General features: G+C 41.8%; 8 protein-coding genes and 1 pseudogene across 12 annotated transcripts in view; 3 read left to right on the forward strand and 6 right to left on the reverse strand.

The window, feature by feature from the left end:
- Window positions 1-2,887, reverse strand: part of LOC106589367 (uncharacterized) — a 3,650-nt gene extending 763 nt beyond the window's left edge. Inside the window, exons 1-5 of the mRNA XM_014179248.3 lie at window positions 2,523-2,887; window positions 2,104-2,281; window positions 1,941-1,996; window positions 1,666-1,768; window positions 1-1,581 (exon numbers count right to left, since the gene is read on the reverse strand). The exon at window positions 1-1,581 is cut by the window's left edge and continues 763 nt beyond it. Of these exons, the coding sequence (XP_014034723.3) occupies window positions 533-1,581; window positions 1,666-1,768; window positions 1,941-1,996; window positions 2,104-2,281; window positions 2,523-2,714 (1,578 nt within the window). The 5' untranslated portion in view covers window positions 2,715-2,887 and the 3' untranslated portion in view covers window positions 1-532. The remainder of the gene's footprint in view (window positions 1,582-1,665; window positions 1,769-1,940; window positions 1,997-2,103; window positions 2,282-2,522) is intronic.
- An 8,734-nt stretch (window positions 2,888-11,621) lies between these two features.
- LOC145865484 (uncharacterized) lies at window positions 11,622-14,377 on the reverse strand. The gene is made up of 4 exons (XM_082970390.1): window positions 13,501-14,377; window positions 13,237-13,413; window positions 13,085-13,146; window positions 11,622-13,002 (listed from the first exon to the last, which is right to left on the reverse strand). Exons 1-4 carry the CDS (start codon window positions 13,562-13,564, stop codon window positions 12,904-12,906), a joined length of 402 nt encoding a protein of 133 aa, XP_082826516.1. The 5' UTR covers window positions 13,565-14,377; the 3' UTR covers window positions 11,622-12,903.
- A 7,003-nt stretch (window positions 14,378-21,380) lies between these two features.
- LOC123731412 (NAD(P)H pyrophosphatase NUDT13, mitochondrial-like) lies at window positions 21,381-26,215 on the reverse strand (annotated as a pseudogene).
- Window positions 26,216-29,296: 3,081 nt separating this feature from the next.
- On the reverse strand, window positions 29,297-53,010 carry LOC106589368 (myoferlin). Its single transcript, XM_082970429.1, is given in 52 exon segments — window positions 29,297-29,709; window positions 29,842-29,989; window positions 30,111-30,220; window positions 30,378-30,571; window positions 30,698-30,797; window positions 30,894-31,035; window positions 33,039-33,134; window positions 33,214-33,302; window positions 33,390-33,529; window positions 33,619-33,767; window positions 33,973-34,143; window positions 34,243-34,334; window positions 36,132-36,287; window positions 36,479-36,607; window positions 36,717-36,815; window positions 37,390-37,398; window positions 37,690-37,763; window positions 37,883-38,045; window positions 38,191-38,352; window positions 38,462-38,563; window positions 38,660-38,818; window positions 38,928-39,109; window positions 39,225-39,302; window positions 39,390-39,483; window positions 39,618-39,788; window positions 39,864-40,000; window positions 40,134-40,236; window positions 40,316-40,430; window positions 40,789-40,952; window positions 41,048-41,335; window positions 41,896-42,088; window positions 42,240-42,349; window positions 42,534-42,658; window positions 42,754-42,931; window positions 43,129-43,242; window positions 43,362-43,486; window positions 44,517-44,599; window positions 45,170-45,213; window positions 45,296-45,364; window positions 45,459-45,562; window positions 45,816-45,942; window positions 46,195-46,310; window positions 46,681-46,711; window positions 46,851-46,901; window positions 47,008-47,070; window positions 47,184-47,312; window positions 47,416-47,582; window positions 47,923-48,016; window positions 48,727-48,835; window positions 51,891-51,982; window positions 52,215-52,270; window positions 52,671-53,010. Coding segments are annotated over 52 exon segments (6,126 nt in total). The 5' UTR covers window positions 52,762-53,010; the 3' UTR covers window positions 29,297-29,670.
- Window positions 53,011-53,963: 953 nt separating this feature from the next.
- On the forward strand, window positions 53,964-65,489 carry cep55l (centrosomal protein 55 like). 2 transcript variants are annotated; one of them, XM_014179253.3, is made up of 9 exons: window positions 53,964-54,088; window positions 54,650-54,849; window positions 55,218-55,490; window positions 58,962-59,015; window positions 59,135-59,285; window positions 59,989-60,311; window positions 64,607-64,678; window positions 64,809-64,940; window positions 65,078-65,489. In XM_014179253.3, the coding sequence occupies exons 2-9, from the start codon at window positions 54,664-54,666 to the stop codon at window positions 65,279-65,281; spliced, it is 1,395 nt and encodes a 464-aa protein (XP_014034728.2). In that variant the 5' UTR covers window positions 53,964-54,088; window positions 54,650-54,663; the 3' UTR covers window positions 65,282-65,489. The 2 variants fall into 2 exon arrangements, with proteins under 2 accessions (XP_014034728.2, XP_014034729.2); XM_014179254.3 differs by having other exon boundaries at window positions 59,995-60,311.
- A 9,089-nt stretch (window positions 65,490-74,578) lies between these two features.
- Window positions 74,579-76,435, reverse strand: rbp4 (retinol binding protein 4, plasma). 2 transcript variants are annotated; one of them, XM_014178886.3, is made up of 6 exons: window positions 76,326-76,346; window positions 76,001-76,120; window positions 75,701-75,837; window positions 75,488-75,594; window positions 75,069-75,281; window positions 74,579-74,872 (listed from the first exon to the last, which is right to left on the reverse strand). In XM_014178886.3, the coding sequence occupies exons 2-6, from the start codon at window positions 76,100-76,102 to the stop codon at window positions 74,853-74,855; spliced, it is 579 nt and encodes a 192-aa protein (XP_014034361.1). In that variant the 5' UTR covers window positions 76,103-76,120; window positions 76,326-76,346; the 3' UTR covers window positions 74,579-74,852.
- A 7,947-nt stretch (window positions 76,436-84,382) lies between these two features.
- Window positions 84,383-102,793, forward strand: LOC106589370 (cone cGMP-specific 3',5'-cyclic phosphodiesterase subunit alpha'). 2 transcript variants are annotated; one of them, XM_014179255.3, is made up of 22 exons: window positions 84,383-85,010; window positions 86,333-86,485; window positions 91,871-91,960; window positions 92,196-92,336; window positions 92,481-92,555; window positions 92,669-92,736; window positions 92,847-92,913; window positions 93,039-93,086; window positions 93,289-93,438; window positions 93,543-93,686; window positions 93,946-94,011; window positions 94,131-94,277; window positions 94,720-94,827; window positions 96,740-96,849; window positions 96,983-97,070; window positions 97,622-97,722; window positions 97,835-97,942; window positions 98,095-98,158; window positions 98,310-98,384; window positions 98,506-98,589; window positions 98,959-99,103; window positions 102,008-102,793. In XM_014179255.3, exons 1-22 carry the CDS (start codon window positions 84,543-84,545, stop codon window positions 102,055-102,057), a joined length of 2,550 nt encoding a protein of 849 aa, XP_014034730.1. In that variant the 5' UTR covers window positions 84,383-84,542; the 3' UTR covers window positions 102,058-102,793. The 2 variants fall into 2 exon arrangements, with proteins under 2 accessions (XP_014034730.1, XP_045566377.1); XM_045710421.2 differs by having other exon boundaries at window positions 102,011-102,793.
- Window positions 102,794-104,323: 1,530 nt separating this feature from the next.
- fra10ac1 (FRA10A associated CGG repeat 1) lies at window positions 104,324-119,363 on the reverse strand. Its single transcript, XM_014179256.3, has 14 exons — window positions 119,254-119,363; window positions 118,273-118,352; window positions 118,079-118,171; window positions 117,939-117,984; window positions 117,594-117,670; window positions 117,400-117,483; window positions 117,236-117,320; window positions 116,185-116,230; window positions 108,102-108,215; window positions 107,781-107,823; window positions 107,512-107,639; window positions 105,911-105,961; window positions 105,265-105,352; window positions 104,324-105,157 (listed from the first exon to the last, which is right to left on the reverse strand). The coding sequence occupies exons 1-14, from the start codon at window positions 119,281-119,283 to the stop codon at window positions 105,115-105,117; spliced, it is 1,008 nt and encodes a 335-aa protein (XP_014034731.2). The 5' UTR covers window positions 119,284-119,363; the 3' UTR covers window positions 104,324-105,114.
- A 14,460-nt stretch (window positions 119,364-133,823) lies between these two features.
- LOC106589372 (leucine-rich glioma-inactivated protein 1) overlaps window positions 133,824-143,425 on the forward strand; it is a 13,484-nt gene continuing 3,882 nt past the window's right edge. The window contains exons 1-6 of one of the 2 annotated variants that reach the window (XM_014179257.3): window positions 133,826-134,366; window positions 134,589-134,660; window positions 135,296-135,367; window positions 135,462-135,533; window positions 139,799-139,870; window positions 140,001-140,170. In XM_014179257.3, coding sequence (XP_014034732.3) covers window positions 134,176-134,366; window positions 134,589-134,660; window positions 135,296-135,367; window positions 135,462-135,533; window positions 139,799-139,870; window positions 140,001-140,170 — 649 coding nt within the window. In that variant the 5' untranslated portion in view covers window positions 133,826-134,175. Of the gene's footprint in view, window positions 134,367-134,588; window positions 134,661-135,295; window positions 135,368-135,461; window positions 135,534-139,798; window positions 139,871-140,000; window positions 140,171-143,425 lie in introns of both variants that reach the window. The other variant, XM_014179258.3, reaches the window with a different exon arrangement.

A 143,425-nucleotide genomic window follows, 5' to 3' on the forward strand; every position in this document is an offset into this window, starting at 1 on the left:
GCAATAAATACAAATGGACTGATGTTTTGGAAGTACAGACTAGCCAGCCAAGCAATTCTGTTAGAACAAGACAATCTACAGATTTTTTTGTATCCCAAACACCAGTTTCAGTTTTATTGGCTTTTTACAAATGATATCAATACATATCAGGCTGCAAAATGTTAGCTATACTTTAATTTCTGCTAAATAATATTTCTTACATATTTACAAAAGTGCTATTATTATATACACTAACATGAAAACATTATTTAAATTAAATATATTTTGTTTCTGCATTTTACTTTTCATAATTTGCCTAAATGGGAACAAAAACTAAAATACCTAGCCCCTGACAGCAAGTCCTATTCCATAATAAAAACGATACATTTTTGCCAAGGCTAAAATCAAGTTGAAAGGGGTTTCCCTAGATTCGCCTGCCAGGCTTCAAGGCTCTTTCATCAGAGACACATCTGGTGATTCAACCAACAGGCATAAAAACAGCAAAGCAAAGGACAACAAAAGCCTGTCAAAAAATGAAACCGTTTGCACAATGTTAGATTGAGGCATAAACACATTTGTGCATCTTAAGATTCCGTTTGTCTGAATACCTCTTCCCACATTTATCACAAATGTACTGTTTCCCTCCTGCGTGGACATGCTTCTTGTGAGTTCGGAGATGACTGCCCTGACTGAAGGTCTTCCCACAGATTTCACAGCTGTACGGCTTCTCTCCTGTATGGATTCTCTGGTGCAACTTCAGACTGTTAGTGTTGTTAAATCTTTTCTCACAGAAGCTACACTCAAAAGGCTTCTCGTTAGAGTGGGTGCGTCCGTGAGAGATAAGACTACTCTGCTGACTGAAGGTCTTGCCGCATTCTGTGCAGCCGAATGGCCTCTCTCCAGTGTGGATGCGCTTGTGTATTTTCAGATTCACTGATTGACGGAATGTCTTGCCACACAAGTCACAGCTAAATGGCCTGACGCCTGTATGAATCCGCTGGTGGTTCTTCAGATTGACAGAATGACGGAAACTCTTGTCACACTGATTACACTGGAAGGGCTTTTGTCCAGTGTGAATGAGTTGATGGGTCTTCAGTGTTACAGCTCGTGTGAAGCCTTTCCCACACAGCAAACAGGTGAAGATTTTCTCTCCTGTGTGAATTTGCTGGTGTCTAGACAGATTTTGAGCCAGGTTGAAGCTCTTGCCACACACCCTGCAGCTGTAAGGCTTTTCTCCAGTGTGTATTATCGAATGGGTCTTGAGGTGTGCCTGCTTGCCGAAACATTTCCCACAGACCCCACATATAAAAGGCTTCTCACCTGTGTGGGTGCGGATGTGGTCATTACAACTCTGTTTGTGGGCAAAGGCTTTGTTGCAGAACATGCACACAAACGGTTTCTCGCCTGTGTGAAGTCGCTGGTGGGATTTGAGGTTACTCTGCGTGGAGAAACTTTTCCCACACTCTGTGCAAATAAAGAGCTTATTTTGGGCAAACAAAGACTCCAATAGGATGTCTGTGGGGTTCACCGGTGGGTCATCGCTAATCATACAATATCGGTTCTCTGAGGAAGAGTTTGCTGCAAAAGCATCATCAGCAGCTCCTGTAAGACATGTATAAAACATCTAATTTTAGGTGGCAGGAGATAATTTGATATAGGCTGTCAAAATACTGGCTTTATACTTACTCTCTGCAATGGCCCCCAGGTGTATTTGTCCATACTCGTCTTTGACAGAGACAGCCAAGACGAGGGGAGATTCTGGTGTGTCCACTTCCTCCACATCTGCAGACTACCGGCACAAACAGCTTGATTAGGTGTGAACTTTAGGAACATAATTCGATCATGTTATAGAAATGGCACAGAATGGGCACAGACTACAAACATTTCACGTTTTGCCTATTGAAACCAGCAAAAGTGTTTGCAGAAACAATGGCACTTAAAGTAATCTGCAAAGTGCTTACCTGCATTGAAACAGTTTGCTCCACAGTTTTAGAAGTTCCACCATAAGAATGTTCCTCTGTTACACCAAAGAAAGAAGTGAGGCATTAGAAAGATAAATAGGTAATTATTCTTGTAGCTTGTAGTGCAACAGATAAAGCAATAACAAACATCTATGCTACTTACCCATTCCTCCAATTGACAGAATATTCAAGATGCTTGCTTGTGGTTGAGATTTTTTCCCTCCATGTCCTTTTAAGGTCTTGGATTCAAAGTCCATCAAAAACTTAGTATCATCCACAATTTTCATTATTTTACCCAATGCCTCACTGCCCAGTACCTCCATGAGTGTTGCGAAGTGTGACTGTAAATTTTAAAAAAAAAGAGATGAGCAATGCTTATTTAAAAAAAAGGAATATTGAGAGGGTGGCTTTTCTATTCTTGTATGGTATCCGTCACGTGTATCTGTTTATAAACATGGTAAGGTCAACAGGTCAGCTGATCTGTGAATGTGACATGGGCAAAACGCTAACAGCTACCTCAGTTCAGTATCCTAACCAGCTGCTAGGCAGGGCCTTTCCCCTCTCGCACTCATGGTGACTTACCATCTTATTCTGACTCTCAGTCTGTAGTGTCGCAGATAATTTGTCATCCTCGCAATGCCCCTGGGTCCGTTCCAGGCTGAACACGAAGACAGAGCTGTCTTCTATAAGTTTACCCAGTTCGGCCACCGCTGCGTGAACAAGGGTATCCATGACGGAGGCCAGCTGGGTCTGCAGCGCGATGAAATGTGACATTGTTTGTTGGTATTTATCACGACTTCAGCTCATTGACAACTCTTTCAAATTTGCATTGATGAAAGATTGAGCTAGTAGCTACATCAATACTTTTGATGAATTAGGACTACACAGACTTCTTCACACGATTGCAACGTAAATAGTGTCTGTACCCAGTCGGAAGTATTACGTGAAACTCCCAAATCGTAGTTCCGGTTTAGAAATGAAGTGGGTTTATTAAAGAGACAGCTACTATATCTTTATGGGAAACACTCTTCACGCCACTTCGATAACGAGGTGACTTTTCGTAGCAGGTTAGGTGAGCATTTTCGCTAACCCCAACCTCAGTCTTCTAACCTGCTACGTTAATTATCTTAACCTGCTGCGTAGGTTCGCCTAACCTGCTACGAAAAACACTCATATAAGTGGAGTGAAAATAATATTTATACCAACTGGTTCCCAACCCCAGGGGGTACTTGGCTTATCCACAGGGGGTACTTGAGAAGACTCATGCAACCATATGCCTACTGGTGAAATGCACATGAGTGGGTATTCAGAGGTACTCCCGGCAGAGCAAAAATCAAATTGTATTTGTCACATGCGTCGAATACAACAGTTGTAGACCTTACCGTAAAATGCTTACTTACAAGCCCTTAACCAACAATGCAGTTCAATAAATACACTTACGAAAATATTTACTAAACAAAAGTCAAAAATGTAATCAAAAGTAACACAATAAAATAACAATAACGAGGCTAAATACAGGGGTACCGTTACCGAGTCAATGTGCGGGGATAAAGGTTAGTCGAGGTAATGTGTACATGTAGGTAGGGGTAAAGTGACTATGCATAGGTAATAAATAGCGAGTGGCAGCAGTGTAAAAACAAAAAGGGGGGGGGTCAATGTAAATAGTCCGGGTGGACATATTATTAATTGTTCAGCAGACTTATGGCTTGGGGGGTAGAAGCTGTTAAGGAGCCTTTTTGACCTAGACTTGGGAGCATAGAGAACAGTCTATGATTTGTGTGACTGGAGTCTTTGACAATTTTTTGGGCCTTCCTCTGAATTGATACAAACCAATGACTGTAGATACAAACACACCGTAGCTAATGTGGTATTTTCAGAATACTTTACATTATAGCAAACCCCACACGTTTATTTACTTTGGCATTTAAAAATTGAACTTTTTTAATTACTCTGGTATTCATGATTGTCACAAGTTAAAACAGCATCAAAGTCATAACCCCACCTATTTTTAACTATGCAAGTCAGTTAAGAACAAATTCTTATTTACAATGACAGCCTTCCCCAGACAATGCTGGACCAATTGTGCACCACCCTATGGGACTCCCAATCACATCTGTTTGTGACACAGTCAGGAATTGAACCAGGATCTGTATTGATGCCATTAGCATTGAGATGCAGTGCCTTTGACCGCTGTGCCACTTGGGAGCCCTTCTACAATTCTGATTTTAAACCTAACCTTAAACATAACCTAACATAACCACACAGCTAACATTACTCCAAATCCTAACTTTAAATTAAGACCAAAAAGCAAATTTTGGTTATCATGAATTTTTTGGATTATAGCCAATTTTGACTTTGTGCTGTGAGAACTAGTGACAAATCAGGGGCATTGAGAATATTTGATGATAAGGCCACAGAGTTTCTAAACCCGGAGTTGCAACATCGCAAGACTTCCGGGAACGCTTGCAAAACAGACCGACAGACCAGGCCAGGGTTTGGGGTTTGAGAAGTCAATTAGAGAACTGAAAGATTCTTCATTAGATGTTGATTTCCTCAAAATCTAAATGTGCAACCTAGATTCAAGCCAATGTCTTAAGTAGCTGAATATGTTATTTTTATGGATTTTTTTATTTTTTATTTCACCTTTATTTAACCAGGTAGCCCAGGTGAGAACAAGTTCACATTTACATCTGCGACCTGGCCAAGATAAAGCAAAGCAGTGTGACAAAAACAAGAACACAGAGTTACACAAACAAACGTACAGTCAATAACACAATAGAAAAATCTATGTACAGTGTGTGCAGATGTAGTAAGGTTAGGGAGGTAAGGCAATAAAATAGGCCATAGTGGCAAAATAATTATAATTTAGCATTAACACTGGAGTGATAGATGTGCAGATGATGATGTGCAAGTAGAGATACTGGGGTGCAAAGGAGCAACAAAATAAATAACAGTATGGGGATGAGGTAGTTGGGTGTGCTATTTACAGAAGGGCTGTGAACAGGTACAGTGATCGGTAAGCTGTTCTGACAGCTGATGCTTAAAGTTAGTGAGGGAGATATGAGTCTCCAGCTTCAGTAATTTTTGCAATTCATTCCAGTCATTGGCAGCAGAGAACTGGAAGGAAAGGCGGCCAAAAGGAAGTGTTGGCTTTGGGGATGACCAGTGAGCTATACCTGCTGGTGCGCTTGCTACGGGTGGGTGTTGCTATGGTGACCAGCGAGCTGAGATAAGGCGGGGCGTTACCTAGCAGAGACTTGTAGATGACCTGGAGCCAATGGGTTTGGCGAAGAATATGTAGCGAGGGCCAGCCAATGAGGCCATTCAGGTCACAGTGGTGGGTAGTGTATGGGGCTTTGGTGACAAAACGGATGGCACTGTGATAGACTACATCCAATTTGCTGAGTAGAGTGTTGGAGACTATTTTGTAAATGACATCGCCGAAGTCAAGGATCGATAAAATAGTCCGTTTTACGAGGGTATGTTTGGCAGCATAAGTGAAGGAGGCTTTCTTGCGAAATTGGAAGCCGATTCTAGATTTAATTTTGGATTGGAGATGCTTAATGTGGGTCTGGAAGGAGAGTTTACAGTCTAACCAGACACCTAGATATTTGTAGTTGTCCACATATTCTAAGTCAGAACCGTCCAGAGTAGTGATGCTAGGCGGGCGGGCAGGTGCGGGCAGCAATCAGTTGAAGAGCATGCATTTAGTTTTACTAGCATTTAAGAGCAGTTGGAGGCCACGGAAGGAGTGGTGTATGGTATTGAAGCTTGTTTGGCGGTTTGTTAACACAGTGTCCAAGGAAGTGCCAGATGTATACAGAATATGTCGTCTGCGTGGAGGTGGATCAGAGAATCACCAGCAGCAAGAGCAACATCATTGATATATACAGAGAAAGGAGTCGGCCTGAGAATTGAACCCTGTGGCACCCCCATAGAGACTGCCAGAGGTCTGGACAACAGGCCCTCTGATTTTACACACTGAACTCTATCTGAGAAGTAGTTGTTTAACCAGGCGAGGCAGTCATTTGGGAAACCAAGGCTATTGAGTCTGCCGATAAGTATGTGGTGATTGACAGAGTCGAAAGCCTTGGCCAGGTCGATGAAGACGGCTGCACAGTACTGTATTTTATCTATGGCGGTTATGATATCGTTTAGGACCTTGAGCGTGGCTGAGGTGCACCCATGACCAGCTCGGAAACCAGATAGCATAGTGGAAAAGGTACGGTGGGATTCGAAATGGTCGATGATCTGTTTGTTAACTTGGCTTTCGAAGACTTTAGAAAGGCAGGGCAGGATGGATATAGGTCTGTAACAGTTTGGGTCTAGAGTGTCTCCCCCTTTGAAGAGGGGGATGACTGTGGCAGCTTTCCAATCTTTAGGGATCTCAGACGATACGAAAGAGAGGTTGAACAGGCTAGTAATAGGGGTTGCAACAATTTCGGCAGATAATTTTAGAAAGAGAGGGTCCAGATTGTCTAGCCCAGCTGATTTGTAGGTATCCAGATTTTGCCGCTCTTTCAGAACATCAGCTATCTGGATTTGGGTGAAGGAGAAGCTTGGGCAAGTTGCTGCGGGGGGTGCAGAGCTGTTGGCCGGGGTAGGGGAAGCCAGGCGAAAAGCATGGCCAGCCTTAGAAAAATGCTTATTGAAATTCTCGATTATCGTAGATTTATCGGTGGTGACAGTGTTTCCTAGCCTCAGTGCAGTGGGCAGCTGGGAGGAGGTGCTCTTATTCTCCATGGACTTTACGGTGTCCCAAAACTTTTTGGAGTTAGTGCTACCGGATGCAAATTTCTGTTTGAAAAAGCTAGCCTAGCTTTGCTGACTGACTGTGTAAAAGTTGCATATCGCGGGGGTTATTCGATACTAATGCAGTACGCCACAGGATGTTTTTGTGCTGGTCAAGGGCAGTCAAGTCTGGAGTGAACCAAGGGCTATATCTGTTCTTAGTTCTAAAAAATTTTGAATGGGGCATGCTTATTTAAGATGGTGAGGAAAGCACTTTTAAAGAATAACCAGGCATCCTCTACTGACGGGATGAGGTCAATATCCTTCCAGGATACCCGGGCCAGGTCGATTAGAAAGGCCTGCTCGCTGAAGTGTTTTAGGGAGCGTTTGACAGTGATGAGGGGTGGTCATTTGACCGCGGGCCCATTACGAACGCAGGCAAAGAGGCAGTGATCGCTGAGATCCTGGTTGAAGACAGCAGGGCTGTATTTAGAGGGCAAGTTGGTCAGGATGATATCTATGAGGGTGCCCGTGTTTACGGATTTAGGGTTGTACCTGGTAGGTTCCTTTGTAACTTGTGTGAGATTGAGGGCATCTAGCTTAGATTGTTATTACTCCAACCTCGTGAATCTGTCATGTTTTCATTTTCATCAAAAACAACTTTATATCAAGGAGTGCCTTTGACTTGATGGACTACACATGCGCATTTTGGTGTGAGACGCCCGTTAGACCCGATTACGTGTTTCTACACATGTCTTAGCTAACCAACATCGCCATGACATCGCCTACACACTGTACTGTTATACTGTACTATCTTACAGGCTCTATTTGGAAAATCTGTGGCGCGCTCATATGAATTTACATGGTGACGCAAAAAGCTACCAGGCCAAATTTTGGAGAAAGGTGCTTTTACTTGTCGACAACTAGGTGCTTGACAGCTACATATACACTTAATGTACAAAACATTAAAGACACCTGCTCTTTCCATGACATAGACTCACCAGGTTAATCCATGTGAAAGCTATGATCCCTTATTGATGTGACTTGTTATATCCACTTCAGTCAGTGTAGATGAAGGGGATGAGACAGGTTAAAGAAGGATTTCTAACCCTTGAGGCATGGCCTGTGTATGTGTGCCATTCAGAGGGTGAATGGCCAATACAAAATATTTAGTTTAAGTGCCTTTGAACGGGGTATGGTAGTAGGTGCCAGGCACAAGAACTGCAAAGCTGCTGGGGTTTTCACGCTCAACAGTTTCTTGTGCATATCAAGAATGGTGCAACATCCAAAGGACATCCAGCCAACGACAATCCAGACACTGTTTAATCCCAATGCTCTAAATGCAAATATGCCTTACCGTAATTTCCGGACTATAAGCCGCAACTTTTTTCCCACGCTTTGAACCTCGCGGCTTAAACAATGACGCGGCTAATATATGGATTTTTCCCGCTTTCAAATGTTTTTTTAAAAAAAACACACATTCTGTGACGTGCTCAGTTTTTTGGCGGCATGAAGCTTTCATTAGACCAATGAAATTGCCGAACGGGTTAAGGTCAAACAACTTTTTTGTTTGACCTTGGTGGTCCCGTGTGGCTCAGCTGGTAGAGCATGGTGTTTGCAATGCCAGGGTTGTGGGTTTGATTCCCACGGGGGCCCAGTACAGGAAAAAAAAATGTATGAAATGTATGCATTCACTACTGTAAGTCGCTCTGGATAAGAGCGTCTGCTAAATGACTAAAATGTAAATGTTTACTGTTTAGATTAAATCAAGCGCTCTCAAACTTCCCATCATTCTGATTACGGTAGTCATTTTGTCACCCTCATCATGGCAAAGACACGGAGAAATGCATATGATGCAGCTTTCAAGTTGAAGGCGATTGATCTGGCTGTTGGAAAAGGAAATAGAGCTGCTGCACAGGAGCTTGGTCTTAATGAGTCAATGATAAGACGTTGGAAACAGCAGCATGAGGAATTGACTCAGTGCAAAAAGACAACTAAAGCTTACTGCTAATTTATTATTTTTTGTTACAAGCCGTGTTTCGTTAAAGCCTATTTCTTTTTGTTACAAGCCGTGTTTCGTTAAAGCCTATTTCTTTTTGTTACAAGCCGTGTTTCGTTAAAGCCTATTTCTTTTTGTTACAAGCCGTGTTTCGTTAAAGCCCATTTCTTTTTGTTACAAGCCGTGTTTCGTTAAAGCCCATTTCTTTTTGTTACAAGCCGTGTTTCGTTAAAGCCCATTTCTTTTTGTTACAAGCCGTGTTTCGTTAAAGCCTATTTCTTTTTGTTACAAGCCGTGTTTCGTTAAAGCCTGTGTAAAGTTCATTTGTTTCAATGTACCGGTAGGCACCTGTGGCTTATAGACATGTGCGGCTTATTTATGTTCAAAATAATATTTATTTTTGAATTCAGTGGGTGTGGCTTATATTCAGGTGCGCTCAATAGTCCGGAAATTACGGTACTTGCAATACGGCTTTGTAACCCTTTCGAACGTAACTTTCCAGAAATACTCTTTTAAATACAAAATTGACTTAATGTATGCAGTTTAGAAAAGTTGCACCTGGCTGTATTAACGCACCGCCTAGGCTACAACACATCCTCTTACCTTACGCTCGCATTTCCATAAGACCATTCCATTCCACATTTCTGGTGTTTCTCAAAATATAGCCAGGTGTAACTTTCCTAAACTGCGTACAGTAAGTTTATTGGTTGTATTTGAAAATATATTTCTCACTTATATGAAAGTTAAGTTCCAAATGTTTCCAGAACTGTATCGCATGCTAGGCGTATTTGCATTTAGACAGAGCATTTGGGCAGTATATGAGCATCCCTCAGCTCAGGCGGCAGACAGCTTTCCCACACATTGTTGACATGCTATGGGAAGCAGATATGGGTTTAATGGATCAGGGTGAGGAGCTGTACAAGACGTCAAACCCTTATGATGTAATTGGTGTCATAAAGGATGCATCAGAAGCAGACGTTCGACAGGTTATTATAAAGTCTCACTAAAAGTCCACCCTGACATGAGCAAGCCACTGCCAAGTTCCAGTTTGGCAAGCCAACCTAAAAAATTGTGTCAATGTTTGTTTACCTTTCAAACCTTGTTTTGTATATCAGGAGGAGCAGGGGCCTGTTGCACAAAACTAGGATAAGGGATTAAGCCAGGATATCTTGGTGATCCTGGCTCAATTGATCCGTAATCCGGTTGCACTAAAGATGGATAGGGGGCAGGAGGATATGTTATGGTATAAATTACCATGGAGATTTATTCTGTGGAGCTAGCCTGCTCCAGACCAGGCTAAATTCCAGGATCTATTTAATCTCATCCCTAATGTCAGTCAGCAGTCACCACAAATGGAAACCAATAGTTATTTCACTGCTCACTATACATTGTTATCACATAACTAGACCCACTGTCATTATTTAAACGTTTGTGATCATTAATTTCAATGATTTTGGATAAAAAATAATTTTTAGATTATGTTGCTATCATTAGATAATTTACAGTTTCCCATAGACTATAAGGCTATATATAAAATGATAGAATATTAGGGCCACAGAGGGGGAAAAAACACAAGTAATAATATTGTAACCGGTTGTTTTAAAGGAGGACAGTTGTTAAAATGACAGATGTGGGGCATTTCGTGAAATTGTACTTCAGTATGGTTTCATAAACAAAGACATGCTGATGTGCCAGAATATTAAGTATCACATTGTCATAAGTATCAAAACTGTAAAAACAATATGTAGCTTTTCTGCAGAAAGAACCAGCCTCATAAATTTATGACTTTATCCTTTTTCTTCAGTGTGGCCCTAGTACTCTGTCATATAAACAAATACACATTCCATATGAATATAAAAACACAATGTGTAACATTATGTTCCTTTATTGAATAAGGACAAAACAAAGCAGGTAAACCATCAGCTCCTTTCGAAACTGAAGTCACAGTGACTACAAGATGGAAAGCACAGAATCCAAGCATATTATACAAAATGATACATACACATTCAAAGGTCTGTATATAACACACCCTGCATGTCTGCACACTAAAATAAATGCAGGACAAATCCATACACATCAACTGAACAGACAAATGAATGGATGCAGTAGCCTCCCTGCAGCCTTGTATTACACACAGTATACCGCACAAACATCATAAGAGGCCAAATTCGTAAAAAAACGAACCCAAAAAAAACCCAATTCCTCTGCCACCGCAGGACATATTTAACCAAAATTGAAAGCACACATACTAACTAAAATAATTCAACACATATTGGTCCCTCAGCAGCCGACCACTGTCGTCATCAGGGAAGATTGCCGGATTGTCCCAGTCCATGGCTGGTGGCACTCTGGGGGCCCTCTCCTTCCTCAGGCAGGCCACATTGTGGAGGACAGCACAAGCCACAGTAATATCACATGCCCTAACAGGGCTGACCCTTAATTTGTGAAGGCAGTGAAAGCGTGCCTTCAGGAGGCCAAAGGTCATTTCAACTCTGGCCCTGGTCCTGGCATGGGCATGGTTGTAGGCCTGCTGTGCTTCCTGGGGGTCTGTGAAAGGTGTCAGGAGAAAAGGCTGGCAGCCATACCCCCTGTCTCCCAGCAGCACACCAGAGAATTCACCTGTCAACACAAAATCTCATCATTACTACCTCATAAACACAGTGATATTCTTGACACAGCCATGATGGTTATAAATAGGGGTTGTGTGGCTTACCTTGTGATAGGCACTGATAGATTTCAGAGGCCCGAAAGATTCTGGAGTCATGGACTGAGCCAGGCCATTTTGCCACAACATTGCTGATCACACAGTCAGCATTGCAGACCATCTGAAATCATAAGATGAGGAATATTACACCAATCAATGCACATCACTGGCAATGCAGAGTGTTCGTCAATGGACAATATCAAAAAGTTATGTTCACCTGAACATTAATGCTGTGAAAGGATTTCCTATTCACAAAATCGGCCTCATGGGCACCTGAGGGGGCTTTTATCCTTATGTGTGTGCAGTCCACTGCACCAATGACATTGGGGAAACCTGTCACACAAAGTAATGAGTATCCTACTATGTGTTAACAGTTGTCCTGTAATTTGTAGATCCTCTTACCTGCAATCCTATAGAACTCCTCTTTGATGTCACAGAGTCTTCTGTGGCCAGGGAAGGAGATGAAGACATCTGCTAATGCTTTGATAGCCAGACACACACTCCTTATTGTGCGGCAAATTGTGGCCTTGTTCAGCTGTTCTGCATCCCCCACTGAGTACAGGAAGGCTCCACTAGAAAAAAAGCGCAAGGCCACACAAACCATTTGCTCCACACTCAGTGCATGGCTCCGTGCAGTGCGGTGCTTAATCCTGGGACCCAGTAGTCTGCATAGATACCTGATGCCATCTGCAGAAAACCTGTATCTTTCATATAGATGGTCATCAGGGAAGGCCAGTGGGTCCAACCGGTCCCTGAAGACCCTTTCTCGCCTGAAGGCTCTCCTCAGCACAAGTGCTTCTTCATCCACCACATCTCGCACGAATGGGCATGCCATTGTCAGAGCAGAAAGGAACACACAATTTTGGGCCTTCATATAGGCTAGTGGCCACACCTGGTGCTGGGGGGGTGGGCAAAAGAGGGCGATGCCTTATAACGATGACTTGGTTGTACTGATTGCTGGGAAAATAAAAAAAACCTTAGAAAGATGCCACCGTCCTGTGTGCTCACAATAAGAGCTCATATGTCATGGCTCACTTGACTTTACGAGAATATACCTAATTTTTATTTTGAGCTGTGTCATCTTCTTGGAGCTGGGGGAGGAAAGAAAAATAATGATTAATACATTTGTGTTACAGTTAGCATACAGTGTACATTGAAGGCATATCTCACCTCCCTCTCAAGTTTTTTTATTTCAAGGTCCAGTTTCCTAATTGTCCTCTTTTTTATTTCGGACTCCAGTGCAAGATTTTCCATCTTTTTCTTCTTGTACTGAATGTCTATGTCTGCCAGTTCTATTTGGCGCCGGAGGTGGTTGCCATACAACTTTCTGATAGCTTGTGAGCTCTGTGAACACAATACAATTAGCGCAGCTGGAATTTGGCAGGATGTGGTGTCCTTTTATTAATACGCACTATGTTGCCAGGCTGGTTTTCCCACTGTATAGCATCTGGGTCCTGTAAAATAAATTAGATTTTTTGATTTTGATGAGGACTCCTCACCATTGTAGAGTAAATAGTACTTTCACAGTCTTAACATGATACCTCATGCCTTCTGGAATCCAGAGAGATGGTCTCCTCCTCATCATCGTCTCCATCATGTGCTGTTGCTGCTGCACTGGGGCCTTCACCCTATCACATTTAATCGGATTCATATTGAAGCTAGTAGACAAGACATGCCAGGCCTACAGTATGCCTTTGATGGAGTACTCACTGGATCAGCATCGTCTGGTGCTTGTGCTGGTGGCTCTAACAGGAACACAGTGCTGCCAGACACTGCAAGGCAATAGGTAAACCAAAGTCAGACAGTCCAAATTGATTCAATATGAATGTGGTTGTATCCCATGTAGAGATGGAAGGACATACCTTGAATGAAGCGGGTGGCATCTTGGGAGGAACCTATGCTCGTCTCTTTCCCCCCAGGGATCCCCTCTAAGACGGGCCTGCCTTTATTTAGCTCCAAGGCCATGTCCTCTGCTGGGGTAAGGTCAGCCTTTGGTGACCCACCACCCGTGCCTTGTCTGTGGGTATTCTTTTTCACTGCTAAAACAGTACAGACAATGTGTGAGCAGGCACCTTCTGGGTACAATATATGCTTGTGCTTTGTTAAATATTAGTCAGGGACCATACCATTCTGCAGAATGTTCTTGTATTTGATTTTGACCTGCTGCCATGTCCGTTTTGGCCCGTTCATGTTTAATCTACACACACACACACACACACACACACACACACATTTAATGGAGTCACACTGCAAAAAATTACTTGGTATTTTTGTCTTGTTTTCAGTAAAAATATCAAAAAATCTATCATAGCTTTATACAGTGTGATGGAGTTACTTTACACAATTTCACTCATATCTGCAGTGCATTTCAATTAAAAATTTAACCGTTTCATAATTACAGTACAACTGCATTTTTGGAGATGTGAATTAAATATTTGAATTGTAATTGTGATGTTTCAGCGGAGCGGTGACTGTGTAATTGTGCACTACTTACGCATTCTGGCGGTCTGCAATACTTTGCCACGCTTTTTCTCTTTGCTTTATCACTGTGGCGGTGTTGCCTTTCTTCTTAATTATATATTTTACCTCCTCGTATGCCTTCATGAGGATTTGTGCTTCCGACGGGGAAAAGTACGCGGCTCTAGTTGCCATGGTAAATCAGTTAATCTGTGATCTGTGGCGGGGTCTATTTGAGTGAGCCGTGAGCGCGCACCTATCCAGGATTGGTTTCACCTGGCTTAATGAATCCGTGTCTGCTCATCCTGGCTTGGTCTTTGTGCAACCAATTAAGCCTGGACGCACATGTTTTGGCTTCATTGAGCTCAGCTGAGTCATTTATCCCGGATGTCTTAATTCTACTTTTGTGCAACAGGCCCCAGGTCTCTGATTATGATCAGTTTATGTCCTGTTTGATGTCTTGCTATGTTAGGATCTAGGGAAGGAGTACGTAGTGTTAAGTGACAAAGACAAAAGCTGACCAAGATCGTAATAGGGAAGATTATTGGAGAACAATGTTTTCTAATGTAGGACTTCAAGTCAAGATATCTTAACCAGCTTTTTTCCAGTGCCTGGTAAGTCTTTACACCCGCCTTGCAGAGTTTTCACATTCTGCAGCCTTAAATTAAAATTAATATGAATTAACACTGTCCTCAAGGCTCCATTTTAGGATCAAGGGAGACACTAAAATGTTTTAGTACTATATCTCTTGACACAATGATGAAAATAATCATGGCCTCTAAACCTTCAAGCTGCATACTGGAACCTATTCCAACTAAACTACTGAAAGAGCTGCTTCCTGTGCTTGGCCCTCCTATGTTGAACATAATAAACGGTTCTCTATCCACCGGATGTGTACCAAACTCACTAAAAGTGGCAGTAATAAAGCCTCTCTTGAAAAATCCAAACCTTGACCCAGAAAATATAAAAAACTATCGGCCTATATCGAATCTCCCATTCCTCTCAAACATTTTAGAAAAAGCTGTTGCGCAGCAACTGACTGCCTTCCTGAAGACAAACAATGTATACGAAACGCTTCAGTCTGGTTTTAGACCCCATCATAGCACTGAGAATGCACTTGTGAAGGTGGTAAATTACCTTTTAATGATGTCAGACCGAGGCTCTGCATCTGTCCTCGTGCTCCTAGATCTTAGTGCTGCTTTTGATACCATCGATCACCACATTCTTTTGGAGAGATTGGAAACCCAAATTGGTCTACACGGACAAGTTCTGGCCTGGTTTAGATCTTATCTGTCGGAAAGATATCAGTTTGTCTCTGTGAATGGTTTGTCCTCTGACAAATCAACTGTACATTTCGGTGTTCCTCAAGGTTCCGTTTTAGGTTCCGTTAAACTTGGACAAAACAGAGATGCTAGTTCTAGGTCCCAAGATACAAAGAAATATTCTGTTGAAACTGAAAATTACTCTTGGTGGTTGTACAGTCGTCTCAAATAAAACTGTGAAGGACCTCGGCGTTACTCTGGACCCTGATCTTTCTTTTGACGAACATATCAAGACTGTTTCAAGGACAGCTTTTTTCCATCTACGTCCATTGCAAAAATCAGAAACTTTCTGTCCAAAAATGATGCAGAAAAGTTTAGCCATGCTTTTGTCACTTCTAGGTTAGACTACTGCAATGCTCTACTTTTCGGCTACCCGGATAAAGCACTAAATATACTTCAGTTAGTGCTAAACACGGCTGCAAGAATCTTGACTAGAACTAAAAAAGTGTGATCATATTACTCCAGTGCTAGCCTCTCTACACTGGCTTCTGTTAAGGCTAGGGCTGATTTCAAGGTTTTACTGCTAACCTACAAAGCATTACATGGGCTTACTCCTACCTATCTTTCCAATTTAGTCCTGCCTTACATACCTACACGTACGTTACAGTCACAAGACGCAGGCCTCCTTACTGTCCTTAGAATTTCTAAGCAAACAGCTGCAGGCAGGGCTTTCTCCTATAGAGCTCCATTTTTATGGAATGGTCTGCCTATCCATGTGAGATGCAGACTCGGTCTTGACCTTTAAGTCTTTATTGAAGACTTATCTCTTCAGTAGGTCCTATGATTGAGTGTAGTCTGGCCCAGGAGTGTGAAGGTGAACGGAAAGGCACTGGAGCAACGAACCGCCCTTACTGTCTCTGCCTGGCCGGTTCCCCTCTCTTCACTGGGATTCTCTGCCTCAAACCCTATTACAGGGGCTGAGTCACTGGCTTACTGGTGCTCTTCCATGCCGTCCCTAGGAGGGGTGCGTCACCTGAGTGGGTTGAGTCACTGACGTGATCATCCTGTCCGGGTTGGCGCCCCCCCTTGGGTTCGTGCCTTGGGGGAGATCTTCGTGGGCTATACTCGGCCTTGTCTCAGGATAGTAAGTTGGTGGTTGAAGATATCCCTCTGGTGGTGTGGGAGCTGTGCTTTGGCAAAGTGGGTGGGTGGGGTTATATCCTGCCTGTTTGGCCCTGTCCGTATCATCGGACGGGGCCACAGTGTCTCCCGACCCCTCCTGTCTTATCCGGTGTTCTGTGTGAATTTAATCTCTCTCTCTCTCTCTCTCTCTCTCTCTCTCTCTCTCTCTCTCTCTCTCTGTCTCTCTGTCTCTCCTCTCTGTCTCTCCTCTCTGTTCCCAGTCCACCGGAACCCTGACCTGTTCACCGGACGTGCTACCTGTCCCAGACCCGCTGTTTTCAACTCTCTAGAGACAGCAGGAGCGGTAGAGATACTCTGAATGATCGCTATGAAAAGCCAACTGACATTTACTCCTGAGTTGCTGACCTGTTGCACCCTCTACAACCACTGTGATTATTATTATTTGACCCTGCTGGTCATCTATGAACATTTGAACATCTTGGCCATGTTCTGTTATAATCTCCACCCGGCACAGCCAGAAGAGGGCTGGCCACCCATCATAGCCTGGTTCCTCTCTAGGTTTCTTCCTAGGTTCTGGCCTTTCTAGGGAGTTTTTCCTAGTCACCGTGCTTCTACACCTGCATTGCCTGCTGTTTAGGGTTTTAAGCTGGGTTTCTGTAAAGCACTTTGTGACATCAGCTGTTGTAAGAAGGGCTTTAAAAATACATTTGATTGATGGACATGATTACAGTTATGTCATAGGAGACTGCTTTCTCTTTGCAAATCACACTGCAACTCTAAATGTATTTTTAGTTAGTTTTATCTCATGCTCTTATCACAGACATACAGTAGCTAGCTGATACATGTGAACATCTTTATGTTCACCAAATGCATATATCACCATTTAAGCTGGTAATGTTTTGGTGTCATGTGTTTCCAGGTCGATAAAGAGCATAAAAAGGCAGATTTACAAACGCTCAACACGCGTTGTATATGGCCGGTGTCAGTAAACGTTGGCAAAAAAACGTAATTCAATTGTTGCCAGCAGCACAGTTACAGTCACCAACGCTCTAGATTAAATGAAAATAGCCTAACCAGCTCTGCTAGGGCAAGTAAAATGGTCAGAGTGAGGTGTTCTCTCGTTTTTGTCTGGAAGTAGATAAAAAGCTAGCTAACTTTAGCCAGTTAGCTTGTGTGCTTGACTGCCATTGTGAGGTCAGAACGCTCGGATCAACCCTACTCGTTGGACAGAGCGTCCAGTGTGCGCTCTGAACTCTCCGAGAGCGAAACGCTCTGAATTTACAAATGGACAATCTGACAACGCTCTGAATTTATGAACGCCCAGAGCACCCTCTGAGCACACTCTGGCACTCCAGATTGAATTTACGAACACACCCTTAATAAAGGCACTTTTAGAACAATTACAAGTGATGAAACAATTAAAACATGCTCCGGAACTTTCACGAATAGTAAGTATTTTTTAAACCTCCCGCTTTGGGCTGGATATGTCAATGTGTAGATCATACATACATAATCTATGAGCAGAATTACTGTTTACCTCAATTTGCCACAAGCTGTGTGGCAACATTTTCCGCCACGTGGGCCAGCTATTAGCAACTTGAGTTTCAACCAATGAGCTTCAGCCCCTCGCCATTTTAGTGACAGCTAGTAAGATGCACACACAGCAGAGCGAGAGAGAAAGAAAGAGCAATGCAATTGACGTGGTGCACATACAGTGGGAATAAAAAGTATGTGAACCCTTTAGAATAACCTGGATTTCTGCATAAATTGGTCATAACATTTAGCCGAACACAGTCTGCTTAAACTAATAACACACAATTATAATTGTTCATGTCTTGTTCATGTCTTGAACACACTGTGTAAACAGTCAAAGTGCAGGTTGGGAAAAGTATGTTAACCCTTGGATTTAACAACAGGTTGACCCTCCTTTGGCAGCAATAACCTCAACCAAACGTTTTCTGTAGTGGCGGATCAGTCCTGCACAATGGTCAGGAGGAATTTTTGACCATTCCTCTTTACAAAACTGTTTCATTTCTACAATATTCTTGGGATGTCTGATGTGAACCGCTCTCTTGAGGTCATGCCACAGCATCTTAATCGGGTTGAGGTCAGGACTCTGACTGGGCCACTCCAGAAGGCATATTTTCTTCTGTTCAAGCCATTCTGTTTTTGATTTACTTCTGTCTTTTGGGTTGTTGTCCTGTTGCATCACCTAACTTCTGTTGAGCTTCAATTGGCGTACAGATAGCCTTACATTCTCCTGCAAAATGTCTAGATAAACTTGGGAATTCATTTTTCCATCGATGATAGCAAGCTGTCCAGGCCTTGAGAGGCAGCAAAGCAGCCCCAAACCATGATGCTCCCTCCACCATAGTGTACAGTTGGGATGAGGTTTTGATGTTGGTGTGCTGTGTCTTTTTTTCTCCACACATAGTGTTGTGTGTTCCTTCCAAACAACACAACTTTAGTTTCATCTGTCCACAGAATATTTTGCCAGTAGCGCTAAAAAATATTAAAACTGCATGCATGATCAGAAGGATAGCTAAATATTTACCAGGAAAGATTCTTTAGCAAATAACACAAGTAGTAATTGAGAGTCAGGTGAACTACTGTTCTGTGGTCTGGGGAAATGCATCAGCAAGTGAAATTAGGAGGTTGCAGATTGAACAGAACAAAGCAGCAAGGATTGTTTTAAGGTGGAGATATGGTTCTTCTGTTGTAGTCATGCGCAATGCTCTTGGTTGGTCATCAATCAACAAGATAATTGAAAGAAAACGTGCTTCTTTTATTTCATAATATACACCATTTAAAACGGCCGAACTCTATTCACAACAGTATTCAGTTGGTAAGAGACAGACATTTAGTAAATACTAGGAATAGATTGTCCTCCATCTATTTGTTATCCAGACAGAAAAGAGAAATAGGCAAAATATCATTTTGATTTAGAGCAATACAGAAATTGAATAATTTAACTGAGCAAACTAGAAACCTTTCAATATATAAATTTAAACAATACTTTAAACCCATTTAAATATAATGCATAGGAAAGTTGTGCTGCACTATGGTAGATGAAGAATCAATCTATCTGTATAGACTGTTAGAGTATTTATCTGGTCAATATGTCAGTGTATTATGTCTGTTTGTAACAGTGTGTTATATGTGAAAATGTGATCGTATTATAAGTTGTATTGTGGCTCAGTTGGTAGAGAATGGTGTTTGCAACACCAGGGTTGTGGGTTAGATTCCCACCGGGGACCAGTACGGCAAATTTGTTTTTAATGAAATGTATGCATTCACTACTGTAAATTGCTCTGGATAAAATTGTCTGCTAAATAACTGTAATGTAAATGTATTTTAATGTTTAAGGACTACTGGAAGATTAGTCCAAATGAGAACTTAGAGATCCTAATAAAATAAAATCCAGAGATTTCTGTAAGTCTTTGGCTGACGCTCTAGGATTCTTCTTAACCTCGTTGTGCATTCTGCGCTGTGCTCTTGCAGTCATCTTTGCAGGACGGCCACTCCTAGGGAGAGTAGCAACAGTGCAGAAATTTCTCCATTTATAGACAATTTGTCTTACCGTCGACTGACTTTTAGAGATACTTTTGAAACCCTTTCCAGCTTTATGCAAGGCAACAATTCTTAATCTTAGGTCTTCTGAGATCTCTTTTGTTCAAGGCCTGGTTCACATCAGGCAATGCTTGTTGTGAATAGCAAACTCATATTTTGTGAGTGTTTTTAATGGGCAGGGCAGCTCTAACCAACATCTCCAATCTCGTCTCATTGATTTGACTCCAGGTTAGTTGACTCCTGACTCCAATTTGCTTTTAGAGAATTCATTAGCCTAGGGGTTGACATACTTTTTCCAACCTACAGTACACTGTGAATATTTAAATTATGTATTCAATATAGACAATAAAAATAAAATTTGAGTGCTATTAGTTTAAGCACATTTTGTTTGTCTATTCTTGTGACTGAGATGAAGATCAGATCAAAGTTTATGTCAAATTTATGCAGAAATCCAGGTTATTCCAAAGGGTTCACATACTTTTTCTTGCCACTGTATGTGACGTAGTATGACATTTTTGGGACAACTTTTGGCTCATGAGTGCTACATTCAGGACTACTGGTTAAAAAGTATACAAAAGTACTGCAGAATCTCTTGAAATGTATGCAAAAATGTGTTTTACATATGGCAATCTCGAATACGAAAGAAAAATGTTGCATTTTATCCTAGCCCTTTAAAGGCGTTCAATGAATTACTGAAATACTGGTCAAAAATTAAAGCAAGTCCCTATCGCACATACATTTTTACACAAGTGAGATGTATTTCTTGTTCACTGGTCCCCGCAGTGTCTGTTATGGACCCCGGAATGTTCATTGATTTTATCAAAATCTAACTTCCCGTCTGTGTATGTCACCAAGCACTTAACACAGTACAGTATTGCTGCCTGATCTTTTAAAATCATCTGTATGTTACATTTGCAGATTTGATGCTGTCCGCCGTCCACCCATCTTGCTCTGATTTTGAGTGGTTGTTGATTGGCCCATTCCTGGATCAGCCTGTTAGCTATGGCGTAGCTTGATGGAACCCAGAACACAGTGGGCTCTCTTTTGTTGTTCCAAGGTGGTGCCTTGATCTTCAGAGCCTCTTGGACTTCATGAAGGCTGAATCACCGTGTGTCCACCGTACAGTTAGTTCCATTTTCAACATATAATATCCTGTTTCAATATACACTGTGTATTGGCATAGGAACATTTGAATAATAATAAATAATAATATATTTATTTTCTATAGCGCATTTCATTACAAGTAAAATCTCAAATTCGATTTAAAACAAAAAACGATTTAAAACAAATAGGGATCTAGCAGTTCTTGGACACAAAATCTACAACCATTGATAAGCAGAGCCGGATTACTAACCTGATTTTGTTATGTTTGTGTCACCCAGATACTGTAGCAGATACCTGCATTAACCATGTCGAAATGTGTAGAATTGCAGGAAATTATCTTTAGAACTCTAAAATGCTATCTCCACCGGCCCAGAAACAGGCCTAAAAAATATTCTTGCCCAGAACCCCAGATTTAAATTAGTCCGGCCCTGTGGATAAGGCTTCGTCTAGATGTCTTGCACACACTCAAGCGACATGAATGTATTAAACACAGAGAGGGTTAGCATAGAGAGGCAGCCACTGACTTACCAGTGACTTTTCTCTGGGTTGACGGTGGCGTGACAGGCCATCATGAAGGAGCTCTGTGTGAAGGGCCAGTGCTGAGAGCCTGAGTACCGGATAGACTCCAACCCCACATCCTTAGCTATCTCCTTGCGGAGTGTCTCCTCCATGGTCTCACATGTTGCGGGAAACACATTCAGGAACCTATACCAGTGCTTACGCTAACAGTAATATAATAGTCTTAATCAGTACAGTTATGGATAAGTAAGTTTACATCTCTCATGCTGTTTACAGCTGGGACGCATATTTGTAATAACTGGATTATAGCCTATGTAATAGACATGTTATAAATTGTCAATACACATGCTTCATTAGTTTAATATGTGTGACATGTGAAACTCACCCTTGTCACAGAAGACTGGCAGTGCAGTGTACATCCCCAGTGGGAAGAAGGACTGCCTCCCCAGGAAACACCTTTTCCCATCAGACACTAGTCTGCCAAGGCAGCAGCTACTCTTCCAAGGGTCCAGCAAAATTAAGACAGTTATACATTTTTTTAAACATTACAATACATTCACAACGGATTCTGGACTTGGGGGACTGTGAAGAGACCTCTGGTGGCATTTATTGTGGGGTATGCATGGGTGTCCGAGCTGTGTGCCAGTAGTTCAAACAGACAGCTTGTGCATTCAACATGTCAATACCTCTCACAAAAACAATGCAGAGCAGCGCTTTATTATGGACAGACTTCTCCCCATCCTAGCTACTGTTATATCAATATGTATTGACCATGACAGTTTATAATCCAGAGTTATTACAAGCAGTTTAGTCTCCTCAACTTGCTCAATTACCACAGTATTCAGTCTGATTGGTTGGCTATTTGAGCCATTAAAGGGGGCTTTACTATCCTGAGGTAGGGGAATAACTTTTGCTTCCCTCCAGGCCTGGGGTGCACACTTTCTAGTAGGCTTAAATTGATGATATGACAAATAGGAGGGACAATATCGTCCGCTATTATCCTCAGTAATTTTCCATCCAAGTTGTCAGACTCCGTTGGCTTGTCATTATTGATAGACAACAATCTTTTTTTTTTTTTACCTCTTCCACACTTACTTTACAGGATTCAAAATTACAATGTTTGTCTTTCATAATTTGGTCAGATATACTTGGATGTGTAGTGTCAGCGTTTGTTGCTGACATGTTATGCCTAAGTTTGCTAATCTTGCCAATGAAAAAAATCATTAAAGTAGTTCCAATATCAGTGAGTTTTGTGATGAATGAGCCATCTGATTCAATGAATGATGGAGCTGAGTTTGCCTTTTTGCCCAAAATGTAATTTAAGGTGCTCCAAAGCTTTTTACTATCATTCTTTATGCCATTTATCTTTGTTTCACAGTGTAGTTTCTTCTTCTTTTTATTCAGTTTAGTCACATGATTTCTCAATTTGCAGTACGTTGGACAACCAGACCTATTTGCCATTTCTTATGCCTCATCCCTCTCAACCATACAGTTTTTCAATTCCTCATCAATCCACGGGGATTTCACCATTTTTACAGTCATTTTCTTAATGGGTGCGTGCTTATTAATAACTGGGATAAGCAATTTCATTAATGTGTCAAGTGCAGCATCTGGTTGCTCCTCATTACACACCACAGACCAACAGATACTCTTTACATCAATAACATAGGAATCACTACAAAACTTATTGTATGACCTCTTATACACTATATTAGGCCTAGCCTTTGGAACTTTGGTTTTCCTAGATATGGCTACTATATTGTGATCACTACATCCGATGGATTTGGATACTGCTTTCAAACAAATTTCTGCAGCATTAGTAAAAATGTGATCGATAAATGTTGATGATTTCGTTCCTGTGCTGTTTGTAAACACCCTGGTAGGTTGATTGATAACCTGAACCAGGTTGCAGGCACTGGTTACAGTTTGAATCTTTCTGTTGAGTGGGCAGCCTAATGAAAGCCAGTCAATATTTAAACCACCCAGAAAATATACATCTCTATTAATATCACATAAATTACCAAACACTTGGTGTGCTATAGCAGCTTCCCACCAGAATGGGCTTTAGGTGAGTCAGATGAACCTGTAGCCATGTTACTTCAACAGTACTTAACATGAGATCCTCTCTAAGCTTAACAGGAATGTGGTTCTAAATATAAACAGCCACACCTCCAACTTTGGCATTTCTGTCGTTTCTGTAGATCTTATAACCATGTATTGCTACCACTGTATCATCAAAGGTATTATCTAAATGAGTTTCAGAGATTGTCAGAAAATGAATGTCATCTGTTACTAGCAAATTGTTGACTTCATGAACCTTGTTTCTTAAGCTACATATGTTAACGTGGGCTATTTTTAACACTTCTCTGGGATGCTTGATTGTTTTTCTTGCTTTACTGGGAAGCTTAGCAGAGGTACATATGGTCGGTGTTAGTTATGTTAGTGCAGAGTGAGCTGCACACAGTGGACTTCCTGCTAGGGCACACCACCTTAGTGCTAACAATATAACTCTGGTTCATAGGCACATGATTACTGCATACAATATCTGTAAGATCAGCAGAGACATTCAGGGCAGTAAGGACATAAATTAGATTACTTACATTGTGTCTTCCAGCGCCCCTGGGATAATGTACATTTGCTGAAGCATTATGACAACTCAGCGACACAATGGTAGGGATTAAATGAGCTTGACAAGTCATTGTCTCAATGCAGCCTAATGCTGTGAAAGTATCCAGGAACCCAAATGATTTGGGTGGATCTCATCCTCCTTATAATACGAGCTTTGTTTCCAGAAGGTATCAACATTGGCAATAAATGTTACACCCACAGAGCTGCAGTAGTCTCGTAGCCAGTTATGGAGGGCTAAAAGTCTGCTGAACCATTCAATGCCACGATTTAGGGAGGGCAGAGGGCCAGATATTATGAGGCGTTTGTTGGTGTCAAGTAGTTACCCAATCAAATCCATCTTCAGCTGTTCTGAGCTGCCCTTCATAATGTCATTCGACCCCACATGAACCATGACAGTATCAGCCCCCGGTGACTGACGCACAGCCTCGGGAAGAAACCTGGTGATATCCTGAACTTTTGCCCGAGGAAAACACAGCCTTTGCCCCAGGTACAGATATATGCCTCACCATTGAACTCCCTATCACAATAGCCGGAATTATCCATCCTCTGCCGTGTCTCGAAGCTGATTGCGAGGCCAGAGCCACAGAACTCACCTGAGAAGAGGGCTGCTGAGACCCCGGCTGCGTGCAGGCCACGTCAGCCAAAGGGACAGAGCTCTGATCCAGAGAGCACAGCCCAGCGGAGGGGTGCCGCGGTGGTCCAGGCTGGGAGATCCACAGCCATGGAGGGAACACCCAAGTCACCGTCAGAAGACAGCTAGTACAGGGGCTCAAAGCAATTTGAAAGTCTTAAGTCTGGAAGCGGGGGAAGAAGGCAGGCGCGCCGAGAACGATTCTTCTCCTTCTTTCTGGTTCCGACACGGATCCATTTACGCTCACCTGGAGTCGAACAATGAGCAGCCATTTTCTGGTTCGAGCTAGTAGAGGGGTGCAGTGGCTGAAATTGATCATAGCATGTGTTAAATGCAGAGTTTTGATTAAACGGTGATGAAAAAGTTGCAACAAACAGCACAGTAGCACAACAACGCAGAAGTGTGACGTTTTCCCATCGTGTTATGCGATCTGCTGAATAGCTAATTGAACATGGAGTAATAAGTGATCCCACTGCTGTGACACACACTGACTGCCAGACTGGTTACTATGGGCGGGCAGCCAAGTGGAGCTGCAGAAACCCCTGACGATCAAAACACACACCCAGGTATAAGAGCAAACACACAGAGAGACACACACGGTACAGTATAATACTAGAAATACAGTAAAACACTAGATTGGAGAGACTTGTCTCAAATATCCACTCTGGCTACAAGCGGTGCCTCAGGCCCTCTCAGTAGGAAGAAGGCTTTCCTCAGGTCTATGAAGGTACCCCCACACAGCCTCACCACATCAACCTGCTCTATAGACCCTACAACAACACAGAGAGACAGTCAGTCAACCTGAACTCTGACCCATGAGACACAGAGGACAATTTAATTGGAGAATGAGATGGATTATTATTCCAAACGGGAATTTACTGTTCGAACAGTGATGCCATGAAGTAATTTGTTATATGTATTGATGTTCTCTTACCAACATCAATCAAATTTAATCAAATGTATTTAAAAAGCCCTTCTTTCATCAGCTGTCACAAAGCGCTGTACAGAAACCCAGCCTATAACCCCAAACAGCAAGCAATGCAGGTATAGAAGCACGGTGGCTAGGAAAAACTCCCTAGAAAGGCCAAAACCTAGGAAGAAACCTAGAGAGGAACCAGGCTATGAGGGGTGGCCAGTCCTTTTCTGGCTGTGCCGGGTGGAGATTGTAACAGAACATGGCCAAGATGTTCAAATGTTCATAGATGACCAGCAGGGTCAAATAATAATAATCAAAGGAGAAATGTGCTCCGTTCTGTTCAGTGCAGTTGAGCAGAATGGATTCATTCACAATCTCCTTGTCCTCTCCAAGCTTTTCCAGGATTTCCTTCTATGTCTGAGAGGAACAAACATATTCCCATGACGTGCAACCTACAAGTTCGTGTTGCTATATAAATCTCCGTTGTTCATGTCAAGAAATGCCCGTTTCTTTTATATCATTACAATAAGGTCACTCTCAAATGAGAAATTCTGAAGTGGGAGGGGGCTGTCCTTGTTGTATAATGTCTTAGTCTCAATTCTAACCTCCATGCCACAGGGAAAATGTTTCCAGACTGCAACGCTGCTCGACATGCGTCATCATCCTCTATCTTATTCAGGAGCCTAAATCAGACATGCCATAACTTTAGCATAAATGTAATTCAAAAACTCCCATTCAACTGTTATTTAACTTGCGGTATGCTTATTAAATGGATGTGGTATATCTGCGAGTGAACTGAACTGACCTCATCCTATGTTGACAAATTATTCTACATTATACAATCTCATTTTAAAAAAGGATCAAAGTGAAAGACAAAGTTGATGATTGTGGAAACTGTCTTTGTAGCACTGTCCTGGCTTGACCAGATAGGACTGGTTCCAATCAGAGTATGTGAGCGGAGCTGGAGCAGAGCCTGACCAATTTGACAGGTGGGTGGAGCGAGATTCCCAAAGGCTGGAGCATTGGCTTTCTCACTGGCTCCAATTTCGCTCCAGTAGCACTCCAGTAGCACTCACTTCACGAGCTCAGGGCATGCCTGCCCCAGCATGCATTTGTAGTCTACTTGTGTGCTGCTATAGCCCCTTGTTTTAGCTACTGTCATGGAGTTAGCTTTATATTTTCATTAAGTAACTGATAAAACACACAGGTGCTTAATCAAGGTGACTTTAAAAGATGAGGACCAATATCAAGAGAGGGAGCGCGGTGATGTAGAGTTCACACCTAAAGAATCATTGTGGAATCCGAAAAGACGAGTATCCCAAAAGCATGATTGTGTACTTAACTACGTGCACATGCTAAAAGAAAGGAATGAGGTGGGTAGATAACTAAGTGGGTCATTGTAGCAAAGTATTTATAAACAAAAAATCTGATCCCTTAAACGTTCCTTAATGTTCGTTCTATTATCTATACAACAGGCCATGATTGATTTTGGCCCAATAGGCCTGGCATATTCCCATGTTCAAGGAGCTTTCTGTTTTGATTGGGTTATTTTGCCATAAACCCTTAGGCCTACCTATAGAAAAATACAAATACAACTCTGCCCAGCCTGGCAAGAGTGGCCAAAAGGGTGTTTAGCATCCCCAGTTGCTCTTCAAGTGAGGAGAGGATATTCTCTGCTGCTGGCAGGTGTTGTGCCGAAAATCTCCCCCCTGCCAGAATTCTCCCCCCATTCCCGTTTAGCCAACATTTCACTGATCTTAGTAGCAGAAAGCATTTTTGTCTGCAGTTTCCGGTTTGGCTATTTGTTTCAAGTGTGTGTGGTGGTTCTAGATTGTATGGCGCCCTGAGCGAACCCCCCCCCTTCATCTCCCGCGGCAAGATGCCGCCCTGGGCGGCTGCCCATGTAGCTCGTACCTAAATCCACTACTGATTTGTATTAATCTATAAATAAATCTCTTTGCCAAAATTCATCATCTCTCCCATGTCTTATTCGACTAGTATTTTTGAAAGTGTAAGGATAATAATTCAACCATAGTTGTTCTGACATGTTAATTGCTTGCCAACTATGTTTAATAAACACACATAAATTAATTATTAATTTTGGTTGCCTATCCTGACGTGAAGTTTGTTCTATAGAAAGTATTTGACTCTAGCCACAAAATTAAGGAAATTAGAAGTGGGGGAATTCTGGCAGGGGGGAGATTTTCCGCACAACAGCTGTTCTCCAGGCACAATCGCGTGACCCTGAAGCCACAGACAGGCCGAAATTAATTCTAAAAATGAATTCAAAGGCACTAATAGGTCATTTTTCTCTAATTTATATTTAATTCTAAGTAAGTCACAGCCTATAGGCGCAATTTATATACTAAAATGATTTAATACAACAAAATGTTTAAATGCTGAGCGCTTTATGCCCCTACCAGCCTATTGTGTCGCAATTGCAAATGCTTCACAATGTATTTCTTTGTAGGCTATAGCCTTGAAATAATATAGCCTAAATCATTTTCATTTTTCTTAGACTCCCTGTCTGGCTCCTGCCCTATTTAGATGGTTTATATGCTGTTTAATATGACATTTAGCCTATTTGAAATGATGTTCACCACTTACATTCACCTTTTCATATTTATTCAAATACTTTTCATTCAAATCCATATGGATTGGTTTCAATACTTAAAAACCAATTGGTAGGTCAAGGTAGTCACAAAAATAGATGGGTGTTTGTTAAACTTTAATGAATGGAGCGAATTTGGAGTAGCAGTTTTTTTTTCTTCATGTGAGCCTGAAAACAGGAGAGGTAGGAAAGGGTATAGAGCGCCAGACCAGTGCTTGTCCATCCATGATCGAGATTTCCAACCGCTCAACTCTGCTCACATGCCATGGTTCCAATGGAGCAGAGCCTGCAAAGCCGTTCATAGCGTCTCGAGTTCCGCTATGAAACATTTAGTTTGGAACATAATTAAATCAATGCAGTAACACCACATCACAATCAATTTACCTAAAAGTATGTTATTGCAGTGATATTCTATGCTTTTGACCTTCACGTCTATGTTCATGAATAATCGCATGTAGGTATATCAGTGTGCTCTCACAGTACACTTTGTACTGCCTCGTTGACTTTAAAAATTGAGGTTGTTTCGTAATTTCTATTATGCGTCTCCACAAGTTCTTGTCAAATCATTACTAGCCTAAACTAAAACTGCAAGGTGATACGTGCTAAGACCGACTTGCTTGCAGTTCTAATTCATCGAAAATAAGGGAACAAATTGCGTCAAGGCACACCAGTCATGTTTGAGACAGATGCTGTAGATCAAGAGAGCACAGCGACCTCTGCGACTGACAGAAGGTATGGCCAAAGACAGTACTTCTGTTTTATGGTTTTGGTGTAGTAGTGGAGTCGAAGATTATTTTGCCCTATTCAACTGTAGTTTCGTTTATTGGAAATAACTAACCTTTGGATTACATTTTACTGATGGAAAGCCAAGATCAAATTATTAAAAACTTTACAAAACATGCATTTCCTTTTAATTGACATTGGTCTTTCTATCCCCATTTTAGCAGTTGTATTTTATTCTTGGCTGGAGTTAGGGTTACACTTAACCTGCTGCATCCCAACCTGTAGGCCTGTCCTTACCCTTGACATGGGTTGTGACCTGAACGAAGAATATTAAAATAAAGACACCAAAGACCAACAATTCCATTTGCATACTGATATCATTTATTATGACCTTTAAAACATGTTAGTGCAAATACATATTTTTTCCAAACAATACAAAAACAGATTTGAACATTCAGTGGGTACATAATCACAACAATATATGAATTGCAAAGCACAGAACATCCATTAAGAGTGAAAAAGTGCATAACGTTCACGGAATTCTGACTAACTTCTGAAAAGAGAACATGGCAGAAGTTGGTTTGAACAATATACTTGTGCATTCTGTGGATAAAGTTAATTTTTTAATACAATTGAAATATTACACAAATACAGTTTGGAATACATAAAAATAGTCATGATGGTTTTGGTTGAAACTACATCAGAAAACTTTGGTCTCTGCTCCTCTGGAGTTTATTCGAATGGCTTCACAATTTTCATTGAAATGTAGTTCTGGAATAAAGAAAAATAGCAATTAGGCAAACATGAATAACATCAAAATGTAGGTTATCGGTTTGTTATTTCCTTAATATGAATGTTATTTAACACAATCTGACCATCTATCCCCTTCCTGCTTGTTCTTACCGGTAAAGAGTACAACAGGATTCCAATGAAGAGCAGCACCAGGATCAGCAGGATCAGTCCAATGAAAATCCACTTGAATCTGTGGCACAAAATAAACCTCATGGTCTTACAGGGGTTTGTGAACCAGAAGAAGGATGTGTCTGGACGGCTGTTGAAGTTGGAAGAGGAGGAAACAGAGGAGTTTAATATGGTATATACAGTATTGGAGGTAAACATTTCTGATATGCCTATGAAAGGGTGAATCTACACAGACCAGTGGAAATCCTTACTTAGGGAAGTCAAGCTTTGGGTTCATGTTGGGTTCATCCCTGCCCTTCCCAGCAGGCTTCCCATCCACCTCATTCTCAGCCACAATTTCAAGAGTCATCTCGACCTTCCCCTACACAAGATGTTATTTCAGATTTATTCCACACAATGTTTCACATATGCCTCTGTGATTCGCAATTTAGTAATCTACTGCAGAGACCCTAAAACCAGGTTGATTTATAGTCTTAGTTTTGTCATTGTTAAATTGATGACCGCTAAGCTGTACTCACACCAAGGACTTCCTTCCCATCCTGTTCAATGACACAGGGCCACCAGCCTCTGACAGACTGCTGAGCGAACAGCGAGTTGGTCAGGTCTGATTTGTGTGGCCCTGCATCCAACATCACCTCCATCATACCCAGAGTGCACTTCTCTGGAGTCTTGGCAGGAGGGGTTAGATTATGCAGATCCAGCTCTACTGTGCCTATAAAATGAGCAGAAGAACATGTTAATAGCAGAATTGATCAGCTGAAGCATCATTAACATATGAACATTTTTGGTGGAAATAAAGTATCGTATGGTAATTCATAGTGCTAGAGAGGTGTCTCACCCAGGTAATCATCCAATGAGAACTTGTCGTTATCCCAAATTTGAACAATCAACTTGGGGGGTATCCTGAACTCTGTTTTGTCTAGACTCCAGAAGTGCTCCTGTTTAAGATAAGCAAAATTGTTGCCAATGAAATGCGTCTCAATTTTATCTTAGAACACTATTCCGTTTAATATTTTTGTCAAGCCTCAACACACCTTCTTGGAGACCAGACATAGCTGTTCTGTGGGCAGGTATTCAAAGCCAAAGATGAACCTCCAGTTGAAGTTGCCATCTCCGTCCAGAGACCTGTAGTGGACGTCAGTCTTCTGCTTGTCCTCCTCCATACCTGGCATCCAACTGGAAAGACAAACTGACTGGTTAAATAATTTAGGTTGTAATGTGCCATTGTAGTAGTTAGATCCTAATATATTTAACAGAATTGTTCAACACTAAAAACTCTATCTTCCCGATTCCTGCTTACAAGCAAAAACAGGAAGTACCAGTGATGAGCTCAATATGGAAGTGGTCCGATGAAGCGGATGCCAAACTACAGCACTGTTGTCTCGCTAGCACAGGCTGTAATATGTTCCGGAATTCATCTGATAACATTGAGAAGTTTACCACAGTCACTGGCTTCATTAATAAGTGCATCGACGACATCACTACCCTGACTGTACGTACATATCCCAACCAGAAGCCATGGGTTACAGGCAACATCCACACTAAGCTAAAGGCTGGAGCTGCCGCTTTAAAGGAGTGGGACACTAATCCGCACGCTTATAAGAAATCCCGCTGCAACCGTCGACGAGCCATCAAACAGGCAAAGCATCAATACAGGACTAAGATCGAATCCTACTACTCCAGCTCTGACGCTGGTCGGATGTGGCAGGGCTTGCAGACTATCACAGATTACAAAGGGAAATCCAGCCACGAGCTGCCCAGTGACACATGCCTACCAGACGAGCTAAATGCCTTCTATGCTTGCTTAGAGGCAAGCAACACTGAACCATGCATGAGAGCACCAGCTGTTCCGGACAACTGATCTCACTCTTCGTAGCCAATGTGAGTAAGACCTTTAAACAGCTTAACATTTACAAGGCTGCAGGGTCAGAAGGATTACCAGAATGCATACTCCGAGCATGCACTGACCAGCTGGCAAGTGTCTTCACTGACATTTTCAACTTCTCCCTGACCCAGTCTGTAACACCTACAGGTTTCAAGCAGACCACCATAGTAAATAAATGACTACCACCCTGTAGCACTCACATCTGTAGCCATTAAATGCTTTGAATGGCTGGTCATGGCTCACATCAACACCATCATTCCAGAAACTCTGGACCCACACCAATTTGCAGACTGCCCCAACAGATCCACTGATGTCGCAATCTCTACTGCACTCAACACTGCCCTCTCCCAAGTGGACAAAAGGAAACCTATGTGGGAATGCTGTTGATTACAGCTCAGCGTTCAACACTGTAGTGCCCTCCATGCTCATCACTAAGCTCAGTACCCTGGGACTGAACATCTTCCTCTGCAACTAGATCCTGGACTTCCTGACGGTTCTCCCCCAGGTGGTGAGAGTAGGCAACACCACGTCTGCCATGTTGACCCTCAACACAGGGGGTGCGTCCCGTACTCCCCATTCACACACACACCTGCGTGGCAGCGCATGACTCAAACACCATCATTAGGTTTGCGATGGAAGGCCTGATCACCAATGACAATGAGCCAGCCTATAGGGAGGAGATCAGTGACCTGGCATTGTTGCCAGGACAACAACCTTTCCCTCAACAACATAAAGCTGTACGTGGACTACAAGAAGCGGAGGTCCGAGAACACCCCCATTCACATCGACGGGGCTGTAGTGGAGTGGGTCGAGAGCTTCAAGTCCCTCGCTGTCCACATCACTAAGGAATTATCATGGTCCACACACACACACACACACCGACAGTTTTGAAGGCACAACAACGCCTCTTCCCCCCCCTCAGAAGGCTGAAAAGACTTGGCATGGGCCCTCAACTCTTCCAAAACTTCTACAGCTGCATCATTGAGAACATCTTGACAGGCTGCATCACCGCTTGGTATGGCAACTGCTTGGCACTCGAACACAACTGGGGCCGTACTCCCTGCCATCCAGGACCTCTATACCAGGTGGTGTCAGAGGAAAGGCCTAAAAATTGCCAGACTCCAGCCACCCATGTCACCTCGTACCCCTGCACATCGACTCGGTACCCCAGGTATTTAGACAATTTATCATTACGCATTGTGCATTTATTCCTCATGTTATTATTTTTCTATTATTCCCCTCTGCATTTTTGGTAAGCATTTCAATGTTAAATCTACATTTGATTGATTGATACCCTTTGACATAGATATCACTCATGTGCTCCCCAGTGATGCTGGTTTCGTCCAGAATGACATCAGTGGTGTTCCAAACAACAGCTCGAAGGAAATACCTAAATGGAGACATGGTATTCATTAATAGACGTTTATAGACAAATTTACTTTGAAATATCAAATTGAGAAACGATTTACTTTTTGGCCTTGCGTGGTGCAATGTCAAAGGGTGGTCCGGGAAGGCCCATGCTTTTGGGGTAAACATCCACCCACATTTGAAGGCGGCCCTATGCAGTGAGTAAAAATATCGTTAGTCTCAGATACATGGAAGCAGTGGTAGACATATTAAAGATAAAGACAACATGGACAGTGACCTGAGAGAGTTTGGGCTGGAAGCTGCTGAACAGTGTCCTGGTCTCTACATGCTCCGGCACCAATCCTTGAGTTCTGAGCACATGCAGATGGAGCCGTTCGTTGGCAGGGCCCAAGTGCTGGTGGATCTCGTTGTTGGCCTCTAAATGTAGATGGTAAAAGTGGGTTACCTCAGGTCGCTAAAATGAACATTAAACATTAAGAAAAAACGCCATAAAAAAAATGAATTACCAAATTGAGCCAGGGTGTACTGTTCCCCATTGAATGACAGTGTGTTGCCATTGTCTTCTGTCATGGGTGGAGAGACACCTTTGAGGCGGGCCAGGTTCTGAAGGATCTGAGAGGGCTTCAGCTGGTCGCGCCATTGGTTGATTCCCGAGCTGTTTCAGGGAGATCAACACAACCAATCAGTCCTCCATAATGGACTGGCAAATGGCCTTTGCCTTGTAAATAAGTTCTTAATTGACCTGCCCGGTAAAATAAAATATAAATAAAAGATGGTATCTGGAGCTATACAACAGAAGGCAAGGGGCCTTTGTAGTGAACTATCACATTAAGATTTACAGTTGAAAAAAGTATCCTCACATGCAGTATGTCTGAGGTAGGCCACAGTAGGAGCCGAAGCGTGACAAAAAACGGTTCTCCAGGTCAATCACCGTCTCTCCCACTTTCTCATCGCGACTCAGTAGATCATAGTCATACACAGAGATCTTCAGGTCTTTGTCTTGAGGCAAGAAACATGTCATCTCAAACATTCTGCAAAAAAAGGAGATTTAGTATAAGTGTAATGTACAATATTATCCATAACAAGATCTTGAGGCTAAGTAAATATCTAAATTAAATGTGCGATTTTACCTTCCAAACACAGGGTTGGTGGTATTTGGTAAGTAGTTATCTCGGTCCTCAATTGACTTTCTCCCCAGGGCAATCTTCATATAAGGATCACACTGTAAAGTAAAGGCAAATTGAGAAAACATGTTGCAACATTAAAGCGATTCAATGTACTATGCGTAAAATTGAAGAGGGCAGCAACATGGCAATGGACAACACAAGAGCTTAGAATTCTAAGGTTATATCTTCATTTTGGGAAAAACAGATAGACATAACAAGGTTCACTACCTATAGTGCCTTCAGAAAGTATTCACACCCCTTTAATTTTTCCACATTTTGTTGTGTTACTGCCTGAATTGTCTCTGGCCCACACACACTACCCCAAAACATCAAAGTGGTATTATGTCTTGAGAATTTTTACAAATGAATAAAAAAATGTAAAGCTAAAATGTCGTCAGTAAGTTAATACCTTTATGGCAAGCCTAAATAGGTTCAGGAGTAAATATTTGCTTATTTAACAAGTTGCAGGGACTCACTGTGTGCAAGAAGTGTTGAACATGATTTTTGAATGACTACCTCATCTCTGTACCCCAACATACAGATAATTGTAAGTTCCCTCAGTCAAGCAGTAAATTTCAAACAGATTTAACCAAAGACCAGGGAGGTTTTCCAATGCCTCGCAAAGGGCACCTATTGGTAGATGGGTAAAACTTTTTAAAGACACTTAATATCCCTTTGAGCATGGTGAAGTTATGAATTACATTTTGGATGGTGTATCAATACACCCAGTCACTACAAAGATACAGGCATCCTTCCTAACTCAGTTGTCGTAGAGGCAAGAAACCACTCAGGGATTTCATAATGAGGCCAATGGTGACTTTAAACAGTTAGCGTTTAATGGCTGTGATAGGAGAAAACTCAGAATGGATCAATAACATTGTAGTTACTCCACAATACTAATCAAAATGAGTGAAAAGGAAGCCTGTAAAAAAAAAACAATTCTAAAAACCATGCATTCTGTTTTCAAAATGGGAAACTTTAAATGTGGCAAAGAAATTAAACTTTGTCGAATACAAGCCGTTATGTTTGTACCTAATCCAATACAACACAATGACTACCACTTATATTGTCAAGCATGGTGGTGGCTGCATCATGTTATGGGTATGCTGGTCATCAGCAAGGACTACAGAGTTTTGTTTATTTGATAAAAATAAGCACATGCATAATCTGAGAGGAAAACCTGGTTCAGTCTGCTTTCCACCAGGCACATACAACTTTCAGCAGGACAATAACCTAACACACAAGGCCAAATATACACGAGTTGCTTACCAAGAGAACGTTGAATATTCCCGAGTGGCCTAGTTACAGTTTACTTAAATCTGCTTGAAAATCTAAGGCAGAACTTGGAAAATGGCTATCTAGTAATGCTCAACAACCAATTTGACAGAGCTTGAAGAATTTTGAAAATAATAAAAATGGGCAAATGTTGCACAATCCAGGTGGGCCAATCTTAGAGACTTACCTAGAAAGACTCACAGCTGTAGTTGCTGCCAAAGCTTACTATAACATGCATTTAGTCAGGGGTATGAATACTTATGCAAATGATATATTTCTGCATTTAATTTAATACATTTTCACACATTTCTAAAAACATGTTTTCACTTAGGGGTAGTGTGTGAAGATGGGAGAGAATTATACTTTTTTTAAATCCATTTTGAATTCAGGCTGCAACAACAAAATGTGGAATAAGTCAAAATACCCCAATTCATGTTGTAAAGTTAAAAATCCGAGATGAATATTGCTCACACCATTCAATGTCAAACCAACATGGGTTTAGAACTTTAAAGCCAGTCATCTCAGAATCACATTTTTACAGATAGAAACTTAACTCCAAAGGTCACATCAGGACTCACCTGGCCATTGTTATCCTTGGGCTGCAGGTCGATGCCTCTGACCACATAGATCCTGACCAGGCACTCCTGAGGCCCGCTTTCAGGCAGCTCACGGAACTGGCGAGGAGGAGGAGCCACACCCGGGTCGTCTGATAGAGGGTACACCTTAAAAGAGCCCTGAAAAAAAACAGTCAGCCATCACTGATAGGTAGCAATGCATCAACTCTACCACTAGAACACAGCAATAGCCTGATTTATGACAGATGCATTCCATCCATTTGTATAACTGAGCCAAATGTGGCATGTTATGCATGAGACATGTAAGTGTAGGGATTTTGTGAAACAACGGTGATCAACTGCTGTTCCACCTTGAATTCGCCAACGACAGAGGGATCATCAACCCCATCTTCATTCTTGCCTCTTTGCAGTTTGAAGGTGCTGCAGAAATCGGTGAGTTGTTTGAACTCAGGAATCTCTTCCAGTTCGTTATCATACACCTGAAAACAGAGATGATAAATTATATTTGAGTGTAGGGGGGGGAACTATATTCCAATTAATCAGTGCAGCTAATTCAGATGTATTCTGTGTGAGATGTCAAGGCTTCACCTTCAAAGTGTCATATCCTTTCTGAAGGTAAGGACGGCACTTCTCTTGATCGCCAATGGAAGCGTAGAATTTACTCCACCAATCAACTGTCTCCTTCTCCTAATGTGAGAAAGCGAAGATAATATATCAAATTCCAGTCTGTACATCAGTGTGATAGAGAGCTGTGCGTAAACGTTCTCATATCTTACCTTCTCTGCATGCTTTAAGGAAGGCGAATGGGATGAAAGGAAAGATAAGTAAACAAGGTGTCAAAGGGGAAAAAAAAAAAACAGCTTATTTATTTGATTCAATGATCCCCAATGTCACGATTGGACATTGAATGCACGAGCTAAGATTGACTAGAAGGTTGATCATTGATTACAAGTGGTATAATTTGCAGTTGTCATTTTAAATAATTGTAAATGCATACAATTATAACACAATTTAATACGTTCTCTTGATCAGCAATATCCATTGGATTATAGGAATGAGTAGGCAAGATGTGAGAATGCAAAATCAAGAGAATAGTTTCAATAAGGTTTTTTGTTGTTGTTGCTCAGTTCTAAATATGGGACACAGATGTCCTGTTCTATTAGATTAAACTCAAACTTAAAAAAAAAAAAAAAAACAGGTTCAAAGTTATTTTCATTTTGTTTACTTCTTTGGATGAATCACATTTTGACTCTGCTCATACTCACTCCTTCTGCAGCTGTCATTTCATCTATCTAAACATGGATCACAGTTGAGATTGAGAGGCAACCTCAACCCTGCAGTGTCATTGTCCAGCCTATAGAGTTAGACTATAGATGACCATACATACAAGATGAGAAGTAGGTGGCAGCCATTTTGTTGACTGCTGCTGATATACTCTACACAAAATGCAAGTCAAAGTGTCGACGTGAAATTCAGACACTTATTAGATAGAATAAACCTTAAAAGCTCTGAGTGTAATGTCCAACAAAATATGGTGAATGAGAGGGATGCCAGAGTATACCTGAGCTTCAAGCAGAGGCCTCCTGTCATCCATGTCAATTCTGATGTCCCGAGGAGAAGCGGCCATCAGAGCCACTAACAAAGACAAGTCGAGACAATTTCTTATGTACATCGCATATGTTGGAAAACCATTTCAATCTCAACATAGGGTGGTAGTATGCACGTGTAGTAAGTGTATGATAGAGACAAGTTACCTTTGGATGACATGGATGACTTCTGGATGATGTAAGGGTCGCAGCGAAACTCCTCCAGAGTGTCTATGGTACACTGTCCAACCACTGGCTTCCTGCCAAATGGCCTGTGGTCGATCACCTTCAGCACGATGGGAGGGGTGTACATCTCCTCTTTGGGAAGGAGCTGAGGATAAAGACGAGACGACTTTGACAATGATCCCCTGAGTGAGGGAATGAGAGGATGCCTACACGTGTATCCCATTAGCACTGTCAACATTTTACAAAAAAAAAAAAAAACATGCCCGAGATCCAAAGCAAGCAGCTCTTACCACTTTGAGGAAGAGGACAGATCCAGGAAAGTTGGGGCTCTTCTTCATGTTCTTGATGACAGCAGACTGCACCACCTCTCCTCCACATTCCACCACCAGGCTAGGGGAGGACACAGTGGCCAACTGGTAGGTCTTCATGTTGCGCAAGCCCCAGGCCAGAATCTGGAACACACACACAAACTGGGTAACAAAATATATATAGTGGGAAATTGCAGGTAAACTTGCCATTTCTATGGGATGTTATGACATTACTGAAGTATAGTAGTTTTACCTCAATGGCCATGAGTTGCACCACAGGCCGTATCCCCTGAGGCACCATGTACAGATTCTCTGCCCTCTTGGGAGGAACCAGAGGGAGGTCCATCCCAATACCCTGGAGACAGAGAGTTTACACAATACACATAACCCTCTTCCTATAAGCCTACCCCACTAACCAATACTGCTCCACATCCTCCTCCTGGTACTACACCTTATCCTTCAGGATGAGCTCAGCAGCCACAAGCACCTCCCCAGCCCGCTCGCCCTTGTGTGTGATGGGGGACCACAGCAGTTGGGGGGTCTGGTCCATGCCTGGGTTCAGTTTCACCAGGGGGACACACGTGCTCCGACCCAGCAGCTCGTGTTTCCCCTGGGGCAGAGAGCAACAAGTTAACCAACTACAGCCAGGATGAAAATCACAGTCAATAGGGGACTGTGTTGATAACTTGAGTAACTGACGGGACTTTGATCACACTCACCACTTGGTCATTGTCATAAAACTCCAGCACCACATCGGGGGGATAGTGGGCGATGTTCCGGGGGTCCCCGTAGATCTCCATGTTATGGAAGATCAGGGTCTGGTCCCACGTGGGGTTCAGAGTAGCCTTCATGGTCTCTGTGGTTTGACTCATGTGCAGGAAAGACACATGGGCATATGGATCTAGGAGGAGATAGAACACATTGTGTGTTAGATAATAAGTCCACATTTTCATAATATCTCACGTGTCAACTGCCACCAAATCAAAAGAGGATTTTTGACAGGGAGATGTGCAGACCCGAGAAGCTGTCTTTGTCCATGGCAACAAGGTTCCTGGCCTGGTAAACGTAGATGCGGAGGTGGTAGACGTGCGACCCTGCAGAAAGAAAAAAAACACCCAAGGTTAAGGCCAGTATCAGGCAGAGAGAAATCCATGCCAACTATGTATAACTAAAGCACTCACTGTCAAATGAACAGGAAACAGTTGGAGTATTGGCACCAAAGGGCTTGGATGCGTCAACCTTCTCATCTTTTCTCTTCTCATCTGTATCAACCCCCTGCAAAGACAATCAAGAATCCCTCAGAATGAGTCACTCAACAGGGATGGACAACTGTTGGACAAGACAGTGTCGTCATGCCAGAGAGGAGAGAAAACCAGAAGCTGCAGCCCGTGAGGACCAGAGTTGCTCACCAGTGCCCCCTCCAGTTTGAAAATGGCGGATGCCCCTAGGCGGTCGGCGGGGGCCATCTTCCTCCTCCAGCGTCTGCGTCGGATTGTGTCGGTGGAACGCGCCTTCCTGTGGAACTTCCAGCCAATCAGAGAGGAGAACTCCCAGCCCTCCGGGTCTCCTTGGTCTCGCTTCTGAAAAGGCAGGGGAATATATTAGACACCCACAATATTTAATTACAGTTTCCTATTGGCACAGTGTGCACTGACCTCAGCGGTTGTACCAGCAGCTGATCTCTTCCTGGGCCTGACCACTCTCCTCCGTCGGTGGACGTGGTACATCTTCTCTGCTGGCACCCATGACTTGGGTTTTTCATCTGGAGGGATGGTGATTCCATACTCCCAGCCTGCATTCAGATAAACACCTTAGAAATTCATACACAATGCTTAAATACTACAGGTCATTTCTACAGTAGTAGACATTACAGAGCCCAATGTCAAGTCCTCCACTGCAAGGGCAAGCAGTGTGTGAAAGCAGACCTTTCTCATCCACAGCCCTGTTGTCATCCACAGTCCACTCAGCCTCCCAGCTCCAGCCTGCAGGACACTCCATCTCCCCTGGGTTCTGGGTCTTCTCCCCATTCTGCAAACACAACGAACAACACCTCAGTTACCTGAACGCCGTTGTGTGTTTTTGCGTGTGTTGTCGTGTGTTCCCTAACCACGTCAGCGTAGGGCTCGGCAGCAGGCTTCCACTCTCCGCCAGGGAAGCGAGTCTCGTTCTGGAAGACTTCATCCATGAATTCAGTGTGTCCCGCATCTGCCTCTGTCAACAGACTTGTACAGACACACAAAGATATTATTACACAGACTTAAAACCTGCTCAAAAAGACCTGGTACTACAACACTCCTCACTAATGGGTGGTTGATGGAATGAGAAAAATGAAAACAACCAAAGAGCTGGCAGCTGGGTCATGTTCATTAGGCACCAAAGGGAAGAAAAGAACAAGAAACAGGGAAGGCCTACCTAGATTTATCCAATATGAAGAAAAAAAAAAATCTATATTTTCTGTTTTAAAACGTTTCACAATGGTGTGCCCTGTCTGCTGAACATGACTGATTTCGTTTGATTGTGATAAAGGAGCGCAGATTACAAATATTCTACCACTGTAAAAAACACAACCATGCGTCTTACCCCTTCTCTGGGTCGATGAACCATTCTCCCTCCCACTCCCAGCCTCGCGGGGGCAGGAAGTACTCCTGTTTCAGCTTCAGTTTGCCAGTCACATCAGTGAACTTGTGGCGTAAACCCAGACCCGTAGTTCCCCACTTTCCCAGCATGTAGGCCTGATTCTCATACTGCCAACAGGGGGGGGGGGAGACACATTATACAACTCTCCACCATTTCTATTAAGTTCAACACTCAAAAGGGAGTCATTTTCATAGAACCATACCAATTCAGCAAACACACTGAACGTCCCCTCAGAGAAAGTGTTGAACTTCTTCTCGTGTGCAGACAGGCCCAGCCACAGGTTGACTCTGATCTGGACTGGAACCTTCAGCCCCTTGTTTTTATCCATAGGGTACTGCATGAAGATAGTCCTGGTCCTGCCGCAGAACTGTCCACAGGCCTGTTCGCTGTAGGTGGAGTAGAGGAGCTGGTGGGCTGGGATGCGGCTGTACGCCACTCTCTTCTCCCCCCTCAGCATCCAGATGATCACGTCAGGCATGCTGTTCTGGGGCTGGAGAGGGACACATGTAAACACACAATGTCAATTACTGTACATTCCCAGTTAATACAACCCTACCACTACCTTCAAGGGTAATTTAGAGGGAATTGTACATGGAAACATGCAGTAAAGGTCAATCGTTAGGACACACCTACTGATTCAAAGAGTTTTTCCCTTTAGTTTTTTTTACAAGTATCTAAATTATAGAATAATAGCGAAGACATCAAAACTACGAAATAACACATATGGAATCATGTAGTAACCAAAAAACAGAAATAATCTGTGCAAAGCTGTCAAGGCAAAGAATCTAAAATATAAACAAATCAAGCTAACACTTTTTTGGTTACTACATGATTCCATAGTTTGTCTTCACTACTATTCTACAATGTAGAAAATAGTAAAAATAAAGAAAAACCCTCGAATGAGTAGGTGTCCAAATGTTTGGCTGGTACTGTACTTAAAATGTGAAGAGCCTACAGCCCCAATTTTCAGCCATTATAAATCGCTGATTATTGATAGCATTTTACCAAAAGTATATCACGCCCAGACAAACAGCTTGACCTCTGACCTACCTCATCAGCAAGCTGCTTCAGTTTGTCTAGCCAGCCCTCGATGTCCACCAGGGTGTCCTTGATTTCGGTGGGCTCGTCTCTCATACGGTCGGCCCCCTCCATGATGGTCTGCAGGGCTCTGTCACGCAGCTTCTTGATCTGGATGTCCAGGGCAGTCAGGTTGGATTGGCCCTCCAGGTCTGGAACTTTGAAACTGGTATTATGGGGATTGGGTTAGATACAAATACTGGGTTAAGAGTTATCTTCGCTGTGTTTGAGCCAGATCAGCATGGAGTTATTCTTTGAAACCCAACAGATTATCCCAATGTTGACTAATTAAATCCATTAAACAAGGAAGCATTTACCTGTCAAGATCGTCGATCACCTGATTCACCAGCCTCAGCCAGATGTCTGCCAGACAGTCGTCAGAAGCTTTAGCCAAGATGGCCGTCTTCATTGCAGTGATGTTAGATTGCTGAAAGGAGCAATAGACTAAAATGTTACATTGTAGTCATAAATTCTATGAATAATATTAGAATACATTTTAGTTACTTAGCAGACGCTCTTATCCAGAGTGAGTTACAGTAGTGTGCATACGTTTTTATACTATGAATAAAATCTGTCATGGCAAAAAAAAAAAAATTAACACATTATCTTACCAGGCGTTCAGATATGTACAGAATGATATTGACTGCATCCAAACGGTGACTGATGTCCTCCCAGAATGATGTGATGACAACCACTGGCTTTGTGTCAGCCCAGGGCAGGTAATAGTAGTGGTTACCTGTTTAAAATAAACAAATTCGTTCAATTGCCATACTCTTGTAGAGGTACCAATTACCAGATGAGTTTAATTTCTAAGGTGGCTTGGTCCTTTACCATCAAAAACAGCACAGCTGTACTGGGTAGTGGAGGCCAGTGGTTTACAGGTGGTGTCCAGTTTGTTGCCATAGTTGCCGATGCTGACCTCAAACTGGATTGGTTCGCCAGGCTCCTGGAGCATGCTGGCACTGTGGAACACGGCACACAGACAGTACTTCCTCCTACGCTGGTATTTCTGATCAGAAAATAAAACGTGTTTGGTTTAGATTTAAAAAATATTAATTGACTTACATTTCAAATAACTTTATTATTCAAAGATGTAGCATGTATTTTGTTTTTCTTTGGCCATAACCACCAAAACAGGACATACCTATAAGAGAAAAGGGTAAGGTAAAATTGATTAAGATCCAATGGGAGTACAGGTTACAGTACCTGGGCCACCAAGATGTCGTCACTAGGGATCGCATCCACAGTCTTGTCAGGTTTGCCTTCCAGTTTAGTCGAGAGCTCAACCAGGATTCTTCCTCGATAGGCCACCCCTTCACCCTGTCAAAAAGAAAAGTATAGACCATTTGAATGTCAACATTAGTTTATAAAGTCCATATGTAGAGAACTGTCAACATCTCCAAGCTTAGAGTTGTATTCAATTCCCTTGCAGGACCTACCTTGCCATAGTTCAGCTCTTCATAAGGGTCAGGAAGCCCAGTAAACTCTCTGGGACTCCCATACAGGTTGACATAGCAAGGCCCAAAGGCTGGCAGAAAACCCACCTCAGACTCCCCAGTCTTCCCTGTGGAGGAAATAGCATTATTTTATTTTTTTACTAATGTGTCTAAATGATGAGCTGCACAAAGCTGTGGAGTTAGTTCTGCATGTCAGAAGCTGATCTCTTGGATGGAGAACGGCTAGCACAGCAGTAGCAAATCTAGAGCATCTGCCCAGGCAAACTCACAGGGGACTTATGCTGTGGGTTTTTTTCTCCCCTCATTGGAGTGTTAGGTTACACAAAGAATCTCAGCCTCACACAGCAACTTAGAAATGCAACACATGCAGGAAATGAGCTTTCTCTCCATCTTTGGCAAACAAAAGGAGCGCAGGCAACTCCGACAGCACAAACAAAGCACGCAAATGATATTCAAGTCACAAAATTCCATAACTGAATATGAAGGGTTAGACAGGAAGCAACATTGTTTGCTGTAACTTTTTGAGTACCAAGGAAGGAGAACTTTGAAATTATAGGTGTTCACTACACTCAAATATCATGCTATTGTACTCAAAGGTCTACAGAAATGAATTGACCGGGCACAACTCTTAGCAGTCACACATTCACCAAGTAACTTCAGTGCCGTAACCATTGTCTGGGGTCAAATTCAATCTATTCTAAATTCTTTGAAAGGTCCTGCTGGGCTATAATATGAGGAATTTACTAATGTGATGTATACAGTACTGCAAATTGCAGTATCCTTGACATGACTTGTTAGTGGTACAGGGCCAAATAAGATTTTTGCACTGGATGGTACTTTAATAAATGTATCGCATCTATTGAACCTTTACGTGATTGAGAGAACCCATATCCCGCATGTTCGTCTAGACAAAGAGAAAAAGAAAAGGCATGTTCTGTATATTAGACAATTACAATGGAATAAAGCGATTAAATGAATAGGTCTATTCTACTCAACAACCAAAGTGAATGGACATATTGTAATTAGACAACTAATACTGTTATACTAGAAGCTACATAGAAATCATATACTTGAGTTATAGAGATGGTGAGAGAGAAATAGTGGGGCGTAGTGTAACAGACCTCAATCGAACCATACCTTCAATTTCACCACCAGAGGACGCTATTTTGCCCAGATTCAAGTACGTGGTGCCAATTGAGTCATTCTGAGTCAAGCGATCCCTGCATAAGAAGTGCAATATCACAACATAACATTATCCACCGTCAACTTCACTTTCATCACATTTAGAGGACACACGGTTAGAGGACACACGGTTTTCCTAACCTTTGACTTGCCCTGATTTTCCACCATTCCCACTAGCAACAGACTAAGGCAACAGTGGTGTTTCCCTGCCAACAGAATCCCAGCCTGGAACAGGGAGTGGCGGTTGACTGACTCATACTATAGTACGGCCAAGTTCCTCCCAGGCCAAATAACAACGGACTGACCACACTCTGGAGACACCATTGCACAGCATACAGGCAGGGAGCAGAGAGAGCACTAGGGAGGCACTCTAAAGGGGGCTGACTATACACGACTTACATATGGGGTTTTCCTTAGGTATTTTTGACCCATGTGACCAGGAAGAATTCCTGGCCCCATTTGTGCAGAAACTCAGAACCTTAGAAAGTACGTATCTGAATACTGTTCTAAAACAGTGAGGTAGGGTGGAACAAAACTGACAGAGCGCAAATGAAGTGCTTTAAAAATGGATACATTAGTGTTCAGTTGAGGAGATACTGTTGACTTACCAATCAAATATGGTCAGTTTGATTTGTTCACACATGGAAGGGAACTGCAGAAAGATTTTGTAAAATCATTGTTTTGAATCAAAATTTACCAAAGCAGAAATCCAGTGCACAAGTGTTTTTTTTTACCTTAACCTGAAGATTCAGCATTTGGTTCCATTCTGGGTTGGCATTCTTCTCAATGACTTGGGTGCACAGCTACAACAAACATTCACATATCAACTTCACAACCATCTCCATAATAAACAAATCCTCCCCTTGATTTGAGTTGTGTGGAGAGGAATGGGAATACCTTTTTGCCAGCGAAGCGGGCCTCAACAAAAGGGTCCACTAGATTCTTCTTGTTCCCGTCCCCTCCAAACATATCCTTCACTGACTGGGCAAAGGCATCATCCACTATGAAAACAACAAAAAAACATACTGGTTAAGTTTGATTTGAGAGGCAAGTATGCATACTCATATCAATCTGAATCTCACAGTTTCAAGAGAGACACTTTTCTAAATGAATAGCTAGCACAGATGCACACCCATCTTAAGCATAGAGAGCAAGCACTGAAAAGTCAGTGCTGAAGAATCTTAAAGCATAACAAATCAACCACAACAGCAGCAGAACGTGATAGCAACGACATTAGATATAGGAGTGGTGTACTCTGGGGAATGTCCTCGGCCCGGAACACTTTGAGACACAGGGTGACCCAACGCAGAGTGACCCCCGTTGGCATCAGCAGGTTACTCTCTATGTCATCCTGGTCATCGCTAACGTCCCTCTTCTCTACCTGCAGAAGTCACAAACTGGTATCACACTTTGCTATGGTAAGGACAGACGTTATTTTTGTGTAAATCTGACAGGGGGGGGGCAGCGTATGGGGGTCTTCCTGGGGCATATACATCATTTATTTTTAATTGCAGTGCCGGCCACGATTTAGCAGTAGCGGTGCGCCGATGTTAAATGCATATAGGGAAAACACTGAGGAACTGTGGGAGGTAAACCCAAACTAAAGATTGTATTACTGAACGCATTACTGTACCGGTGGTTCGTCTCCCGTCCCAACTATGAACATGCTGACTTTGAGGTATCCCCTGGCCCCCGAGCTGTAGTCATCAGGGTCATTCAGAAGGAGCCACTTCCTCATCACAGAGTGAGCTGTGAGACAGATGGGCACAACATTTACCTCCATAGACAGGTTGTCTGACATCACATAAATGACGCGCGCAGATCGATGTGGCCGGAAGGCATGAGTTTATGATTCTGAATGTTCAGACAGCTAACAATGACAAGCTGATGCCATGTGGGGAATCATAAGGGGCTCATTTCAGCTAGATGCATCTTGTTATTGATACCATGTCTTGTTTAGAGGTGTTTTGACTGATGTCTATACTAATATGGCTCAAATTTGCTAGCTAGACAACAACTCTAACAATGTATTTACGATATATACACATTTGAACAATGAGCACTTGTTTTCAATAAACATTGAGATTGCAAATACAGAGAGTCACCTCCATAAACCTACCTGGTCCATCATAGATAAAGCCGATATCAACCTGTGGGAAGCAAAGAAAGATGGGAAATACCTCAGACTGATAAAATACATAAATCGAGTAAGGGATTGTAAAGTTGGACTCTTTCGTGTCCTTAATCCTTGAATGTTTTAATAAGAGGTGGAGAGGAAAGGTGGAGTACCTTGAACTCCCCCATGAGACTGTCAGCTCTCAGAGAGAAGGAGTCGTACACCTACAGAATGAGAGTACTGTTAATTCAAGCGAGAATGAAATGCAATACATAGTAACTGAAATGTTCATCAGTTAGTGCCAAATGACCAATGTTGAGTTCAACTTACCCGAAAGCTGATATATTGATCAAATAGGTCTAATGGTAACATGTTGACGTTGTAAAAGAACATCTGTAAAGAGAAATGAATCTGCGTGGTTTAATGAGAAAAGCCACATAAACCTTCAGGACAAATGTACTGCACACATGGACTTAGTCAAGTTTAATCAACATGGCTGCCTTTACCTCGTCAAAGAAGGGATTGTTTCCCCTCTTTATCCTTGTTCTGTGAGTCTGTCCACAAACATTCACCTTCACAACAGGTTTGATGTTATTCCCAGGGAGCTGTCGCCCCTCTATGATCCTGACACGGATCTGAGGGTAAGAGATGAGAATGAGAAAAGGGAGTGAAAACAATGTTACGCGGTATGGACAGTTGTGTTTAGATAGATGTTAGAACCGCTTTGGGAGAATTCACCTGAAAGTCCTGGGGTTTATTGGCCAGGGGACGGTTCCGTTTCCTGGTACTCCTGACCAGTATTTGGTTAGGGTTCCCAGGCTGCCCATTGGAGGAGACTCCCCCTGCACAGCCACTCTGTCCTCCATCAATAAAGTCATCATCCCGCTCTTCACCTCCACCTTCCACTGCAGACACACACACACACAACCTTAACCAGTCACCAGATATGAAAGTATATTCAACTGCACAAAGATTTTTTGCTGAAGTAACAGCTAATACAAGGATCCAAATAAACTCATAGGCCTTCCATAATTCTACCACTTCATGGTTGACAGGAAAACAAAGCAAAAATACTAATAGCTCTGCGATGTTTCTTTCTCATTCGATGATTTTGATGATTAAGACAAGCATACCAGATAGCTCTTTTGTGCAATCAAAGTATTCATCCACAGAGCTGAGCAAACAAAAGTCCTCCATGATCCCAAAGACAAATGCTACTGTGGCACTACAGACCACATGACGTACCAGAATCACCAGCTGTAGCTCCTTCCTGTGGGTCATTTGGCTTTGGAGCGGCATTGGCTGGAGGGTCATAGCGAATCAAAAGGCTTACCGTGGCCTGGAAGGTGAATAATTGGTGGAATCAATCAATCATCTCATTAAAACATGCTGGTATCAAAATTCAGATTGGAAAATTACAGATTTTTTTTATGCTCATGTGGTTATTGTAGTTAAGATAATAACTGTTGAATTAAAATTGGGTAATAGGGATTGAAAGGATTGCAGGGAAAACAGGTGTTTCAATTTGAGCTGATTGCATGATTGTTTTCCCCATATCCTTGGGAGCTGGTGAGTGGCTGCACTCCCCATTAATAACTAGTGAGGGGATTGCATTAATCTGGCCCATCGCTTGGGTAGGCGTAGTTTGCACTGGGTGGAAAGTGATTGTGTTTGTTTTGGAACCGGGCTGCCTCGTTCTGGCCGCCGGTGAAGTCTGCTCAAAACAAAAGTGACATAGGTTAAGCACGTAGAGTAATGAGTAGGATTCTGAGTTCAAACGCAAAAGTGATTGCTTTTGATTTTTTTGGAATGCTTTATCTGCCTTCCCAATTGAAACTAATTACAGCATATATTTTATGATACAGAGATGTTGTATGTTTCTGAACGATGGATCATGCTGCCTTGTTGACAACATAACCGAGCGGCACAGATTGCTGTTTGATTTGAGCAGGGTGTGCCTCCCTCACCGGCTATGCCTGGTCACATGACGGGCCATAGACCGGTGTACCCAGGGCCAGTTTAATAGAATCCCCTCAGTGAAAAACATACCCCAATAGCCTGCCCCTTTTCATTGACAAGAGCCACATCTTTAGATGGAGAGGATTTGACTTGACCAGTTGCAAGGTCTTTCAGTGAGATTTTTGCAGAGCCTAGAAACCTACAAAACATGGGTAAACTTCAGATATGGTTAGGTGTAAAAACAAATACAGCTTTCATACTATACAAAAGGTGAGGGTTGAAATTACTTTTGATAATGAATAGTTCAATCTTTGATTAAACATCAGGTGCCTGTAAGAAATTAAAATACTGCAGCAATATCCTTATCAGTAGAGCACCGTCATCTGCTCTTCTTCGATTATGGCGTTCGACATCCAATATTGATGGTGCATTACCACCACCAGCTGGATGAGGTAGTCAACAAGAAAATAAAAACCCATTGCGGCAAAGGGGGGAAAATGACATCATACAAAATAGACACATCAACAAACAAAACCCATCCCACTTATTCAAGCACAGTCCATTCCAAAATATATCCCTACACAGGCTGAGGGGCCTGTGAGGGCGAAACATTCACAGACAGGATTTCTCGCAAGGCCTCGGCTGTGAAATCACGAAGACCCAAGAAACGTTCAGCTGCATTCACAATGATTTCAATTTTCTCCGAATTTTTCTCCACTTGCGATGTAGAGTTTGAGACCATTGCAATAAATTATACAAAAAGTCAAACTTTTTAACATGTAACATTTCACGATCCCTCGCTTGATGAGAACCCTTAACTGGTTGTGGTGCCTCTACTACTATTGTTTTCTTCCCCGCCACTCGTTCCTTCCACTCTTCTCACCGCCTCCAGATAGGAGACACACTGGACACACCTTGCTCTTGCCACCTCGGTCTCCTTCACCCTAACATGGCACTCCAGGATTTTGGGCGCATGTTCGCCTCCACAATTCCCTTCCGCACACGTGACACATGACCAAATATTTTGCACTCATGACACTTAAGGGGCTTGTGCACAAAAGCTCTTGCAGGGTATCTCATGAATCACTGTATATGAGATGTGAGAGACTCTTCATCAAAGAATAGTAGTATGGATAAAGTCAATTTATTTTCTCAATCCACCATACGGGTCAGTCGACATGCACCAACCACTCCATCGATGTCTTCAGTTATATCATTGACCTTCACTTCTTGCGCCACCCCAGATATAACCCCCTTGACATTCCACTCCTATATCTTTTTGAGGCTTAAAACATGCTTCTTCTGCTCCGCAGATACACAAAAAAAATCTAAATAATACAACTTCTTGTCACACTTTCCTCCAACACATTCCAGATTTTCCTCGTGATGTTAAATGGATGGCCCAGGTAGCATAGATCCAACACCCTGACTAATCTAGGGGTTTCCTAGTTTCCACCACAACTTTCCTTCTCTTGATTGACTTCTTCTTCACCACTGTAACCCACTCATTTTCACACTCAAACAAAACCTCAGTTTACGCCATCTTCTCCTACAGTATATTACTTGCTAGCGTTCGCTGCGGTCTGTGGGAATGAGTGGGCACTCGTGTGCTAAATGACGACACCACGATAAAATACTATGATATGACTTGCTGCACCACATCACCTACTGTATGTATGAACAAATTGTTACAACCCTTTCAAGGATTTGAACTTGTACCCTCCAATCATGATTCATGTCATTACAGACAGGATACTATTAAACATCCTGGTGGCTATTGTTAATAATGTCATTGATCTTTTTACACTTTGCGATTTATCTTTACTGGTCACTCTGCTTATGGGGAATATTACATTTCCTATGCAGTGTTCAGACTGATCTCTTCTACATCTGGGAGGCTGAAACTTCAATTCTCTGGAGATTGATACTCTTCTGGAATGCAGGATAATAAACCCAGGATGTTGGTTTTTTTGGGGGGGTCATTTGAGGAATTCCTGCCCAAATCTAATAAGTCCAGAATCACAAGCTTAAACATTTCTCTCCCAAGTTGCTAGGGTTACAAAGTACCATAACAGACCCTGGAAAACTATGTGAGAGAGGAGTCCCTATACTCCCCCACATCGTCAGAGCGTGTGTCAGATTAGGCTAACTCAATGGAAAGCTTTACTCACATCACATGGCCTGCACTGATGCATGCATATAACTGACAAAACTGGAAGATCAGACATCCAATTTCAAATGTGCTGAGCTGCAGAATACTGTAGCTAATCTACATTACATACACAGGACTCACAGACATGATCATTTTACTGAATTAATCTCACTAAAACATTTACATTCTGTAAACTATGTGTTGTCTTCATAACATACAAAGCTTTCATGATTTTAATTGGCAAACCGTGGAAGCTCTTTCTGTGGTTACATCTCCAGATCATTACCATATGTATTTTCCTCTGTGAATGTAAAATACTAGACAGACACCACAACATTTTAACTTTGGTCTATACTTAGTGGCCTGAACTCTCCCAACTTTTTCATCCTACATGAATACAATCTTTCCCTATCAGCAAGTGCCATCCAGCTCATCCCAACAGAACAAACAGGGATTCATTCATTGTTGCCTAAGATGGATCACCTCTCCCACTCACTGCAAGGGAGTCTGAGCATAGCAAGTAGGGTGTGGGAGCTACATGTTGAACCAACAATGAGGTCTCCTGAAATAGTGGCTATGCTAACTTACTTTTCCATGAACATTATCACTAGAATGCATTGTAGTACTCTCAGTAGATATTGGGAATTGAATCGTACGCCATGCTACAAGCCCTGATCTGTTTATGTCATTATGTAGCTCTGGTTGAACCGTTTCAAGACTGCAGTTGACCCTTTCCTTTTGGGGGTTAATTTGCAGGAGGTTGATCTAATCTACAGTATACCTTCATTAAAATTTAACAGATTAAGAGATCTTGTAGTAGTCCTACCACCTCCTGTAATCACATTGCAGACTAGGCAGCTCTTTGCAACTTCATTTAGAGGACGGCTCTGCTCTGTTTTAATGAGGTGGAGCAAACTGGGTTTCTCTCTCTCCTAACCCCCCCTATTACTGCAGGGGGTGTATTCATTCCACCTATTCTGTTGCAAAACATTTCTTAAATCGAAGCAAATGGAACAGTGAGGGACCTACCTGAATTTGTCCAATAGAAACTCTTGTTTAAGTTGCAAAAAGGAACGTTGAGGTGTATGTGTGGGCCACTTACTTATCTTTCCCAATAGTTTCGTAGTCTTTCACAATCACATCAATGTAAGATGAGGAATCAAGCGCAGAGCCCTTCAAATCAAACTGAAGGACCTGTAATCAAACATGACATGTATTACTTATCAAATCAGGGGCACTGCCAAGGTGTTTGAGGTACACACAAATTATATTATTAAGCCTATTAGAGAGCAGGTAATGACAATATTCTACAGAAGCCTACAATAGTACACTATCAGAGTTGTAGCTATTTTGAGCATATCTAGTCTTGCTTTGGCAATACAACTTTCCCAAGGACAAATACTCTGTTTGAACAGAAAGTACTTACTTCATTCCAAACTGGGTTTACTTCACTGTCAATTGATTTGGTTTTCTTCTTTTCATCTGAAAGTAACATTTGTTTTTTTTCACTTATTTCAGTCACATTTTACAGTTGCTAATAAAGTATTCCATTCTTAGCAACTTGTACAGAGTAAAAGAATGCCAATGCAGTCAATATAACTCAGGTAATATTGAATTGATACATTCAACAGTTTAGGTCCAATGAAAAGTTATTGCCTACTTAAAAAGTCTACATCCTGCTTTAACCAATCAATAGGTTACACCATCGTTATTCTTCATCTCACAATCTTTGTTCTTTCTCAATGAATGCCACAAAACAAAACGTTATGACATTTCTATTCGTAAGGTGATGGAGTAGCCCAATAAAGCAGCCCATCAGATTTGTGGATCAAAATACAGAAATATAATCTCTGGGACATAAAAAGTAAGAGCACTTCCTTACCTTTAAAAATAATAGATGCTACGGGATCCGGTGTACTTCCAAGTTTATTTTTAGGCAGACCTTTAGCAGATTCTACCACAACCCGCAACATTATGATACTCACTAATAGGAATAAGTATTGTTCTGGAATTACTTTAAAACCCAAATAGCGCGCAGCATCATCACCACCACCCCATCACTAAACCTAACAGCACCAATTTGAACCCGTGTTAAATTTTGTTAAATAACAAGGGTGGGTCAGAGAGGAATGGGCTAAGAGAGAGGTTTCACTCTCGCCAAAATTGAGCCCAATGCGTTTCTAAACTTGTTGCCTGCCTTCCCGCCTTTGAGGCAACGACTCCCATTGTCAGGACAGAGACATGAGCATCTCGTCATTATACAGATCTTTGGGTGGGTGGGGACTTTAGGGGGAAGGGCAGTGTGCTTCCATCCTGTGTAAAGTGTTGACAAGAGGAAAATATTGGCTCAGTGAAATAAGTAGGAAAATACTGTAAAAAAAAAGTGCTAGTACTTGCATGGCGCTATTAAAACAGGATATATAGGACAAAAATAAATCTAGACTGAGCAAATTGTATTTTTCCATTCATATTTGTTCGTTAATTTCTGTCCCATGACAAGTTAATTGGTGCTCTATTGTTATTGGACTGGTCAATAAAAGTACTCTGTCTCTATCTAGTGTTTTCTTTTTATTAGACAAATATCAACAAACAAAAGTTGAATAGTCACATGCAAACAAGCATACATACAAACTATTTACATTGCCAGGAATCCTAAACAAACATATCATATTAATTAATAATACAAGTTTTAATTGCCTTTTTGTTTTTCATTTTAGTTAAAGTAGTGCCATATTGTTTAAATGAATTTATAAAGTGGAAAAAGTTAGGTTTTGAATTAGACCATTTGCATTTGTGAATATGAAATGTACCTAATATTATTAGCAGTTGAATTAAATATACTACATCTTTATCAATGTCAGAATTTCTGAAATAAATCATTATATCAAAACCATTAAATTGTACAACCGGTCCTATTTTTCTGTAATACAATTCTGAATGTCAATCCAAAAAATGCTACTATAAATACAGGCAAAAAACAAATGCAAAATGGTCTCCTCCATTCCACAGAAATCACATTTATAGTCAATATTCAGCTTGAATCTTTCCAAAACATGTTTCACATGATAAATTCTATGTAGCGTTTTAAATGAAACTTCCTTTACTTTGTTACTGATAGCAATTTTCTGTCTGGTGGTGGTTGATTAAAAAAAAGGAGTGCCAGCGTCATGATCTGACTCCCGGATATGACGCCCAGACGCGCTGTATTCAAACTTTTCAACTAGGAAGCTAGAAAGTGGCCATTTCATTCTCACAAGTCAAGCGTCCTAGAATGTTATTTCGGAAACAGTGGTCTATATTGTGAGTTATATTTTATAAGTATTTAAAGATGCATACATGTTTTCTTAACACCAGAAAACAGTTTGGGTTGAACGATCAAACGCTTAGCTAGTTAGCTTTGTTGTTAGCCAGACCAGATACTTTTGACAGGCACATAACGTAACGTCACTAGCTAGCATTAGTCACCAACTCAAGAGAAATATATAGCCGACAAATTCTAGCAAATTATCTGTATCTTTTTGGTAAGATTATGTTCTGTAGTTTGTTAGCTAGATAACTAGCTATAACATTCAGTTGTGAAGTTATAGTACCTATTAAACTTTTTTTTCGGTTAGGCATGTTCTTCTGTTGGTTTGTGCTTGTGTGTTTTGTCTGGCATGCTAATTTCAATAACTAGGCCTCACTGCAAGTGCAAAATGAATTTAATTTAGGCCTAATGAAATAAACTTTAGTATTGCCTTTTCTATTGCCTACCTAACTTTATATACTTAGACTTGATTGGACATGTGCCATTGAATGAAATGTGAGTGATTTAATTTTTAACGTTAGTATAAACATTCAACTTCAAAATCGTTTTTCTAGGTAACACTCCAGACATGGCATCAAAAGGCACCAAGGAGACCATTGTCAACAAGTTGGGCTTTAAATCCAGTGGCTCAAAACAGGCAGAAGCAGAAATGGACAGACTCAGGAAGGAGAATGCTCATCTGAAGCAGAAGATGGAGGAAATGTCAAAACGAACAGCGAGGCCACCAGACTCAGACAAAAGCAAACTGCTGGAGGTAGCTAAAGCGTAGTAGTTTGTGCAGACGTTTGGGCTAAGCAGTATTGCCAGCCCGATGATTATGATTATTATTAAGCTATAGAGTCCAAATGTAATAGGATTGATATAGTAGTGCTGATGTAGCCTACATTCATAAACAGCAACTATTTTAAACCAAAACAACCTTTTCACTCAATATATTCATAAACTTGACCATATGACATTGTGGAAGTCTGGGTTTAGCATTTTGCGCATCATGGGTGTGTCATTTTGTAAACCGTTGCTTTTGAAATTCTGTCTTGATGGAGTTGTGATATGCTCATTTAAGCATTTTTGTGCACTACACACATTTCATTCAATTCATTAAAACGTTACAATTGATTGCAGAGGATTCTGTCTCTGGAGACGTTGAGGGAGAGGAACGCTCAGCAGCTGCTGGCTAAGGACAAGGAGCTAGAGACTCTGAGACAACATCTGCATTCCAATGGGGGAGAGGTGGTGGCCTCGCTCCAGGCTCAGCTGGACCAGGGGAGGAGAGAGGCCGAGTACAGAGAGAAACTGTTCCAGTCCCTCTCGGAGGAGACAGGGAATCTGAAGAACAAATTGGTGGCAGTGTCGGCAAGGTGTCAGGCACTGGAGAAACAGGGTCCTGATTTACAGGTGGGTGAGAGGAATTTTCAGTCTGCTGAGGGTGCCTAGACTTTGATCCATTTTGTTAGCCAAGGCTGAGTTATGGAGAGAATGTACACTATATATACAAAAGTATGTGGACATCCCTTCAAATGAGTGGATTTGGTTATTAGAGCCACACCCGTTGCTGACAGGTGTATATAATCGAGCACACAGCCATGTGATCTCCATAGACAAATATTGTCAGTAGAATGGCCTTACCGAAGAGCTCAGTGACTTTCAATGTGGCACCTTTCCATCAAGTCAGTTTGTCAAATTTATGCCCTGCTAGAGCTGCCCTGGTAAACTGTAAGTGCTGTTATTGTGAAGTGGGGCCTCCCGAGTGGCCGGCGGTCAAAAGCACTGCATCGCAGTGCTAGAGGCATCACTACAGATCCGGGTCGATCTTGGGCTGTGTCGCAACCGGGAGACCCATGGGGCGGCGCACAATTGGCCCACCGTCGTTAGGGGAGGGTTTGGCCGGCTGGGGTGTCCTTGTCGCATTGCACTCTAGCGACTCGTTGTGGCGGCCTGGGGGCAAGCAAGCTGACTTCGGTCGTCAGCTGTACGTTGTTTCCTCCGACACATTGGTGCGGCTGGCTTGCAGGTTAAGCGGGCAGTGTCAAGAAGCAGTGTGGCTTGGCGAGGTCGTGTTTCACCTCTCCCGAGTCCGTACGGGAGTTGCAGCAATGGGACAAGACTGTAACTACCAATTGAATATCATGAAATTGGGGAGAAAAAGAGGCAACAAGTACCCAAAAAATAAATGTTATTGAGAAGTGTAAATTAATTGGTAGTCCACACAAGCTCACAGAACGTGACTGCCAAGTGCTGTAGCGCGTACAAATAGTCTGTCCTCGGTTGCGAGACACACTACCGAGTTCCAAACTGCCTCTGGAAGCAACGTCTGCACAATAACTGTTAATCGGGAGCTTCATTAAATGGGTTTCCATGGCCGAGCAGCCGGACTCTGGAGCAGTTGATACGCATTCTCTGAAGTGATGAATCACGCTTAACCATCTTGCATTCCGATGAATGAATATGGGTTTGGCGGATGCCAAGCGAACGCTACTTGCCCCAATGCATAGTGCCAACTGTAAAGAAATGGTTTGTCAAGATCGGTGTGGAGAACTTGACTTACCTGCACAGAGCCCTAACCTCAACCCCATCGAACACCTATGGGATAAATTGGAACGCCGACTGCCGGCCTAATCGCCCAACATCAGCGCCCGACCTTACTAATGCTCTTGTGGCTGAATGGAAGCAAGTCCCCGCAGCAATGTTCCAATATCTAGTGGAAAGCCTTCCCAGAAGAGTGGAGGCTGTTATAGCAGCAAAGGGGGGGACCAACTCCATATTAATGCCCATGATTTTGAAATGGGGTGTTCGACGAGCAGGTGTCCACATACTTTTGATCATGTAGTGTACGTGTAACAAGATGACACTGAAGTTCACACCCCTCCATATGAAGATGTGTTACGGTTTCCTGTATGAATGTTGTGGTCATGGGGCATTCCAAATCTCAAGGTGAAACTCTCTTTTTACACTCTAGATGGCAGCAGTTGCTTTCAGAATGTCATGTCGTCTGACATAATACTTGTTTACTCTCAGATCAGGTGGCTCTGTGATATGATGAAAGCCAGTAGTCTTATTCATCGAGAGAGAGCTCGTTTTACATCTCTCCGTCTCCAACTTTGGAATATCCATGAGGTCATAATCAAGGAAATCCGCCTCCTGACAGGCCCTCCTAACCTACGGCATTACCATGCTGTACATAATTCCCCCGTCATATGATCAGCCAGTCTCGGTATTACAGGATGGGATTACCATAAGAAGTTCATGAGTTTATGAACACCTGACTCCTCTCGAAGTGTAGTTAAGGGCCTGAGCCAGGGGAGAACGACTGCCCTGTTAATTAACAGAAGGCATTGTTAGCAGAAGACAGGATCTCCCATTACTGTGAATGGAAAAGTGGTCAATCATCGTGTAAATATATATCAAAATGATATATATGACAATTATGGTACTAATAATTGCTTCTTATACACTAGATGTATTAGTTTGGACACACCTCATTCAAGGGTTTTTCTTTCTTTACTATTTTCAACATTGTAGAATAATAGTGAAGACATCAACTATGAAATAACACATATGGAATCATGTAGTAACCAAAAAAAAGTTAAACAAATGAAAATATAGTTTAGGTTCTTCAAGGTAGCCACCCATGGCCTTGATGATAGCTTTGCACACTCTTGGCATTCTCTCAACCAGATTCACCTGGAATGCTTTTCCAACAATTCCCACATTTGCCAAGCACTTGTTGGCTGCTTTTCCTTCACTTTGGTCCAACTCACCCCAAACCATCTCAATTGGGTTAAGGTCGGGTGATTGTGGAGGTGTCTTTTAGCTTTTGACTGGTACTGTATGTCTTTGAACTGATTTATTTATAAAAAATCCCACAACAGAAGTTACATGGATAATTTAATTACTAATGGCAGCCTGCAGTACTCTGAGAGGGGGCAGGACTGAGCTAGCCTGCAATGTCACTTCCTGGAGTAGTCCAAACTGCGCATGTTATGTCTCCGTGAGAAGCCATTATAACCGACTTCATTTGGCTTCAATGCGCTATTGAATCTTCACATAGGAATGAATGGTGTCACGTGATCAATGGCTTTGTCCATTCCTATAGCAGACCAATACAGCGTCCCAACCTGTAGACGTCCTGCCTCGTTAGGCCGTGGTTATCAGTTTGCTGGGTCTTACGAGGAGATCAGATGTCAACCTTGGGGTCATCTGTAAAATTAATATAATATGGCTCTATACTCCAGCATTTTGGATTTTATATAGAATGCTTCATATAAAGCGACAGTACAGAGTGTCACCTTTGTTTGAGTATTTTCATATCTGTTTCACTGTTTAGAAAATGAAAGCACTTTGTCTAGCCCCCCCCATTTGAAGAAGTCATAAATATTTTGGACTAATTCACTTAGTGTATTAAAGTAGTAAAATGTTTATTTGGTCACATATCCCTTGCACTCAAATCAAATTGTATTTGTCACATGCGCCGAATACAACCTTTCAATGAAATGCTTACTTACAAGCCCTGAACTAACAATGCAGTTTTAAGAAAATACCCCCCCCCCCCCGCCAGCCAGCCTTGCTACTGTATATCCCAGCCAGCCTTACTACTGCCGCTGCTAAGAGGTGGCTGGCTGGTCACTGACTGGTTAAAGGACACCCAAGGCATTAGATTATTGTATGCAGTACATACTGACACAAGCAGATGCTTTCGGTTAAGCTTTCTTCCCTTTTTTATGTTTTGAATATAAGGGTCTCTTAGCAACCATAGTATCCCACAGACCCACATAGAACAGCCCAAGTCTTCATGTAGAAAGAGGTTGTTACACCTATGTCATCGTTTTGATATAGGCTAATACCTGTGTTTTCTTTACGATTTGATAGAATGGCCAGGGACTCACCGGTGAGGTTGCAGTAGTTGAGGATCACTTGAGAGATGTGAGTTGAACAACTTGTCAAGATTAAAAATGCCATTGTCTTTCTTTGAGTGTTAAGGAAAATTGTATAATCTAACCCTAACCCTCCAAAGTATGTGTTTTTCCTCGGTTTACAAAAAGGCTTTGGAGAAGAACCAACAGTGGCTGGTTTATGATCAGCAGCGAGAGGTCTATGTCAAGGAAGTCCTGGCCAGGACCCTTGAGTTGGAGCAGCAACTAAATCAAGCCAACCAAGCACTCCAACAACAACACAAAGAAGGCTGTTCTGACGGTAAAAAAAAGGGGCGTGTGAGCCCTCAGCGCAGTGTGGGATTTGGCACACGTTTGCTGTCAAGAGTAAATCCACTGTTAAATCGGCAGATCCCAAAATGCATTATATAGGCTGATTCAACACTAGACATTTTTTCCCATGTGGTTAAAATAATTATCCTTTAGGGCCCTCAAACTCAACTCTGGACCTCAAAGACAGTTCCACTGCGTTTTTTCCATTGTTCCCCCTCTAATCAGGGACTGATTTTAGACCTGGGACACCAGTTGGGTGCAATTAATTATCAGGTAGAACAGAACCAGCATGCTCCGGACCTACTCTAGGGGCTAATGCTTGTTAATCTGTGTTTAGACTAGAAAGTTACTTAATTATCTGTTATCAACTAGCTATTAATTAAGCATTACTAATTAGCTATTACTTTGGTAAAGCACAGTCTACTTGAAAATAGTATTTCCTAGTGGTCGTTTTATAAGTGTTGCTTAGAGCCCTCAAACTCAACTCTGGACCTCGAAGCCAGTTCCACTGCTTTCTTTCATCGTTCCCCTCTAATCAGGGACTGATTTAGACCTGGGACACCAGGTGGGTGAAATGTTAAGTTTCAGGCTGAACAGAAAACCAGCATACTCCGGACCTCGTAGGGTAAGAGTTGTATACCCCTGGCATAGAGGAGCATGTAAGACTCTAACCCTGCTTCCTTTTCCCCCAGCACCAGAGAAGTCTTCGTCCCAGCTGCAGGAGTACTACGACAAGCTGCTGCTGCAGGCCAAGCGGGACGTGGAGGCCCAGAAGGAGGCGGCGGCGCTGGCCCAGGGGGAGCTGGGCGAGCTCCAGAGGCGGTACGAGGAGCGGTGCATGGAGTTGGTCGAGGCCCGGGAGCAGCTCCAGGCCGAGCGCCTCAGCAGCAGACACGCAGTCGGCGAGGAGAGGAAGTGCTCGGCTGACCGCGCCGACAGAATGCGGTCCGAGCTGGACAGCATGGACGCCAGGCTGGAGGAGGAGAGGAAGAGGTCTGCTGAGCTGCTACTGCAGGTATAGTTATATGCCAGGGAGATGTGGTCTTGGTGTGTTTATTGTGCAACGTTGTTTGGCTAGGTGAGTTGATTATAAAGCATTCTCTTTTGCAACCACGGCCTGTGGAAAAGTTGCATGGTAGAGGTTGGAGTTTAATTTAGCAGTTCAATATGGTTGGGGATTTAATGACAGTTCTCTGTGCCAGACCACATACACTACATGGACGCCTGCTCGTCAAACATCTCATTCCAAAATCATGTGCATTAATGTGGAGTTGGTCCCCCCTTTGCTGCTATAATGGCCTCCACTCTTCTGGGAAGGCTTTCCACTAGATGTTGGAAATTGCTGCGGGGACTTGCTTCCATTCAGCCAGAAGAGCATTTGAGGTCGGGCACTGATGTTGGGCGATTAGGTGGCTAGCAGTCGGCGTTTAAATTCATCCCAAAGTTGTTTGATGGGGTTGAGGTCAGGGCTCTGTGCAGGCCAGTCAAGCTCTTCCACACCAATCTTGACAAACCATTTTTGTATGGACCTTGCTTTGTGCGTGGGGGCATTGTCATGCTAAAACAGGAAAGGGCCTTCCCCAAACTGTTGCCACAGAGTTGGAAGCACAGAATCGTCTAGAATGTGATTGTATGGTGTAGCATTAAGATTTCCCTTCACTGGAACTAAGGGGCCTAGCCTGAACCATTAAAAACAGCCCCAGACCATTATTCCTCCTCCACCAAACTTTACAGTTGACACTATACATTGGGGCAGGTAGTGATCTCCTGGCATCCGCCATTCACAGATTTGTCCGTCGGACTACCAGATGGTGAAGCTTGATTCATCCATCGAGAGAACGCGTTTCCACTTCCCAAAAGTCAAATGGCGGCGAACTTTACACCACTCCAGCCAGAAGTTGGCATTGCGCATGGTGATCTTAGCATTGCATGGTGATCTTAGCATTGTTCGGCCATGGAAACCTATTTCATGAAGCTCCCGACAAACTGTTCTTGTGCTGACGTTGCTTCCAGAAGCAGTTTGGAACTCGGTAGTGAGTGTTGCAACCGAGGATAGATTATTTTTACGTGCTCCAGCATACAGCGGTCCCGTTCTGTGAGCTTGTGTGGCCTACCACTTTGCGGCTGAGCCGTTGTTGCTCCTAGACATTTCCACTTCACAATAACAGCACTTACAGTTGACCGGTGCAGCTCTAGCAGGGCAGAAATTTGATGAACTGACTTGTTAGAAAGGTGGCATCCTATGACGGTGCCACATTGAAAGTCTCTGAGCTCTTCAGTAAGGCCATTCTACTGCCAATGTTTGTCTTTTTTTTCACCTTTATTTAACCAGGTTGGCTAGTTGAGAACAAGTTCTCATTTGCAACTGCGACCGGGCCACGATAAAGCATAGCAATTAGACACATACAACAACAGTTACACATGGAATAAACAAAACATACAGTCAATAATACAGTAGAAAAAAAACTAAAGTCTATATACAGTGAGTGAGTGCAAGTGAGGTAAGATAAGGGAGTTAAGGCAATAAATAGGCAATGGTGGTGAAGTAATTACAATATAGCAAATAAACACTGGAATGGTAGATGTGCAGAGGATGAATGTGCAAGTAGAGATACTGGGATGCAAAGGCGCAAGATAAATAAATACAGTATGGGGATGAGGTAGATAGATGGGCTGTTTACAGACGGGCTATGTATAGGTGCAGTGATCTGTGAGCTGCTCTGACAGCTTCAAGCTAGTGAGGGAGATATGAGTCTCCAGCTTCAGTGATTTTTGCAGTTCGTTCCAGTCATTGGCAGCAGAGAACTGGAAGGAAAGGCGCCCAAAGGAGGAATTGACTTTGGGGGTGACCAGTGAGATATACCTGCTGGAGTGCGTGCTACGAGTGGGTGCTGCTATGGTGACCAGTGAGCTAAGGCGAGGCTTTACCTAGCAGAGACTTGTAGATAACCTGTAACCAGTGGGTTTGGCGACGAGTATGAAGCGAGGGCCAACCAACGAGAGCGTACAGGTTGCAGTGGTGGGTAATGTATGGGGCTTTGGTGACAAAACGGATGGCACTGTGATAGACTGCATCCAATTTGTTGAGTAGAGTGTTGGAGGCTATTTTATAGATGACATCGCCGAAGTCGAGGATCGGTAGGGTGGTCAGTTTTACGAGGGTATGTTTGGCAGCATGAGTGAAGGATGCTTTGTTGCGATATAGGAAGCCGATTCTAGATTTCATTTTGGATTGGAGATGCTTAATGTGAGTCTGGAAGGAGAGTTTACAGTCTAGCCAGACACCTAGGTATTTGTAGTTGTCCACGTATTCTAAGTCAGAGCCGTCCAGAGTAGTGATGCTGGATGGACGGGCAGGTGCGGGCATTGATCGATTGAAAAGCATGCATTTAGTTTTACTATGGAGATTGCCTGGCTGTGTGCTCGATTTTATACACCTGCCAGCAAACGGTGTGGCTGAAATAGCCAAATCCACTAATTTGAAGGTGTGTCCATTGTTTTTTATATATATATATATATATATATATATATATATATATATATATATATATATATATATACACACACACACAGTTGAAGTCGGAAGTTTACATACACCTTAGCCAAATACATTTAAAATTAGTTTTTCACAATTCCTAACTTCTATTCCTAGTAAATATTCCCTGTCTTAGGTCAGTTAGGGTCACCACTTTTATTTTGAGAATGTGAAATATCAGAATAATAGTAGAGAGAATGATTTATTTCAGCTTTTATTTCTTTCATCACATTCCCAGTGGGTCAGAAGTTTACATACACTCAATTAGTATTTGGTAGCATTGCCTTTAAATTGTTTAACTTGGGTCAAACGTTTCAGGTAGCCTTCCACAAGCTTCCCACAATAAGTTGGGTGAATTTTGGCCTATTCCTCCTGACAGAGCTGGTGTAACTGAGTCAGGTTTGTAGGCCTCCTTGCTCGCTCACGCTTTTTCAGTTCTACCCACAAATTTTCTTTAGGATGGAGGTGTTGGGGTCATTGTCCATTTGGAAGACCCATTTGCGACCAAGCTTTAACTTCCTGACTGATGTCTAGAGATGGTGCTTCAATATATCCACATAATTTTCCTGATGATGCCATCTATTTTGTGAAGTGCACCAGTCCCTCCTGCAGCAAAGCACCCCCACAACATGATGCTGCCACCCCAGTGCTTCACGGTTGGGATGGTGTTCTTCGGCTTGCAAGCCTTCCCCTTTTTCCTCCAAACATAACGATGGTCATTATGGCCAAACAGTTATATTTTTGTTTCATCAAACCAGAGGACATTTCTCCAAAAAGTACGATTTTTGTCCCAATGTGCAGTTGCAAACCGTAGTCGGACTTTTTTATGGCGGTTTTGGAGCAGTGGCTTCTTGCTGAGCGGCCTTTCAGGTTATGTCGATATAGGACTCGTTTTACTGTGGATATTGATACTTTTGTACCTGTTTCTTCCACCATCTTCACAAGGTCCTTTGCTGTTGTTCTGGGATTGATTTGTACTTTTCGCACCAAAGTCCAGTCATCTCTAGGAGACAGAACGCATCTCCTTCCTGAGCAATATGACGGCAGTGTGGTCCCATGGTGTTTATACTTGCGTACTATTGATTGTACAGATGAACGTGGTACCTTCAGGTCTACAATTATTTTTTTTCTGAGGTCTTGGTCATTTTATTTTCCCATGATGTCAAGCAAAGAGGCACTGAGTTTGAAGGTAGGCCTTGAAATATATCCAAAGGTACACCTCCAATTGACTCAAATGATGTCAATTAGCTTATCAGAAGCTTCTAAAGCCATGACATCATTTTCTGGAATTTTCCAAACTGTTTAAAGGCACAGTCAACTTAGTGTATGTAAACTTCTGACCCACTGGAATTGTGATACAGTGAATTATAAGTGAAATAATCTGTCTGTAAACAATTGTTGGAAAAATGACTTGTGTCATGCACAAGGTAGATGTTCTAACCGACTTTCCAAAACTATAGTTTGTTAACTACAAATTTGTAGAGTGGTTGAAAAATGAGTTTGAATGACTCCAACCTAAGTGTATATAAACTTCCGACTTCAACTTATATATATCAGTTGAAGTCGGAAGTTTATGTACACTTAGGATATATATATATAAATATACATTTTATTTTTATTTTAGTATACCATACCCTCTGGAGAAGGGAGTGATCCCTTTCTCTCTGCCACTTTCCCGTCTGTGACCTTCTACCTTCTTCGCACCCCCCCCTGTACACTTTCCCACTGTTCCAATCTCCTTATTTTATTGTTAAGACAAATACTTTTCTCTTCAGGTGAATCTACTCCAGAAAACTCTGTTAAACCAAAACGAGGAGCAGAGGAGAGTTGCTATACTGGAGCAACATGTATGTATTGGCAACGTAAACAATTCCTGACTCTAGATTGTGAAATAATCAGTTATATAACATCTCTTACGCAATGGAACGTCCAAGATCTGCTGTGCTCTCTTGATTTGCTTTTGTCTATTCCCCCCAGATCCAGCAGTCTGCCAAAGACTTTGAGAACGAGAAGCTTGATCGACAGAGTTTACAGCATCAGCTGCACAAGGTCCTGAAAGAGCTGCGCAAGGCTCGAGACCAAATCACAAGACTAGAATCCAGCAATCAAGTAAGTGTTGTGAAATGTTGCTTCACGCATCAATTCTTTTGACATTTCTGCTTTTCAAATGAGTCATCATGAATACATTTGCTATCTTCAGATAAGCAACTGTAGACCAATTTATTAATTTGTATTTATTATTATAGAAACAGCAGAGCGAGCCTCATTTCTCTGAGCCAAGTTCTTACAAGCCTGAGTTTGAGAGGCTGTCCATTGAGGATCCCATCCCCACCTCAACCTCCAAAAACCTCCTGGACGAGAGTTTCCTGGCGTGTCCAAAGTGCAGAGCTCCATACGCCACCAGTCAGCACAGAGAACTGCTGGCCCACCTGGACTACTGTTTCACTTGAACAGCCTATAGGGAATTAAAAAGGGAGTTCATCTGTCCAGTCTCTCTTGCTTTTGTTATTTTTACATATTTTTTTTCATGTCGTGTTGTTTTTAAAGTGAAATGTCAGTGATCTACTGTAAGATCCTGAAGATTTGTTTACCAGTCTTTTGTTTCAAAATAAATTAGTGACTTTTTTTTGACAAGAATAAACTATTTTCTGAAATCTTTTTTTTTTTTGATGGAAAATGTTGTGTGGATTATTTTGATATAGAACTTGTGGAAAACAGTTATTTATGGCTTTGTAAGTGGTTTTCCTTTGTTTATCTGCAAGGGTGAGTGTGTATATTGTCTTTTTTTGGAAAGGTTTTTGTTTAGAGCAGATTAGGCTACCTGAAGCTGATTTAGAACCACATGAAACAAGTATTCCCCACATAGTTTCTTTGGGGCCTGTAGTGGATATTATAAAATAAGGATCTGCTGGAGTCCAAGTGAAACCAAGATTCTTTATTTCTGAGCTCTGACAATAAGAGTTACACAGCGCAGTGCAGACAGTCTGAAGTATTTGGTGATAAGCGCATATCTTTATAGTTTCCTGTTCTTGGGCAGAACTTTTATCTATACAAGGACGAAGGAGCATGCTGGATTGCAATGCAGGTTGATACTCCCAAGAACAGGATATTATAATAGGACAGTTTCACAAGGTTAGACACATATAATTAAAATGTCCCATTACAGGCCATACTTGCAAACATTAGAAAAGTCTAAGTTTAAACACTTGCTGAGTCTCAAAATCTGCCTCAGCGAATTACAATCGTCAACGTACAGGTGATCAAACCTTACATTAGTTGTTCCCATCAGATATCCTGGCAGACTTTGCCCTGTGATAACCTGCACAGCTGGCCGTGATTATATCCGGTTCAAATTCCGTATCAGTCAATTAATATCGGCAACGTGATCCAACACTTATTCATGAAATCATACTTAGCAGAAGTTCAAAGGCACGTTCTGATAAACAACTATACTGAACAAAAATATAAACGCAACATGCAACAATTTCAAATATTTTACTGAGTAACAGTTCGTATAAGGAAATCAGTCAATTGAAATGAATTCATTAGGCCCTAATCTATGGATTTCACGACTGGGCAGGGGCGCAGCAATGGGTGGGCCTGGGAGGGCATAGGCCCGCCCACAGCCAATCAGAAAGAGTTTTCTGGAACATTTCTGGGATCTTTTATTTCAGCTCATGAAATATGGGTCCAATGCTTTTATATTTTTGTTCAGTATGGATCACATGCATTTGAATGACTGCTCATATAGCTCATAGTGCAGAGCGCATAGTTGTCGCAGATTGTGGCAAGGGTTTAAATCCCACATTAGTATTTTTCTACTTCTTAAATGTAGAATTACATTTATTTACAGCTACAGCTACAGACCAACAACCCACAACGGTTTTGGAAGGAGATACATTTCACATCGAAATTGCACTGGAAAATGGCGAGTTTCACTGTCAAACTGATATTGTTTTTGGGAAATGGGAAAGAGATGTTGCACTTTTATTTTCAGGCGATAACAGCACTTTTATGTTAGCTTTAAGTTGGAGGAGGAAATACAGTCATACTCCCCTAACCAGTATCTGAACGCCTGTCAATCTAGAAGTCAGAAAGGTGGTTTAGCTTGCTAAACCAAAGAAAGCTACATGAATTGATTTTTGTCTAATGAAGTTTTGTAATCACCTATGTTGTTCCAAACACTATTTGAACTCTTCCAGGCTTGTTTTGAGAAGGGCATTATTCCATCTGTATGGTACCAATCCATAATCAACCCTTTCCCCAAATCTTCCAAAAACGACCCTAAAATCCCTTTAAACTAATGAGGGATTAGTCACATTAGCACCGCATGTTAACTGTAGTCCTGCATCCTAAATAACAAGCTCTCCCACTATCTAGAACTGTCCTGTCAGGTTCCAGATGAACAGAATGGCTTTAGGAAAGCCTGAGCGTGTATAGACCATAGCTATACCGTCTCTACAGTGGTCGGGCTAAAATTCAAGAGAGAACCAACTTTTGCCTGTTTATTGATTTTCAGAACGCTTTGATTGGGTGAATAGAGACCTTTCTTTTAGACTAATTACAATGGCAATTCATGTAAGGTTTTCTGATGCTATGAAAGCTCTTTATCAGGTTCTAGTTGCATGTGTTCAGGTCAGGGACCTTAGGACTGTCTGGTTTCCAACCCCTTACAGTGTGAAGCAGGGAGATGTACTCAAAACCCACTTTATTTGCACTAAATGTTCGTTTTTGCCCTACAAATCAAACATGCTCAACTTGGTGTTGAAGTTGCGGATATATTCCTGGGCATCTTGTTGACATAGTTCTCCTTGCTGAGACCGAAGATGACCTCCAGAATATGTTGGATATTGTTCATTGATGGTGTACTAAATGAAGACTAACGATAAATCAAGAGAAGACCCAGGTTGCTCATTTCAGAAAGAAGGGCATGCAGAGAAGTGCACACAACTTTTGTTTTGGTACAACCCCATTATTCTACACTGGGCTCTATAAATAACATGGATGACCACATGACCTTTAAATACGGCATGAGATCACTAGCAAATTATGCAGGTAGAGCCTTGGGGTCAGTGTTAAACAAAATTAAGTAAGGACCTTGGTTACTGTGCTTATTCTCAGCTGTATAAATCCTGTGTCCTGTGATGGACTATCCTGCTGGGGTATGGGGATCCAAAGTACGTACCAATTGTAACAATGTTCAAAACAGAGCAATCCGCTGCTTTCTTGGTGTGTGCACAGACTGACTTCAAACCTGGCCGTCTGTTGAGATATGGGTTGGGAACAGTGTGTACAGTAGTTAGGCAAAAGGGTGACATGGTGCGTCTATGGAATAGACTGATACATATGCCAGAACACGGAATCACAAAATGTATTTGACTAGGAGCTTACTCCTAACTATCCGTGGGCTAGAGAATGATACATTTTTTGGTGAAACTGATTTGCAGTATATATATATATATATATTCAGGAACAAATTGCCATGTGGTCCAAAGCAAGGACAAGCTTTTTCTGATCAAAAAGGAAAAATGGGCAGCTGATATTTGGTTTAAACCTAAACTTATAACATATATTCTTATCAAAGAGAACTACGGGCCTGAACCATTGTAAATCTGAATCTAACAAAAGGCAAAAGGTTAGTTTGTGTGCAGCTAAGATCCGGCACCCTCCCTCTGGCACGAGAGATGGATAGATTCAAAAGAATCCCTGAAGAGGAAAGTAATCAATCATATTATGTTAGCGTGTTGAGAAGGGAAGTGCAGCCAACAGCTTGTAAATGAGGATAAAGAATGAATTTAATGAGGAGCTACGTCTTTCAGCCTTGCAGATAAACATACTGCTATGGCCTAATAGTCATATTGCATAGGCTATTTTACATGGACGTGTACACGCAATGTTTTATATGCATTTTTATAATCATCTACTTTGTCATGTACGGTGCATTCGGAAAGTATTCAGACCCCTTGACTTTTTTCACGTTTTGTTACGTTACAACTTTATTCTAAAATGGATTAAAGAAAATCGTACTCACCAATCTACATACAATAACACATAATGACAAAGCGAAAACAGGTTTTTAGACATTTTTGCAAATGTATTAAAAATAAAAAACAGAAATACCTTATTTACATAAGTATTCAGACCCTTTGCTATGAGACTCGAAATTGAGCTCAGGTGCATCCTGTTTCCATTGATCATCCTTGAGATGTTTCTACAACTTGGTTGGAGTCCACCTGTGGTAAATTCTATTGATTGGACATGATTTGTAAAGGCACATACCTGTCTATATAAGGTCCCACAGTTGGCAGTGCATGTCAGAGCAAAAACCAAGCCGTGAGGTCAAAGGAATTGTCCGTAGAGCTCAGAGAAAGGATTGTGTCATTCTTAATTGGAAGAAGTTTGGAACCACCAAGACACTTCCTAGAGTTGGCCACCTGGAAAAACTGAGCAATCAGGGGAGAAGGGCCTTGGTCAGGGTGGTGACCAAGAACCCGATGGAGCTCCAGAGTTCCTCTGTGGAGATGGGAGAACCTTCCAGAAGGACAACTATCTCTGCAGCACTCCACTAATCAGGCCTTTATGGTATAGTGGCCAGAGGAATCCACTCCTCAGTAAAAGGCACGACAGCCCGCTTGGAGTTTGCCAAAAGGTACCTAAAGACTCTCAGACCATGAGAAAAGAAAATGTCTGATCTGATGAAACCAAGATTGAACTCTTTGCCCTGAATGCCAAGCCTCACGTGTAGAGGAAACCTGGCACCATCCCTACAGTGAAGCATGGTGGTAGCAGCATGATGCTATGGGGATGTTTTTCAGCGGCAGGGACTATAAGACTAGTCAGGATCGAAGGAAAGATGAACGGAGCAAAGTACAGAGAGATCCTTGATGAAAACCTTCTCCAAAGCGCTCATGACCTCAGACTGGGGCGAAGGTGCACCTTCCAACAGGACAACGACCCTAAGCACACAGCCAAGATAACGCAGGAGTGGCTGCGGGACAAGTGTCAGAATGTCCTTGTGTGGCCCAGCCAGAGCCCAGACTTGAACCTGATCGAACCTCTCTGGAGAGACCTGAAAATAGCTGTGCAGCGACGCTCCCCATCCAACCTGACAGAGCTTAAGAGGATCTGTAGAGAAGAATGGGAGAAACTCCCCAAATATAGGGGTGCCAAGCTTGTAGCGTCATACCCAAGAAAACTCAACGCTGTAATCACTGCCAAAGGTGTTTCAACAAAGTACAGAGTATTTCAGTTTTTTTTTTTTATAAATGTGAAAAATAATCTAAACCTGTTTTTGCTCTGTCATTATGGGGTATTGTGTGTAGATTGATGAGGAATTAAAACTATTTTATCCATTTTAGAAGGCTGTAACATAACAAAATGTGGAAAAACTCAAGGGGTCTGAATACCTCCCGAATGCACTGTATGCGCTATTTGACTCGAGGACCAACAGTGGAGCGTTTTTTCCTCAAATGAAAACCTTGCTTCAAGGGGGATTCGAACTTACAGCCATTGTATTTCACTGCTTCTGGCCTTAGTTGATCACACCTCCAATTAGTGATTACAGTAAACAGGTCAATTACAGCTATTTGAGACCACGAGCACCTTTAACTTTCTATATACAACATACCAATATAAACGTACATGTTGTATAATCCTCCTACATCGTTATTGCTGTAAAAACACATGCATGTGTGTGAAACTGACTTATTCCACATTTTGTTGTTACAGACTGAATTCAGCATGTATTAAATAGATATTTTTTCACCCATCTACACACAATAACCCCATAATGACATAGTGAAAACATAATTTATACATTTTTGCACATTTATTGCAAATGAAATACAGAAATATCTAATTTACATAAGTATTCACACCTTTTGCTATGATGCTCCAAATTGAGCTCAGGTTAATCCAATTTCTTTTGATCATCCTTGAGATGTCACTACAACTTGATTGGAGTCGACCTGTGGCCAATTCAATTGTTTGGACATGATTTAGAAAGAAACACACCTGTCTATATAAGGTCCCACAGTTGACAGTGCAAGTCAGAGCAGAAACTATACCATGAAGTCCAAGGAACTGTCCGTAGATCTCTGAGATAGAATTGTGATAAGGCATATATCTGGGGAAGGGTATAAAACAATTTCTAGAGTGTTTCAAATTTCAAAGAGCACAGTGGTCTGCATCATTGGGAAGTGAAAAAAAAATGGAACTACCCAGACTCTGCCTAGAGTTGGCTGTCCGACTAAACAGAGCAACCGGGCAAGAAGGACCTTGGTCAAGGAGGTGAACCTACTTCGGAGTGCAAATGACCTTAGACTGGGGTGAAGATTTGTGTTCCAACAGGAAATTAGATGATAATAGGATGACATTTGACGGAAACCAGATCAAAGTATTATGACCAAAGTATGGAAAATGACTGTTGCTTCAACATCAATAAAGTTTGATAATAAACTTACTGGTCCCTTCCCACATGTCACCTTAACTCTCATTTTAATACACCAATGGTAACATGATATTCGCTTATCTAATTGAAATAAGTACCACCTTGTAACGAACATCGGAGAAGACGTGTTTGCAGAGGGCCGTGGTTTATATAGCTACATAGCTACTCTACTGGTGCCAAATTTTGACTGTATGTACCCTATTCATATATGGCAAAGGTATTTATATGTTTCCCCTTTCATTTGTGTCTGGCGTTAGCTAGTTACTGGCTAGCTAGGTCTTCAGCCAGCATGTAACAAAACGGGGCGAAGGGTTGTTCAAAACTCCTACACAGCTGTCAAGTCAACACATGCATCAGTGCTGCTGTGAATCACATCACAGGAGACATGCCAAATGGATGATGTATTAAAATAAATTATATCATTGATGCAATTTCAATATTATGTGAGTTCCTTTGTGTCACAACATTTGCTTGAGATGAATTTACTGCAACACTGCTCACTGCATCCAAGTTGCTTGACATAGGTGTTTCAAAGAGCTGTCAGTCAAGACAAGCTCATGAATATAAGCTCCCCGCCCACTCAGCCTGTCTTTTCAAACTTCCTGGTAGTTAGCCATGAGAGAAAAATTACTTCTCAGAATGACCTTTAAGAAATGCTATTGGTTGGTGGATATAAAGTCTAAGGTCTTTGATGCGGAATTTGTTACAGGAAATAATCACTGTCAGCTGGTGATGTTACCATAGGGCTAACGTGTGCCAGGTTAGCTGATGGGACCAGCTACAATGTAGCATTATATCACGTCCAACTACGTCAATGATTGTAATTGGCTGATGCGTATTTTGAGGTCCAGGTTAAAATTAGGTCCAGGCCAAAATATTTTTAAGTTGTACTTTGTCTGTATAAGCAATGTTTGTATCCATAAGTTGTATTCCATCAAAGTGTTAAAGGCCCATGGAAGTCAAAATTCAGTTCTTCTGGTTGACAACTGATGAAACTAACACTGTAAAAGTATGAAATAAATCTGACCGCTGGATTGATACCCACACCACAATCCTAACTGTGGTTAATGCATTGCTTTGGTGCCCTCCACTCAGACCACTCTCAGTTAGTCCTAGCAATTTCTTTGCTTGAGAATAAAAAAAAATTACAAAAAAAGCTATTTTTCTCTCTTTGATAATTTTAATGGAAAACTATCACAGTAAGTTACTAGATTGTTACCCAGAAAGGATTTGATATTGAGATAAAAACAGCTGCACTGGGTAATGGTAAATAGTCAATGGTACAGTGCCTTCAGAAAGTATTCACACCCCTTGATTTATTCAAAATGTTCTCACCCATCAATACACAATACCCCATAATGACAAAATGAAAACATGTTTTTAGATTTTTTTTTGCCAATTTATTGAAAATGAAATACAGAAATATTTCATTTACATAAGTATTCACACTCCTGAGTCAATACATGTTAGACTCACCTTTGGCAGGGATTACAGCTATGAGTCTGTCTGGGTAAGTCTCTAAGAGCTTTGCACACCTAGATTGTACAATATTTGCACATTATTCTTTAAAAAATTCTTCAAGCTCTGTCAAGTTGGTTGTTGATCATTGCTAGACAGCCATTTACAAGTCTTGCCATAGATTCTCAAGTCTATTTTAAGCTAAACATGTATATTTGGCTTTGTGTTTTAAGTTATTGTCCTGCTGAAAGGTGAATTTGTCTCCCAGTTTCAGACTGAACAAGGTTTTCCTCTAGGATTTAGCCTGTGCTTAGCTCTATTTCGTTTATTTTTAGACCCAAAAAACTCCATAGTCCTTGCCGTTAACAAGCATACCCATAACATGATGCAGCCACCACAATGCTTGAAAATATAAAGAGTGGTAATCAGTGATGTGTTGTGTTAGATTTGCCCCAAACATAAGACTTTGTATTAAGGACATAAAGTTATTGTCTTTGCCACATTGCAAACATGCATGTTTTGGAATATTTTCATTCTGTACAGGCTTCCTTCTTTTCACTCTGTCATTTAGGTTAGTATTGTGGAGATACATCCTCAGTTTTCTCCTATCACAGCCATTAAACTCTGTAACTGTTTTAAAGTCACCATTGGCCTCATGGTGAAATCCCTGAGTGGTTTTCTTCCTCTTCGGCAACTGAGTTAGGAAGGACACCTGTAGCTTTGTAGTGACAGGGTGTATTGATACACCATCCAAAGTGTAGTTCATAATTTCACCATGCTCAAAGGGATTTATATTTTTCTGCTTTTTTAACCCCTTTACCAATAGGAGCCCTTCTTTGCGAGGCATTGGAAAACCTTCCTGGTCTATGTGGTTGAATCTGTGTTTGAAATTCACTGGTCGACTGAGGGACTTTACAGATAATTGTGTGTGGAGTACAGAGATGAGGTAGTCATTCAAAAATCATGCTGAACGCTAGTATTGCATAGAGAGTCCGTGCAATTTATTACGTAACTTGTTAAGCAAATTTTTACTCCTGAACTTATTTAGGCTTGCCATAACAACAGGGTTGAAAGCTTATTGACTCAAGACATTTCAGCCTTAAATTGTCTAAAAACATAATCCCACTTTCACATTATGGGGTATTGTGTGTAGGCCAGTGACAGAAAATAATTTAAAATTCAGGCTGTGACAAAACTACATTTGGAAAAAGTCAAGGGGTGTGCTTACTTTCTGAAGGCACTGTAAATGTGTGAATAAGGCCCCTCAGTTCTTACTTTGCAAACCAGCAAACTAAAGCTTGAATGAGATTGCATGAGCAAATCCTATAACCCAGACTGAAACGATTTAAGGCCAAGGATTAGCGAGGCTTCTCTGGGTAGTGGAAAAGAGGTTGAGCTGTCTCTATTCAAGTTATGTGACAACATGGTCTTAGCTGTAAGGTTACTGCTGCAGAATATTCATATGGTTGGTTCCAAGCACTGTGTTATGAATAATTCTGTCAGTCTGATGCCAATTTTTGACAATTTGCAACAGAGAAACATATATCATTTACCTTTTTTCCGACAATTGGGTAGCTTTGATTCTATTTTTGTTTTGGCCTGTGTACGAAAGCTGTCTTTGCTCTTTATTTGTTATGCACTGTACAAACATTTGCAATAAAGATTATAGCCATTGTCCTGAATCAACACAATCTTTGAGTATTCGTTGTCTATTTGTCACAGTCGGATGGAAACCATGTGGGACAATGCAGTTGTATGGAGGGCAAGCAAACCTGATGACATCAGAGCATAAAGTATGACTGAAACCATTGATACTTATAATTCAAAATAAACACTGAACTAGTACATATGTGGGTTTTCTTTATTTCAAAAAGTGGTTCAAGACTACATCATACAATGACAATCAGTAAAGTATCCCATACCCTTGTACATTCAGATACACATCATTTACTTTGGTTGATTGGTGTCATCTTTGGTAATGGCAAAGTTCCCCAAATGCCAAATGGGGCTGGCCCGTGACGGTTGGTTTGTTTTTGTTGTTGTTGAGGAACATGGTTATTATTTACAGTCTTGTGGAATTCTACTCCCGCGATATCCCTCTGAGTAGTTAAAGATCAACTGCTTTCACAGAAACCTGCAATGGAGGAATAAAACATGTATACACATACTGCATATAATTAACTTATAACTGATATTTGGATTCAATAAGAGTTCATCATACACACTAGCTTCCAAAAGTTAGACTAAAAGTTGCACAATTGCTTGCTACACGATCGTTTGTTTGGAAAGTATTACTTTTCATTTTTAAATGTAGTTATTACAACTCCTACCAGTGTGTCCAACGCGTCTGTATTTGCCGAGGAAGCAGATCTCCTTTTTCTTGTTTGTGACAATCTTCTGGTCTTCGGGCCTCAGGCCGGTGGGGTGACGGGAGAAGATGAAGGAGTATCCGTCCAGGCAGGTGCCGTCCAGGTCAACCTCTCTGCAGGAGTAGTGGATGGCGTAGTTGTCATAGTCGGTGTCAATGACCCAGTGGTCATCGTCTATGTGGAGGAGAGAGGAGACAGAATCATAGCAATGGTTGGTTTAACAGCAGGCTTTGACAGCAGGCAGCTTCATCAATGGCATGCTATTATATACAAATGAGGAAGTTAAGTTATCATCAAGGTGTGGTTGAGTAACTCAATGGAATATTCTGCACAACAATAGGAGACGTTAGTCTTGAGTTTGAGTCTGTTGTCTTTCTTACTTCCAGTCTGGAGGTATGAAGCAGCGCCCCAATATCTCATCTTGAACTTGGCAGGGTCTGGAGTGTCCTCGAAGGTGCCGAACATGTTGGCACACATTTCCCAGTTGCTAAAGGGAGGAAAAGGGGAGGATAAATGAGGAAGTTCGGTGGAAATGAAAGCATAATGAAGTTCAGGAACAATTTTTTTATCATTTGTAAGTAAACAGAACTCACTTCAGGATGATAACTCTGCCGTGGGCAGTTGCAGTCATTTTGCCACTTTCATCTACTGAGAACTGAGCAACGACATTGTCCAAGAGGAACAGACCAACAGGATCTTTCTTGGCCACAGCATACCACCTACCAGTATACTTCAAGATGAAATGAGAGCTCTATCAATCCCTGCATACCAAACAATAACATTCCAGTCCCATTCTACAACATTTAACATTCCAAGACTGATGGATCAAATTGGACAAGAGCAGAGATACTTTACGAGAAGTTACATTTCCGAAATTAGAATTGTGTTCTTACCCTGCTCCTATCGAAGTTCTGCATGACCTGAATGTTTGAAACTTGACAGTCCTGTGCCCAGCATGTCGCCAGGACACAGAGGGCCACACAGATCCTCAGCATGTTGCCTTGTTGATGGATCTGTGGAAGACAGAGCCCAGAGTCATGAGAAAATATCACATTACCACCAGTACATCCCATCAGGTCAATAGAAGAGCCATATCCCGCTCCATTACAGCTTCACTCTAAAAAGCGTGCAAACGAATCCAAAAGATGAAAAGTTATTTTAAAAAGTACGTTTTTAGTAAAAAAGTTAAACCACAAGCGGAATACATGTAAAACCTACTATCCCTTTCCATGTAGTACATACCTTGTCAAAAAAAAAGGGTCGAGGTACTTTGCCTCTCCAGACAGGGTTTTTTATAGTGTAGGGCCCCGCCACAGCCAGGGTTGCGTAAGAACAACTGCAGATGTGAGACAGCCCCCAAGCAGGAGCCTCCCCTCAAATTGGGCAAGCATTACATAACTCCAAACAAGACTCCCATTTGGCCCTAGCCCCAAACATGTGTTTTTGCTGCCTTATGAAAGAGCTGTTGTGGGTAAAGCCAAGAGCACATCTGGAATGCTATACGTACTCACTATCAATCACAAACCGTGAAATGTTTTGCTTCAGCAGTACGAGCCCCGCGTTAATGTCCAGATCCAGACTTTTAAAAGGCATGTTGAAACATGAGAAAAAATGTTCCCCCCTGGAACAGCTACGCAATGTTCTTTCTGGTTAGTCATGTCATTTCTCCACTTTTCTTGAAATGTTTCACTTTTCACTGGAAAACCATGTTAAGCAATCATGTACATGGTTTATTGCTGTATGTCCAAGACATCTCTAATGGTTGCTATCCTATAGGATAGCCTGTGGAGAAAAAAACCCATTGACTTCTGGTTTGCTATGCAACCAATATCAAAGAGAAATACCTTGTAGTTCAACCCAAAGTCCAGATACTCTTGGATTCATGCCACTCAATCAATGCTGATCTGATTACGGTGAAGGGCCTGACTGTTTGTGTTGTGTGTTTTCACCTGAAATCTCAACTAATCATTTGGAACTTGGAACAGAGAATGCAGTGAGTGATCAAACAGAATTAATAAATTGTTGTATCCCATTGATCATACCACGCCAGCAAATTCCATAAGATATTATAAAGACTCATACATGCTAACAAGTTATAAAGCATTATACCTGCAAGCTTTATGTAAAGTGTTATGAAATTTTATTTTTATTTCTTTCAACTTTATTTAACCAGGTAGGCCAGTTGAGAACAAATTCTCAGTTACAACTGCAACCTGGCCAAGATAAAGCAGTGCGACAAAAACAACAACATACACATGGGATAAACAAACGTACAGTCAATAACACAATAGAAAAATCTATGTACAGAGTGTGCAAATGTAGTAAGATTAGGGAGGTAAGGCAATAAATAGGCCATAGAGGCGAAATAATTACAATTTAGCATTAACACTGGAGTGATAGATGTGCAGATGATGACGTGCAAGTAGAGTTACTGGGGTGCAAAAGAGCAAAAAAATATATAAAAATAAACAATATGGGGATGAGGTACTTGGGTGTGCTATTTACAGATGGGCTGTGTACAGGTATGGTGGGCATATACAGTAAATGGGGGTGTGTGCACTTACTTTTTTGGCCTCAAAACCTTGATTGTGGCATAACGCTACGAGTAAGCTTTCCAAGGGGACATTTGTTTTTCTTTCTAGGATCGTATAACTGCTAATCAGGGGCACAGTTATGTAACTTGGCACGGCTAACCGCAAAAAGCATAATTTGTTGCTCAATGGCTGAACCAGTGCCAGAGTCATTAAAAAGTTATCATTTTTATCTGCTGGATATGTAATATAGTATTCCAAACTAGATATATACAGTATGTGTAGGGGGCAAGACAAAGTATATTGGGAATGTTTAGTAACTTTATGAGGTGTTTTGTAACTTTATGAAGTACACCCCCAACTTTACAATTCATCAGGTTGGTTACAGTCACCTGTGAAGCTTTTTTGCAACCAACCAAAACGATCACTGCCAAGCAGCATCAGATCAGATATCTACAGTGTGGGAATGTGATGATCGGGGAGGGCGGATTCATCTGACATAACTCCACCCCTTCAATGAAGATTTTCAGTTCTGTCATGTATAGATGGCAGATCTTAATTTGAGCAAGTTTGCTACAGCAGGAAAACAGTTCTGCAGCAACATGAAATGTGATTTATTAGATGGATTATAATTCATGGCCGTTTTTGTAGGGGTTGATGCATTTTTCGTTAGGGCAAATCAAGTCTGAAATGTCAAAATAGAAATGACAAACTTTAGAAGCCTTTCTAAAGCTCAAATACACTACAAGTTTGCAGTTCCTGCTGTGCAAGAAAATGATCAGCAACAAAAGAGGGATTTAATGAAGTGGTGGAGGTTTTATATCAACACAAGTCACCTGGCTGGTGTGGTGGGGCACCCCAGTGTGACAGCGCAGGGCATACAGCATGGCCTTTCTGGACACAGTGCCACTTGTTTTCCACGTGGAGGCTGGTGACCCTAAAATAACTAATAAGCAGCAGCTGGATCACACACTATTGCAATGAGAGGTTTTGAAGGAATGGGAGAGTTTCCTGAACGCATCCAATCCAAATTGATTGCAGACTTTAATTATCAAGTCTATGAGTGTCTAATGTTGTCTAACGTTTTTCCACAGTGTCTCTTTTTTTTTCTTCTTACCTATATTTAACTAGGCAAGTCAGTTAAGAACAAATTGTTATTTACAATGACGGCCTACCAAAAGACAAAAGGCCTCCTGCGGAGACGGGGGCTGCGATAAAAAACACAAATGTAGGTCAAAACATAACGACAAGAGCGACACCACAACACTACATTGAGAAACCTAAGACACAGCATTGTGGCAACACATGACAACACAGCATGGTAGCAACACAACATGACAACAACACAGTAGCAACTCAACATGGCAGCAGCACAACATGGTAACAGCACAAAACATAGTACAAACATTCTTGGCCACAGACAACAACACAAAGGGCAAGAAGGTAGAGATAAGGACAGTGTACCATCTAGCCATACTCTCAAGTACTTGTATGGGGTGACTACCTCAAACTCTAAACCCTCAATCATACCGGTGGAGAGAGGGGCATTCTTCTTACCGAACCACATGACCATGTTTTGGAGGAGTTAAGGGCAGAGAAAGCTTGTTGGACACGAAGAAATCTTCCTCAGCGTGATAACATTGAATGTTTGCTTATTTGTCTCATTGCAGCCAGCGAGACTATTACCATATGGCTTTCTCATTGAGATTAACTCCTAGGTAGGGTGTCCATGTAACTAATCCATTCCATTGTGCCAGACTATCCCCGTCTCTCTCTCTCTCTCTGTTGCTCTCTCGCTCTCTTTCATGGAGGACATCCCACAAATCACTTTTACTTAATCTGGGATTAAGTGATGCAGCTATTTTTTTGGCCTGTTGCCTGATTTTGATTCAGTGCCATGGTGTGTTGGCTGGGAGAAAGACCTTTTGTACACCGTACCAGGGGTAGGCAACTAGATTCAGCTGTGGGATGATTTTTGTCCAAGGGGATTGTCGGGGGGCCAGAACATAATTATTATAATTTGTACACTGCAAATTGACCACAAGTAAACACAAAAAGAGATTGTATTTGAAAATAACAATCATTTCATACCTTGATTACACTGGGACACGATCACATATTTGTATTTGTATTTATTAAGGATCCCCATTAGTTGCTGCCATGGCAGCAGCTACTCTTCCTGGGGTCTAGCAACATTAAGACAGTTATATACAGTTTAAAATATGACATGATATTACATTTCATAACACTTTCCCCAATACATTAGTGTGTTCCCTCAGGCCACAATTGAAGTAATTGGCAATATTAGTGGGTTTTGTGATGAGTGAGCCATCTGATTCAATGAATGATGGAGCTGAGTTTGCCTTTTTGCCCAAAATGTCATTTAAGGTGCTCCAAAGTTTTTTCTATCATTCTTTATGTCATGTATCTTTGTTTCATAGTGTAGTTTCTTCTTATTTTTATTCAGTTTAGTCACATGATTCCTCAGTTTGCAGTACATTAGCAAATCAGTTGTGCAGACAGACTTATTTGCCATTCCTTTTGCCTCATCCGTTTCAACCAAACAATTTTTCAATTCCTCATCAATCCACAGAGATTTGATCGTTTTTACAGTCATTTTGTTAATGGATGCATGCTTATTAGTAACTGGAATAAGCAATTTCATAAATGAGTCAAGAGCAGCATCTGGTTTCTCCTCATTACACACCACAGACCGACAAATATGATTTACATCAACAACATAGTACTCACTACAAAACATATTGTATGACCTCTTATACACTATATTAGGCCCAGCCTTTGGAACTTTGGTTTTCCTAGATATGGCTACTATATTGTGATCACTACATCCGATGGATTTGGATACTGCTTTAAAGCACATTTCTGCAGCATTAGTAAAGATGTGATCAATACATGCTGTTTGTAACTACTCTGGCAGGTAACCTGAACCAGGTTGTAGGCACAAGTTACAGTTTGAAGATTTCTCTTGAGTGGGCAGCCAGTCAATATTTAAATCACCCAGAAAATATATCTCTCTGTTGATATCACATACATTATCAAGCATTTCACACATGTTATCCAGATACTGACTGTTAGCACTTGGTGGTCTATAGCAGCTTCCGACCAGAATGGGCTTTAGGTGAGGCAGATGAACCTGTAGCCATATTTCTTCAACAGTATTTAACATGAGATCCTCTCTAAGCTTAACAGGAATGTGGTTCTGAATATAAACAGCCACACCTCCTCCTTTGGTATTTCTGTCTTTTCTGTAGATATTATAATCATGTATTGCTACCACTGTATCATCAAAGGTATTATCTAAATGAGTTTCAGAGATTGTCAGAATATGAATATCATCTGTTACTAGCAAATTATTGATTTCATGAACCTTGCATCTTAAGCTAAATCTGTTAACTTAGGCTATTTTTAGCACTTTTCTGGGTTGCTTGATTGTTTTCATTGCTTTACTGGGAAGCTTAGCAGAAGTAGACATGCTCATGTTATTTATGTTAGTGCAGGGTACGCTGCACACAGTGGACTTCCTACTACAGTGCCTTGTGAAAGTATTCACCCCCTTGGCATTTTTCCTATTTTGTTGCCTTACAACATGGAATTAAAATAGATTTTTGGGGGGTGGGTTCCTGGGTTCCTGCTGGTGTACAGCAATCTTTAAGTCACACTACAGATACCACAGATTCTAAATTGGATTGAGGTCTAGGCTTTGACTAGGCCATTCCAAGACATTTAAATGTTTCCCCTTAAACCACTCGAGTGTTGCTTTGGCAGTATACTTAGGGTCTGTCATATCTGCTCCTGCCATGCCCTCTAGTGTTCATCCGGTGTCTCCTTGACCTGCAGCCACTCACCCCATACTCTCTCCCTCTCTCTCTGTGTGTGTGATTGTGTGAGTGGAGACAGGTGTGCTGGAGTCAGAGCAGATCCCCACCAGCTGCAACCCGTTCCATAATCAAGACCTCTACAAATACTCAGTCCGGCCACTTCCACTCTGCCAGATTGTAATCTCTGCTCAGTCAATTTATGCTTCTAGCCCTTTATTATTCAAGCTCCTGTTTCCCTGCCTGACGCTGTTTATCTTTTCCACTGCAGTTTCGCCACTCTGGTCCCTGTCTCTTTTTCCATGTCTCGCTACACTGTTCTGGATTCGGGACACTACTACTCCCTTGGAATCACCTCCTTACCCTGTCTCAATCCCGTTCACTCCAGCCTCCGCATCTGGTTTCCTACAACCCACCCGAGCTTCCCCTGGCCTGCACTCCTCTCTCCCTGTTTTGCAATAAATACCTTGGTTAATTCATCCCAGCTTACTCGTCTGAGTCTGCTCTTGGATTCCCCTGTGCCGCTCCACCTAACAGGGTCATTGTCCTGCTGGAAGGTGAACATCCGTCCCAGTCTCAAATCTCTGGAAGACTGAAACAGGTTTTCCTCAAGAATTTCACTGTATTTAGCACCATCCATCATTCCTTCAATTCTGACCAGTTTTACAGTCCCTGCCGATTGGGGGGAAAGTGTTCTCGGGGTGATGAGAGGTGTTGGGTTTGTGCCAGATATAGCATTTTCCTTGATAGCCAAAAAGCTACATTTTAGTCTCATCTTTACAGAGTACCTTCTATATGTTTGGGGAGTCTCCCACATCCCTTTTGATAAATGTGTTTGCTTATTTTTTTCCATAAGCAATAAGCTTTTTTTTCTGGCCAGCTCTGTGGAGTGTACGGCTTAAAGTGGTCCTATGGACAGATACTCCAATCTCCGCTGTGGAGCTTTGCAGCTCCTTCAGGGTTATCTTTGTCTCTTTGTTGCCTCTCTGATTAATGCCCTCCTTGCCTGGTCTGTGAGATTTGGTGGGCACCCCTCTCTTGGCAGGTTTGTTGTGTCATATTCTTTACATTTTTTAACAATGGATTTAATGGTGCTCAGTGGGATGTTCAAAGTTGTGGATATTTTTTTATAACCCAACACTGATCTGTACTTCTCCACAACTTTGTCCCTGACCTGTTTGGAGAGCTCCTTGGTCTCCATGGTGCCGCTTAGTGGTTGCAGACTCTGGGGCCTTTCAGAACAGGTGTATATATACTGACATCCTGTGACAGATCATGTGACACTTAGATTGCCCACAGGTGGACTTTATTTAATTAATTATGACTTCTGAAAGTAATTGGTTGCACAAGATCTTATTCAGGGGCTTCATAGCAAAGGGGGTGAATACATATGCACGCACCACTTTCTTTTTTTCCTTTTTTTAAACAAGTGTTTTTCATTTCACTTCACCAATTTGGACTATTTTGTGAATGTCCATTACATGAAATCCAAATAAAAATCAATTTAAATGACAGGTTGTAATGCAACAAAATACGAAAAACGGCAAGGGGGTGAATACTTTTGCAAGGCACTGTAGGGCACACTGCCTTAGTGCTAACAGTATAATGCTGGTTCATTGGCACATGATTACCACATACAATAGCTGTTGGATCAGTAGAGGCATTCAGGGCAGTTAGAGGGACATGAATTAGGTTACTTACATTGTGTCTTCCAACACCCCTGAAGTATTATGACAACTCAGAGACACAATGGTAGGGATTAACTGAGCTGGGCTTGGGTCATTGATAAGTCATTGTCTCAACTCAGCCTTATAATGCTGTGAAAGGATCCAGGAACCCAAATGATTTACATGGATCCCATCCTCATAAAACAAGCTTTGTTTCCAGAAGGTATCAAAATTGTCAATACATGTTGCACCCACAGAGCTACATATGTCTGTCTTTTTATTTGTAGGAATACTTGGGGACAGATTTCCTGAAGTAAAATAATTTTTAGCTGAATTGCTGGTGATTTTAGTCTTTTTTGACTATAAACTAAAATCCATTTACTAAAATCTTTGGGGAGGGCAGGGGGGGGGCAAAAAAACACACTCACAGGTCGGATTTGAGGGCCGCCTGTTGCCGCCCCTGCCGTAAATGAGCCAGTCTTAATCCCACATGTGAAATTAGACAGGGGAACTTTGTCCGTCCTGTCTTGCCAGACAGTGTAATAGGGTAATAAAAGCACACCTTTTTGCACCATCTTTCACAGATCTCTGATTGTCCTCACTTAGCAAGGCTTTCAGATTGCCCTATGAGGACAGTGAGATTAAGATAATTAAGATAAAATACTTCTACCAACATTGTGGACATAATGTCTAGGTGTCTTTTGTTCTGCAGTGTGTTTATCACACGTGAACCGTACCAAGACTAAAATGAGCTGGTTAAATACATTATAGAGGGAACTGATTTAATTGAGCTCTTTTTGAATTGCTTCACTGATGCTATTACTCACTTGGCTTCACTTTGACTGTAAATATACCGTAGGGAATTCTTATAAACACACATCACTGTAAGAGAGAGTTCTGCGGCTGGAATATTTGCTTGGAACTATAGTGGGGAACTGCAGCATTGTTCAAGATGAACTGTCCAACTATTTCCTACTCAGTGGGCCTATTGGGTAAATAGTCTATTGATGAGTCAACCATTTTGTCACAAAATGAACGTTCTGTATGTACCACAGCTGCAGCTGGAGACAGAGCTCCAACAACCTGCCTCCCTTGCCTCAGATTGGATTGTCCAATATAAAATGATCTGTGTTGGGATTTGTAGGTTAAGAAAGCTTAGGGCTTTAATTTCATGACGTCACATTAATTAGAGGACACTTTGATCCTTTCAGCCTGTAAGCCACTACATTCTGTCAGCTTGTAGCGTAGTACAGGACGTTTTGGTGATTTGTAAGGGACCACTGCAGAGAATGCACGTCGGCGCAAACGGAGGCCTCTAACTAAGCACCTTTTTCACTTCCCTTTCGACTTTCCCGGGTGATGCGTCTGTAAGAGAAGGGAGGGAAAAGCAAACAATTCAAAATGGGAGACAAGGATAGTGTGGAAAAGTACCTGGAGAACAATCCCCAGTTCGCTAAAGAGTACTTTGATAAAAAGTTGCGCCCTGAATTAATCACGACAGCGTTCACAGAAAATCTTGAGATCAAAGATCCGACTTCGTTCAAAGATGTCTCCCAAATTCAGGAGGCCAACATCATCTTTGACCTTGTCAAAGAAATGCAATCGCAAATCGTTATGGAAAAAGCATTGCACAAGGTCCTGCAGAGAGTTTGCATGATTTTGAACGCCGACCGGTGCAGTTACTTTGATCTTCGATCTAGAAACGGAATACCTGAGCTTACAACGATGCTCTTCAATGTCACTCCTAGCACCAAATTTGAGGAGAACCTCGTCAACCCCACTGGTGAGATTGTGTTTCCAATCGATATGGGTGTAGTTGGATACACAGCGCACTCCAAAAAGATGCAAAACATTCCGGATGTTACCAAGGTGAGTGCCTTTGTCAGCAGGTGCCCAACCGCCAAAGTGCGCGTAAAATTTGTACATGCGTCACCAAAGCACCCATAACATGTCCAAAAGCAGTCGCAATTTACACACAATTGTTCGTGTCAGATTCTTAAAAATGTCATTTGTTTCTCACATAAGTTAGACATTTTAATTGATGCAGATTTGGGAAGATAATTAAAGAAATATAAGTCCATGAAGTTTAATGATTGTTGTCTGTCAGCTATTTTTGTTAAATTCAATTGATGAATTTCTTGAAGGTGTTGCCTAATAGTTTTGATTATCCAGAAGTCTGACCAAGGCAAACTTCATAGTCTGATTTGGTCTACAGTAAAGTCAGCTTCAACAAGTATAAGTGAAATTACAAGTATGATGGAATGAGTAATTCATTCTAAATGTTAATGTTAACCACTTAGTTTCTACAATAAAATTATGATTTTAATGACTGTTATTCCCCTGTGTAGTGCAGAATTATAATTTTTTTTGCTATACAACTGTCATTATCTGGTTGATTTGCTAATTGAACACTTTAATTTATTATATTTGTATTATTTAATTCAAGTCATCATGATAATATATTGTATCATATTCAAAACAAAAATGTCCAGTTGTATGATTGCAAAGCTGTTGATGTTAAATTAAAGTATGGACGACTGAAGAGAAAGCAGGTTGACATTTATTGTCATGAATCTTGCCCCGGAGGCAGAACTGAGCGAGGTCTGCTAGATGGGCCAGCTGCAAAGTCAAAATTGGCTATATCGTAAAAATTCATGAAACAAAAATGAGCTTTTTGGACTTAATTTACAGTAAGGTTAGGGTTAGGCATTGGTGTAAGTCGTGTGGTTAAGGTTGGGGTTTGGTTTACATGCCTACAGGACAAGATTCATGACAAGAAATGCCAACCTGCTAAAACAAATCTGTAATTGCAATTGGTCAACATACTGTAGATTACTGGATGAACACCCTATTACATGTATAAATTAACTACAGAATTCAAGAAGGGGTTCAATCTATAGTTTTTTTAGCCAGCGTATGTCCATAGTTTTTCTCGTTTGATTAGCCCATGATATTTTCATTGATTGAAAATCATCTTTATTACTTTTGAGACAATGGTTATAGAATTGGGCCATTCACATGACATCCGTTTTGTGCGTTTCTTGTCTAGCGACTGTTAATTGTACTCAATAGGCCTTTTCACATGGCATTATCTTAGCCCAGGGCTAAGGAGGCTGTTAGCCCTGGGCTTATTGCAGTGTGAATGCAGCTAATGACTTGATCCAATATACTCTTTTCTTTTTCACTTCCAGAATAACCGCTTCAGTGACTTTGTGGACAAGCAGACAGGATACAAAACCAAAAACATGATCACATACCCCATCATGGCGGATAAAGAATGCCTTGGTGTTGTAATGGCACTAAACAAAATTGGGGCCGAAGAATTCTCAAAAGCCGACGAGGAAGTAAGTCATGAGCTCTCAAAAGAAAAATACCAGTCTTAGAAAGGTTTCTCAGTGTTAGTAATTATGGGAATAACTGTATTTTTTTCACAATGAATACATAATAGCACAATTCACACAGCACATGACATATACAGATACTGTATAGCCTACATTACCCCAGTAATCAATATTCATGATGTTAAGGCCCTATTTGGGTGGTTCTGGACCGGTTCCGACTGACATTTTGTTGGACAAATCGCTCTGTGAACGTCGTAGGGTCCCATGTCTTATAGTGTCAGAAAGCCCCATATCTCCCCTGTTCAAACAATCCTGTAGGATTCCAATAAAAAAATCAAATTAGAAATCTAAATAAAATCCTACAGGATTTTATCTAATAGGACTAGTTCCCCAATCAGATAGGATTTTTCTATTTACATTTTAGTCATTTAGCAGATAATCTTATCCAGAGAGACTTACAGTAGTGAGTGCATACATTTTCCGTGGGAATCGAACCCAAAACCCTGGCATTGGAAGTGCCATGCTCTATCAAGTTAGCCACACAGGATTCTAATTAGATTCTAATTGGATCCTTGTATTGGAATCCTGTAGAATTTCAATGTTTTTTTCTCCAATACGATTTCTATTGCTTTAGAAATAAATTGTATAGATAATTGTATAGATTGTATAGATAATTACATTACATTCTAAAGGATTTATCCTCAAAACTTGTTAATACACTATAGTTAACTTGGCAGCACCCTTCAAACCTCTTAGACAATTACCTATGAAGGCGGACAGTGAACACGTGAACTATAATAACATCATGCAACCAATATTGAACTGCCACCCTTGCCACTCGAGATGTTGACCCTATAGTGGGGAACCGCCGGCAGTGTCGCCTCTACCCAGTAGCTACTGTATCTCGTGCAGCCTCAGCCACCCAAGGTCCAAGGGACACAACGGGAGGAAACATTTGCATCTGGTGCATCTGCATCACACATTGTCAAACTTACTGAGATTGTCCGCAAGGACAGATCTCTGCACCCCCATCCCCAAATATCTTCCCACGGGGAGTGTGGGAGGGAGAAAGGGACGGAGGGGAGGGAGAAAGGGAGAAAGGGAGGGAGGGATGGAGGGAGAGGGGGGGTGGTACAACCCTGGGAAGGAGTTGGAGGTTCAATTATCTTCAGGTTTTTTATTTCCCTCTCCCTATCCCAACATAAAGAGGACAAAGGGAGTGTTCCCTTTTTTGTATGCATAGCTGTTGCATACAGTTGAAGTTGGAAGATTACATAGATTTAGGTTGACATTTCTTGTTAACAAACTATAATTTTGGTAAGTCGGTTAGGACATCTACTGTGTGCATGACACAAGTAATTTTTCCAACAATTGTTTACAGACAGATTATTTCACTTATAATTGACTGTATCACAATTCCAATTCCAATTCAGAAGTTTACATACACTAAGTTGACTGTGCAGCTTGGAAAATTTCTGAAAATGATGTCATGGCATTAGAAGCTTCTGATAGGCTAATTGACATCATTTGAGTCAATTGGAGGTGTACCTGTGGATGCATTTCAAGGTCTACCTTCAAACTCAGTGCCTCTCTGCTTGACATCATGGGAAAATCTAAAGAAATCAGTCAAGACCTCCACAAGTCTGGTTCATCCTTGGGAGCAATTTCCAAACGCCTGAAGGTACCACGTTCATCTGCACAAACAATAGTACGCAAGTATAAACACCATAAACACCTTAAACACCACCACGCAGCCGTCATACTGCTCAGGAAGGAGACGCGTTCTGTCTCCTAGAGATGAACGTACTTTGGTGCGAAAAATGCAAATCAATCCCAGAACAACAGCAAAGTACCTTGTGAAGATGCTGGAGGAAACGGGTACAAAAGTATCAATATCCACAGTAAAACGAGTCCTATATCGACATAATCTGAAAGGCCGCTCAGCAAGGAAGAAGCCACTGCTCTAAAATCGCCATAAAAAAGCCAGACTACGGTTTGCAACTGCACATGGGGACAAAGATCGTACCTTTTGGAGAAATGTCCTCTGGTCTGATGAAACAAAAATAGAACTGTTCGGCCATGACCATCATTATGTTTGGAGGAAAAAGTCGGAAGCTTGCAAGCCGAAGAACACCATCCCAACCATGAAGCACGGGGTGGCAGCATCATGTTGTGGGGGTGCTTTGCTGCAGGAGGGACTGGTGCACTTCACAAAATAGATGGCATCATGAGGAAGGAACATTATGTGGATATAGTGAAGCAACATCTCAAGACATCAGTCAGGAAGTGAAAGCTTGGTTGCAAATGGGTCTTCCAAATGGACAATGACCCCAAGCATACTTCCAAAGTTGTGGCAAAATGGCTTAAGGACAACAAAGTCAAGGTATTGGAGTGGCCATCACAAAGCCCTGACCTCAATCATATAGAAATTTTGTGGGCAGAAATGGAAAAAGTGTGAGCGAGCAAGGAGGCCTACAAACCTGACTCAGTTACACCAGCTCTGTCAGGAGGAATGGGCCAAAATTCACCCAACTTATTGTGGGAAACTTGTGGAAGGCTACCCGAAACGTTTGACCTAGGTTAAACAATTTAAAGGCAATACTACCAAATACTAATTGAGTGTATGTAAACTTCTGACCCACTGGGAATGTGATGAAAGAAATAAAAGCTAAAATAAATCATTCTCTCTACTATTATTCTGACATTTCACATTCTTAAAATAAAGTGGTGATCCTAACTGACCTAAGACAGGGAATTTTTTACTAGAATTAAATGTCAGGAATTGTGAAAAACGGAGTTTAAATGTATTTGGCTAAGGTGTATGTAAACTTCCAACTTCAACTGTATATCAAATGAAATAAATGCTTATCTTTGTGCTACTGTAGCTAAACATTTATTTTCCTTCTACTTTTTTTGCATATAAGGAATGTAAAGATTCTGTATATTCTAAGGGGAACCCCCCCCCCCCCCCCAAAAAAAACATATTGTGTAATTGTAACGTTGTCTATAGTATTGTAATGTCTAATTCAAAGACAAGAAGTTGCATGAATAAGCATCATATCAAATAACTCAAGTGAGTGTTGGAGAGTTTGTTGAAAAAGGTGTACGGTATTGGTAGTCAGACTGTAAATGAACTTGCAGCCTTGAATACCTCCCATATTGTGGTGGTGAATAAAACTGAAATTAATATAAAACAGTTGTTGTTTTGTACTGTAACAAATGACAACAATGACTGTAACAAATGACAACAAATGACTGTAACAAATGACAACAAACTATCATTTAATGGGTTCAATTAAGAAAATATGTTCTAGTAGGATTCTGATTGGGGTGACAAGATCCTACAATCCTATAAGAATGTTTGGTATCGATAATTCCCCACAGGATTCAATGGAGAAACACATTTTTGATATCAATAATTCCATTGTTTGTATAAATAAGTCAGGATGCTCTCGATGGTGCAGCTGTAGAACCTTTTGAGGATCTGAGGACCCATGCCAAATCTTTTCAGTCTCCTGAGGGGGAATAGGTTTTGTTGTGCCCTCTTCACGACTGTCTGGGTGTGCTTGGACCATGTTATTTTGTTGGTGATGTGGACGCCAAGGAACTTGAAGCTCTCAACCTGCTCCACTACAGCCCCGTCGATCAGAATGGGGGCGTGCTCGGTCCTCCTTTTTCTTTGTCTTGATCACGTTGAGGGAGAGGTTGTTGTCCTGGCACCACACGGCCAGGTCTCTGACCTCCTCCCTATAGACTGTCTCATTGTTGTCGGTGATCAGGCCTAACACTGCTGTGTCATCGGCAAACTTGATGATGGTGTTGGAGTCGTGCCTGGTCAAGCAGTCATGAGTGAACAGGGAGTACAGGAGGGGACTGAGCATGCACCCCTGAGGGGCCCCCGTGTTGAGGATCAGCGTGGCTAATTTGTTGTTCCTTACCATCTGGGGGGCGGCCCATGAGGAAGTCCAGGATCCAGTTGCAGAGGGAGGTTTTTAGTCCCAGGGTCCTTAGCTTAGTGATGAGCTATGTGAGGGTACTATGGTGTTGAACGCTGAGCTGTAGTCAATGAATAGCATTCTCACATAAGTGTTCCTTTTGTCCAGGTGGGAATGGGCAGTGTTGAGTGGAATAGAGATTGTATCATCTGTGGCTCTGTTGGGGCGGTATGCAAATTGGGGTGGGTGTAGGTTTTCTGGGAGAATGGTGTTGATATGAGCCTTTACCAGCCTTTCAAAGCACTTCATGGCTACAGACGTGAGTACTACGGGTCGATAATAATTTAGACAGGTTACCTTAGTGTTCTTGGGCACAGGGACTATGGTGGTCTACTTGAAACATGTTGGTATTACAGACTCAGTCAGGGACAGGTTGAAATTGTCAGTGAAGACACTTGCCAGTTGGTTAGCGCATGCTCGGAGTACACGTCCTGGTAATCCATCTGGCCCTGCGGCCTTGTGAATGTTGACCTGTTTAAAGGTCTTACTCACATCAGCAATGGAGAGTGTGATCACACAGTCATCCGGAACAGCTGGTGCTCTCATGCATGTTTCAGTGTTACTTGCCTCGAACCGAGCATATAAGTAATTTAGCTCGTCTGGTAGGTTTGTGTCGCTGGGCAGCTCGCAGTCTGTAATAGTTTGCAAGCCCTGCCACATCCGACGAGCGTCAGAGCCGGTGTAGTACGATTCAATCTTAGAGTTACGGGATCGTAAAACGGCGGCCATCTCCATCGGCGCCATTATCAAATTATTATTATTGAATTATTCCTGGTATAGAAACTTGATCCATTTTCTGGAAAATAGTAATCCCTTAACTGTCACTAATTATGATCATATTTATTTTACAGTTATAAGAAACGTGAAATCTTATATTAAGTCATTTATAATGTGATTGTTGCTATATTTAGAAAGCATTTCAGTCATTTCAAGCCCTAATGCCCGACTTTTTCTAAATAGGAAGAAAATCATATACTGTATGATTTTTCATATTTTCATAATGTTTGTACTATGTACTTGAGCTTGTGTCCTAAAAAGTGAGTACACCACAGCCATTAATAACTATTTTTACTAGAAAGGTGAGTTCCAGACCTTTATAAATCAATGCAACATTACCAGTTTTTGTTTATGACCAACTCATGAAAAATAATTACGTTTTGGTATGTCTATTTAGGCGGAAATAATTGTTTTGCCATATAATTCAACTGTTTAAAAGCCACACTGATACTGCCACAAAACTATTAGGGGCTCTCTAGATCATGAGAGGTGGCGATACTGCATAGTCAATGTTAGCACGGTGTGAGGGATGTGGGACATCAGTAGTCTGGATGTCACATCAGATGAATGCTTGTCTGCTGTACTGATGATTGATTTCATTGGATTTGGTTTTCAGCTCTGGAACAAGTACATGGTCTTTGCACACGTCATTGCCCTGCAGCATCACACTGCATACATGTTCAACGTGGAATCCAGAAGGAGTCAGGTAAGAACCCAGTGAACCCCATCATTCAACATGAGCTGTCCGTCAACTGTGTCAATCATGCTGGCCCTTGAATACAAAGACACAGTTCACCAAGGTAATTTTCTATTAGTGTCTGACACAAGAATAAGATGATAAGATAAATCAGTTAAAGTTTCCTGTAAAGCCATGTTATTCCATTATAACAGTTTCCCTAAAAAAAAAACTAATATCCATTTTTCTCCATTTGTTTCACTAGGTACTTCTGTGGTCTGCCAGCAAAGTGTTTGAAGAGTTGACAGACATTGAGAGACAGTTCCACAAAGCTCTGTACACTGTGAGAATCTACCTCAATTGTGAAAGATACTCCGTAGGCCTCTTGGACATGACCAAAGAGAAGGTTTGTTACTAGTGTATAATATTCTGAGGCATATTGCTGTTTTGTCACTGTCCTGATGTGGGTGCCATTTTGGATCTTCTCCCTCTGTGGTTTCTAAATGGGAACACTGAAGTCCTTATTGCTGTCTTCCCTCTCTTCATGCAGGAGTTCTACGATGAGTGGCCAGTGAAGCTGGGAGACGTACCGCCATACAGCGGACCGAAGACCCCCGACGGAAGGGTGAACATACATTTTCCTTTGATATGATTTTCACCAAGCATTCTGCTCTTTCCTCTACTGCCTTGTCTATGGCACAGTCACAGCCGGTGAATGTTGTTCTGTTGCGTCTGCAGGAAGTCATCTTCTACAAGATTATTGACTATCTCTTAGAAGGACCCAAAGAGGAAATCAAAGTCATACCGTAAATACCAGTAGCTTCTTGTTAGAAATCATGAATTATTATTATTATGCTCTCTGAATGAACAAAAACCTATCACTCACTCTCTTACTCTCTCCCTCTGTTCCATGCAGGGGACCTCCTATTGACCACTGGGCCCTGGTCAGTGGGCTCCCCACCTATGTTTCTGAGAATGGCTATGTAAGTTGATGTGAAAAAGTGCATGTAGTCCATACATTAACCACAGACGATATACTATCCACAAGCATGTAGGGCCTACTGTAGACAGGGATTTTACTGAAATATGTACTCTTCTTCCCCTGCAGATTTGTAACATGATGAATGTTGGCGCTGATGAGTACTTCACCTTCCAGGTGAGGAGTATGGGCCCCAATTGGATGGATGGTATTAAGTTTAGGATGACCTTGGTGTTACAATATATCGAGTCCTCAGCAACACGTGCTATTTGAAGAGGACCACCAGCCCTCAGATTGATGTTGTATTCCTAAAATGCAATATTCTAGGGATAATTCTCAAAGTGTTCACTAATCGACTTCATGCTGCTTTGTCTTTCAGAAAGAGGCTGTGGATGAGTCAGGTTTCGTCATCAAGAACGTCTTGTCCCTTCCCATCGTCAACAAAAAGGAAGAAATCGTGGGTATTGCCACTTTCTTCAACAGGAAAGATGGTAAACCATTCGATGAGCACGACGAACAGATCACTGAGGTGAGTGCATAGACATCAGTCATATCAACCACTTCACTCATAAATTCTGTCATGGGTTACATGTGAATGCAAGAGGTGGTAAATATCTGTCTGCATTGTTCCAGGCCCTCACTCAGTTCCTGGGATGGTCGGTGCTCAACTGCGACACGTACGACAGACTAAACAGGATGGAGTGGAGAAAGGACATCGCCCAGGAGATGCTCATGTGTCAGACCAGATGCACTAACACTGAAATGCAGAGTATCCTGGTGAGCCCTGAGACATGTTAGACCATAGACCTTAAAGACAGCGGAGATTCACAGAGGAAACTAGCCTCATGGGACAAACCTTTGATACTCTTTTCTCTTTCAGCTTATAAAAATAAATATAAATAGAATTAGTGTGCGACTCTCTTTATTTTCATAGCTTATAGTTTATCCGCCGTTAGTCAGTACCTCTACATAGAATCATTTTCTCTGGGTGTGCACCAGCTCGTGTTTTTTATTTGACTCTTTTCTCTTTCCACAGAACACAAAGGAGAAGTTTGATGCCGAACCAGAGGACTGTGACCAGAAAGAGATGTACAAACTCTTGGTAAGACCATGTATAAGACTGTCAGTGAAAGTGGGTAGAGACACAACGATAATGTGGCCCAGAGTGGTGTTTGAAGGATCAATCAATAAATATATGGTTATTATTTTGCCCTTCTGTAGAGATCAAACTGCCCTGTGGCCGTAGATGTAGACCTGCTGCTGTTCTCCTTCAGTGACTTCCCTGTGACAGAGCACGGCCTCATCATGTGTGGAATTCGCTGCTTCTTTGAGCTGAACGTGGTGGAGAAGTTCAAAGTGCCCGCAGAGGTCAGTCATGAAGCCCCTGACTAGTAAAACAATCATGTTCATTTAGAAGTATTTATTTTGTTGTAACCTCAGCATTATACATTACATGTCCCCAGAATGCATGACTCAATATATTAACAAAGCATTTGCCTTTTCGGTATCTAATTTATTTTGTTGAGCCTAATGTTTTCTAAATACAAGGCCATGTCCTACTGGTTTGGTCATATAGAGCAGTGGTTCCCAACCAGGGGCACTAGGACCATCCACATGGGATACTTGAGAAGACTCATGAGACCATAGGCCTACTGGTAAAATGCACATGAGGGGGTACTTCAGGGGTACTCCGGGCAGAGCCAAATTCTGTTGGTGGTACAGTAACCAAAAAAGGTTGGGAACCACTGATATAGATCATTAGTGAAGTGTCCCTCATGTCTAATTGTTTCCTCTCCACATGTACAACCAGACCCTGACCCGATGGATGTACACTGTCCGAAAAGGTTACCGTGACATCACCTACCACAACTGGAGACACGGCTTCAATGTGGGCCAGACCATGTTCTGTCTTCTACAGGTGAGTCCCTTTACTCCTACAGTACCAATAATATCACCTGATACCTACAGTGCCATAAAAAAGTATTTTCCCCCTTTCTGATTTTCTCAATTTTTTCAAATTTTTGAAACTGTTATCAGATCTTCAACCAAAATGTAATATTAAATAAAGGGAACCTGAGTTTACAAAATATATATATATATTTTTTTAATTAACAAAGTTATGCAACACCCAATTCCCCTGTGTGAAAATGTAATTGCCCCCTTACACTCAATAACTGGTTGTGCCCCTTACACTCAATAACTGGTTGTGCCACCTTACACTCAATAACTGGTTGTGCCACCTTTAGCTGCAATGACTGCAACCAAACGCTTCCTGTAGTTGTTGATCAGTCTCTCACATCGCTGTGGAGGAATTTTGGTCCACTCTTCCATGCAGAACTGCTTTAACTCAGCGACATTTATGGGTTTTCCAGCATGAACTGCTCGTTTCAAGTCCTGCTACAACATCTCAATTGGGATTCGGTCTGGACTTTCACTAGGCCATTGCAAAACTTCACATTTGTTACTTTTTAACCATTTTCAGACTTGATTGTGCGTTTTGGATCATTGTCTTGCTGTATGACCCAGCTGTGCTTCAGCTTCAGCTCACAATTGGATGGCCTGACATTCTCCTGTAGAATTCTCTGACACAGAGCAGAATTCATGGTTCCTTCTATTAAGGCAAGTCATCCAGGTCCTGAGGCAGCAAAGCATCCCCAAACTATCACACTACCACCACCATGCTTAACCGTTGGTATAAGGTTCTTACTGTGGAATGCAGTGTTTAGTTTTCGCCAGACATAATGGGACCCATCTCATCCAAAAGGTTTACTCAAGTTTGTCAAAAAGCACCTGGATGATCATCAAGACCCTTGAAAGAATGTTCTATGGACAGATGAGTCAAAAGTATAACTTTTTGGACAACATGAGCACCACTATGCCTTTGGTTGGAGTCATTGCAGCTAAAGGTGTCACAACCAGTGTAAGGGGGCAATTACCTTTTCCCACAGGGGCATTGGGTGTTGCATAACTTTGTTTATGAAATAAATATGTAATTGTTGTGTTATTTGTTCACTCAGGTTCCCTTTACCTAATAGTCGGTTTTGGTTGAAGATCTAATAACATTATGTATAAAAAAAATATGCAAAAGTGGAGAAAATTAGAAATGGGGAAAATACTTTTTCACAGCATTGTGCATGGCTAAGTGTAGATTGTGCAGAATAACTGGGCATTAAATCCCCAAAAGAAGAGTTCAAAGTTCCTAATTGTTTAGAGAAACATTGATGCTGCCAACTACAGGCTGCCCACTAATGATAATGGATCTATCACCTCACACACCCATTTTGTTCGATAGTGGATTACCCCACCCCTCCCATTTTGTTTGATAGTGGATTACCCCACCCCTCCCATTTTGTTCGATAGTGGATTACCCCACCCCTCCCATTTTGTTCGATAGTGGAATACCCCACCCCTCCCATTTTGTTCGATAGTGGATTACCCCACCCCTCCCATTTTGTTCGATAGTGGATTACCCCACCCCTCCCATTTTGTTCGATAGTGGATTACCCCACCCCTCCCATTTTGTTCGATAGTGGATTACCCCACCCCTCCCATTTTGTTCGATAGTGGATTACCCCACCCCTCCCATTTTGTTCGATAGTGGATTACCCCACCCCTCCCATTTTGTTCGATAGTGGATTACCCCACCCCTCCCATTTTGTTCGATAGTGGATTACCCCACCCCTCCCATTTTGTTCGATAGTGGATTACCCCACCCCTCCCATTTTGTTCGATAGTGGATTACCCCACCCCTCCCATTTTGTTCGATAGTGGATTACCCCACCCCTCCCATTTTGTTTGATAATGAATCAGCCCACCCTTTTGCTTCACAGACTGGCAGGCTGAGGAAATATTACTCTGACCTGGATGCCTTTGCCATGGTGGCTGCTGCATTCTGCCACGATATTGACCACAGGGGGACCAACAACTTATATCAGACAAAGTAAGACCCCCTCCGTTTACCTATGAGCACTCAAACCACTCCCTAAATAATCACTGTTTAGTTGTCTGCTCTTGGTTTGGAAGGTGTTGTTTGGGGTCTAACGATTGTGTTACCCCCTCTCTCTGACCTGCAGGAGTGGATCGCCTTTAGCCAAACTGCACGGATCCTCCATCATGGAGAGGCACCATCTGGAATATAGCAAGACGCTCATGGCTGAGGAGGTTCGAGACCCAGACTCCTGTTACGGCTGTGGCCAAAATGGCACCCTGTTCCCTATTACATTTGAGTAATTTAGCAAACGCTCTTATCCAGAGCGACTTACAGTAGTGAGTGCATACAATTTTGCCAGTTATCAGTTGCCGCCTTCATCCACCTTTCCAGACGTTTGGGAGATAGGACTCCTGTATCCGCCTTGCCAGCCGTTGAAGACTTGTGGCTTTGTAATTGGAGTTGTCCATCTCCTAGACTGGCTGCACACCAGGGTTTGAGAGCCCAGTCTACCCTATATTTTCCTGTAACCCTGGGTGGGGGCCCTAACCGGGTGCTGTCAGCCAGAGCCAGCTGAGCCCGAGATTCGCGTGGGGCAGGGGAGTCACTCCCTGAGGTAGCATGCAAGGCAGAGCAGAGCAAAATAAGGGAAGTCAGAGCAAAGCAAGCATGGCAAAGCTATGCTACCCGCTACCCCTACATAGCGCACTACTTTTGGCCAGCGTTTGCATACAAGGTAATTGTGGGAGTTGAATTCTTACCTTTTTCTCTACTCCCCCTTCAGAGCCTGAACATCTTTGTGAATCTCCAGAAGCGTCAGTTTGAGACTGTACAGCACTTGTTTGACGTCTGCATCATTGCCACTGATCTGGCCTTGTACTTCAAGTGGGTTTTTACAATTGTTATGGTCTCTGATATAGCTGCTTTTAAGTATACTGAATCAGTATCACTTTTCATGTGTGCAATGTTCTAACTTGACTGTTGGTCTGGCCCCCAGAAAAAGAACAATGTTCCAGAATATTGTGAACGCCACTGAGCCAATGGAAACCGAGAAGGACAAAATCGAGCATATTTCCAACAACGCCATCAGGAAGGAAATTATCATGTGAGTAGGAATGTTCTTCTTTCCTCCATCTCAGGGATTTGCTACACTTGAGGCAGTTGTCCACTTTTCTTAAAGTGCACATTGTGGCAGTTCTCGGGATTTCTTACATAGTATGAAATAATATAACAATACTGTCCCTTCTTGTGTATCAGGGCCATGATGATGACAGGTTGTGACTTGTCTGCCATCACCAAACCATGGGAGGTCCAGAGCAAGGTGGATACTATATCTGTCCACCATGTCTTGAAACAAAACACAGCAAAAAAAATATATATCCCAGTTCCCTCAAGACAATATAGACCACAGGATGCTCTGATGTTTAAGTAAGTACTGATACAATCTTTTCTATGAATTCTCTACCTCCTAGGTGGCTCTAATGGTCGCAGCTGAGTTCTGGGAGCAAGGTGACTTGGAAAGGACCGTTCTCGATCAGCAACCCATTGTGAGTTTGTGAAGACAACCTCTGTTTCTTTACAATATACTGTGTGTTTATAGAGTAATCATACATTTTTGTTAGTTCTCTGTTTGAGTTGATCTTCCCCATTCATTTCATTGATCCTCAGCCCATGATGGACAGAAACTGTGCAGCGGAGTTACCCAAGATGCAGTGCGGTTTCATTCAGTTTGTGTGTTCGTTCGTATACAAGGTAACTGCCTGGCTGGTTGAAGCTCAACCAAGCCATGTTTTGTGTCTTAATTCATTGGGATCTGTTGATTTAGAAAGAACTCAGCTTGTGTTATTTGTCATTAGGTATAATGTTCCATCAATTGTTTTTGGAAACGGAATCATCCTTCGAAAAATAGATGATCAGTTTCTCTGTGAACCATCACTGTCATCTTCAGTGAGGAAGTCATCCAGTTTAGACCACCATGAGTGACCAGTAGGCCTATCCATCTCCAAGTTTGCATCCGCTGAACTCCACAGCAGGAATGATTGCACCGTGAGGAATATGTCAGGTTGAGTGACTGTCCCGGGCACGGGAATGCTTGCAATAATGGGGCCTAAATGTGTGCAGGAATTCTCGAGGTTCCACGTAGAGATCACCCCAATGTTTGATGGGCTGAACAACAACCTAAAGAACTGGAAAGAGCTGGCCGACATCCACGCCGCCAAGATGGCGGCCATTGAAGAAGAGAAAAAGAAGATTGAAGCGCCAGCAGGTAACATTTGAAATACAGTCAGGTCTCAGCCAAGAAATCAGGGCTGGAGTCAATTTTGAATGAAATTCAATTCAACCCATGAATTGAAATTGTATTTTGAATTGAATTTACAAGAGTGTACACAAAACATTAGGAACACCTTCCCTTTTGCCCTAAGAACAGCCTCAATTCATTGGGGCATGGACTCTACAAGGTGTCGAAAGGGATGTTCCACAGGGATGCTGGCCCATGTTGACGCCAATGCTTCCCACAGTTTTGTCAAGTTGGCTGGATGTCCATTGGGTGGGGGACCATTCTTGATACACACGGGAAACTGTTGAGCATGAAAAACCCAGCAGAATTGCAGTTCTTGACACACTCAAAACAGTGCACCTGACACCTACTACCCCTTAAATCTTTATCTTGCCAATTGTTTTATTTTAGTAGGCAAGTCAGTTAATAAGAACAAATTCCTATTTACAATGACGGCCTACCAGGAAACAGTGGGTTAACTGCCTTGTTCAGGGGCAGAACAACATATATTTACATTGTCAGCTCAGCTCAGCGATTCGATCCAGCAACCTTTCGGTTACTGGCCCAACGCTCACCCTCTGAATGGCACACATGCACAATCCATGTCTCAATTGTTTCAAGGTTTAAAAAACCTTCTTTAACCTGTCTCCTCCCCTTCATTTACATTGATTGAAGTGGATTTAACAAGTGACATCATTATGGGATCATAGATTTCACCTGGATTCACTTGGTTAGTCTATGTCATGGAAAGAGCACATGTTCCTAATGTTTTGTCCACTCAGTGTATGTGCACTCAAAAAAATAATCATTTGTATAAGATAAGATACACTATATCTAAAAAAGTATGTGGACACCCCTTCAAATTAGTGTATTCGGCTATTTCAACCACACCCGTAGCTGACAGGTGTATAAAATCGAGCACACAGCCATGCAATCTCCATAGACAAACATTGGCAGTAGAATGGACTTATTGAAGAGCTCAATGACTTTCAATGTGGCACCATCATAGGATGCCACCTTTCCTACAAGTCAGTTCGTCAAATTTCTGGCCTGCTAGAGCTGCCCAGGTCAACTGTAAGGGCTATTATTGTGATGTGGAAATGTCAAGGTGCAACAATGGCTCAGGCGCAAAGTGGTAGGCCACACAAGCTCACAGAACGGGATTGCCGAGTGCTGAAGCGTGGAGCGTGTAAAAATCGTCGGTCCTCAGTTCCAAACTGCCTCTGGAAGCAACTTCAGCACAAGAACTGTTCGTCGGGAGCTTTATGAAATGCGTTTCCATGGCCGAGCAGCCGCACACATGCCTAAGATCACCATGCACAATGCCAAGCTGTCGGCTGGAGTGGTGTAAAGCTCGCCGCCATTGGACTGGAGCAGTGGAAACGCGTTCTCTGGGGTGATGAATCAAGCTTCACCATCTGGCAGTCCGACGGACGAATCTGGCTTTGGCGGATGCCAGGAGAATGCTACCTGCCCAAATGCATACTGCCAACTGTAAAGTTTGATGGAGGAGGAATAATGGTCTGGGGCTGTTTTTAAGGGTTCGGGCTAGGCCCCTTAGTTCCAGTGAAGAGAAATCTTAACGCGACAGCATACAATGGCATTCTAGACGATTCTGTGCTTCCAACTTTGTGGCAACAGTTTGGGGAAGGCCCTTTCCTGTTTCAGCATGACAATGCCCCCGTGCACAAAGCAAAGTCCATACAGAAATGCTTTGTCGAGATCGGTGTGGAAGAACTTGACTGGCCTGCACAGAGCCCTGACCTCAACCCCATCGAACACCTTTGGGATGAATTGGTATGCCGACTGCGAGCCAGGCCTAATCGCCCAAAATCAGTGACGACCTCACTAATGCTCTTGTGGCGGAATAGAAGCAAGTCTCAGCAATGTACCAACATCTAGTGGAAAGCCTTCCCAGAAGAGTGGAGGCTGTTATAGCAGCAACGGGGGACTAGCTCCATATTAATGACCATGATTTTGGAATGAGATGTTCGAAGAGCCGGTGTCCACATACTTTTGATCAAGTGGTATAGTACTTTTTTAATCCCCCCAAAAGGTGCTTAATAAAGTGATATTTATTGAATTAAATTTGCAGTTGCTACAACCATTTGTGGACTTATAAATTAATGATATATAGCCATTGATTCTTGAAGAATATAACTTATAAATGCCCTATGAGCTTAGTTCAACTGTTATACCCCATCAGAAACCAACATATAAGCTGGCTTTGCTCCAATGTTTGTAAACAAAGTAAATGTAACAAACACCGCCTAGCCTCAAAACATGGTTAAAAGTATAATTGTGATATCATAGATAGTCAGTCCTTGCATCCATAGCTCTGTTAATGAATTTCAGAGTGGTAACATTTCTCCAGCCCCGTCCCTCAGCTTTTTACCGTAACAGGGGCGAGGTGTACGCTTTGCCATTGTTTCAAGTGCTGATTGCCACTTTAATATAAATGACATTCTATTGTGGCCAATTCTTTTTCTAATTCAACAATTGAATTACAATTAAAGGGCTATTTGGAGAATGGACCCAACCCTGCAAGATACACTATTGTTCAATCTCCCAAGAAATGGGAACACTGGTAAATAGCCTACCATTCTTTTAGACACAGTGCCTGAGGCTTGTCCATGCACACAGATGCCAAGCCACCAGTGGCACAGCAGGCCACCGGACAGTTTTTTTTGACAGGCCTGGGCTAGACATGTCAGACAGGGCTGAAAATGGACCAGCCCATCTGGCATTTGCCCAAATTGCCAGATGGCCAGTCCGCCCCTGAGGTTACCTTAGTTAAGTTATCAACAAACTAAGACCACCTTCTTACTCTTTATCTTGCTGCTTGCTGTCTTGCTATGCATGTTGTTGCTGTCTTGCTTTCTGTTTGAACAGTAGAGGAGGCAGCAGAGGTTGGAAAGTCCAAGACCTGCACCATCGCCTAACCTCCTGGATTGTGCCCCAGTCCTGGCCGTGTGTGAGAGGATCCCTGGGCGCAGCAAGCAGTCAGTGGGGAGACCGTGTGAAGATGTGTCCCTGTGTGGACTGACTTAATCACTTCCCCTCATTCTCAGGACTTGATAAGCCAATCCTGATGGATCAACACACTCATGGCAGATGTACCAGCAGCTGGTGCATTACCATATCTTGACAGCGCACTTAAAGTAGAGCTTATCTTTCACAGATCACTATAGGTACGACTTTATCGACAACTAACATAATCCAAGTAATGAAACAAACATTACATCTTAACATCTGTCATATACTGTATTTTAATTTATTTAGACATGTATTCTGCTTTGGGAAATATCTACCTGTACATGCTTATCCATACTCTGATGATCCATAAAGATATTAGGGGGACAGTTCAGTGGACAAACTTTTCTGACTGAGCTGTTTTATTAGAACAGGAAAACTCATTTCAAGAACAAATATGAGTGGGATATAACACCAACAAATTCTGTTGAAAGGCAGTCACTGTTCATTTAGAATTATTTACTGTAAGAGCACAAGCCTTTTCCCATAACTCAAACTTTAAACTTGTTTTAGCAAATGACAATTGACTTTACCGAGGGCTAATAATAATAGCGATGCTCAAAATGTGTACACACTCCTGAGCCTTGTGAGGTTACATTTATGTTAATATGCAAAGTATATATTTTTTGATTGTCAGAGATTTTCTACTTCATGTATTTTAAGAGTGGAGCTGAGTCAGTTCAAAGCCTAAGTCTTTAGATTGTATGGACTGATATGGTTCGAAGTCACATTTGAGCATCAGGTATCCATTGCAAACTTTGTGTACAATTGTAAACTGCACATTTCCCCAATAACTTGAAAATGTAATATATATGACGATAATATATTTGTGTATCATAAATTGCAATTCAATAACCTTAAAAAAAAAATGGAGATTATGCTACTGTATCATGTATGTTTATGCTCGAAAGAAATGTAGTTCATCACATAAGTGTAAAATATGTGAAAATGAAACCTACAATCCCCCCTCCCAAATTGTTTTGCTTGCTATTAGGAGGCAATCCTTGGAAACGCCCCATCAGCGTCGTAAATATCTTCAGGTACCTGACCATAAGATGATTTGATGGGATTGAGTTTACTTGTCAGTCGGCTTTTGAGATCTGCACAGCTTGAAACTTTAAATACCCTACTTACTGTAGATAAAGCAGGCTACCCGAAGTCTTATGTCTGTGTGTGTGAAAGGCATCATGTTTGTTTGATGGGGACAAGCCTGCAATGTGGCCTCAGTCAGGCCAAAGTTCCTCTTCTCTTCGTTTGACCATTTGGGGCTTATTTGAGGACCGGTGTAAAATTAACTTAAAGCAACAGTGAGAAAGTGAATTGATGAAGCCAACTGAATTGCAACGGGATTTCCATTAAGAAAAACTCCTTAGAAATCCTGCCAAGCAAGCTCCGTTTGACCTACTGTAACAGGTGACCAAGACATCTGCGGAGACATCCGATAGTAGCCCTAAGCAGGAAACACAGGGCAAAGTTTGACTTCCTTGCTTATGCAACGTGCCCTCGCTAAATCAATGGAAAAATCAATCAAGATCAGTAATCCAATGAGGTTGGCTTTGACAGCCACTCTACATCTCAAATGGATTCTCTGAATTTCTGTTCCTAGAGCTGCTAGGCAGGGCAGGCTGCTTGGATTTGGGCTCCACAATGGGATAAGGCGAACAGTATGAGAAGCAGTGTGGGAAAGTGACAATCTATTCTGCGCGTACGTTTAAAGGACACAAAATGTATATCTACCAATTCTATTGCGTTATCAATGAGAGATTAGAATTTGACATTTGATGTCTGATGAAACGAATTCTACTTATGTACGTGTCATAAGATGTAACATGTTAACAAAATAAAGGCATTCATCAAAGTCTGTGGGATTCTTGTCACATTGTTTAAACTTGCCCACTGAATTGAACAATTTCACCCACTACCCTTGAAATGGAATAGCACATTGATATACAGTAGACACAGGACTAACCTGAAACACTTTGGGATAGACAGTCCTCATGACTCCTGTATCGTGCATGGAGATTACCCTATAAAGCTGGATTAGCCCTGGGAAAAGAAGATCAGCCAATTGCGTTGCTGTCAAGACCAATGCACTTTGACACACTTTGAGTAAGCACCTTGAGCGATGTCTGCATGAGGTATTTCCTGATCCTTATCATCCCGTGTCATCCGTGCTGTTATAGAGCACTTTATTTATTTTTTTACAGTATACATTTTTCAATCAAGGACAATTCAGAGCAAAAGTTTATTCAATCAATGCAATCTTATTTCTGTGACCTGTGGCAACATAGGCCTAGAGTATTGTAATATGAGATCCAAACTCTTTAACTGGGTAATAGGGCATATTTATTAGCACAGAGAAACACTGATCAAAGTAGAATAGGTACTATGGTTGACTTCCTCTTTAACCTGCATGAACGGTTATCATGCGTTAACTCAGTGTATATGTGGACTCCTTTCGAAAGAAGAGAGAGTAATTACTGACGATTAAAGCCATTGTGTCTAATCCCTGGGCAACAGACACGCAACTGAACTTCCTGACGAAAAGAGCACACGAGCCACTTCAGGCATAATTCACAGCTTCCTAATCGTAGCGCTACAGCAACTAACATTGGTTCATATGGTTTGGACATCTATTACCCTACAGGAAGAACATTAATGATGTGTTAATACATGCACTTTCCAATGCATTGGCTTTTATTTGGTCTCTCTACTACCATGGTTGAATGTTTTGCTTCCTCTAGTTTTCTTCTGATATTGATCTTTCTTGGGAGTCCTTCATGGTTTTACATGGCACTCTATGCATATTGTAGACTTTATTTCAGTTATAATGACAAAAAAACGGAGATTTTATTTAGCTTCAGGTAAACTCAAATATTCAACAAGGGCAACTTCTAACACCAAATCAATTACATCAATGATCTGACACGTAGACTCTTGCTGGCAGAAATCCAAGGCCAGGGTGGTCAAAGAAACATGTCCTCAAAGTACTCGTCAAACTTCTCCTCCCTGGAAGACAGAAAATAGTCACGTCAGACTTTAAATGGCTGGCAATAGTGGCCAAAGGCCTAACAGGATATTGTAAAGGTGAGCTAATGTGAGAGTGCTAAGCTCACCTGGACTTCTCCTCCATAGTGGGGGCTGGGCCTTTCCAGTGGTCTGCCTCCGACAGGCTATCTGGCTCCTCACTGTGTTCTCCCTCTGCTACAGGGCAGGAAGGAGACCATACAAATCAGAAAAATGTTATTCATCAAGAGATTTTCATGTACTACATTCAATCATAATGCTTTCATAATGCTTTCATAAACATAAACATTTTGCTGCAGCATATAAAAAAAATAGGTACAGCGCTTAAGGTTTGAAGAGGGTCTGAAGAGTCAAGTCCCGACTTAAACTTATAAGAGTGTTTGGCCCTTGGTCTGCACCTTGGCTTTAGAGTTTGGCCTTCGTGTGCAACGACTGCTTTTATTTATGTTAAACCGACAACCAAGGGTAAGCAGGCCCATACTTCAAGTGCAGCTGACCATGTGAACGGATCGAAGCCGCAATAATAGCATGACCGTTGTCGGACTTTCTGCGGAGCTGCAGGGAGGACTCCCCTGAGGCTTAAGGGCCAAGCTTGCACACATGTTTTAAAATGTATTTAAAGGCTGTCTGTAATGGATGTCGACACTAGGGCCAGTCTGTTCTGCTTGCTCTGAAGGTGTAAGATAATACACCGCTTGACTTGGTAGGGAGGTGGAGAGTGAGAACGAACGGTACCTTTGTCTGACTCTTGGGAGTCGTCCTCAGAGTTACTGGGGGAGGAGTGGTCTGCAAGGGGAGAGAGAGGGGGAAACAGAGGAAGGGATCAGTCAGTTTAACTTGGACAGCCAACTATTCGCAGTTGACATTGAGTAAAAAAAAAAGACATCACCATTGAAGGGTCATTAATAAGCAAAAGGTGTTCAGCCAGCTATTATGTAATATCTCAGCTATTATGTAATGGACAATTCCACAGTAAGAGTAACAGAGTCAGATTTTTCACTTTAAAATGTCAAACGAAAAACCAATGTTTGCAAAGTTAAACAAACCATACAACTCTGTGTATGAGGACTACTTTTCACAATTTCCACAGAAAACTTCACAAAAACAAATGTACTTTAAGAACAGCGCAGATGAAAAGTTTGGTAACAGAATGATGGTTTGTGCTGTTTGTACCATCATTCTGTTTTTGCATCTGCACAATTCTTCCAGTAAATGTGTTTTGTAAAGTTTTCAGTGGACATTTTTAAAAAGTAGCCCTTGTGCATAAAGTTGTATGGTTTCTTTAACTTCATTGGTTTTTGTTTGACACGCATTTTAAAAGTGAAAAATCTGAGTCTCAGTGTCACTGTTAACATGGAATTGCCCTAATATCTCAACACTGTAGTAGGCCTATTTTTGATTTATTTGTATTGAACCTTTATTTAACCAGGCAAGTCAGTTAAGAACAAATTCTTATTTACAATGACGGCCTACACCCGTACAAACCCGGACGACGCTGGGCCAATTGTGCGCCGGCCTATGGGACTCCGAATCACGTCCGGTTGTGATACAGCCTGGAATTGAACCAGGGTCTGTAGTGACGCCTCTAGCACAGATGCAGTGCCTTAGACCGCTGTGCCACTTGGGAGCCCCGAGTGTACAAAACTGAGTGTACAAAACAATAACACCTGGTCGTTCCATGACATAAACTGACCAGGTGAATCCAGGTGAAAGCTATGATCCCATATTGATGTGACTTGTTAAATCCAATTCAGATCAGTGTAGATGAAGGGGAGGAGACAGGGTTAAAGAAGGATTTTTAAGCCTCGAGAAGATTCAGACATGGATTGTGTATGAGTGCCATTCTGAGGGTGAACGGGCAAGACAAAATATATAAGTGCCTTTGAACGGGTTATGGTAGTAGGTGCCAGGCACACCGGTTTGTGCCAAGAACTGCCACGTTGCTGGGTTTTTCACGCTCAACAGTTTCCCATGTGTATCAAGAATAGCCCATCACCCAAATGAAATCCAGACAACTTGACAACTGTGGCAAGCATTGGAGTCAACATTGGCCAGCATTCCTGTGGAATGCTTTCAACACTGTAGAGTCCATGCCCTGACAAATTGAGGCTGTTCTGAGGGCAAAAGTGGTGCAACTCAATATTAAGAAGGTGTTCCTAATGTTTGGTATACTCACTGCAAGTTATTCATGGGTGTGAGTCGGCAAATCCTAATTACTTTTACACCATCAAGACATTAGTACAAACACCTGCACTTTTAATTTTATCACCATGGCCTGTTATTTTTGTTTACCTATAACCATAGTTGTACAAAGATATGAAACGGTGGAGTCTTGCCTTTGTGCCTTCTTTTATGTTTGTTTTTGTGTTTCTTGGAGCCTTTCTTGGATCTCTTTGACTGTGGCTCAACTTCATTTTCCTCAGACGACTTAGGTCTTTTTCTCTTGGCGATCACCTCCTTTCTCCTGAAAAAAGTCATTTGTTTCAATTTTGCCAATCGTCAAACATTAACTGTGACATCTTGACAGCACAAAAAGGGGCCAGAGACCCCACGTGTTCAATAGATGATGATAAACTGACAAGGAACAATTAGAGATTCAACTTACTTGTGATGATAGTTGAGTTTGAAGGAGCACTCTGGGCAGAGTCCTAGAAAATACCATCTCTGTCAGTATGGCAAACAACTGGAATCGAGGATATGACCTAGGAAATTATTATTGTGACAGACTGCTTGATATCGCTAAGTTTACTTAAAAGCAAAAGTAAATTAAGTTTATATCGCATGTCGGAGTTTCCTCAGGGATCACAATGAGAGAAGGGAGTTATTCTTCTGGCTTTACGAATGCGATTTGCTTCAACATGATACTGGAGCAAGGATTAAAGTCCCAGCCCTAGCTTAGACGGCCAGTAAACAACAGAGCTCTTACTGAGTTTGACCAGTGCGTTTCTCTTCTCTCCCTGCTCCACATAGGCAAAGTTCACCTCCCAGCTCTTCAGGCCATCCTCCTTCTCACAGCGCTTGTTCCCACACAGAAACTGGCCTACAGTGTCAATACAACAGAAACAGGATTCAACTGCATTTCCATACCACACAGAGTAGAGCAATAGAGAGTGATTGTTTTTACACTAAACAGAGTATTACTCAATGTACTCTCATGATGACCTGCATTTTGCAGGTTTTTGCAAACCCTTGGAAACCTGCATCTGGGCAGGTTTCATTAAAGATAACAGACTGGGGGGGAAATATTTTAAAGTATATGAAGTCACCCAGTATTATACCTATTTTAAGGCAAATTATACACATAGGATAGTCTGAATACAATGCAAGAAATGCCAATGTAAAGCTCAACAAGTGTGTTCCCCTGTGCACTTCATTATCACATATGTCACTACTAATCAAGTCAAATTAGCTCTCATTTGGAGGAAAGGTGCATAAACATGGCTGTATCTCTACAGTTCACACCTTCTTGTGTTACAGCCAGAATTTTAAATGGATTATGTCGTTTTTTGTCACTGGCCAACACACAACACCCCATAATGTCAAAGTGGAATTATGTTAGATTTTTTTTTACCCCTTCTCCCCAATTTCGTGGTATCCAATTGGTAGTTGCAGTCTTGTCTCACTGCTGCAACTCCCGTACGGACTTGGGAGAGCGAAGGTCGAGAGCCGTGCGTCCTCCAAAACACAACCCAGCCGCACTGCTTCTTGACACAATGCCCACTTAACCCGGAAGCCAGCCGCACCAATGTGTCGGAGGAAACACCGTACACCTGGCGACCGTGTCAGCGTGCACTGCGCCCGGCCCACCACAGGAGTCGCTAGTGCGCGATGGGACATGGACATCCCTGCCGGCCAAACCCTCCCCTAATCCGGACGACGCTGGGCCAAATGGGTCTCCCCATTTGTCGCGGCCGGCTGCGACAGAGCCTGGACTCGAACCCAGAATCTCTAGTGGCACAGCCTTAGACCTCTGCGCCACTCAGGAGGCAATTTGGAATTCTGTTTGTTGACATTTTTACAAATTAATAAAAAATGAAAAGCTGAACTATATTGAGTCAGTAAGTATTTGTTATTGCAAGCCTAAATAAGTTCAGGAGTAACAATTTGCTTAAATTACAAGGACTGTGCCATAATAGAGTTTAAAATTACTTTTGAATGACTACCTCATCTCTATACCCCAACATACAATTATCTGTAAAATTCCTGTTGGAGCAGGGAATTTCAAACACAGATTCAACCACAAAGACCAGGTGGTTTTCCAATGCCTCACAAAGAAAGGCACCTATTGGTCGATGGGTAAAAAAAAAAAGCAGACATTGAATATCCCTTTGAGCATGGTGAAGTTATTAATTATACTTTGGATGGTGTATCAATACACCCATTCACTACAAAGATACAGGCTTCCTTCCTAACTCAGTTGCCGGAGAGGAAGGAAATCGCTCAGGGATTTCACCATGAGGCCAATGGTGACTTTAAAACAGTTACAGAGTTTAATGGCTGTGATAGGACATTGTAGTTACTCCACAATACTAACATAAATTGACAGAGTGAAAAGAAGGAAGCCTGTACAGAATAAAAATATGCCAAAACATGCATCCTGTTTGCTACAAGCCACTAAAGTAATAGTGCAAAAAATATGGCAAAGCAATTAACTTTTTGTCCTGAATACAAATTGTTGTTTGGGGAAAATCCAATACAACAGATGCTGAGTAGCACTCTCCATATTTTCAAGCATAGTGGTGGCTGCATCATGTTATGGGTATGCTTCTAATTGTTACGTTTTTCAGGATAAAAAATAAAACAGAGCTAAGCACATGCAAAATCCTAGCAATGGTTCAGTCTGCTTTTCATCAGACACTGGGAGATTAATTCACCTTTCAGCAGGACAATAACCTAAAGCACAAAGCCAAATCTACACTGGCGTTGCTTACCATGAAGACAGTGAATGTTCCTGAGTGGCCTAGTTACAGTTGTGACTTAAAACGGCTTAAAAATCTATGGCAAGACCTGAAAATGGTTGGATAGCAATGATCAACAACCAACTTGACAGAGCTTTAAGAATTTTTAAAATAATAATTTGCAAATATTGTACAATCCAGATGTGGAAAGACTCAAAGCTGTAATCGCTGCCAAAGGTGTTTCTACAAAGTATTGACTCTGTAAATGAGATATTTCTGTATTTCCTTTTCAATCAATTTGCAAAAATCTCGAAAAAAACATGTTTTTACTTTGTCATTATGGGGTAGTGTGTGAGAAAAAATATATTTAATCATTTTTTAATTCAGGCTGTAACACAACAAAATGTGTAATAAGTCAAGGGTATTTACTACTTCTGAAGGCACTGTATATAGGATGTGACTAGTCAGAAGACACCTCCATTCCTATCAACAGTCAAGAGCCGTGGTTGACCTGCCGAGGTTCCTACTGCTGCGGTCTAATCTTATTTTGCACCACCAGGGCTCATTTTAGTCCTCTCCTCCTGCAGCAGGAGACATGAAGCAGGAGCTGGCCAGTGGCCATGCCTTAACCCTGATTGACCATCAACAGCCTGGGTTTAGCTTTAGCAGGCTTAATGATGGATCCTCCAGATTGCCCAGGAGGAAAAGTGTCATGAGCGGTCAGGACTGTTCTCCCCTTCTTTCTTGTCATCCTGCTGTTTAGGAGTCCTTAGACCTCACCTGACCCCAGGCTGCTGGAGCTGGCAACATGCCATGAGCTGCCTTCTTCACATGCAGGCTAATTAACGCTTTATATGCCAGAATAGAGACCATTCTCTCCGATGCTGACAGCTGTGATTATACTTACCAATGGAAAAGCATAAGCAACAAGAGATAGAGGTCACTTCTAGAGAGACAGTGTCAACATGACTTTAGGCCGCTGGAGATGGCTACATGCCATGAGCTGCACGTGCAGGTTAATTAACACCTTATCTGCCAGATAAGGCTCCATTCTCCCGGATGTTGGCGAGTTGTTTTATCAATAGTAGAAAATGGAATTGTGCACTAATATTGACTTTTAAAAGCCTGTTATATTAAATGAAGTGACCTTTCATATAAAATCACATGGAACATTTAATACATCACATTTTTTATATGAACAAAAAATAAATTATGCAAAAAACTATCTGCATTCTGGCATGTTCCACGTCATGTTTTTTCTGACTTCGTGGAAGATTTTAACCCACTTAACCCCAAAATTTCTCCAGGTTTTCACCATCATTGTAAAACCATAGTTTTGCCCTATGTTGTTGATTCGACTAAGTAATTTGTGAAGATTAATGTTTATTTCATACGATAAGGGATTCATTTACGTTTGTCCTTCATTTTAAGGTCAACCCTGTCACGTAAATTGAACTCTCGTTTTAATAGCAAAAACATTGAACATCTAATAGTCAAATCATAGTGTAAAAGAAGGTGAGCTGATTCCATTTTCCATTTTCTTGTTGTTTTGTGGTAGAAAACGGAGAGTCGAGCATAACACATCAACCCTGTTACCCATAAATAGATGGGCAAGAAACTTTTTTTTTAAACAAGTACATTTTTGTTACGCTTGCTTTCAATTGCCCCTCCCTGTTGTAGACAACATGCTTCCATTCCCCCTGGAGTTATGTCTGATTTAAGATAAAATCATCAACCCTGTTACGGTCGACTGAATCTTTAATTGGCCCTTTTCCTGTTACTTTGATTGTAATTTTTCTTATTTTGACCTTTTGAGATAGGAAAACATGTTTTTTTTTTATGAAGTGGAACATGTGCTCTTTATGTAAGAATATTATAATTAGGTGAAATAAACTTTTTTTTTTTAAAGAATTACACTACCCAAAAGGCACTCTTTTCGTGGAATGACTCTGGTAGCTGTGATTATAAAGCATGATAAGCAATGAAAAGGGAGTTACTCTCTAGGGAGAGGCCTCTTCTTAGAGATACAGTGTATGCCCTCACTGGAATGGATCCATGACTTGGGTCTCTGTGTCCTTTTAGTTTGGACACACTGTAGCTGGCTTCTTTGCGGTTTGACTTTCCAAAACATGCTGTAAAGTTTCACCAACAACTGTTCCCAAAACTAGCCCTTGATCACGACTCTCACTTCCATTACATTACCCCCTAAGAATCATTGGACGAAGGCGTCTTCTGTACGGGGGAGTTTTGTTAAGAGCCTCGACGCTTGGTCTGAACATTGACGCGCCGCATCACTTGCGGTACGGTTTTGGAAGCATAAGGACCTTCTCTTTCATATCAGCAAGAAATCATTTACAAAAAAACTAAAAAGTTAAATTGAAACACACCTTTACAGAGTTAGGGTTGCCACACGACATCTCCATGTTACAGCGCTTGTTAACGGAAGACAGACAGAAGACAGAGGCGACCACCTGTGCTAATTAGCCATCTAGCATGTGCCAAACACCTGTGTATAAGCGTAACTTGTAGTTTCATCGGATGGAGGTGTAACAGTATAGCTTCCGCCCCTCTCCTCGCCCCAACCTGGACTTGAACCAGGGACCCTCTGTACACATCAACAACTGACACCCACGAAGCATCGTTACCCATCGCGCCACAAAAGCCGAGGGGAACAACTACTTCAAGGTCGAGCGAGTGACGTCACCGATTGAAACGCTATTAGCGCGCACCACCGCTAACTAGCTAGCCATTTCACATCGGTTACAGAGGCACTCACAGCTGTATGGATCTGTGCAAAACTGCTACAGTAAGTGTAGCTTTTTTATTTGAAGGATTCTTTCTCGCAGACAAAAGACAAGGACCATATGTTTTGAAAGCTGCATCGCAAAAAATTATTATTGACGTTTCTAAACGTTCAAACACAGCTTCTGGATTGTAGTTCATAAAGAGTTAATCGCTCGCCTTTGGCCAGCGGCATCAGATGTGGATGGTTACAGCCTCCCGAGTAGCGCAATGGTCTAAACATTCTCGGCATAGAGATAAATGATGATTATGTCATAAGTAATTCACAAATATTGTTTATAAAAACCAATGCTGATGCTACTTGAGTCAGCAGTGATTAAGTGGCCCAACACTCAGAATTGGGGGTCTGCCCGATATTTTTTATTTTTTTTGCATATTTGTCATGTCTACTCCCACTCGACATCACCAGTTTACTAACCACCGGTCCTGGCAACCCATCATGATGCACACCTGGCAACCCTCATTACGCACACCTGCGCCTCATCATGAGGCACACCTGGACTTCATCACTACCCTGATTACTTCCCCTTTATCTAACACTCCCTAGCATCTCTCTTCAGGCAGTATTGGTTCAGTTTTTTATGTACGGATGCTTCTTGTTTTGTACTCTCCATGTTCGCTATTATTAAACTCACCATTTGCACCGGTTTCCTGACTCCATGGGTCTACGTTACAATATTGAAAGATATCTGCCGTTTCAAAGTGAGCAAAATAAACTAATTAGAATATTATATAAACATACATGTTTTTATGTCTGGGACCTTTGAACAGAAAGTATCCAACTCATGGAAATACAAACTGATTGCAGACAGACATGTCGAAAGATGAACTACTGACCTTGCTTGATCAATACATCTTCACATGTGTACTAATCTCGGTTAACCCAGAACTAAAATCTTGCGTAATTGGGTCTATACGTGTTACAAATGGAGAGTTATGGTTTGCGAAGTCTCCGCCTTTGCAAAAGGAAACTCTCAGCCAAACCCAATACTGACACATCCAAATAACCAGTGACCAAAACCCAAACACCGGAACTACTTGTTATCCCACGCATCCCATTCAGTCTCGACAGATTCTACGGTTTACACTCGTCTCATCATGACGTAGGCCCTACGTACTTCAGACTGGGGGATTCTCCAAACACCAGCTTGGTTGGCAACAGCGTTGACTTAGGACACACTTTGTTGAATCGTGTCAACTAGGTTTCAAGGAGCACACATTGTCACATGCTAAAGTAGGCGGAAACGCCATTGCCATATGGGGATGGACAGACATGGTCTTAGCTAAGACAGATGGCATGTAGACAGTATGCTAAGGCTCAGACGGTAAGAGGGTTAGGGGCCCTAGCGCTCCAGCGGCAGACACGAGAACAAATCAAATGTTATTTGTCACATGTGCCCAATACAACAGGTGTAGACCTTACTGTGAAATGCTTACTTACAAGCCTTTAACCAATGATGCAGTTCAAAAAATTGAGAAAATAATCAAAACTACACAAAATAACAATAACAAGGCTATATACAGGGGGTACCAGTACCGAATCAATGTGCGGGGGTACAGGTTAGTCGGGGTAATGTGTACATGTAGGTAGGGGTAAAGTGACTATGCATAGATAATAAACAGCGAGTAGCAGCAGTGTAAAAACAAGGCGGGGGGAATAATGTAAATAATCCAGGTGGCCATTTGATTAATTGTTCAGCAGTCTTATAGCTTGGGGGTAGAAGCTGTTAAGGAGCCTTTGGACCTAGACTTGGTGCTCCAGTACCGCTTGCTGTGCGGTAGCAGAGAGAGCAGTCTAGGTCTTGGGTGACTGGAGTCTTTGACAATTTTTGGGGCCTTCCTCTGACACCGCCACCAGTGAGGAGAAGACAGAAACATAAGGCTGAGGAGAGACGGTCCTTCTAACAAAAGCATCTGGTTCTTTTCTTATCAAATGAATGCCGTGCTGTATAGAGGGTGAAAAATTTTTTTATGACCCCTTTGGCAAAACAACAGCTGTAAAAGGCTTGCTATAAAACCTTGTATATAGTAAGAAAGTGCTGTTGATGAATCTTTCCCGGTATGGCCAAAACGGGTAACTAACGTTCATTACACATCATTAGATCAATACTTGACCTAACCCAAAGCAACATGACCTGTGACACTAAAGTATGACTAGCATTGGCCAGAGAGAGAACATGACTGGCCTCTGATCGGATTTGAGGTCATGGATTGGTCATTGCATCCCATTGAAGAGGTAATGATAGTACAGAGCATCGGCTGTGAACTTTGATGATCTGAGTCAGCCTTTTAATCCCATGGCACTGCCTACAGAATAGCAGTAAACGAAAATACAAGGGCGGGATTAGCTAGAGTGACTTAATCTGGTACAGCATATTGGCTTATTCAGCTTTCTCGGAGTGGCAAGAATAGATCATTCTGTTCAATGCATTACTTAAAGTGTCTCAGTGCACTCACCTTGTAGCATTTCCCAATAACCTATTCTATTTATACTTGCTATCACCCACAAAGCTTTTTAAAATCATTTACAAGTGGATAATTGAATGGCTACTCTATTTGTGTAGTTACTTCCTGAGTACCAGGGAAGAAGGAGATTTATTTGGAAGCATCAATGGCAGACATCACACATCTATTTGTTTTGGGGAAATACATTTATCTGGGGATTATTTTCAACATAATGGGATGCAATGACCAATCCATGCTTTGGCTGAGAGTTTCCATTTAGGGGAGTTGAGACTTCGCTAGTTTAGTTAGTATCTAGTATCTTTTCTCATACATCTCCCCCAGAAACTAGTCGAGCGTCTGACACAATTACGGTCGATTTTATTTCTGGGTTTCCGAGATTAATGTTAACCAAAAGTGGTCAACTCTGATCCTGGAGCGCCGCAGGTACCATAGAGTTTTGTTCCAACCAGATACCACACCTACTTCTAGAAATCAGCTCACCAACTAAGCTTACTGACTATTCTTAGTGGTTGGATACATTTCCCCCCTCCTCTCCCGCAGTCGAAATCCAAAGAGGTAAACTAAAAACCTTACGTGCCTGCCATGTGGTATTACAAGAACAGGTTTGTCAACCCCTGAAAGCTGAGTCAAAGTAAGCACGTCTTGACCTTTATCGGCATCTAGTGGTAGAGTTCCGAATTATTTCTGACTAAAGCTGTTGGTTGATAGGTACAAACGTATGTCCTCGACTCCAGGTATTGGCATTTTAATGGTGAACTGTATAAGCAATTAACTGAATAAACAACAAATGTATACATTTATAATGTATAAATGTCTCTGAATTTAAAATGTAATAAAGACTACCTTTGCCAGAGACGACTTCCTTTTCTACGCGCCATCGGAACCCAAACTGGAGGAAAAGTGCAGTCATCCTCATTAATCACATAATACCAATAGAATACTATGTATGCACACTTACATAAACACTACCGTTCAAAAGTTTGGGGTCACTTAGAAATGTCCTTGTTTTGAAAGAAAAGCAATTTCTTTGTCCATTAAAATAACATCAAATTGACCAGAAATACAGTGTAGACATTAATGTTGTAAATGACTATTGTAGCTGGAAACCGCTGATTTTTAATGGCCAGCATCCCAGAGTCGCCTCTTCACTGTTGACGTTGAGACTGATGTTTTGCGGGTACTATTTAATGAAGCTGCCAGTTGAGGACTTGTGAGGCATCTGTTTCTCAAACTAGACACTCTAATATACTAATGTCCTCTTGCTCAGTTGTGCACCGGGGCCTCCAACTCTTCTTTCTATTCTGGTTAGAGCCAGTTTGCGCTGTTCTGTGAAGGGAGTAGTGCACAGCGTTGTACGAGATCTTCAGTTTCTTGGCAATTTCTCACATGGAATAGCCTTCATTTCTCAGAACAAGAATAGACTCACAAGTTTCAGAAGAAAGTGCTTTGTTTCTATCCATTTTGAGCCTGTAATCAAACCCACAATTGCTGATGCTCCAGATACTCAACTAGTCTAAAGAAGGCCAGGTTTACTGCTTCTTTAATCAGTACAACAGTTTTCAGCTGTGCTAACATAATTGCAAAAGGGTTTTCTAATGATCAATTAGCCTTTTAAAATTATAAACTTGGATTAGCTAACACAACGTGCCATTGGAACACAGGAGTGATGGTTGCTGATAATGGGCCTCTGTATGACTGAGTAGATATTCCATTTAAAATCAGCCGTTTCCAGCTACAATAGTAATTTACAACATTAACAATGTCTACACTGTATTTCTGATCAATTTGATGTTATTTTAATGGACAAAACAATGTGCTATTCTTTCAAAAACAAGGACAATTCTAAGTGACCCCAACTTTTGAATGGTACTGTCTATATAAAAATACCACATACCTTGTTTTCTTTATATCTGCTTAGGTCAGCGATACAGTATTCTTTGAAGAGCTTGTCATAGTACTTCTTTGCTAGTTCTTTCTCCCTGATAATAAAAGAGCAGCTATTGGTGACCAATATTTCCAAGAGTGGCAAAGAAAAGTATTTTGTTTAACAGTACTTACCATGTCATTTCTTCTTCATCCTCATCCCGCCACAGGAAGCGATGGTTTTCACGCACCACATCCAGGTCCGATTTATCATTGGCCCTAGGTTTACAATGACGTGTCAGCATTTATTCATATCACACAGAGATGTATCATTATGAAGATCTCTACTCCATATATTAGGCAACATTAAAAACAAAAGCAAAACTTACGTGGAGCGTCTGAGATCCTCCATTTTCCCACCATAATATAATATGTAGTCACTGACAAACTTTTTATGTCTCTCAAACTGAAGGTAAATGGTTAGGGAATCAATGATATTAAAATCATGCATAAAAATAAGGAACTGAATTAATATTGCATCCTGGGGAAAAAAATAACACATATTGAACATTGTTGCTGGGTGAAGCACATTCAGGGGGAACTTTGCTGCTATTCTGGCAGCTACACACTCCCAAACATGAATCTTCAATCACAATGCACTCTAACTTGCGACGGGGGACCTTTTATCGTTTTCTTACTTGTGAAAACTCTTCATCGTCAATTTAGAAGGATACAGCATTCATTGATATCAGGTGATGACGTCGGTTTCTAGCTTCCTCCCTGTGTGGCAACACAAAACACTTGCAGTCACTAACAGAAAACATAATTGACGTCAGGCAACGATGCTTCATTATGAAAGAGACCGATACTGTACCTGTCGTATTCATGGGTGGCAACATCCCTATGTGCCACCTTTGTGTGTCTTCCTTTCTGAAAGGGCTTCCGCAGTAGATCATCCTCACGTTTCCTGCAGGTCAACATTAATGAAGGAAAAAAAAAAATGGCACGTAGTATCTTGAAGTAGGCTAATTGTTTGGATTTGAGTTTAGATTGCTATATGGCCCTTACCTTTTCACTCCACGTTGAGACGTCTCCCCCTGGGCCTCGTCATCACTGAAGTCAGAGTCATACCCTCCGCCTCCATGGACCTGCAAGAAAAGTAATCTTTCTTTCATCATGCCATATAGCTTGTGAGAGCTTGTTAGGCCCTCACGATAGTAGGCCTATAATCTATTGTTTAGCCATCAAGCTCAGGTAGGATAAATCTACAGAAATAGGAAAGGTAGCTTATGAAATATTCATTGTTTTGGACGTGGGAGGCAGGTAGCCTAGTGGTTAGAGCGTTGGACTAGTAACCAAAAGGTTGCAGGATCGAACCCCCGATCTGACGAGGTAAGAATCTGTTGTTCTGCCCCTGAACAAGGCAGTTAACCCATTGTTTCCCAGGTAGGCAGTCATTGTAAATAAGAATTTGGTCGGTTTTATCAAATGGCCATCTCAGTAGACTGGATGAAACATCACACCAGGGGTGCATTGCAGTGACATCTGCAACGTGAAAGTCAGAATATGGGGCTGAATTGGTTAGGATGCTGTTTTGTCAACATCTGCAACGTGAAGGTCAGGATGTGGGGCTGAATTGGTTAGGTAACATATAGCAAGGAATTGATCATTTGGAGAGAAATTGGCACTCACTTTACTTTGACTCTGGCTAGAGAGTGAACGTTCGCCCAAATGTAATAACCAGGGAACTTGCTTGCTAGCTTTAGCTACTTGCTGCTGTTGACCATGGCCATTGCTGTCGACAATACGCATTTTGTTAGGGCAAGGTACAGTATATAAGTAGCTAGCGTTGTCTCCTAAGTTGCACACAATGTGTAACATGTGCAGATAGCCATAAAGTATTGAAGCTAGCTAGCATTGAAGCTAGCGTGTTGACTAGGTCCAGATACAGCTAGATATGTGATACGGATGAAACAAATGGATCAAGTATAAATACACTATAAAGTAGTCCATTTTGTCTGACCTAAGATAAAGTCGAGATACAACTACCTTTACGAGACTGTCCATATTTCTCGCCATGCTCACGATTAGCCTACGGTTTGTTTACATTGGAAAGTCTTCTTCTTTGGGTTGACAGATCGCATTCGACGTTTAAGGTGCATACACCGCCACCTACTGTACTGGAGTGGGAGGCCAGTCACAGCCTACCTACATGAAATGATCTTCATTAGTCCTGTTCCTCTAAGAAACTGAAATAGAGCCCTAGACACCACTTCCCTCCCCCCACTACACCACCCAAACTCCAACCTCTCTAACTTTTTTTTACACAATATCTCCCTCTCTATGTCATACAGTTCACAAAATATCAACACATGCTCACCGTACCCTCATCACACAGCACGGTTTCATGTCTCCCTATCATCCACAACGTGGCATTCAAGCCTGTGTGCCCAAACCATAGTCTACTCCACACAACTTCCTCTCTTCTTCATCCCATGCTCCCCACCTATTCCTTTACTGACCAGTGCACGTGATAAAATAGCCTCCCCTTACTATTAGCATCCCACTCCCTTTGCCAAAGATCAAGCCCTTTTGCCCCGACCAAGGACTTAACTTCCCTGCGGCCCAGCGGGACCTGAATATCTACCCCCTCTCTCCTCACCACACTCTTAGCCACAACATCAAGCCTTCTCATTACCCTCCATAACCAAATGGGCGGGAACCCAGCAAAAGCTTACCACCACTCCCATCCCCTCCAATCCCATTAACAGCACTATCATCTCCACAAACAAGTCTCCCCTATCCGACCTGCCCGCTACTCAATACTGCAGCCGAATCACAGCAAATCACCACTCAGTGGTTTCACCTTCTCCACCCATCTCAAACCTATAATCATGTCCATTAACTCGGCTGCATATCCCGACACATAACCAGTTAACCGCTTACATACTCTATCGTTGAAATCTGGGATATACACCCCTGCCCCCACCTTACCACTAACTGGATCCTTTGAACCATCTGTATATATCCTTAAAAACGAATAAAAACGATTCTCTACAGTATATATATATATCTCTCCACACACCTTCTCACATCCTCATCCCATTCTCTCCTACCCTCAATCATATCCACATCTACACGTGGTTTCGTAAACAGCCACAGAGGAACATTCCCCAATGCAATTGCCGGCCCTATCTCTCTCTCCCCCAGTCCATATTCTACCACTTTCTGCCCAATTGTCTACCCGTACACCCTCTGCTTACCCACTCCTCGCTCCCAGCAGTCCCCAGTTTCCGTGGCCGCAGGATGTCCTTTTGAACTATTTCAACCTCGCCCAGTACGATAATGCAAGTTTGTCCCGCCTTATCCCAGTGGCAGTTCCCCACTATCCAGCTGCAATGCCTCAACAGGTGTCGTATTGGCAAAGTCGCGTATTGATTATGTATAAGAGAACGTTTATGATTGGAGGGGCTGGAGCATAGAGATCTTATTCAATTCTAGCTCTTATTCCTCATTACATGGCCTGGAGAACGTGTGTCACACAAAAAGAAAGGTGGATTAAATGTCTTTCTAACAGTGAACTGTCACAACCAATGATATATATAAACACCATTGGCCACAACCAAAGTGTTTCCAACAAATGTGATGCTGGAATGAAACCATAGCCTAATACCGAATACATAAGATACATCAGATATTCAGGTGCTGATTTTAATAATAAAAAACAGTTGTTTTTGAGAAGAAAAAAAGAAGCAGCAAATATGAAGACAAATCTAAATACAGTAGGCCCCTAGTCTATTTTGAACATGCACACACAGAGAAATCCACAGAGTTGAGGACAGAGTAGCTTTTTTTATGAACTTCTGACTCGTTTGATTCGATATGCAGTCGATACTTAATAAATTAAAATTCTTAAACCCTTATCGTGTACCAGATTAGGCTGATGGGAGAAACTATAGAAGGACGAGCTCATTGTAATGGCTGGAATGAAATGGAATGTGAGAATGCTATTCATTGACTACAGCTCAGCGTTCAACACCATAGTGCCCTCAAAGACAAAGAAGATGATCGTGGACTACAGGAAAAGGAGGACCGAGCACGCCCCCATTCTCATCGACGGGGCCGTGGTGGAGCAGGTTGAAAGCTTCAAGTTCCTTGGCGTCCACATCACCAACAAACTGGCATGGTCCAAGCACACCAAGACAGTCATGAAGAGGACACGACAAACCTATTCCCCCTCAGGTGACTGAAAAGATTTGGCATGGGTCCTCAGATCTTCAAATCTTTTACAGCTGTACCATCGAGAGCATCCTGACGGGTTGCATCACTGCCTGGTATGGCAACTGCTCGGCCTCCGACTGCAAGGCACTACAGAGGGTAGTGCGTATGGCCCAGTACATCACTGGGGCCAAGCTTCCTGCCATCCAGGACCTCAAAACCAGGCGGTGTCAGAGGAAGGCCCTAAAAATTGTCAAAGACTCCAGCCACCCTAGTCATAGACTGTTCTCTCTGCTACCGCACGGCAAGCGGTACCGGAGCGCCAAGTCTAGGTCCAAGAGGCTTCTAAACAGCTTCTACCCCCAAGCCATACGACTCCTGAATGACTAATCAAATGGCAACCCGGACTGCATTGCCCCCCACCTTAAAACTGCATTGTTGGTTAAGGGCTTGTAAGTAAGCATTTCACTGTAAGGTCTACACCTGTTGTATTCGGCGCATGTGACAAATAACATTTGAATTGATTTGAATGGTATCAAACTGTATATAGAGTTGAAATCGGAAGTTTTATATACACCTTAGCCAAATACATTTAAACTCAGTTTTTCACAATTCCTGACATTTAATCCTAGTAAAAATTCCCTGTCTTAGGTCAGTTAGGATCAACATTTTATTTTAAGAATGTGAAATGTCTGAATAATAGGAGAGAGAATGATTTATTTCAGCTTTTATTTCTTTCATCACATTCCCAGTGGGTCAGAAGTTTACATACACTCAATTAGTGTTTGGTAGCATTGCCTTTAAATTGTTTAATTTGGGTCAAATGTTTCGGGTAGACTTCCACAAGCTTCCCACAATAAGTTGGGTGAATTTTGGCCCATTCCTCCTGACAGAGCTGGTGTAACTGAGTCAGGTTTGTAGGCCTCCATGCTCGCACCCACTTTTTCAGTTCTGCCCACAAATTTTCTTTGGGATTGAGGTCAGGGCTTTGTGATAGCCACTCCAATACCTTCACTTTGTTGTCCTTAAGCCATTTTGCCACAACTTTGGAAGTATGCTTGGGTTCATTGTCCATTTGGAAGACCCATTTGTGGCCAAGCTTTAACTTCCTGATTGATGTCTTGAGATGTTGCTTCAATATATCCACATAATTTTCCTTCCTCATGTGCCATCTATTTTGTGAAGTGCACCAGTCCCTCCTGCAGCAAAGCACCCCCACAACATGATGCTGCCACCCCGTGCTTCCCGGTTGGGATGGTGTTCTTCGGCTTGCAAGGCTCCCCCCTTTTCCTCCAAACATAACGATGGTCATTATGGCCAAACAGTTCTATTTTTGTTTCATCAGACCAGAGGACATTTCTCCAAAAAGTACGATCTTTGTCCCCATGTGCAGTTGAAAACCTTAGTCTGGCTTTTTTTATGGTGGTTTTGGAGCAGTGGCTTCTTCCTTGCTGAGCGGCCTTTCAGGTTATGTCGATATAGGACTCATTTTACTGTGGATATAGATACTTTTGTACCTGTTTCCTCCAGCATATTCACAAGGTCCTTTGCTGTTGTTCTGGGATTGATTTGCGCTTTTCGCACCATCTCTAGGAGACAGAACGCATCTCCTTCCTGAGCGGTATGACGGCCGCGTGGCCCCATGGTGTTTATATATCGACATAACCTGAAAGGCCGCTCAGCAAGGAAGAAGCCACTGCTCCAAAACCGCCATAAAAAAACCCAGACTACGGTTTCCAACTGCACATGGGGACAAAGATCGTACTTTTTGGAGAAATGTCCTCTGGTCTGATGAAACAAAAATAGAACTGTGCCAGCAGCGTACAACCCTGCATCCCACTGCTGGCTTGCTTCTGGAGCTAAGCAGGGTTGGTACTGGTCAGTCCCTGGATGGGAGACCAGATGCTGCTGGAAGTGGTGTTGGAGGGCCAGTAGGAGGCACTCTTTCCACTGGTCTAAAAAATATCTCAATTCCCCAGGGCAGTGATCGGGTGCAGTCTTTCAGATGGGATGTTAAACGGGTGTCCTGACTCTCTGAGGTCATTAAAGATCCCATTGCACTTATTGTAAGAGTAGGGGTGTTAACACCCTGGTGTTCTGGCTAAATTCCCAATCTGGCCCTCATACCATCATGACCACCTAATCATCCCCAGCTTACAATTGGCTCATTCATTACCCTCCACTCCCCTGAAACTATTCCCCAGGTTGTTGCTGTAAATGAGAATGTGTTCTCAGTCACCTTACCTGGTAAAATACTTGCGTACTATTGTTTGTACAGATGAACGTGGTACCTTCAGGCATTTGGAAATTGCTCCCAAGGATGAACCAGACTTGTGGTGGTCAACAATATTTTTTCTGAGGTCTTGGCTGATTTCTTTAGATTTTCCCCTGATGTCAAGCAAAGAGTCACTGAGGAGTTTGACAGTAGGCCTTGAAATACATCCACAGGTACACCTACAATTGACTCAAATTATGTCAATTAGCCTATCAGAAGCTTCTAAAGCCATGACATAATTTCCTGGAATTTTCCAAGCTGTTTAAAGGCACAGTCAACTTAGTGTATGTAAACTTCTGACCCATTGGAATTGTGATACAGTGAATTATAAGTGAAATAATCTGTCTGTAAACAATTGTTGGAAAAATTACTTGTGTCATGCACACAGTAGATGCTCCAGCAGGTATATCTCACTGGTCACCCCCAAAGCCAATTCTTCCTCTGGCCGCCTCTCCTTCTAGTTCTCTGCTGCCAATGACTGGAACGAACTGCAAAAATCTCTGAAGCTGGAGACTCTTACCTCTCTCACTATCTTTAAGCACCAGCTGTCAGAGCAGCTCACAGATCACTGCACCTGTACATAGCTCATCTGTAAATAGCCCATCCAATCTACTCATCCCCATACTGTATTTATTTATTTATTTATTTATCTTGCTCCTTTGCACCCCAGTATCTCAACTTGCACATTCATCTTCTGCACATCCTACCATTCCAGTCTTTAATTGCTATATTGTAATTACTTTGCCACCATGACCTATTTATTGCCTTACCTCTCTTATTCTACCTCATTTGCACATGCTGTATATAGATTTTTCTACTGTATTATTGATTGTATGTTTGTTTATTCCATGTGTAACTCTGTGTTGTTGTATGTGTCAAACTGCTTTGCTTTATCTTGGCCAGGTCGCAGTTGCAAATGAGAACTTGTTCTCAACTAGCCTACCTGGTTAAATAAAGGTGAAATAAAATACATTTAAAAAAATGACCTAACCGACTTGCAAAAACTATAGTTTGTTTACAAGAAATTTGTGGAGTGGTTGAAAAACGAGTTTTAATGACTCCAACCTAAGTGTATGTAAACTTCCGACTTCAACTGTATATAATTTGGTCAGTATATATGCCATTTTGACATTTCTTATGCCATTAGGACATGGTTCACTGACTTTTGGGTGTCGGAAGCTGACTTCCTATGATCATATATGGCAAATGGACATAAAATCCTGATCTGGTACTTTCAATAATTATATTTGCCGTTTGGACATTTCTTATGCCATTTGGACATGGTTCACTGACTTTTGGGTTCGGGAGCCGACTTCCTATGATCATATATGGCAAATGGACAAAACATAGGCCTTATGGACAAACTCAATAAAATAAGACAAATGTATGTCCATACGGTTACTACATATATATAATTGACAACATTTCACCCTTGAGACCTGACTTTGTGACCATTTCCCATATGAAATCCTACGCTGGTGCGCGCTCGCCCCTCAATGGGATTTTTGGTTTATGACGCTTGGCATTTGCAATGTTCCGGTTGCAATATGTTTTTGATGATCTGCCGTCCGTTTGAGTGGTATTGCGATCGTGTATAGGGTTCGCCCAATGCCAATAAGATGCCATTCATTTTTGTCCATTTCATGGGGGTCATCCCTTACCTGAACATTAACTTTAACCCCTACCCTTACCCTAACCATAATCCTTACTTAATCTTAACCATTTCAAATTTAAACTTGAATGGGGTAGGGACATCCCAAGGATGTCACGTCTTTTGACCATTTGCATAGTTCATTGTTTAAATCCAGCATTCACTTCCAGCATTTTATTCAGTTTCTTCATTTTCTGCACTGTGTTATCATTTACACACTGTCACATTTATTTTGTCTTAGTATCCCTCTATTTCAACGACAGCAAAAACTTTTCCTTGACAGAATAATTATTCTCCTCTTTGACTGTGCATTTTCTGTGTTTATACTTTCGCCACTAGAGGGTTATTGACCGATTTCAATGGGTTCTGTACTCCTGAAGTGGTTGACTGTTTTTGTGCTTGCCAGTTAGCTAGCAGTTCTCAGCTGTTTGCAACCAATGGCTAGCAGTTTCTGACTGGCATTAAAAACTGATGATTGCCATCATTTTTTGAGTCATTACTGAATTAATTACTAAATCAAACATTAATCCTTGTAAATAACTAATGATAATTTATGGTAACCTGGTAAACAATTAATTTAGACCCAACATTTATTTGATACATGCGTTTATTTGCTGAAATGTGTGCCATTGCGCAGCTATAAAAAGGGACATGAGGCTACTTGAGACTCAGCGATTTAATTGAAGTTTTATAGTAGGTCAATAACAATATAAACAAAAACCAAATCAAAATCATAATAATAATACATTACATTTACATTTTAGTCATTTAGCAGACGCTCTTATCCAGAGCGACTTACAGTAGTGAATGCATACATTTCATACATTTTTTTTCCTGTGCTGGCCCCCCGTGGGAATCAAACCCACAACCCTGGTGTTGCAAACACCATGCTCTACCAACTGAGCTACAGGGAATACAATTGTAATAGCCTATGTAATATGATGCAGTTAAATATATTATCCTCCCCACAGATCTTATTTTAATCAGTTTTGTTCCCAGGGGGCTTACTTACCAGTTACATTTCTGTGCTCAACCAAATGTTTTTTTCTTTGTAGCTCTCTCAGCGAACATACTGAATCACATGCTGTGTCTTTTTGTTGACTTTAATAGGGGATCAACCCCAATAACAGTGGAGTTCTGTTCAAGACTGGAAAAGTTCACTCCTACTATCCCACCATTTTCCGAGGACTTCAATTACAGCATTCAGAAGAATAAGAGATCTATTGTTCCCATTTGGCATAACTGATCTATAACGGAATCTTTACTGGAATCTATGAGCACACAGAAGTACAGTCAGGTAGCAGATATGATTAATGGTTACTTCTCCACCCCATCTCCCTACACAAAAAATATTGTTTTCACATAATAGTGTTATTTAACACTGTTCAACACTGTTAAACATAGGAATTTGTGGTTTGGGGTGGATTATCCCTTTAAAAAGGTTGGATTTCAGCAAACAAAGAAAGGCAAGCAACAATAGAGGACACATACTGTAGGTACATACTGTGCAGTGGAGCTTGGTGGGAGAAGCTATAGGAGGACGGCTCATTGGAATGGCTGGAATGGACCAACGTCAAACATGTCGCGTCCATACAGTTGAAGTCTGAAGTTTACATACACTTAGGTTGGAGTCATAAAACTCATTTTTCAACCACTCCACAAGTTTCTTGTTAACAAACTATAGTTTTGGCAAATCGGTTAGGACATCTACTTTGTGCATGACACAAGTAATTTTTCCAACAATTGTTTACAGACAGATTATTTCACTTATAATTCACTGTATCACAATTCCAATGGGTCAGAAGTTTACATACACTAAGTTGACTGTGCCTTTAAACAGCTTGGAAAATTCCAGGAAATTATGTCATGGCTTTAGAAGCTTCTGATAGGCTAATTGTCATAATTTGAGTCAATTGGAGGTGTACCTGTGGATGTATTTCAAGGCCTACCGTCAAACTCCTCAGTGACTCTTTGCTTGACATCATGGGAAAATCTAAAGAAATCAGCCAAGACTTCAGAAAAAAAATTGTAGACCTCCACAAGTCTGGTTCATCCTTGGGAGCAATTTCCAACTGCCAGAAGGTACCACGTTCATCTGTACAAACAATAGTACGCAAGTATGAACACCAAGGGACGACACAGCCGTCATACCGCTCAGGAAGGAGACGCATTCTGTCTCCTAGAGATGAACGTACTATATCGACATAAACTGAAAGGCCGCTCAGCAAGGAAGAAGCCACTGCTCCAAAACAGCCATAAAAAAGCCAGACTATGGTTTGCAACTGCACATGGGGACAAATATCATACTTCTTGGAGAAATATCCTCTGGTCTGATGAAACAAAAATAGAACTGTTTGGCCATAATGACCATCGTTATGTTTGGAGGAAAAATGGAGAGGCTTGCAAGCCGAAGAACACCATCCTAACCGTGAAGCACGGAGGTGGCAGCATCATGTTGTGGGGTGCTTTGCTGCAGGAGGTACTGGTGTTCTTCACAAAATGGATGGCATCATGAGGAAGGAAAAATATGGGGATATATTGAAGCAACATCTCAAGACATCAGTCAGGAAGTTAAAGCTTGGTCGCAAATGGGTCTTCCAAATAGACAATGACCCCAAGCATACTTCCAAAGTTGTGGCAAATGGCTTAAGGACAACAAAGTCAAGGTATTGGAGTGGCCATCCCAAAGCCCTGTCCTCAATCCCAAAGAAAATTTGAGGGCAGAACTGAAAAAGTGTGTGCGAGCAAGGAGGCCTACAAACCTGACTCAGTTACACCAGTTCTGTCAGGAGTAATGGGCCAAAATTCACCCAACTTATTGTGGGAAGCTTGTGGAAGGCTACCCAAAATGTTTGACCCAAGTTAAACAATTTAAAGGCAATGCTACCAAATACTAATTGAGTGTATGTAAACTACTGACCCACTGGGAATGTGATGAAAAAAATAAAAGCTGTAATAAATCATTCTCTCTCCTATTATTCTGACATTTCACATTCTTAAAATAAAGTGGTGATCCTAACTGACCTAAGACAGGGAATTTTTACTAGGATTAAATGTCAGGAATTGTGAAAAACTGAGTTTAAATGTATTTGGCTAAGGTGTATGTAAACTTCCGACTTCAACTGTAGATCACTATGTTAAGTCAGAATTTCTCGTTGGTGTTGATTCAGCATGTCCATTTTGTAATGGGAAGTCCTTATGGATATATATTGGCAATGGACACTGTCAACTTGCAGATGAGCATGTTCACACTGACAATATATTATATGTGTAATGGACACTGTCCAATCGCTCATTGGTGTTGATTTCAGCATGTCCATTTGGTGATGGTAAATCTCTCATTAAATACATTGGAAATGTACACTGTCCATTTGCAATGTATTACAATAGGCATTTACCAACACGGATTGGACAGGCTCTAATATACTGCAGAAATGCCCAATTTACTGGTTCGTTGAACCCGGGATGGCCGAGCAGTGATAGTGGTTCCTCTCCACCGCTCGTTGGTGTTGATTTCAGCCCGTCCATTTGGTGATGATAAATCCCTCATTAAATACATTGGAAATGTACACTGTCCATTTGCAATATAAAATGTACAATGCCAATATATTATACTGTCATCAAGTCAGCCATCAGTCAATAAGATATCATACTGACACCAAACTTATACATACTGACACCAAACTCACTTTGTCCAACTCTTTTAGAAGCCAACTATAACATATTTCAGATCCAGCCCACAATTCATAGTGCCTTCAGTTAATGCCATAAAAAAACGTCCAAAACATAGTTACATTTGAGCTGCTGGTCCAGTTCTGACATGATGTGTAGGCCTAGCTGAGGCGACCCCGAATCCCGAGTTTTCGGTTGATAAGTCATTCGGAGCCCGAGCAGCGACCTTAATTAATGCTGAGAATTCACTTATTTCGGGGGTAATGTGTAGGGTCAGTCTCTATGGGTCAAGGCGGTTTCAATGCACCTAGTCTTGTGATTCTGGGACATTTCTAAATATCATAATTTTTGCGATGTTAAAGACGAATTGAATACATTGCAAATGGACAAGGCTGTTTCTCGGCCTGAGAACCTTCTACAGCCACATAAGTTACTGTGCACTACCAACTTAAGCTCTAGAACAGGTTTATAACGTTTCAGAGCTCTAGGTCTGACAGTTCTTTGATGGTTCAGACATCGGTATCTATTGCAGGCTCTGTGTGTCTGTAAGCCCCACACTGTGTCACTCCATCCTGGCTGTGTGTGTGAGTTTTTTCTTGGACATCTGATTGGAGAACTGACTGATTTACAGTTCATGAGGGTTGCCTAATCACACATTTTGGAAATGTGTGACCTTTTTAACCCTTTGAAACATTTCCTATGACCCCAATTTAAAGCCCTTCAGGATGTCACAGGAAGCTGAAAGTAAACACATATACTCATTGGGGCAGGTTTTTAAGTTTTCAAGTCTTTACATTAAGAACTGACTGATTTACAGTGGGTTGAATGCAGTGTTTTTCACTAACTGTAGGTTGTGAAATTAAAACCACTTGTAGGGTCAATTGAACCACTTTCGGTTGCTCCAGGAAGCTTAAAATCAACATAGGTAATCCTCATAGTGGCCTGATGGATTGTCATTGAAGACAGTTTGATATGGCAATCATAACCCACATAGGCATCAGGTTGAAGTTAGGGGAGCAGGCAATGTATTAGAAGAAAGCACCATGTTTTCACTGTTAAGGGTTAATTCCACATGGTACAGATCGGGAGGACCTTAGGAACGTTCCTGTTGTTGAATTGTGCTTCTAGCCTTAATGGTTCTACAACTGTCATCCAAAAGCACCTCAAATTTAGGTCAGGCTTCATTTTGGGCCTTGTGCTATGACCTTTCTGGATGTCAATATATTACCCCAAAAACGTTAGAGACAGCTGCTCTTCACATATGTGGCTCTTTATATGCCCCCCAAACATAATCTGGAAATATATAAAATTCAGACTATACATGGATACGTAGCACTACCTAAATGGAACTTGTAAGTCTTCCAAAAAGGGCAAAAAAACAGGGATAAAAACCTGGTTTTCTATTATGTACGGCAGTTCACGTGGGGTGCCTAATCACACATATGAAATTTTGGAAAGATGTGACCTTTTTAACCCTTCGAAACAGCCCCATGAACCCAATTTAGGATTGCACAGATCGGGAGGACCTTAGGAACATCCCTGTGGTTGAATTGTGTTTCTAGCCTCAACGGTTCTGCCGCTGTCACCCAAAAGCACCTAAAATTTAGATCAGACTTAATTTTTGGCCTACTTTTTTGCGCGATTGTTGCGGTCAGACCGAGCGAGCTATGGTCAAGTAGGGCATCTCCTTGAATTTGGCATGGCCTAGAGACTAGGTTGATGTAGAGGTACAGGTGACCCTGAACACGTGACAAAAGGAATTTTGAAAATTGCCTGCACAGAAGCAGAGTTAGAGCATAACCTGTAAACTCATGTTATCCTTAGGGAGAAACTCGGATGTGTCAGACTACATGAACTGGCACGCGCAGCTAGAATAACTCTGTGGCTTATCCGCCCCAACCACCCCCTGATGAGCCCATCGAAAACGGAGTGTCTCTGTGTGACCCAGAGGCCGCAATATTTTTAAAGCATCATTAAATCACTACTAGTCAGGCTTCATTCCGGTCCTACTATTTGCACGGTCGCTGTGGTCAGACCGAGCGAGCTACTGTCAAGTGGGGCATCTCTTTGAACTTGTCACGGCCTAGAGACTAGGTTGATGCCATTTGATTCCCTTTCTGTGATGGTTTAAGCCTGCACATTCTGGGATTTCAGCCTTATTTGATGGTGAAGTTCATACTTCCCCTTTAGGATATGAAGGGGAACATTCAATATTTTCATGTTGATATCTGTAGAGGTACAGGTGACCCTGAACAGGTGGCAAAAGGAATTTTGAAAATTGCCTGCACAGAAGCAGAGTTGGAGCTTAACCTGTAAACCCATGTTATCCTTAGGGAGAAACTCAGATGTGTCAGACTACATGTACCAGCTACATGTCAGGCTTCATTCCGGGCCTACTATTTGCACGGTCGCTGCGGTCAGACCAAGTGAGCTACAGTCAAGTGGGGCATCTCCTTGAACTCGGCACGGCCTAGAGACTATGGTGATGCCATTTGCCAACACGTTCAGTGTTGATTTCAGCATGTTAATTTGGTGTTGGTTCATCACTGTTTTAACTTATTGGAAATGGACAATAAGTCAGCCATCAAGTCAGCCATCCATCAGTCAATAAGATATCATACTGACACCAAACTGATACATACTGACACCAAACCCACTTTGTCCAACTCGTTTAGAAGCCAACTATCACATATTTCAGAGCTGGTTCTTTGATGGTTTGAACGCAGGTAACTATTGCAGGCTCTGTGTGTCTGTAAGCCCCACTCTGTGTCACTCCATATTGTGTGTGTGTGTGTGTGTGTGTGTGTGTGTGTGTGTGTGTGTGTGTGTGTGTGTGTGTGTGTGTGTGTGTGTGTGTGTGTGTGTGTGTGTGTGTGTGTGTACAAAAAACACAGAAAATCACAGAAATCACATAGAGCTCTGAAACCTGCCTCAACTGGATCTATAACTTAAAAAAAAGTTTGACCATCACGAAATGGACATTGTACGATCGTTAAATATCTGATTCTATTTTTCCTTACACCGTAGGTTTATGTACTTTGACGTGAAGCGGTCAAACAAGCGCTGAATTACCGTTTTTGACCTTTAATCCCACAAAATGTGCATTAACTCAAAGAGCGTTGTGGCCTCGATGCCATCTTGTTTCTGGGCTAAAAGTAAATTTGACCACCCCTGTGCTCACTGAGTTTCGTCTTCGAAGTCTGTTCCGTTTCCGAGAAACAGCCATGTCCATTTGGTGATGTCCATTTGCCATATTACAGCCATTCACCATCTGGTGGAATTTTCCGGAACAACAGGAAAAAGTAAAAAATGTTATATCGTGGAAACGATGTGTCCTGGAAACTTTATTTGATGACTTCCCGGAAGACCGGGCCCTGGGGGATGACCTGTGGCCATCGGCCTATTTTAATAACACCCGAGGATTTCTAGTAAGGGACCGTCCATTTGCCGTATGGAGATCCTCATCAACCGTAAGGTAAATGCCACAAGCGTCACTTATGTAGGGTATGGATGTCCCAAGGATGGTTAGGGTAAGGGTAGGGGTTAAAGTTAGTGTTTACGGTAGGGATGTCCCACTGACTGTTTCCACAGACCCTCCTAATTAATAGGCCGCTCCGCATTAAACATTCATGGATTTCGTGCGAGCATTAATAATAGCCTGCGTCCCGGTTGTGACTAGGAGTACAGCTACGACTTGAAGTGACTTTTCGTAGCTGGTTAGGAGAGCATTTTAGCTAACCCGAACCCTTTACCTAACCTTAACCTAATTATCCTATCCTGCTACATTCATTTCCCTAACTTGCTACGATAACTGGGAACTCTCAAAAATATGAAGTCAAATCATGATGTCAGTGATCTTCGGGTCGGAATGTCGTAAGCACTAGAAAGAGGCCAGAATTCCCGAGTTGGAATTCCGAATTGGATGACTGATCAAATCGATTTTTCCCAGTCAGCGCTTGTTTTTTCCGAATTCCCAGTTGTTTTGAACACAGAAAAACCCATAAAACCTACCATTCATTTTTCCCATAGAGTTTTTTAGAAACACTTCAAATGTGTGTAACGTGTAGGCTTACCCTGGAGTGACGTTTTGATAACCGTGTAAATCTCTCTAGGACAAGGTGACTTATCAATATATTCGCCTGTATTTACCCCCCAAAAATGAAATGCTAATTGGCTGCTAATGTGGCTATCATAAAGAACTACAAATGCCATGATGATCTGGAGAAGACTGCTGAATCGAGGCAAAGGTAAGAATCTCTGTATTAATGATCTAATTTTAGCTAAATGTAGTAAAGAATAATTGGCTACATTTCTTTAAATGGACTGAACTGAACTGTCTTGTGCAGGTTTTAAATTGATTAAACCTGTTAGCAAAGGTGTCAGCTAGATATGACGTGCAGTAGCTTGCAGGGATTTGTAGTCTTGTGTGAAGTCGATGCTAATTAGCATTTTCGAATCTGAGTGTATATAGAGCCGATTATATTGATAAGTAACCTTGTCCGAGAGAAATGTACATGGTTATCAAAACGTTACGCCAGGGTTAGCCTATATGAAACACAGCCCTTGTTTTAAGTGTTTCTAAAGTCCCCTATGGAAAAAATGAATGGTGGAAAAACAATTGGAACCATTTTCCTGTTTGACAAATAATTTTATGGGTATTGTGACACCTCCACTGTGGGGCTCCTACCACCTAGTCATAAAATAAGCGCAGCTCTCTGAGCTCTCTCTCCAGGGACTGAAGCTTTCATCGTTTCTTATATATGCACAAGCCAAATAGATGCTCAGTCAGAGCTTCATAATAAAACACAGAGCCAACCTAGTTACAAAAAATTACAATATAAAATTGTGTAGCCTACATTGTGTACATTTTCACTTTTGGAATGACAACGTATTTTGTAGGATTTTAATCCATCCAAGGATCGGTGACGTTTGTCTTATTTTCCCTGTCCTGCATTTACATACTGCGCCTTGCAGAACGAATCTTTTGGATGAGTGCCTGGTCATTGAGATACAAGCTGCATACATCACTGCATAACTCGAAGCAAATACAGACATTCAGGATTTGACATTGAAACATTTTAAGTTTGGATATTTAATTGAGGTTCATGTTCAGAAATCTTCGACGGACTGGTTGTCACCAGAGAGCACCAAAAGGATGGGATATGGAAACAAAACCCTGAAAGAATGCACGGTCTTGCTTTGCGTCGCCACCATCCTGCTTTTAGCGGAGAGCAGAAGAGTGAAGCAACCTAGATGCCCCGCATCTTGTACGTGCACCAAAGATAATGCATTGTGTGAAAATATAAGATCGGTCCCTCACAGCTTTCCACCTGATGTCTTTTCCTTGTAAGTGCTTGGAATTAAATATTGTAAATTATTTAAATAATAATATTGGCAATGACATTACGATGGGGATATCGTATGATCTCTCTTTGTTGAGTATTAGGAACATGTTGAATGGAACACCACAAATAAAGCACCTAATTGAAATAATGTAGGGCTACAATCAAATTAAATGGTTGATATCTTATCAATAACATGAATCTTTTGTACCATGTTTCTATTCAGATCTTTTCTCAAATCAGGATTCACCGAAATCACTGGAGGAAGCTTCTTACACTCTCCAGCGCTACATCTTCTGTGAGTTTGACGTTACTAAACGATGTTTTATAATATATGTTGACATGATGGTCCATGGGCAATAACAAAGCACAGCTCTGCTCCCTCAGAGGAAGAGCAGGATTATGTAATAACACACAACATGAACTCAGTTGGGCGTACGATACTGGCTGCTTAGCTGAAATAAAAACTGCTCAATGAAATGAAACCAAAAACTTTTCTCGGAATACTGTTACTCCACTGCAGTAAATCGATTGTCTGAGGACCCACCCATATCTCACCATGATAGGCTACTGTGTGAAAACATTTCAGGAAAACATGCATCTTGGCATGGTGGTTTTCCTCATGCCTAATGATGCAAAATGAGTTTGTGGGCAATATTAATAATACTGAATAGGCTATGTTATGACAATTCTTTGGGGGACCACATATGTTATTGTTATTGGCTTGTGAAACAGAGTTGTTTTTGAAACTCAGATTAAGAAAACATTACAAGTGTGAACTGAAGGATTAGTCTACGTGAAAATGAAGTGGTTCACATTTTTTAGCAGTGGGTTGCTTGGAAACTCAACCACAATGTGAACTATTTATATTCAAGTGTGAGTAAAAGCAAAAATGTTATTGAAATGATGGAATGTATACTAATTTCTTAACAGCCTATTCACTGCCAATACATTTGACTCAATTGATGAGGACGCATTCCTAGGTCTACCACATCTGGAGTACCTGTGAGTTGTACTCTCTCTAATGGATAAGATCCTGAAATGCATCATATGATGATTAAATCTCAAAATATGTTATTAAATGTTAACTCATTCACAGGTTTATCGAAAACAACAAAATTGCATCAATATCAAAATATGCATTCCGGGGCCTAAAAGCAGTTATACACCTGTAAGTATAAGAATGTCCTTTTTTACTTAATTACAATCCGAAATCATGGAAAATGTGTTAGAACAATGGCCTTGTGTCATTTGCATATTGTGTTAACCATACTTGAACATTTTTTGAGTCACAAGCTAGTCTCAAGGTCTGAGTCTCAAGTTGAGTCCCAAGTAGAAAGTCTCAAATCAAGTAAAAAAATATATATATCTATACATGCAAAGACTTGTTCAAATACAAATATTTGTCAATTGAGGCTACCAGACAGCCTTATCATTATTTTGTCTACAACACATTTTGATGATTTAATCATTCCTTTTAACAACATATTCCAAATGCAAGCTTCATAAGTAAATTATGAATTTCAAGCAATATTGACCAAAAGAACAGTAGGCCTATGCTAGTAAATGTTGCTTGAAGCCACATTGCGGGTGAGATTGCAAAGTAAACAGTTAGCCTAATATTTTTGATCACCAAATAATTTTTAGAGCTGCATATGGCAATCCTCAACCCCTACAATTTGAAGCACCCGATCCTATAGCTGTACATCAAATCATAGGTTCTCAAACTTTTTGACCCGCAAGCTTTGAGACGGTCATTTTTAGAGGTTGCGGATCAAAGTTTGGGAACCTATGAACTAGCGAACATATTGCTGATTTGCTGTACAGATATAGGATCGGGTGCGGCGCAAACGTCAAGTTTTGTAGGGAGAGGATTGCCATACATGCAAAGCGCGCACACTGCGCGAATGTTGCCTGTCGTTACATCCGTACACGGTGATGCATTTTTTAAACGCAATATAAAGAAATAAACGAGGTTTTCCACCAGCATTTTGAGCTGAACGTCATTCATGTTTGCACTGTCACCGCCTACCTGTAGGCTATGCAGCGGAGGTTGAGGATCAGTTGGAAAGCATGGTCTTTCTGTAGCCTTTTTGTTCCTCACAAATATCGTAATTTATTTAATATGCTACATCTGATTTCCTATAAGTATTGAAGGCAGTGCTAGGTTACAGTTATCTTTAGACATATTGCCAGTACCCACCACTGAGGAATATAATTCACCCACCCAAGGCCTATCATCTGAAATATGAAAATGATCAATTAAATCACCAGGTAGCCTATTGTTCTGGCAATGATGCGTCCGTTGCAGATTGCTAAACTGTATTTTATATGGATAATATAAACGCAGGCTACTCAGCTTTTTGACAAGCAAAACCAGAGAAAATGAAACTTTATGGTCACTAATCGGGAAATGTGCGCCCGCCTTTGCTCCCCAATGCTGATGTCTGGTCATTGGTCAAAAGTCTCTTTGGCTGCATGGAGAGTGAGTGTGCCACAAAATGAATGACAAAACATTACACAACCTGGCCAGATAATTTCAAGTCATCAGTCTCAAGTCAAAGTTGAGTCCCACGTCTTGAGTTTCCAAATCCAGTCTCAAGTCATCAAATTTGTGACTTGAGTCAGACTCAAGTCAGAGTCATGTGACTCTAGTCCGCACCTCTGTTGCTTTTCCCGTGGTGCATAGCATTATCAAAACCATTGTTCACTGAGGCCTCCTATAGGTACATTCAAATATTAAGCAAATGTACCTCAGTTGTGCCCACTATATTATTGTGAAAACTGCATACGATGCAAATCCCATTCCAGTGATATTAAGCAAGGTTAGCCTCCCTCACATCTGCCATATCAAGTTGCCAAAGGACACTGTGGTGGGTCTATGTAAACTTGGTGACCTCGCTGACTGGGAATACTTCCAGTTTTCATATCAGAATATTTGCTCATAGGGGAGACCGGGAATGGTTGTAACACTTTATTATATATGTAAATCAAACTGCAAATGCATGGTGTTGTCTTAAATACAAGGAGTGAAGTGTTACATTCTACCCCATGATATGGGTTAGTTGTAAAAGTGCTTGGGGTGAATTGTAACAGATTGAAAAAGTGCATAAATCATGACATTGTAACGGCCGTCGTCGCAATGAGACCAAGGTGCAGCGGAGGATGTGTTCATCATAAAGGATTTTAATAAACGAATGAACACTACAAACAAAACACGAAAAGAAACGACAGCCAAACAGTCCTGTCAGGATTAACACAAACCTAGACAGAAAACAATTACCCACAAAACCCCAAAGGAAAAACAGGCTTCCTATATATGACTTTCAATCAGCAACAACGAACTACAGCTGTTCCTGATTGAGAGCCACACACGGACAACCCAAAGAAACAAACGAACATAGAAAAATAAACATAGAACAACAACCCATGTAACACCCTGGCCTAACCAAAATAGAGAACAAAAAAAACCTCTCTATGGCCAGGGCGTTACAGACATGAACACCTTTATTTAGACCATGAGAGCAACATTGCCATGTTTAACATTTTGTTTGGCAGAAATAATAATAAAATGTTCATTTTTGTTATTTTTTATTTAACTTGGCAAGTTATTTAACCCTCCACTAAATGGTCTTTCTCAACCAAACGACAACTAGGCTAAACTAAACACCTGAACATTTATGGTGTGTGTGTGTGTGATTGAATGTTGGACATTTAATCAGACACTTAATCAGAGTCACAGTTGCGACAGTGGTACAGGCTTGGTGCCTCCATAATTTGCATTCCTAGCACTGCAACCAGACCTCCTTGGACTTGGAATTGTTAAAGTGCTCCATGCACACAATGCAGAAGTTTTCCTCATTGGAGGAATCTGAATCTTCTGATTCAATCTGCTTTATTTTGTATTTTTTTCTGAAGCAGGACAGTTTTTGTTGTTGTTCGGTATGGTTTGTTTTGGCTTGCTTCTTTCGATCAGTTTTTTTTTAGGGAGAGCAACATTTGTTTTGCCTTCTGAGTGCTTGAATGGGTGTACATCAACTGGGTTGAAATCAGAAGAGTAATCAGGCGTTTCCACCTGGCCTAGAGAGTTGGCCCGGAAGGTAGTTGGAAAGGTGGCCTGGAAGGCAGTTGGAGAGGTGGCCTGGAAGGCAGCTGGAGAGGTGGCCTGGAAGGCAGCTGGAGAGGTGGCCTGGAAGGCAGCTGGAGAGGTGGCCTGGAAGGCAGCTGGAGAGGTGGCCTGGGAGGCAGCTGGAGAGGTGGTCTGGAAGGCAGCTGGAGAGGTGGCCTGGGAGGCAGCTGGAGAGGGGGTATGGATGGCAGTGGGCACAGTGGGCATAAATCAGCTGCCCTCAAGAGATACTCTGACAACTTCTGCTCCTGCTTGTCAATGAAGACCCTGTTTCCACTACGGTAGCCTACAAGCTCTCTCGACCCCTTCTGCAGTGGTTTCTTTCTCTCTTTGCAGAATCTGCACAGCATCACATGACATATGCCATACAACTTTGCAACTGATCTGATTGATTTCCCCTGCTCTGTTACTTCATTTTACGTTATTTTCATAGTGTGGAGAGGTACTCCCCATGTCTGTTTTTCTTTTCCATGATCTAGGCATGCTGAAAGTAAAAGAAAATATGTACCAAAAACATCCAGTTTTAGTCGGGGTTAATTGTAACATGTTACAACTAACCCTGACCCATGCAGCCATTAGCTAGCTTCCATTTTAGCTAAATGTTAAAACTTTACCATTGCTAAGTTGCATCAAATATCTCTACACAGGCTGGTTATAAACCTGATATAAGTTTGGTGAATGAAACTACACTTTTATACAATCACAAAAACATATTTGGTCAAAATAATTACTTTCTTACCTCAAAATCTGATTTCTGTCAATAGAATCTGCAGAGTTTATCACAGTGACTTGCTTTTTCACATGAGGATTCAGGACTAAACTGAGCATGTGCACAGTGAATCATATGATTCTACCTCGCTCCTGATTGGAGGAATTGCAAGTGTTACAACTGTCCCGTGTTACCACCATCCCCGGTCTCCCCTACACTCCTTTCTATAGAAAAAAGACAAACATGAGTGGACATATAAGTTTGCCCAATCATTATTCAAAGAATGTATCGCTTTTCACTATTTTCAGTAGATTGTCTGAGTGTACTGTGTACTCTTGAAAATCTAATTATAACCAATAACGATATGTCCTGGGGGGCAAAACAAAATATGATATCTGCTCTGTAACCTTAAGCTCTCCTCCTTACTCATACTGTCTGGACTGAAATGACGGTCGGGGCCCACCCAGTGACAGGGGGAAACATAATGCTGAGTTCCAAGAACATCTTTTTTTGGAAGTCAGACACAATGTATTGTGTTGATTCAGGACATACTGTATTTTGTGGTCTAAAACACAATGTTTTCCTCTTTTTTAATCAGGAGCCTGGCCTATAATAACCTGGGTACATTACCCAAAGATGTTTTCAAGGGCATGGATGCTTTGGTTAAAGTGTGAGTATTTTTTCTTTTCTTCACATAACCACGATCTAAAGTGTACTTGTATAAAACAAAAAAGTTTTAATTTTCATTCAAAAATATTCAGGTTTTAATTTATGCTAACTGTGTTAACCTGTTTTACCAGGGATCTGAAAGGGAACAACCTGGAATGTGACTGCAAACTAAAGTGGCTGGTGGAGTGGATCCATACCACCAATGCGATGGTTGATCAGATCCCCTGCAGTGGGCCCCCGCTTTTCCAAGGGAAACTGATCAATGACCTTGTGCCCGAGTCTTTTGACTGCATAACTGCAGGTGATTGGGGCAATTATTTAAAATCAAATCAAATTTTATTTGTCACATGCATCGAAGACAACAGGTGTAGACCTTACAGTGAAATGCTTACTTACAAACCCTTAACCAACAATGCAGTTAAGAAAAATACATGTTAAGTAAAAAATAGATAAGTAAAAAATAAGAAATAAAAGTAACAAATAATTAAAGAGCAGCAGTAAAATAACAATAGCGAGGTGATATACAGGGGGTACCGGTTGTCACGACTTCCGCCGAAGTCGGTCCCTCTCCTTGTTCGGGCGGCGTTCGGCAGTCGACGTCACCGATCTTCTAGCCATCACCTCTCCACCTTTCATTTTCCATTTGTTTTGTCTTGGTTTTCCGCACACCTGGTTCACATTGCCCTCATCTGTCTAAATGTATATTACCCTCTGTTCCCCCCATGTCTGTGTGTGGAATTGTTTGTTTGTTATGTGTGGTTCACATCAGGCTGGTTTGCACCGGGTATGTGTTTCACCCGTGTGTTTTGTTTATTGTACCGTTTGTGTACTTTGGGTGTTATCGCTGTTTTCCTTGGGCATGAATAAAGTGCGCCTGTTATCACCCATCTCTGCTCTCCTGCACCTGACTTACCTTCAACCAGTTGCAAACATCGTGACACCGGTACAGAGTCAATGTGCTTGGGCACCGGTTAGTCGAGGTAATTGAGGTAATATCTACATGTAGGTAGAGTTAAAGTGACTATGCAATGCACACCTTGCAATGTTAATTTCCTTAACCACGGCTGTTTCATGCTATTCAGCAGTGGCCATTACACAATAGACTCAAAGACGGTAAATTAATTACAAGTCAGGATAAAGTGAAATTGATAACACTAATACTCTTGAGTATGTACCTAGAGTAGCCTAAAGAACACTAAAAACAGTCACCAAGGAAGAAAGCCAGTAATGTTGCCTTCTCGGGCTACCCAAGAGAAAATGCAGGCGAAAAAGGGCATCCTGGTGGGACTAAGGCGAAGGGAAAACCGGCACCACTTCCCTGTATTCTATTGGCCACTTGATAATAAGATGGAAGACTGATCGCAGATTTGCTGTCAACGGGACTCTCGTAACTGCAATATTCTGTTTTTCTGAAACATGGCTTTAAGACCCCCCACAGCTATCCAACTCGATGGATTCTCCATTCACTGATTGTACAGGACATTGTATTCTGGGAAATCAATAGGGGAGGCGTATGTCTCTTCATCACCAACAATGTATTGTTCACCCGTCTTGGAATTTCCACGATGGTAAAATGCAGACCCTTCTACCTCTCGAGAGAGTTGCTGTATATATTCCACCCCAGGCCTACCACAACAACAAGCTGGCACTTAGCGAACTGTACGAGGATGCTTTTCTTGTTGCCGGTAATTTTATTTCCGTGTCACTAAGACGCTTGATTCCCAAATTCTATGAACAGGTCTCCTTTGCCACTAAGGGCAATAAAGTCCTAGACCACTGTTACTCAACCCACAAGCAAGCATACAAGGCCCACCATTATCCCTCCTTAGGCAAATCAGATCATGACTCTATACTCATGCTTCCTGTTTACAAACAGAAGCTCAAAGAGGAAGTACCCGTGACTCATTCCGTGGACATTTATTTACAATGGCGGTAGATAAATGATCCCCAAAGCAGAAGCTATACTGCAGGACTGCTTTTCTAGCTCTGACTGGAATATGTTCTGGGACTGCACCGATAGCATCAACGAGCTGGCAACCTCAGTCACCGGCTTCATCAGGAAACGCATTGCAAACGTTTTCCCCACAGTGAAGGTTTGCTGCTTCCCCAATCAAAAGCCCTGGATTAACACTGAGGTAAGTGCTAAAATAAAGGACAGAGCTATTGCACACACAGGGCTACCACAGCCAACCCCGGGCACTATGGCTGACACGAACACGTACAAGAAGTTCCGCTACAACCTCCGCAAAGCCATCAAACAGACAAAAAGACAATATGGGAATCCTATTACACCGGCTCTGACACTCGACGTATGTGGCAGGGGCTACAGTCCATTACAGATTACAAAGGAAGACCTAGCTGTGATCTGCCCAACGATGCCTCTCTACCAGACAAACTCAATGCATTTTATGCACGCTTCGATAAAAACAACACCAAGCTATGCATGAGGGCCCCCGCCATCCCATTGGACTGGGTGATCTCGCTCTGAGGCCGACGTGAGTAAAGCTTTTAATCTGGTCAATACTCGCAAGGCCACGGGGCCAGACGGTTCTCATAACATGTGCAGACCAGCTGGCAGGCATCTTCACGGTCATTTTCAACCTCTCCTGATCCCAGTCTGTAATCCCCACGTCTCGAGCTGACCACCATCATTCCTGTTCCCAAGAATTCTAAGGCTACCTGTCTAAATGACAATGGCCCTGTAGCACTCACATCTGTAATCATAAAATGCTTTGAAAGGCTGGTCATGGCACACATCAACTCCATCATCCCAGCCCAGCCAGGGCCCGGTGTCGCAGCTCCGAGCTCGTAGCCCACCTACAGTGCATTAGTAGTATTCAGACCCCTTGACTTTTTCCACATTGTTACGTTTCAGCCTTGTTCAAAAAATAATTAAACGATTTATGTTTATCATCAATCTACACACAACGCCCCATAATGACAAAGTGAAAACAGGTTTTTCTACATTTTTGCATTATTTACTAAAAATAAAAAACAGAAATACATTATTCACGTAAGTATACAAACCCTTTGCTATGAGACTCAAAATTGAGCTCAGGTGCATCCTGTTTCCATTGATCATTCTTGTGATGTTTCTACAACTTGATAGGAGTCCATCTGTAGTAAATTAAATTGATTGGATATGATTTGGAAAGGCACACACATGTCTATATAAGGTCCAACAGTTGACAGTGGATGTCAGAGCAAAAACCAAGTCCAGAGGTTGAAGGAATTGTCCATAGAGCTCCGAGACAGGATTGTGTCGAGGCTCAAATCTGGTGAAGGGTACCAAAAAATGTCTGCAGCATTGAAGGTCCCCAAGAACACAGTGGCCTCCATGATTCTCAAATAGAATAATTTTTGAACCACCAATACTCTTCTTAGAGCTGGCCGCCCTTGCCATACTGAGCAATAGGGGGAGAAGGGCCTTGGTCAGGGAGGTCACCAAGAACCCGATGGTCACTCTGACAGTGGTCCAGAGTTCCTATGTAGATATGGGAGAACCTTCCAGAAGGACAACCATCTCTGCAGCACTCCACCAATCAGGCCTTTATGA

Source organism: Salmo salar, chromosome 28, assembly GCF_965601325.2.
Source record: "Salmo salar chromosome 28, fSalSal1, whole genome shotgun sequence".
Lineage (NCBI taxonomy): Eukaryota > Metazoa > Chordata > Actinopteri > Salmoniformes > Salmonidae > Salmo > Salmo salar.

Excerpts from the sequence above, each read along its gene's own strand:
- fra10ac1 (XM_014179256.3), bottom strand. The coding sequence starts at position 119,283 with ATGGCGAGAAATATGGACAGTCTCGTAAAG. Across the intron at positions 117,484-117,593 it reads GAGGATCTCAGACGCTCCAC|GGCCAATGATAAATCGGACC; the intron begins GTAAGTTTTGCT and ends TTGTAAACCTAG. Across the intron at positions 117,321-117,399 it reads GATGAAGAAGAAATGACATG|GGAGAAAGAACTAGCAAAGA; the intron begins GTAAGTACTGTT and ends TTTTATTATCAG.
- LOC145865484 (XM_082970390.1), bottom strand. The coding sequence starts at position 13,564 with ATGAACGGGCCAAAACGGACATGGCAGCAGGTCAAAATCAAATACAAG. Across the intron at positions 13,414-13,500 it reads CAAGAACATTCTGCAGAATG|CAGTGAAAAAGAATACCCAC; the intron begins GTATGGTCCCTG and ends GTACTGTTTTAG. Across the intron at positions 13,147-13,236 it reads TGCCACCCGCTTCATTCAAG|TGTCTGGCAGCACTGTGTTC; the intron begins GTATGTCCTTCC and ends ATTGCCTTGCAG.
- LOC106589370 (XM_014179255.3), top strand. The coding sequence starts at position 84,543 with ATGGGAGACAAGGATAGTGTGGAAAAGTACCTGGAGAACAATCCCCAG. Across the intron at positions 85,011-86,332 it reads ACATTCCGGATGTTACCAAG|AATAACCGCTTCAGTGACTT; the intron begins GTGAGTGCCTTT and ends TTTCACTTCCAG. Across the intron at positions 92,914-93,038 it reads ATGTTTCTGAGAATGGCTAT|ATTTGTAACATGATGAATGT; the intron begins GTAAGTTGATGT and ends CTTCCCCTGCAG.
- rbp4 (XM_014178886.3), bottom strand. The coding sequence starts at position 76,102 with ATGCTGAGGATCTGTGTGGCCCTCTGTGTCCTGGCGACATGCTGGGCA. Across the intron at positions 75,838-76,000 it reads AGAACTTCGATAGGAGCAGG|TATACTGGTAGGTGGTATGC; the intron begins GTAAGAACACAA and ends TTCATCTTGAAG. Across the intron at positions 75,282-75,487 it reads TTCATACCTCCAGACTGGAA|ACGATGACCACTGGGTCATT; the intron begins GTAAGAAAGACA and ends TCCTCCACATAG.
- cep55l (XM_014179253.3), top strand. The coding sequence starts at position 54,664 with ATGGCATCAAAAGGCACCAAGGAGACCATTGTCAACAAGTTGGGCTTT. Across the intron at positions 55,491-58,961 it reads AACAGGGTCCTGATTTACAG|AATGGCCAGGGACTCACCGG; the intron begins GTGGGTGAGAGG and ends ACGATTTGATAG. Across the intron at positions 60,312-64,606 it reads CTGCTGAGCTGCTACTGCAG|GTGAATCTACTCCAGAAAAC; the intron begins GTATAGTTATAT and ends TTTTCTCTTCAG.